This window comes from Pseudopodoces humilis, chromosome 5 (genome assembly GCF_049639895.1).
Source record: "Pseudopodoces humilis isolate 2021_Gansu_Grassland_sample_001 chromosome 5, ASM4963989v1, whole genome shotgun sequence".
NCBI classification, from domain to species: Eukaryota; Metazoa; Chordata; class Aves; order Passeriformes; family Paridae; genus Pseudopodoces; species Pseudopodoces humilis.
In genome coordinates this window covers 16,575,005-16,719,183 of record NC_142204.1, presented here as the reverse complement: position 1 = coordinate 16,719,183, position 144,179 = coordinate 16,575,005, and the positions used below count along the sequence as shown (strand labels likewise).

Genomic DNA, 144,179 nt, shown 5'->3' with positions numbered 1-144,179 from the left:
ATGAAGGGAAATATATCTACTTTTATGATGATAAACATGGAATAACCTGAGTATGACAATTTTTAATACTGTGCATCAGTTTTGGCTGATAAGGTTATAAAAGACTGAAAAAGAGAATGTGCCTTAATGGGGGGATGAGAAAGAAATAAGCTGTAAAAATATGGTGCTATAGAAAAGTTCCCTGGAAGCAACTTGGCTGCATCAGTGTGTGTGGATAATTAATTGCAGGATGATAGTCTATTTTCAGGTACCAAACTCCAGCTAGACATCTGCTCTGCAAGTACTCAGATCAGTTCTCAAAAAAAGCCCTGAAGCTGGGGAATCTTCTGGAGAGGGTGTGGAGGGCACAGATGATGCAGTGATCTGTTGTGACCCAAAGGCAGCCTGAAGCAGCTGTGCTCTCCAAAAAGCAGCAAATTGCAAGGCCTGGAGTATCAGCTAAGGATAGGGTCTGGGGAGCCACTTTCCTTCTGAAAAATCTCAGTGCTGTTGGAGAGAAGAGAAATACACTGCTCAGTGTGGACCTGCTGAGATAACTTGAGCTGATAGTACAAGGACTGCAATGCACAGACCTCTCAGCAAAAACCAGCTGTGGTCCCTCCCCTGCACACAAGGTCATTTAAGTGAGGTGATGGCTGGGAAGGGTGACCAGGCAGGCCAGAGTCAGCCTGCCCAGTGTCCAGGTTGCAGGGCACTAATCTCTTTAAATCCTGAAACAATGGGCTTGTATTTAAATTGCAAGCTCCTTAGCAGAGGATTATTCTTTGTCACATTTTCCCTTCCTACCGCTGGGACTTCACATGATCACAAAAGCATCCTTCCCACTTGCAGCACAAAAGTGCTGGTCTAAACTGCAGCACCAGCAGAGAAGACCCGAGCTCACTCTGCTCCTCACGAAACAGCGTTAACAGGATTTGATGTGCCACCTCCAAGGATTGCTGTCCCAAGAGCTCCTCGTTCTGAAGGTGCCACACTTGGTGCCAGCTACCATTGCAAGACAGCAGCTCCACCCTGCCAGGGAAGCACGTAGGGTGACTGTCCCCCCTTCTCCCAGGAACAGCAGCAACAGTGAGGTTTCATTGGGCAGGGCAATAAAGCAGGCAAGGAGCCTGAAACCCCTCTGCCAGGCATGGATTAGACTGGAAATTAATAGTTGAACTTTACATCTGCTTCCTCTTACAAACAAAGAACCAAAAAATCCTCAACCCACACACATTTCTCAGCAGCTTGCCTTGTGAATGCTCAGTGATAACAAGCTCTTGCTCCTTCCTTACCAAAAACCATCCCAGCTTCCCCTTACTGCTACTAGAGCTCATTGCCAAGTCTGTGTTAGCCTGCAAATAATATGAAATGTCTGAGTTCTCTGAGGAAGGTGTTTCTTCCTCTCCCTGCCTTCTGAGATCAGGACACCAGAGAATGGTTGTTAAATGTGAATTACTAACCTGGCCGCAGTTCAAAAAGCAACAATGAAAAGCAGCCCTTAGCAGTAAGTAGGTATTGGCTTATTAACTACTCCAAATAGTATTGTTATAAAGAAAGGCAGAAAGATATGAAAATACTTTTAATAAGGTTTCCAACAATAGCAGTTGCTCAGTGACACTAAGTCATGATAAAATAAAAAACTACAGCCCCTCAGGAACTAAATAGAAAACCAATGTATAATTAATTGTAAACCCAATAAAGATACTCTTCATTGTGTCATAAATAAACCCTCAAAATGAGGACTTGAATATTTTTTGAATGCATGTCAAAAAGCAACACTTCTGGGAAGAGTCAGGTTTATTGCATATGAGCATTTACTGAGGGACTGGGTTTAAAATCCCATCATGTCCCAGGCAGTGCAGTGACACAGGCAGAGTGATGGCATGTGCCCTTCCTCTCAGGCAGGCACAAAAACCTTGTTCTGACTCACTCAGCCAAATACCAAAGGATGGGAATAATGATTTTAACCTGCTAAAAAGACCCAGTCCTGGAGCTGGGAACTGAAGACTTGTGTCTTCTAAGTGAAGGCTTATATTTTCACACAGGTCCTAAGGCATATTTGATGAGATATTATTCTTTTATAAAGCAACCCCGAAAGATTCAGTCAGGAAATCCTTTTTTTTTCCCCTCAGTTGATTCACTTTACCCCTTTAACTCAGTGGGGGAATAATGTTTGCCACCTTTCTCTAATCCTGGGATAGTTCAGTGAGTCCAAGCCAAATCACGCCTACATCAGAAAACCGACCAAACCTCCAGGTGCAGGATGTACCTTAACAACTTTGTGCTGGGAAACTGCTGGAATTTCTTCAAGCCAGCAGCAAATTATCAGGCTGTAAGACCTGAAGAAATTTAGGTACTTATTTAAACTTCACTTTACACTTCTATGTCCTTTAACAGTCTTGGACCTTTAAAATCCTGTGTTCTTGTTCCTAAACAAGGGAAGGCTTTTCAAAAATTATTTTTGGTCTTCCCATGGATGTTTACATATCTAAATAAAAGTTCAGCCTGAAGCAGGATAAACAGTTTCAACACTCTTATTGTCATATATTGCACAACTTATGACTGTCTCAGTCTTTGATCACCCAGTGCATTGGCATTGCAGCTGAAACTGGGAGATTGCACATGTGAAAAGGAACATTTATAAGTTCAGGAGACTTGCTTTAGGGTCAGAAGATATAATATCATCTCTGCACAAACAAAATAATTTTTATCATGGCTTGTGAGGGGAACAAAGGCCATGGAAAGATAAAAGTGAAACTTGAGGGCATCTATTTTCACTGAATGCTGAGACAAAGAGGGTGTTCTACCATCAGCTTTAATCACCCTAGGGGCTTATAGGGGAACAATTACAGCACTTCTGTGCATCCATTTTTGGCTCAAAGAACGACCATGTGGAAGAAATGGATCCAAATATTAAAAGGTTTAATTGGCAGACAAAAAAATTAGTATGGAATGTATCTCTTGATGGGAGAACATAAAGGAAACACTATTATCTATGGTGTCTGCAGATGTCTGGGGAACAGCACAGCACAAAGGTTTAAATGTTCATATGTGGAATCATGGAAGTGCTCAATGACACATAAATCCAGCATAGATTTTTTCAGCACAAATCCTACATAACATTCAGTCTTTGGAAATACACCAGCCTGATCTTGCTTGCTTTGCAGAGGGAAATAAGTGAAAAGTTTCACTGATCAGGATAACAATATCTGGCAAGACTAAATTCTCAAGACAGTCTGGAAAACTCCAGCCAAGAAAAATTCTGTGGTCTACTTCTTAAAAATGATGTGGTTTAAAGGACACAGACTGAAAAGTGCCTGTGCAATTCATCACTAACACAACCTAGCACCAACTGGATCCAGCTTCAAAAAGCAGATACCATCACCAGTGCAGAACAGGGAGAAGATCTCTTACACAATGTGCTGGGCTTGGTGAAAACTTCTATGAGCTGAAATAAGGTCACCTACTTTTCCTTTCTGGAAGAGAGCAAAAATTATGAAAAAATTGCCAGTCAGGGTTTTGGAGTTTGGATTTAAAACCTCAATGGACTGGTTTTAAATCATATGATAACTTCTTCATCTGCTGGTAGTTACTGGAGAGGGAGATCAGTAAAATAGCTTTACCCACTTTTTGGGACGTTCATTGGCTCCTCCATGCTGTGACCATGGGCTATGAGGCTGTACCCTCCCTCCTCTACCTCAGTGCAGGGCTGTGCAAGAGGGAAAACAGCCCATCCCATGTGAAATAGCTGCAGTTGGGGCTTTTCTTGTTTGTTTTCTTTCGTTTGGTTGGTTTTTTTTAAACAACTTGGTTTCTGGTATTGTGGTGTATATATATATCTTGGTATTCAAGCAGAACTTGTCACTAGGAAGAGTAGAGGCCGGTTTTGCTAGAGAGATGGGGCAGGGAGAAGAGATGGTCTGCCTTAGAAGTGAGCCTGTTAAAAATCATATGGCTGGAGGTTTTCAAAACTCAGGAGGAAATGAGGCAATAAATCCAGCTGAAAGTCAGAAGAGGCAAGTATCAGTGGACTTATAGGCCAATTCTTCATGGGCTAGACTGAAAAACTAAAGAAAAACAATTGAAATAATGTAATATGTGGATTTGACAGCAACAATTGGTATATTCTGAATATTTGAAAGGAGTGATTTTGTTATGAGAAGAAACCTTATAACAAGATGTGAGAGTAAAACCCTACCCCAGGCTTTGGGAGATTAAAATTGGATCAAATTTGGTGGTTTGGCAGTGTCCCAGGTTGAATAGCTTAGACTGGGAAAGGGGCCAGTAGAATGTCTATTGCCAGGAGAAACAAAGAGCGAGAGGTACATGATGTAGCCAGTGAACATCAACTAGTGGCCCATGACAGCTTATGCTAAGGGATGAATTGTGGTTTCTCAACCTGTAAATATTCTTTTTCCTCCAAAGACCTTTCTGTCTGTTCCCCAGCACTTGTCATGGGCTCCCCAAGCTCGCTGAGTGATCACAATGTCCTGTTTTAGTCAGACACTATAGGAATTAAAAGTGTTCCTTAGTCAAAACCCACATGTAGCTATAGTTTCAGAAAATTCAAAAGCAGCAGGGAGGAATTTAAAGCAAATATGGAGGAATGTTATTGCAATTTTTTAAAATCACACTAGTTAGGCTGTGCATAAAAAGGAAGCCAAACAACCAGGATACAATCAAACATCTGTGCTGAATTGACAAAGAGGCCATTCAGCAGTGGGAATATGTAGTTGCTACTGGCCTGATTAAGTCTTTATTCAAATGCATTCCTATTTCCTTCAGAAGAGTTGATGCTGTCATCAGAGGAAGCCCCAATTAATGAAGTTAAAAGCCTGAGCCTTCCTAAGTGGAACTCACCAATGCATGATGTGTTGAGGACAGGTTTATATAACCCATCTTCACATGCAAAAGAGCCTGCTGCAGCATGGTGCTGAAGCTGACTCCTTGCTAATTCTCTCTCTGTCTCGCTCTTTTTCGTCTCAGATTCAGGATCAGATCCCAACTTTGTGGCTCATTTTCTGTTCTGTCTACTTTGAAAAATCTCTGCTGCACTTTGCTGCAAAGGACTTGGTGCTGGTCCAGGCTGACATCCTCCTGCACCAGCAAAACCAGCAGCCGTCATGTTTGCCCTGAGTGTCAAGGCTGCAGGTGCCAAGAGCCTTGTTGCCAAGGCTGGCTCTGCTTTTTCTGCATGCCAGTGGCTAATCCTGCGTGCCACAAGGCAGGGTGCTGGACAATAGCTTTGATCAAATTGAGAGGACAGTGTGATTGATTTTTGTCATCCTCTGCCCTTCCTAGCAACCCCAGGCAAAGGAGATGCTCTGCAAAAACTCCCAAAGCCTTCAGAGTTCCCAAAATTCTGTCAGAGTCAGCCTGGGGACAGACAATATTATAGTGGCTACTTACCACTCTGTCCAGGCTCCCTTCATGGAGTGCTGCCCCAGCAAACACAGTTTGGCCCAACCAGGATGGATCAATAGTGGGAAGGATACATTACTGAGGGCACAAACATACCACTTGCACTTTTTCTTTGGACCAGACATCATGCCACCGTTTAAGCCCAGCCAGCAACTAAGTACCACACAACTGCTCGTTCCCCTGGGTGGGCTGGGGGAGGGAATTGAAAGAGTAGAGGTGAACGTCCCTGCTCTTCCTTCTGCTTCCCCCTAGTTGATATGCTCAGCATGACAGCATTTGCCCTGAGGCATCCCTTTGGCCAATTGGGATGTGCTGTCCCGGCTGTGTCCCCTCCCAGCTCCTTGTGCACCCCCAGCCCAGTTGCTGGTGGGGTGATGAGAGTGGCAGAAAGGCCTTGACTCTGTGTAAGTTCTGCTCAGCAATAATCCAAACATCCCCGAGTTATCAGCACTGTTTCCAGCACAAATCCAAACCACAGCCCCATACCAGCTACTGTGAGGAGCATTAACTCTTACCCCAGCCCAAACCAGCACAGGTAAGTCTGGTGTCCTGCACCAAACATCCCCAATGGCAATATGGCCACAGCAAAGTCCTGAATCAATCTGCCCAACTTCAAACATTGACAAGAAATCCTGTACTTTTCTCTCTGGAGCCCCTCCCTCTATACTGACTTCCAGGGAACAGAATGCACTGTATCTCCACCTTAGTTTAAAGTTCAGTGCCTTGAGTCTTGCCCTACTCCATGGACTCTCACTTAAAATACGTTCTGTCAACGTTTTGGACATGTCATGTAAACTTTCTTTTTGTTTTGGTGCTTGACCTTCTCCTTACTTTGTGCTGGCCTTATTACTAATGTAAAAATAACAAACCACACTTAAAACTTTCTCCCTGCCATTGAACCCTTCCTTATATCTCAAGGAACTGTTATACAAAGGGAGGATTTCCAAGCAGCAAAAAGAATAAGTTTTCAGACTTCCTTTTTTTGTTGCTTATTAAGACTTCCGACAGACTTTTATTTTCATTTTTTTAATATCCTTTTTCCTTCCACTGTCTAGAATCTCTCAGTTGTTTTTGTATTTAAAGCATGTGTGTCCCAAATATGATTTGATAGCAATGCATCTTGTCCTGACCTGCGTTCTTGTTCGTTTTCTCCTTCTGCATTCAAGGATTTTCTTCCATACTTTGCCTTATTTAAATGGCTGTGGGAAAGCAGTGCAGCTAATAAGACACATCTGATGCTTTTTCCTGTCAAAGGGTAAGCCCAGCTGTGAAGCTTGAGCAGCTTGGGCTGTTCAGATCTCATTAACCTTTTAGAAGCAGTGTGCTACAATTATTGAGCCAGCTGTGAGTAGAAGGTCTAAGGGGTGGCTTTGAGCTCCCTCCGCATCTCCAGGGCCAGGCTCCAACAGTGGGAAAGCACTCCAGACAGTGGAGAAAGAAGGATACAGGACAGCCCTCCTCTGCCACAGATTTGTACTGCCTATTCTTTTCTAAGATAGTGGGCTGCTTTCCCCACCTTCTTTTCTCTGCCTCTATGCCCTGGCCCCACAGATTCAAGTCCTTTTTCTCTCATCTTTTCTACCTCATGATGCCTCTAGCAGCAGGATTCCTGAGCAACAGCAGCCCAGTAATATTCATGTCCAAATGAATATTTGAAAAGCATCACTGTTCCAAACTATATAAATAATCCAAGGATTTGCTGTGGAGTGTTTGAACTCTGGCCAAGACATTTGTTGCTATTATCTAGGTTTTATTTTTTACTGCTAATATAACAGGATCCTCTTGGATATGAAGTCTTGTGGGATTGCTCTTTGCCAAGAATCACACAGACTGATGCTCTGATGATACAACTTTTCTTCTGCCTATTCTGATAGTTTTCTTTTCCCTTAATTTTCATTTATGTCTCTTCTGATCAACCTGCCTATTCTTTTCTTAAAATATTCCAAATTAGGATGGTATGAGTTAGCTGGCCTATGCTGATTTATTTTGGGTAGGAATTAGCCCACTGTGGAAGTTCACAACTGGCTGGGAAAAATCTGCCAGACTGTCAGTTTTCAGTAATAAATCACTTGGTTGTGTTTGTCTTCCAAGTCTTAGAACAACAAAGCCCAAACAAATGTTTAGGTCAGAAAGCTGAACTTGTATTTTGAAGGTTTTGGTCCTTCAGTGCTCAGGCTAGGGACTTCCCTTTGCATGGTGACCTACATATCCTGGGTGATCCTGAATATTCCCTCAAATATCTGATGATGGAAGCACCTGCCTTTCATTTTGCATGATGTAGATGAAGGTGTCATTTGATATTTTCTACATTTTCCCACAAGATGGCACAATTTTCTTATGAACAGTGCATGCTAAAACATGGAATGCTTTCTGCTCTGACAGTAATACAAGGAATTGACACACTCTGCAGAAGACAAGTGCTTTATTTTGCTCGGAATTAGCTGATTTACCCCAGCTAGCTGTCTTGGAGAATTTTGCTTTCTCTCTCATCTTCTTGTTCTCCTCTCATTGCTTCTTCCTCAAGTCCTAAGAGGACCTATGTCCCTGCTACGACAAGGTAGGCTTCCCACAGCATTGTGTTAGTGGCATGAAAATGTCTATAAGAAATCTCAGACACTGTTCTTCCATTTGGAATGGCAGAAAAATAGAATTTTTCATAGGATACTGGGTCTTTGACCCTTTTTTGGACAAGTTGTTAACCAAAGCCACACGCACTGGGTAGCCCTGTCACAGAAAATACAGAACCCTGCAGTAGCATCAGTACTCAGGAGAGTGAGCTGTTACATCTCCCTACCCCTCTACTCACATTAACAGTTTATTCCACTTTTCCCCTCCTTTAGTCTCAATAAAGAATGATTTTCCCTGTAAAAACAGTCATTTACATCAAGTGAGAGGGAATTATTTTAGGGAGGAGATAGAAAGAGGGAGTTAATATTTCAGTACCCTACCCAGTGCCTAAGTGTGTTGAGTCAATTTGTTCAGGAGCTGGAGGAGAAGGGCCTGGGAGAAGCAGGCAGCTAATCAGCTGCTCTCCTGTTGTCTGCAAGTTGTTTCTTTTCCCCCTCAGACTTAATAACAGGCACTGAAAAGCAGGCTCAGGGTTGATGCTTTTGTTTTTTTCTTGTACACCATGAACTTGTCTTCACTTCCTTAAAGTTTGCTGTGGATTGTTCTTGGAACAAAACACATGCTGACCTGCTGCCTCAAGTTTCAGTGTTAGAGGCTCAGCACTGCTCCTCCTGGGGTAGGAATGTCTCGTTCCTGTGCCTCTGTCATGCCAGAACATCCCTTCTCCCAGAAGGAATGGCTGCAGGACATAATCATCTATTCAGAAATATGTTCTACTTGAACCCTTCAAATCCTATTATGTCAGAATTCACATGACTTATTTCTCATGCTCCATTACAGGCCAGATTCCTTTATCCCACCCTGAACTTCCCCTAGGTCACTGCAGCTTCAGCCCAAAGCAAGTGGCAAGCCAGGAGCCTGCAGCACCACTGGCAGAGGTATGCTCATCTTCAATTGACTTCAAATAAAACTCCAACTGAGTTCAGCAAGACAAACATTCTAATTTGGGAACATCAATATTGTTCATTTCAGTCAAAAATGTTAAAACAAAATATGTAAGCTTTCCAGCACTTTATTTTAGAAAATGATAAAATCCCAGCAGTTCCTCTGGAATGGAAACTGTGATTCACAGTCTCGCCTGTCCATAGGCAAAGAGAACCAGTGTGTGAATGAGATAGAAAAAAGGACCTTTTGAACCAAACCAAGGGAAGGAATTAAAAAAGCTTTGTAAAAGTAGGAGAGCTTTTCTGTTCCAGGCCTTCACGACTGACGGACAAATCTGGAAGACAGCATTCAAGGAATTCAACTCATTGTGCACAATGCCACATGACAAGATGATGGGGACAGTTCTGGTTTTCATACTCTCTGGTACTTATATGCCACCACTAAACAACTCCCTAAATATTTGTTTGAAGTGCATGATAGTGATTGAGCAGCCTGAGAGGGATGCAACATCCCTTCCTCACCCTCCCAAGTCTGCCAATGGAAAGGGAAAGTTTTGTCCTTCTTTGATTGCTCCACAGAACACTCTAACCCTTGCTCTTGCTGAAATGTCATCTTCTATCTCACTACTTCTATTTTCCCAGGGGTTTATGGACTTTTCCTGTTGGTATTTCAGTCTTAATATTTGGATAACTAAAACTACCTGAGTAACTCCATGTCTCTCTTTGCTCCAGTCCTCTGTTGCAAGGCTTTAGTTACTTTTCTGCTACTACATGATCTTTCCCAGCAAGCTCTGCAGAAGAGCAGTGGCTGTGGAGAGGATAAGATGCCATTTCTAAGACAGACTTTATGAGTTGTTGTTGGGGCTTGATAATTTTTTCAGTCACCTTAAAGCCTTTTTCCTTCCTGCTCTTCTTCATTCTAATTACTTGGGATTAAAATGGATTTAAGTCATGGAGAGATAAAAGAATGAATGTGAACTGCAAGATTTTGTTTCCTGTGTCTCAAGCACAAGCAAGCTTCCTCCTGAGCAAGACTGTTTCTTTCAGGGTGGGGAAGGGTAAGATTTTTGTTTTTGTTTTGTTTCACTCAGTATCCAAATGCCAAATAATGAACTTCATGCGATACCAACTCAGGGATCCCAAGCACAGAGTTATAGGGTTCCATCCCACAGTGCAGTTGGATGAAAGGGCTCCAATTCTTGCAGCCATCCCTTAGATGTGTGACACTGGACCCGCTAATTTCCCTGCAGCTGGTGGGAGCCAACCTCCGGATCTCCGTACTGCTTTTAATAACAGGGTGAGGAAATCTCTTTGTAGATAGAACTTTAGAGGCAAAATGCTTAAACACAGAGAGTGATCAGCTTCTTGACCTCAGGCCAGTTTGCAGGGTGGAGAATTAGGTCCATGCTGAGATCTGAAAGTCACTTAATGAAGCAACTAGAAAGGCACTTAGTGAAACAACTAGACTTTGCCAAGCTGGAAAAATAAAGGAGTCCCAAGTGAAACTGGTGGAGCACGAATGATCCATTGGCATTGTGAACTTGGTAGAGCATCCAGCATACCAAATTAAATATATTTGAGACAGAAAATGGTAAGAAATTTGATTTCAGAGAGTGCAAAACATAATTTAATGTGGTGACTAAATTAATGACTTCATTTTACAACTGAGAAGACCTCACTGGATAACCTCATTTTATCTGTTTTTTCAAGAGCAGGCACCACTTCGCTCAGACATATTACGTGTAGGCTCACTTGGGCAGTGCTGTGGCAAAAGATGAGTGGATGTAGTGGATGGGTGTCCATGTGACAGCACAGAAACCGTGGGAAGAGCTCTGGTTCCACACTGCCACCTCAGAGGCAACCCCAAAGTCACTGCAGCACTGAAATATCGATCCAGGTTTAGAGCACTGTGTTCTATCACTGATAGTTGCTAGTTATTATTATGTTTATCTGGAAGGAAAATGGGTTGATATGAAGCTTCAATAGCCTTTTGCAAAAGCCAGTTGGGCTCCACTGAGCTGCCTAAAGTTGATACCATGAGAAGTTTATTATTTGGCATTTGGATACTGAGTAAAACAAACCACCCAGGTACCATCTCAATTTTTCCAGTGTGACTCCAACTTTGAGAGGACGAAGACCAAAACTGTGTGTAATAATAACAGTGCCATCCCTTTTTGAGATTGTTGTGAATATCAATAACTAAACAACATTATATTGGGCATACAGAGCAGCACTTTCCTACCCACAGAGAGAATAGATTGCCTAAAGATTGCAATTCAGGAAGACAAATTTGGATCTCAGCTAAAGGGCGCCTCAGTAATGTAAATGGTAATGCTTCTCTCTGTGGATTTTACCTTTAAAGAGTACACATTTCTGATTTCTCTGTCCCTCTATAGACTGAGGAATATGCATTAACATACAGATTCTTATTGTTCCCATCAGATGCTCACTCTCAGAGCTGCTCTAACTATGATTGTGGTGGAACTGAATTAAATTTACATATTTGAGAATGTACTCCAGCTGTTGGTTTTTTGTTTGGTCAAGTTTTTTTCAAGTTAACTTTCTAGAACCAAGTCATTAAAAAAAAAAAAAAAGAATATAAAAAAGGGGTTGGCGTAGCAGCAAATCCTTTGCATTGAAACATCCCTAATGTAATAATCTAGACCTCAGCCTCAGTGATAATCCAGGTGTGTACTGTCCCAGTGGGGAAACTTCAGCAATATTACAGAAACTGTGGTGAAAATCTTATGAAAGGGAGAATATCTCATGTGCTGAAAAAGGCAAAGTTGCTCTGGGCTTTGAAATTATTGCTCTTTCTGCTTTTTAATATTAGAAATATCCAACACAGTGCAGCAATTTATCTCTCTCCGCTGCTGTAAGGTGGGACAGGAAAATCTATCAATGTCCTGTGTGCAAACTTCTCATTTGTGAAATTCATGTCGGTTCTGTGTCCAATAACACCTTTAAGTTTCATTGCTAACAAAGATAAAAAAATGCGTATTTCTCTGTCATGGTAATTTTGAGCATAAAAATGGCATACAAAAATAAATATGTTCTTGTATTTCCTGTGGTAAAGGAAATGCCGTTTCAGTTCCAGACAAATAACAATATTTTATTTTTTGTTTGTTTATTTTGAAATGGAATTAAGGTCAGGTATTGTGCTCCCTTGCAGAGCACTCAAAAGAGCAAAGAGACCAGCTACTGCAGTTTGCCTATGACATCCTTCTTGAAAAGTCAAGGTTTAACCTCCAGGACTTTATTTTTTGTCTCCTGGTCCTTTGATGAGGGCTTTTATCATTTACTTTCCTCTGCCAATACGGTTAAAGATTATTCATGGTGATGTTAGCAAGAGATAATATGCAGTGTTTGAGTTTAGCTGGGGTTTTCTTGTCTTGGTAAGGATTTTTGCTTCTGAAAATTGTTTTAAATTTGATAATTGTGGATTTCCTAATCCACTTGAAAGTATAAGAGAAGAGCCTGAAATGTTTTTATTTTCTTTTAATTTACATGAACGTGTAGCCCTAGACACTCCTTTAAAATCAGTAAGCTGAAAGAAGGGCAAGTAAGGTAGAAAAGGAAATAATTAAATAATCCAGAGAGATGGATGGCAAGGCATAGTGAAGGCCTTATGTTATAAAGTTACATTTATTTTGGGCAGTTATGACTAACCCTGTCCTGAGTAATAGGATAGGAGGGAAAACAGGATTTCTCCTGGCTCTGTACTATTGACAGGCAGCACTTGCACGTTCTTGGAGATGTATAACCTGGAACTGAAAGTCTGAATTTTCAAGGATATTCTTAGAACAGAGCACTCAGTCCCAAGGGAAATTCCTGACTCCTCATTGCTTATTATATGCTTGTTCAGCTCCCACCTTTCCTTGTGCCAAATCAGAGATTTTAATTTCTATTCTAAATGCAACATATCCTTGATTTAATCAGCAAAGATATGGATTATACAAGGACAATAACAATCTTGAAGACGCTCAGGATCTGGCAAAAGCATTAAGTGGAGTCTTATCTTCAGCATGGACACAGTTTCCAGGAAACAAGCCTGTTGTTTCTGCACACAAGACATTTGCTCCTTTGGAGTCAGCAGCAGCCTTCAGGAAAGGAAATCTGAGGGAAGAGAGCAGGAAGCAAGCACAGTGCCTGGGAGCACCATATAAAACAGCAGTCACTGTGGGTTCAGTAATTTGGGAGCCCATCTGCCACCAGCCAGTGACCTGATTGCTCTCTAGCATGTGCAGCTTGCTGTATGATTTTGGAAGGCATGGGTTATTTTGGCAGTTTCTGACCTGCTTCCCAGAAAGCTTTTTGCAAACGCAGACATTGAGAACAGGCAGGTGCTCTCGATGCTCTCGGGTGCTGGAGGCAGCCTCTGTTGAGACTAGAAACACTCCTACAGGAAAATTTGCTAGGTGGTCTACTTTTGGAAAACCAAAAAAAAAAAGTCTGTCATGGATTGAAGTTATTTTTCATCCTTTCAATGACTTGAAATTGCTTAAGAGTGCTGTGAAACGATTCCTCAGAGCAGACCATCTTGGCCCGACAGCAAGGTGCAGCTCTGTGCTGATGGAGCCAAACCTGTGACCTGCCAAGGGAGCAGCAGCAGAGGAGCAAGCTGGGCTGAGGGCCTGCAGCAAAGTAACAGTGGGAAGATCAAATGTGAGTTACCTGACATGATGCTGTTCACAGACACAAGGATTTCTGACTCTGAGAGTGATGCCTCTCTACAAAGCCACAAGTGAGAATGAATAGCTTCACTGAGGTCTCAGTTGCTGTAGATGAAGAGCATCCCGTGTCATGGAGCTGAGATTTTTTGGGTGTCTACTTAGGTTATTAATCTTCTGAAAAGAGAGAAGAAATCACACAAAAGGACTAAAAAGCAAAGGAAGACATTTTCTGTGTGTTTCTGGAGTATTCTGTTGTATAACCTTTATGCTTCTGCTTCTAAAAGGAGATAGGATACAGCCTGGCTCTGTCAGTGAGCTTTAAAAATAATTTGATTTTAATCTCTGCTACTGTCCTACCTAAAAAATAGACTGACTGGCAGAAAAGAAAGAGTCCACAGGACTTTGAACCACAGCAATCATTACTGTATCAATATAACAAAAGATGAAACTAGCAGTACTGAGAAACAGAGAAAATTGTGAATAGGCTGATGTAGGTATGAATTGTGCCACAGATTTCAGTAAGGCTCCTAAAAAAGGTACAACACATGAGCCACAGACCAAGGCACAGTTACTTAAAGACAGTAGAATTGAGAACAATTAGCAGATGCAGCCCAGCATATCCAAGGCATTATGGTAATTTCAGAAATTTGGCTTAAGTTAGAAGGGAAAGATTCACAAACACAACCCTTTCTTTCTCTTTTTCTTACTTTTGGGAGGTGAAAGAGCACTGCCTTATTGCAATTGCCATTTCCATTGCTAAGGGTTAAGTAAGCTCCCTCTAGTACAGAGGGAGAAGATCATGAAGACCAAAGTGATATTTCACTGCAATACCTACTCCTTGCTGTCAAGTAGTCAGGAGATGCTAATTCATAGCTCAGTCACACATTTCAGTCCAGCAATTTGTCCATCCTGCTCTGCAGTACACAAACCCAGAGTCTGCTGGGCTGAGCAGCTGCAGAAAAATCCAGACAGCTGTGTGCATGCAGTGAGGCTCTGTGCTAGGCTGTGCTGGAATGCTCTGGGTGGTTCTCCTGGGATGAAGCCTCTGGATTTCTGCAGAATTTATCCTGTGAGTTAGATACACAGTGGGAGGCCTCTGCATGTCAAACAGTTTTTAAAAGGAGTTCAAAGCTCTGTTATTGTAAAGCTTCTTTCATTTATATTTTTAATTATCACCTCAATTTTGTAGTGGGGCTCAGGGTCCAACCAAATGCATGTCAGAGCAGTGGGACAGCAGGAAAGGAAAGGGAAAAAGAAAGGCAGGGAAAACCTTTCATATGGATATTGGTGGAGGGAAATCTGGAGGGAGAGTCTGGGGAGTAACTTGAAAGTCCTTGACTCAAAGTCCATAGATTTAAACAGAAAAAAGATTCCAGGTGACAAGCACCCATTCCAGGAGTTAGGCATGCTGATGACATCCTGCCCTGCTCTCAGCTCTTGCAGAGGCTGAAGGTAAGACTACATCAATGATATGCTGAGATTTCTTCATAACAAAACTTCACCATCCCTCTACAGGTCATTACTCTGCGTTGGTGACCTTTCAGACCACGTCTGCCCTCTGTCTTCTAGGTGGAACAAAATCAGGGAGACCCTAAGAAACAAGGATCAGAAGCTTCTTTCCTGTGTGTTCCTAGAGCAGGGCAGAGTGAACTCATAAGCACCTTTAAATTGCTACAAGATGAGCACAGTGGCAGCTTGTTCCCTCCAAAGTTAGCTGTGCTGAGTTGCTTTTTTTTTCTCTAACAGGAAAGAAGTGTTGCTCATTGTCAGTGTTGTTCATTGTTACTGGTACAAAAGCTCATCTCAGAGCTCTGGCGGCCTTTGCAACGTTATCACAATTTTTCGTGTAACTGGTATTTGGTTGCATAAGGTAGAACTGCAGTAGGAGCAGTGGAGCTTTTAAAGCACAGAGTTCTCTGGTATATGGGCTCTTTTGACCTCCTTTACACAGTGTAGTCTTACCTAATGGAGTTTTTCTGGCTGCTCAAATATGACCATTTTATATTTAAAAAAATAAAGGAAAAACATTTCATTTAGAACTGAATGTGTGGGCTGGTACCCGAGCTGAGAAATAAATCACTGTATTATTGTTGTCATTCTCCTTAGACCCAGGAGATTTAGTGTGCAAGCTGTATTTTAAAAGCTAAGAAATTATATAGAAATATAAGTTAAGATGTTTAAACAACTTTAACACAAAGAACTGTAGAGAAGTATTATTCAAAGCATTATTGATGGAAAAATTATCATTGTCCCAGAATCAGCTCCTTGGAAAATATTTTTCCCTACTCTGGAAGCATGAATATTGAACATCTTTTATCATAATCAGTGTTGTTTTTCACCATTTTGGTGAGGAACAATCACCTTAAATTCTGAATGATCCAGTTCTTGTGCCTGTTTCTCATATCAGTCTGGTATAATCACACTTGCAGAGTGATGAAAACACAGCTTCGTGAGGTTATTGTCTCTGAAGTAATTGCTATTTACCCTGGGATATAAAATTTAAATCACATCCTTTCTGACATAAAAAAACCTCACCCACAATAAGAGACTGCAATCACAAGTGAATAAGCAAATCTGATGGTTAGTCAGAGGAACCAAGCCTCCAACTTCAGCTTTGTGTCTCATCGTCATTCCCCAAAACCATTCTAAATACAGAAAAAGGTGTCAAGTTACCAACACGCTGAAAATAGAAGCCCCTGAAGCTCCAAGTCAAAAGAAACTACAAAGTCAATCAAGTGCCCTTGTGACTTCCCTTCCAGCCCAGCCCAGCTTGGCCTGGCCTATCCCAAGACAGTGAGAGCTGGGTTTCCTGATACAGCAGCTTTTGTGACTACACTGGGACAGTAGCATAAGTTATAAAAATGAGGTAGTTTTTTATGTAGATGTGGTAATGGGAGACAATTTTTTATTAATGAAGTGTTTAATAGGGCCAGCGGAGTGATGGAATTACAGGTGGCACAGTTTCTCTCAAGTGTTTACTTTTACAAGCCAAGTGTTTTTGTTAAGACAAATTGTGTCAAGCAGCGTGCTCAGCCCACATACTTGTCTATTCCCTGAGGATACGAGGGCTGCCCTTGATATCCAAATGAGGTCAGAAGAAAATTTCCATCTCTACACTGACTGTCTCGCTGCTTTGAAGAAGCGGAGAAGAGAAAAAGGGGCACCACAGAATTCCCAGCAAGTGGGGCCTGTGTGGCTTCCACCTGGGCCAGCAAAGGTGAGGCATGCAGACCTGAAGAGCCCCCTGTGCAGCCTGGGGTGTCTGGGTAGTGCAGCCGGAGCTGGTTTGCCAGCAGCCTCCCTGGCATCGAGGGACACACAGCGCGAAATCAAAGACAGCCAGACGGGACTCGGAGCTTTCAGCAGTAACACGAGATTGCCAAGGACATAGCTCTGGATGACACACCTAGGGTTATTTTAGCAAATGAGTGCTTCCACTGCAATGTGGATGCACACAAAGATGCGGCAGCCTCGGCGTGACTCGACTGTAGCATTATGGATAAGATAGGTGTTATTGAATTGTATAGCTGCATGAGTCACAAGGTAAACTATCCCACATTGCTTATAAAACAGCTTCAACTTCATAATCAATGAGAAACACTTTTCCCGTTTCCTATTCTCATTCCAACACAATTTGTGTGGTAATAGAGCACTGAGACCTCAATCAGGAAAGCGACCACGCCGTACCAAGCGCTGAACAATCCAGGGATTGTTACCATGCAATGTTTGTAACAGCTCTTCCCTGAGTACAATTTTATGGGCAGTGAAATGCTACAATTAGGAAATAGAACCTATCAAATAAGACCCAAGTTAGGAGAAAACAGCCTAAATGTGTTTTCATCCAAAGTACAGAAAGTAATAGGCTTCTCTTAAAACTTGCCTCACAAAAAGTAGGCATAAAACTCTTGTCTGTGTGATGAAGCTGTCCAACACATTTTTTGGCACAATAAATGAGCACTTCTCAGTGCAAATCACAATATATTCTTATGTGCAATAACACAGGCACAGCTGGACTGAAGAATGGCTCAGACATTGAAGTATTGGCCCTTCCCAGACTCTTCCCTTGTTTTGAAAATCAATTTAGAGACTGATTGATTGATTGATTGATTGAATGATTTTCCTGGGCTACAAGCAGGTTGCAGGCAGAGAGCTTTCCCTGCTGCTGTTTGTTTGGCTGGTTTTTATTTACATCTTTTTGCCTTTCCTTCCTCTTTCTTCAGCACCTCCAGGGCTGCCTGGGCAGAGGGAGGAAGGCAGCATCCTGAGACATTTCTTAACAAGGAAGGGCCATGTCCTGGAATTTGGGTTGGATGGTTGTTGTAGTTGATAGCCTGAAATGTATCTTTTCCCATCTTTTAGTTGTGATTCCCCCCCAGCTTCTCTTTCTCCTGTTTACCTGGCGTCAGGTTACCATGGTTACTGAAGTTTCTCTCCTCAGCCCCACGGCGAGAGGCCGGGTAGAGTAAAGAGAGGACCCCGCTGGCATTTCCAGCTGCTTGAAGTTTCTTTAGCCCAGGAAAGCACGGGGTTGGGAGAAGAGAACCCTTCTTTCCAACACGGAAGTTTGTAACTTTTTCCTGTCCCAGAATGGCTCTGAGCTATGGAAGCTGAGAGGGCATGCTTACCTTGCCTTCCCTTTCTTTCCCCCCTGTGTTGCCAGGAAACCAAGCCCCCCCTCTCTCCCCCTCTGCACCTCTGTACAGAATACTCCTACACCTTTGTGGGCATTTGAAGAAGTTGGTGTCTGTTATTTCTTATCTTGGTGTGTGTAACCTTGATTTGTAGAAAGTTTGTAAGATGTACTAACTGAGAAAAATAATTGGTTCCCTCTCTGATGTTCCCTCCCTCCGAGAAACCCTGTTAAAAGAGACCCCCCCAGACCCCAAATCCTTTGTCTCTCGTCCTTTGGATTCCCCTTCACAGAAATAAACTGTGGAATGCAAACCAGAGAGAGAGTCCCCCCCTGATTTCTTTACTCGCTCTATAGACTTGGATTCTTGAAGAAAATCAGTGAACCCCACAAACATATGCTGGCTCGAAACTCGAGTGAAGAGAAACCTCATCACTGAGCTAGCCGGGCCACACTCGAGAAGATCGAGTCAGATGGTTATTACATTCTCTGTGTGTGTGTGGCTATTTTTCTTTCTTTACGATAGCAAGACTGTTTTAATCTTTCCAATAGTAATGATGTGTGCAAGGAATGATATTCTTTTGTCTGTTGAAGCAGCTGGACCATAATTGCAAGGAGAGGGAAAAGGAAATGGCTTTTTATATAGTTCTTGATATAATTTCTATGGTAATGGCACTCAGATTGCTATGCTTGACAAAGAACATATATATATATATATATATATATATATATATATATATGGGGGTGGGGGGTGAAACACAAGCAGAGCAGGAAAGGTGGTTAAGGAGAGTGATGAATTTAAAATGCCAGGCTCAGTCTGAGAGGGTGGGAATAGGTAAGACAGAAATTGCAGGCTTGACTGATTTCTTCCCTGGATACCTGACACGAGAAGCAGTGTTGGCCACAGCCCAGTTGATGGGACCATTTCAGAGTTTGACTGCAAGCCAAAAAAGCGTGTTGGGCTTCTGTGCTCCGTTTGGTTTGTTGCCACAAACAGAGAACACAGCAGCCAGCAAACACCCAGCAATGTTGATCTCCCCTCTGCAGCTGTTTTATGGCTGCATCAGCAGATGGGGCCTTCTTGGTGTAAGTGCAGAGAGCTACTGGAACGATGGAATAGTATTTTCACTGCCTTGTCACAGAAGCATTTTTGAAGGCATATGGGGGGCATGATCTGGTTATTCCTGTGTCTGTGATCTATTAATCTATGCAACACCTGCTGAAGGGAGGGGTGAGATTAATTTTGCTTAAGTCTAAATGCCTGCCAGGTATTCCCCCTGGACTCTTTTCATGGACAGAATCTGACATTTTTAGTGAGCAGATAGTCTTGATCTCCTTAAGTGTCCCCTTGAGTTTAAATGAATTAGTCAGTGTCTTTTTCTCTCCCTTGACCTCTCTGGGTGGTTAGATAAAGAGCCCAGACATAAGTGTCTACGCTGTAAACAATTTAAATGAGATCCCACAGAAGATGTCTGGACCTGACAGAATCGTGATGCATCCATAAACATCATTCCTGCAGTTAGTGGCAGCCTTGTTTCCCCAGGTAAAATGATTACAAAAAGTACTTTTCAGGAAGACTTTTCCTGGATCATGGCAATAATACCTACCAAAGAAAAAAAATGGGAGTTTAATGGGCCATGCTTTCTAATTACTAGAATAATGCTAATAATACTAATACTAATGCTAATAATAATGTGTCTTGACTTGCTGTCTTCTCAGTTTGGTTTCTTTCCTGCAACAAGTCTTTATTTAGATCTCTTGTCACAATGAAGTCAGAATGCCAACATTTTGTTTACAGGACTGAAGACACATTTTAAGGAGAAAAACAAACCCACTAACAGTCAATACAGTTAAACCTCCTGATTCAGCTTGGTTTTATATCTTTTGTGGAGGGTGAATATGGAGAGAGCATCTGTGCTGGACTCATGTACAACTTCATGCAAAAAATATTATTTCTCCAGGTTACCACCTAAAAGAGATACTGTTCCAGTGTCTTCATTTCCATCTTTAAAGGGACATTTTGTTCCCTTTCGATTTCACACATATTTCAGAGATGTTTCAGCTCTCTTTTCTGCCCTTGTTACTTCCCTAATCACAAAGTCTTGTGGTCTTTTAGGCAGCTGCCAGACATACAGGGCAGGAACAATGAGATATCTTCATGCTTACTTCAGAATGAATCTCATGAATAAAGGAGGATGTCAGAATTCCAGGTTTTATAGGTTGTTCTAAATATCTTTTTCAGAAAGTAAGACTAATTCTGTTTATAAGCTTATAATATAATGTCTTTAAACTCTGTATAACAAGAGTTTTTTCCATCACCAGCAGTTCCTCGTTGCACATCAGGAAGGCTTTGTGTGGCCAATGTGTGACATGTTAGTGTACACTGCTCTTCTGGATTCATCACATTAAACACAACAGGGACAAGTCCTGTATTAGCTAATTTGCAAAAAAGCCCATGTACCATTTAGGCTTGAAAAAGTGCCTGACAAAATGAAGTCACATAATCCAGAATGTAATTTCATTCTGTTTCCATCTGCAAAGTTTTTTCCCCTTTCCTTGAGGTGAAGGGAAAGATCTGCACAAGTGTAACCATCACTTTATTTCTACTTCAGCATTTCGGTTGCTGGGTTTTGTCCACCTCACAAATGGTGTCAAGGAGGTCACCTGTGTTTGATCATTAGAGGGAATGCATGTCCTTATCTGCATCCTACACTTGACTCGAAGAGTAGGCCTCCTCATCAGGCTGGAAGTGATTAATTCAGTAGGAGCATCCTTTTCTTGATGTCAAGGAAAGAAAGGTCAGTGCCAGAAATTGCTGATTAAGTTTAGCAAAGTGAGGAAAGAAGATTAGCAGGATTGAGTTTTGTCACCTCTTGCTTTTTGGTTCAAGTCTTCAATGAATGAAAAATCATCTCTGCCTGATTAGAATTCATGTCTGTCAGAACATATTTCAAAGAGACAGTAACTTCTACATGGCTCAGGCTGAGGTAAGTCTGGAAAATTCACCTCTCTTTACAGATAGTTCAGCGAAGACAAATGAACATTGATGAGACTGGAAGATTATTGGTTCAGAGGAAGTCAACGAGAAACTTTTCCTGGAGTTTAACTGCAGTCAAGGATTCTTAAGGATGCTGTGGATTTTGACTGCCACTTCTCTACTACCTCTCATGAATAGCATATTCAGTGGTACAGAGAAAGCCTTCTTTAACAATAGCTAGACGTAAGTCTTCTTTTTGTTTAATTTGATTTTGCCATTACCAGGGAGGTAAGCCCTGGTTATTTCATTCAGGAAATAGACACACTTTTTTTGAGGAGTGTGAAAAGTGAACTAGATCTAAATAAAGTTTATAAAGGAGGATGAGGAGTGGAGAATATCAGCAATATTGAGCCTGCAAAGTCAAGCTCATTTCTCATGATCAGCTGTATAAGAGTAAATCTCGGCACAATATTTTTAGGGCAAATATGATATACAGGAAGAGTGGGCATGGATGCCAGCCTATATAAGATAATCTGCCTGGTACTCAATGGACTTATTAGCAAATTGCACAGCACAAGAGACTGCTGCTGTCATGTTACTGCACCTTGCTTTTGTTAAGTATTGACTGATTGCAGTGTCAGTTCATTTCCCCTGAAGAACAGAGAAATTGGAAAAGAGAGGCAGCATTCTGCTTTTCTCGAAAGAGATCTCATTTTCTGTCTGTAGGTTCTAGAAATGTGAACAAAAGGAAAAGGTGAAATTGAAGAGAGCGAGTCAAGATCGTGGTTCAAGTTCCATGTGTAACTCGTTATTTATTTGTACAGTTTTACCTAAGCAATTGTAAAGTGCTGAGAACAAGTCCCAGAGGATAAACTCCAAAGTATTCCTTATGGAATCCTTAATCTGATGTAGCAGGGCTGCAATATCTCACAAGCTATACATGTGAGAGTGAATACCATGTATTAAATGTTAAATGGCAAATAGATAATTCAGTGACCTGAGACTGTCATTTCTTCCAAGTAAGTCTATAGCCCTGGTGACACCATGGTGGCTACTCTAATGTAGCCACCACACCTCTCACAGAGGAGCTGCTGGTGTGATTCCCTTCCATTAGACAGGAAAAAGTAGTCGTGTGTCCTAAGTGGTGAAGGAAGGAAAGATATTGAGTGCTACTCACATTCATGAAGTGCTGGTTCCCATAAATCTAGAAGATATGTGCCAGGACTGCTGTTAAGGTTATGATTTTAGCCTGGAGCATTTCCCTGTGCTCCTTGGAAGCTGCAAACAGAGCAGAGGTGGAAGCATCTGGCTACTTCTGATGACAGTCAAAGCCTGTTTGACCAGCTCTAGGCACAAGTGATGTGACACAAGCAGGAATAACAGAACAACTTCTGAGAAGTTTGGAAACCAGAATCAGACAAAAGAATCTGGGAACTAAAACTCTGGAGATATAATTCCTTCTGTTTTAGCAATTTCTTTACTCTTTTCCCCTGCCTGGGGCTGTACTGTTGCACTTTACATCAGTTTGTCTTCCCTGTGTGCATAATTCAGCTGTTCAGACACATAACTCAGGTAACCAGGTAGAATGAGTCACTGTTCACCACTGGCCATGTGCAAATGGCTGATTCCATCTGTTATTAAACAACAGCTGTGAACAGGAGAGCTGCATGAACATTACTATAAGGCCTAAAAGGAATTTCTTTCTCTTGGCAACACAAAAAAAACAAGAACTTCATACTGCATTGTAGAAATCTCTACTTTTGGAAGCTCACGAAGTCCAAGGTACATGCAGATTGCAGAAACAATGAGACAAATTCACAGAATTTCACAGACAATATTCACAGAATACTCCCATCAGTCTTCCCCTATTCCTTCTCTCTGCTCTCTACCTTGGCAGGAACATTGGGCTTCACTCTGAGAAGTCAAAAGACTTCCTTTCAGAGAACAACAGAAAAAGAGCAAGCAATTCTTGTCCTGAATGGCTTTCTACACTCAGCTGTCTGGGAAAGGATGTGCAACCCTTCACAAGATTGCAATTACATTACCTTTAGAATTCCTGCTTTTAAAAAGACACAGCATATTTAAAGCTAAAGCCAAACTTTGGAGCAGTATCTTTGAAAGTAAATCAGTAAATTAACAGTGTAACACTGAGCTCCTATACTGAAGTTTTGTAATTATTCAGGTTCATTTTTCGCAAATGACTTCTTTATCTGCTTTGAGCTGAGAACCCGTACAAGACGTAGCAGGGTGGTGGCCTGATGGGAATGCTGATCTCTCTGAGAGCTAACAAGAGTATTTGTATCTGCCTGTCTCCATGACTCATGCACTGATTTTAAGTCATTCTCCTCTGAGGGCCAGAGGCTGCCAGCTCCTGTGTTTTACTGCATCTGGAATCTCATTTGTACTCTGGAAAACTTTCTTACCTAGACAGCTCTGCTGCCAAAGGTTTCAAGGAGTTATTTCGTATTTAAGTTCAGTGTTTGCTAAAGCAGGTAGTAAAATGAGGTTTAAAGAGAGAAAGCTTATCCACTCCATCCCGATTTTTTTGTTGATTCCACTCCTTGTGCCCCTAGAGATGCTATCTCAGCACTGATACCAGATAATCCCCTGCTTTCTTTGGCAGGTCACACGGTCTCTCCAAAGTGTGCAGTTACCAGCATGGCAAAGTGAAAGGGAAGCAGAGCAGAGAGAGACTTCAAACATCAACCATTTCCTTGTTTTTCTAGTCTAGAAATGTCTGGTTTCAGAGACTGCATCTGTAAGGCAGAAAAAGAAGCCGGCACAGAAGGTTGTGGTTGTGGTTGGTTCACCCGCAGCAGCAGGAAATACACATCAGCCAACATACCTTAATATCCTTTCTCTGACAGTCTGATAGCATTGTTTTACAGTAAACCCAAAACCAATGCTGAGGAATGTTTTGTCTCTGAAGTCTTCCTGTTCTTGAAAATAAGCCCACTGGGACTGGAAGCTGTACCTGTGGTTTTCATAACCCTTAGGTGATCACTCCTAGACAAGTTTTAAGACAAGTTTTATTTACCTGGGAGCTGGTCAGGACAGAGGCCATTTTTAGTAACTTTCAGCTCCCCAAAACCTGTTTTGTCTGGTCTCAGTTAGTCCTAAGGAAACATTTCCATTGATAAATCCATGTATCTATGACTTTTTTCCTGGCAGTTCTTTGCTTTTCTAATCCTTTTCTGCAGTGGTAAGAAGCATTTGGTCTGCTACTTATTTTAGGAATTTGGTACATATGCAAAGAGAATAAGATGTAAATCAGTACAGGATGCTGTTTTTCCAGATTAATAGCCCCATGTAAATGTAAATGTAAATGTAAGGAATCAATACAATATTTGCTAATCTAGTTTATTTGTGTGGCAAATCATCCTGGACTTTACAATTTTATTTTAAAGGCTAAAGAAAGTCACTACTTTTAAGATGAATTTTCATTTGATTCCACCTCTTTCACAAATAAGTTCCATTTAAAAGAATCTCATGAAAAAGTTTCTAGTTTGAGTCCATCCAGCTGCAGACTCTTTGTCATGCAAAGTTTTAGGTAACAGTAAAACATCATTTTCTGTTACTGCTACACTCACACCTAGTTTGAGTTCCAGTACAAGCTTTAAAGCACGTGCCAAGCAATTTATTGGGATAACACAAACAATATAAATTAACCTTAAGTGAGATGTTCTTTATCAGCAGCTAACGCCATCTATCCATTTTCATTTCAGAAATTAGGTAAAACATTTCATGTGCTTAAGAAGCTTTTGGTAGACCTATCCAGCATGTATAAATAAAAAAAAATCAGTAAATTTAAAATAGAAGAAAAAATAACATCCTATGAAAACGCAACTTGCTTAAAGGATTTATTTTTTTTTTTCCTTTCCAGTGGTTTTACATTCCACAGACTACAGAGTTTTTTAAACAAGAAAGGAACAGATTTTCTTGGGCTTTCTGGCAACTTCCTGAAAATGAATTCAAAACATAACTTGAACCTCTGAACACTTCAGTGTTGCCAGCCAGATAAATAAGCACTGCAGCAGGATGCAGCACTTGCAGGTGTATTCTCCCAAGTTTGTGGCTGTCTTCCACAGAACAAACATTGTGAAATTGCTTCTACAGGTGTCCCACAGAATTCCTGCCATCCCAGCTCCCTCCACACCACAGCCCAGGCTCACAGCACTGCTGTGGGCAGGACTGGGGAGGTTTTGTTGGGGTAAAACTGTCAGCCAGTACAACCAGCAAGGCAGAGGGAATATTCACCTGCCCACTGTCCCACTCGTTGTCAGGGCGCATAACAAGGCTCCAGACATCCAGGACAGCACCAAGGACTTTGATCATTCATGGCCTGGGTGACAACAGCAGAAACCTTTTCTTTGGGATGGTGAGCAATCACAGAAAATTAGGGCTGTGAGGGACCTCAGTCTAATAACCAGTTTATTCATCTGCCCTAAGGCAGGATCTACTGGACTGCCCCAAAAATAACAGATGTTTATCTAGCTCTAATGTATTATTAAAAGCCATCAGTAACAGGCAGACCACAACAACCAGACAATTTATTCTTATGTTTTGCTGTACTTTTATCTGCAATTATTACCAATGCATTATGCTGGAAGCTTTATCATCATCTTTCTCAGTGCAATCAAAGTTAAATTTAAACAGTCTTGTTAAGAAACCCCACTCATTGTCAGGAATCATAATTTCATTTCTCTTTTATCACTTCTGGAAAATTTTAACTCTGTTTCAGCAGGGCATGGAGATACTAGAAGGTTCTGATGGGTTCCTCAATGGTCCTTTTTTTCTTGTTTGGAAAGATATTTTCCTTAAAAAGTACCAGAAAAATTAGGCTGCCACTCTATGTCAATAGTCTCAGTTATTTACTGATAAATGTAGGGGGATTCATAAGAACAATATTGGAGAATTAAGTCCTTGTTGTTTTCTGTTTTCTGTATATCTTCCACCTGGAGTCCAAAGGGTAGCCACCCTTACTGGAAAGGATGTATTTGTTCAATAATACAAGATTTTTTACTTAAATACTAGAACTGGGGAGAAAATTAAGGTGGTTTTTGGGTTAACCATGAATTGAAGGTGTTTTTAGTGCAGTCTCTGACATTACTGTACTTTATGAGAACCATTCAAATGAATGAATCCCTTAGAGTAATAATCTTGGTTTGTACCTGCTTTTATATCATATATATCTTCTATAATTCATTAATTTCTCCCTATAACAAACCTATAATATTTGATTTTATAACTGTAAAACCCTATAAAATGTGGCTTTATAAAAGGGGACAGAAGAAAATAATCAACACAAACCAGACAATTCCAAGGGGGAGAGTGATCCCACCCTGTGACTGTGGTGCTTTGCAGAGGCAACAGATGAAACAATGCCTTCCTGCAGGCTGTAATTCAAAAAGAAGTACCAAAGCATGTCTGAGAACAGTGAACTTTGTTTCCCTTCAAGTATTCCTTTGCAATGACATCCATTATTATTTTAAGCATCCACCTCTTGCATTGGGAAAGTTGCTGATTCCCACTGCAGAGGTAAGGAGGAACATGAGGAGATGGGAAATCAAGCAAAAAACATTACCTGTTGGGATCTTTTATGGCCAATAAAGTAATTAACAGCACAGCTGTTTGCAACTCGTCGGAACTAGTTTGCAGTGACCCGTGCAATCAGAAGTAGAGACAAAGAAGTCAGGCGAGGGGGAGAAACTGGAGGTTTTCAGCTGTCAGAGGAAAATAAATTGGCTGGCTCTACCTCTGCCCACTAAGCTGTCGAGTAGGCACATCTTATGGTTCCCAGCCAGCCATGCAGGCTGCAGGAAAATAATGGTTTGGGGACTTTCCATTTTCCCTCATCAAAATCTTAATCTTCCGAATAACATGTTTGCTGCCGAAGCCGCGAGAAGGGAACAGAGAAAACAGCTGGTTAGAGACCGAGGCTGCTGGAAACCACCTGCTTGAAAACGTGCATGAACACACACACTTCCTCATTTTTTATTCATGTGAAAAAAACATTCCTTGCCACTGGAACTTTCAGCTGACTCATCCTGTGATTAGTCTCCTGGCCTAAAAGGGTAAGGAAGTCAACACGTTCTTTAGCGCTGAACATGGTGATTACATCTTGATTTCTGAGCAGGAAAACTTGGTTGAAACAGTAAAGTTTTAGGGCTATAATCTCAGTTAGAGCAATCAAGTGATGGTAACCAGTGAAAACCACAATTCTTTATGGAACCCAGGTAAGAACTTTGAGCTACAATCAAGCCAATTCACCAAGGTGGTGTTTGCCATGCTGTGTGCTGACTTCCAGGAGCTGCCTTGCTCTGGAAGGCAAAGAGCTGATCTCTGGAATCATAGAATTAATGGAAAAGGACTTATTTATTACAGTATGAGGGACACAGAACAAGTACAACAGCAGCATCTTGTTCAAGTAAACACTTACACAGATCACTTTTCAGTATGAAAGCAAAGCTTTCCACGGAACAGCAAGAGTTGAGTGGGTTGGGAGAGATCAAAGGTAAGGGTGACAACCAACTGTGACAGCAGGCAATATGAGGCAGTGTGTACTTTTTCCTAGGAATTGAACTGGAACTAGCATTTCCTTCACTGCATCACAGAATGAGCCATAGATTCATTTGTAAAATTGTCTGAGCATTTGGATTTGAGCATCTTTGGCTTCAACAGAAACAGGCCTGAAGAGGAAGAAAACTCCAACAGCAAAGATGTTCGGTCTGCTGGATGAGTTATTTCCACTTCGAGGTTCATACTAATCTTGTTTGCTTTGCTGCCCTTTCTACCAATCCAGCTAGATATTAAAAATACCCAACACAGTAAAAATCCAGTCCTTTCCACTGCAGACTTTGGAATATGACATTTCCCTCTAGAGACAGCTATGAGATGTGGAATTTCCAAGCTCAGCACATGCCTAGGGAGAGGCAGAGGTATATGTCTGTCCTCTGTGGTGACCAAAAGGAGAAGAAAAAAGAGGGGGTGCTGACTGTGTGGATTGAAGTGTGGATTTTTTCTGCCCTCCAGAAACAAAAGCCCAAAACTTTTCTTTATTTATTCTATTATTATTATTATTATAGTGAAGAAGTAAAAAAAGATGATACAAATGTAAACTGGTAAATAATTCAGAAAAACACTTCTAGTCTAAGAGGTAGAATTTATATAGTTTTAAGAAAAAATAAATACATAAATAAATATATATAATCTGATTCCTACCATCTCTCTCCTCTGTAACAGCTTTTGTTGAAGCTGAAACAAGCTTCAAAAATCCTTACAAAAATCTCTGTGCCTTTGATTTTAATATCTCTGGTTTACAGGGTATCCACTCCAATCAACAGATAAATCATTCCAATGACCAGCCATTCCCACAGTTAGAGTGCTATTCTCATCAAATTCTGGTTTCCACCGTGAAATCCTAATCTATGGCAGTTTGGCAATCTTTGGAGATATTTGCAATACTGTCACAATGGCACTGGCTGATATTCATTATGCTCCTGACTGGAAGAAATCTAAGAGACAAATGAGTGAGTAAGCAGTTTCTACAAGTCAGTATGAGCCAAAGCTCAAAGAAGTTCCAAAAAAAAAAAAAAAAGAGAGAAATTCTGATGATTAACTAACAAATCAAAGTGACATTCCAGTTTAGCTTTTTCAGAACAAAATGACTGATGCTGAGAGGCTGCCTGTGACTCTGGGTACCCAGCATCAATCTAAGAAGGAAGGTGCCTACCGGCCTCAGGAACAGCAGCTCGAAGCCAAAGGGCACAAGTCTCCTTGCCCTGAAGTTGGCTGTCCAAGGAATAAGCCCTACTTTCCTTGGCATGCTGAATATCTGGATAGCTGACCACTCACAGCACCTGACCTAGGCTAGAGGGAGTAACGAAATAGCTCCTGCTCTGCTTTCAGAAATGGGTAAAACAAAAGAGCATCTGTCTGTTAAAGTACAAGAAAAGGGCTTTGAGTTACAGTAGAAAGGCTGAAAGGCAATAGAAGTTGGTATATGTTCATCACTTTTCAAGTCATGTAGCCTTGTTGTAAATCTACATAAGCATTTGGGGTCCGAATTTCAGAAGAACTTAAAAAAGTCAATATATTGCTAAGTAGGTAATCTAATGGTCATAACCTGAACTGTCTCATAACCATTCCATAAATGGAAATCTTAGTTAAAAAAAACCCAAAAACAGGCCATTATATTAAACTTCTGTCTATATTGTGTTAGATTTTGCAGTTCAGGGGGAAAAAAAAAGAACAAAAAAACATGGTGAGAGGTTGGAACTAGATGATCTTTAAGACGCCTTCCAGCCTACACCATTCTGTGATTCTACGATGATTCTATGAAAAACAGTTGAAAACACAATCAAAGTGTATATCAAGCCTCAGAACATTAGAGGACAAAATAAAGCTTCAATTTATTTTTATAGAATACGTGAAAAAAAAATAAAAGACACAGGGCCCTGCCTTGTGCCTGTCAGGGGTGGGACACAGCAAACACCCCAGAGTGACTGTGTATTTAATGTTCATGACAGGACATATTGCTAAGCTACAAAAGAACCTCAGAGATTTTCAGAAGCATCTAATGGCCCTAAAAGTATCCATGAATTTCCTACAATGGAGACATCCTTCACCAGGAAGAACTGCCTCACCTTAATAAATCAATACTGGATGACTTGGAGCAAATTGAGAAACTGAACCAGTGAAAAACTACCCAGATGAGATGAGTTTTATTCAGGAGATTAAAGCACTTCAGCTATGGAGCTGCCATGATATGTGACCTGTAGCTTCGCACAGACAAAGTGCTAGAAGAATGAAAGGTGGCACCAGGGCACCAATCTTAAACAAGGGCTCCCTTCCACTGGTGGAAATCACAGAAGAAAGTTCCCCACCAGAGAAGAGAACAAATAATAAATATTATCTATATGATCTATGTATCCCCATGCATTTTGTCCAGCGAAGACATCCATGTCATCCATCACATGGACACAATCAATGCTCAAGAGATGAGTTTGCCATCTTCCAAAAAAGGTGGCAACAGTGCTCCTGATTGAAAGCTCTTCAGCCCTGTCAGTTTGGAAGGAAGGATCTCCTCAAGGACTGATAATGGCTTAAGAAGTAGGAAAGAGAACTAATTAAACACATTGGAAAGGCAGTTATGATGCCCCAGGTTCAGTTCAGCTGGGATCTTTATTCTTTAACGTATCAATAACTTACATGAAACGGGCTAAAAAGTCACATAATGGAGTTTCCAGATGAAACAACAATTTCTGGATACTGAGATCATGTGTGGCCTTCAGCTCTGGCTACCGTGAACTGCTGCAGAACTGACCAAGCAATGAAATGGTAAATAAAACTCAAGAACAATGACTGTAAAGTAACACACACTGGAAAAACTAAAGCAACCCCCCACAACCCCCATACAGACTTTTTCATAAATTGTAAATGAGATCTTTTCATTCAGGACAGAGCTCTTCCACCCACTGTACATGCTGCTCTGGGAAGACCAACTAGATTTTCCAGTAGGTGTCAAGCAGGCAAAAATAGAAGGTTTAGCCAAATAAATGTCTCACTGCTGACACAACTTGGAAGCCTTACTCCCCTTGAGCTCCTCCTTGTTAGTTCTTTCCTTCATTCCTACCCAGCCTTCCTTGCTCTTTCCTCCCACATCCACTGATCCCAAGTGCGTGACCCCTCCGTCTGGCGCTGCGACCTGACGGATCAGGAGGCAAGCCAGCGCAGCTCACCACAGACAAAAGCACTTCTTTTTGTTATTATTTAAGTGACCTTTCTGCCACTGCAGTGAATTGGCTTACTGTGTGTCTGGAGGAGCACCAGCAATGCACAGGCGAGCTGGGCTTGATGGAGCCAGGAGCTGGGGGTGCAGAAGCTGAAAAGAAGGGCAGGACCTTTCCCTCTTGGCAGCAGCGAGCTTTTATCTTGGCTTAAGCTGTATTATGAAATCATAAGCTGGTGCTCATTTCTAAGCATCTGCTCCTGGCCCTGGACAGCAAATTACCTAAATTAATCTTTATTCTAATCCTGCACTGAAATAATTACACTCAATGAATCAGTCTTGGAAAGCAATATGGATAGTTACCTTCAAACAGCGTAGATAATTCTGTGAACAATGACCCAGAAATTCGATAGCCTTCTCCCATTAAGTCATAATTAAGTTCTCCCAGCACTTCTCCCTGTTTAACAAATCATGAGGAAATTTAACTACAGAAGGCTATTATAAACTTTATATATATATGCACAGGTATTTTTGACTGTCACAATTTGTTCCTTGGTTTTAGGTGGAACACATCCGTCCTTATTGGATTTTTCTTTTTCTGAGCACAGAAATAAACATGTTGCTATATTCCCAGCAGAAATGATAGCTGAACTCATACAGGCATTTTGGAAGTGATTTCATCATTATTGTGAAGTCCCATGTGTTGCAAAACTTGTCAAAGAATGAAATGCTTTAGGGATTAATTACAGGCTCTGAGTCACTTTAATAAAGCTACTGCAAAATGGCATCCAAGGAGCACTCGGAGATGAAACCATTTTAGGTTCTGAAATCTTACAGCCTGAGATGAGTCTACCTGGAGACAGCCTTTATGTCTCTGCCTTGATGTACCAAATCCAAATTTGGAAAGATGGGAGCCAATCACTCAAAAAGATCCTCAGCTTGGGACGAAGAGCAGGTCAGCATATGTCATTCACAGATGTTACCCGCTCTTCCTTCAAGACATACAAATGCAGCAAAAAAACTGCACAAACTGGGACGTTTAAATTGAAGAAAGCCCAAGAAATAAAGAGACTCTGTTCATTTTTCTAAGAATAAGGTGTCCTGCACTGCTGTGATAGACAGTGAAGTCAGGGGGTCTATGTGCATGGCTAAAGAAGCACAAAAAATGTGAACATATCCAACACCGAGACTTTTGAGTGCCTGTTCCCCAAATAAAAATGAAACATTTAGCAGGTGTGCTGTTCATCTGCTGCTAATCAACATTTTAAAGACAATCCAGTTTGGCCCACAATACAAATATGGCTTTTCTTACAGTTGTTCTTGTGTGGGATTTTTCTTTTGTACCCTTTTTTTCCCTCTGGAATCACTATAACCGTACTGATCAAAACACCTAGAAGCTTTATGCGTATTCTTGCTGGAATAGCCTGGCACAGAACTGGTCCAAGCCATTTTAAGTTGTGCCACACCTCTCTTCCAGCAGCAGGTCTGTTTCCAGGTTAAGTGCAAATATAGCCAGGTCTATATGCACTGCTTGATTTTTTGTGGGACCAGGAGGCCACTGAAGCCAGAACACCAGCCTGTCCTAGATGGGAAGATGCTGGAATTTAAATGAGAATTACAATCCACTGTGGTAACCCTTAGGAAAATAGCCACAGGCAGCTAACAGATTGGTTAAACATGCTTCACCTTCCCAGCCTAAGAGAACTATGGGAGTGCATTTAAATAAACATTTGCATTTAATATATTATCTCATCCTGGAAGAATGGTCATGAATAAATACAAACCCAAACACAAGTTTTATTCATCTAGTTTACAGTGAGAAAAACACATGATCCTCTATTCTGCTTTTCAAATAGCCTGAGGGAGCCCAGGCAGGCAGCTTGTGAAGCCATGACAAATTGCTGCCACAAAACATGAGGGAGGGAGGGAGGGAGGGAGGGAGAGAGCTCGGGAACAGCACCTGGTGCACATCCTAGAGCTGAGATGGTGCAGCTCTGCTCTGGCTCCCACCTTCCCTTTAACCCTGGACAAACTGCTGCCTCGCTCCAGCTTCTGTTTCCTCCCCTCATTTCTGTTTCCCTTCAGTATGTCAGGAGACGTATGATCCAAGGTGCAGAACTTTGGCTGAAAGATTCCCCTGAAAGTCCATTTGGGAATTGAACTAAATGTAACTAAAAAGTAAATTTTAGGTCTGAGATTCACAACCATACACTAGCAAGGGTAAACCCAGCTTTAAAAAGTCTTGCCAAAGAAAACAGGTTTCCTAGTCATGTAGCACTGCTTAAGAGAGGCAGCTGTTTGAAATCTCACTTTGTAGTTAATTCTCAATTTAATGAGACTTCACAAATTCGAACTTTAAAAAAGGGCATCTTTGTAATCTGGTAGTTCAGCATATGGGTGCTGGGGGAAGGAAAGCTATTTTGCATGTCTATAAAAGCTGATGCCAGAAGCTGACAGTTATGAAATGTGTTTCTAAACAGAGTAGAAGCTGTTGGTCTGATGGTAGGTTGTGTGGGGAGCAGGGGGAATATCCAGAAGTGAGGAGGAGGATTCAGCCTGGCTTCAGCACTGAGATAATCACAGCTGATGTGAAGCAGCAGTGATCAAAGGCCAACACCAGACAAGAGCTGCAGAGAAAGTATTGCCCATTGATATAAAACCCATTTCTTCTTCACTCCCAGCATCTTAAGGGACATACAATAATAACTTTTTTTAATGGCCTGTGGAAGTCTGGGTTGAAAGAATGATCTTCTGCGTGGTTTTTGACAGTAGCATTGTAGCTTTGGTGGCCAGAGAAAGTGAAGCGTGGAGCAGAGCTAACATCATTTATCAGAGCAGATATAAAACATTTTCAAAGCACTGAGTCACCTGCAGAGTCTTAGAACCTGACAGCATATCTGATTTTTCCAAATATATCAGCAAGGCTAGTAAAGAGTGTTTGTTGTCTCTCCCTAGAGATCTTGCTTTTCTGAAAATATTGTTCTATACTTTTCTGCTATAACAAGTTACAGCACAATTAAATTGTACAAAAAATGAGGTCTGGGAAAGTTCTTGTACCAAGACTGAATAGAACAAGGGAAAGAGAATAACCACTGATGGACACATCATATTTTCACTTTGCAATGAAAATGTTTAAGGGACACATCTTTTAGAGTTTTGGTCTCTCATCTATTACTGGATTCAGTAACCCAAGTTAGACAGAAAGAATAGTTACACTTAGTATAAAGCAGACATGAATTTTAGAGGTAAATGCATTCTTAAATGAAATGAGAGGCCCCAGTCAGTGCTAAGCAAAGTAACTTTTTGGGTTGTCAGTAGAGTATTGGCAGTTTGTCATACAAATATGATTCTTCTCACTTCTCCAGACACTACAAAACTGATTCAGGAATACAGTGATTAATACTAGCAGCAGTCATTTAAATTCTTCTATGACAGCAGCCACACAACATTTACCATGCTGGCTGAATGATTTCCCACTGGGGCAGGGAACCTGACAACTGAGATCAGAAAGTAAACCCAGGACACTAGAAAGCCAGCAAGGGGAACAAAAAAATCTGAAGGAAAATAAAAAGTAAAAAAGTAAATAATTAGTAAAAACACAATCAAAATTAATTTGCCTGTTTGCCCTTTCTCACTGTTGGAATGCATGCTATGAAGCTGGGTCTGACAAACCACTGAAAAACACTTCCCTAGACAAGGACAATGCGACAAGAAACCAAACTCAGTTCTCCTTTATGACTGATTTTTCTTTAACCTCTGTCATCTTTGAAGGAAACATCAGAGTAGCAAAAGCCACTTGCTAATGTCAAGCACCTTCTGAAAGGAGACTCTAAAACCTGGATTTCCAACATAGTCCTAATCTCTGACAACTGCTTTCAAAAGCTGCAGGAGAACAGCCAGCCATCCATTCTCAGCTCCTGTCACAGTAACTCAGAGAAATGCACAGCCATGCTGACGTGTTGAAAGCCAGTCGGATTCCAGACAAGGCCATCTGCATGCAAAACTTGCTCTGTTTTTGCTGTCTCAAGTAAAGTCTACTTCTATTTTCCTAAGTGATTTCTGTGCCCAGGAGTGGCTTGCAATAGGACTTGCTTGAAACAGACACAGAAGAAAAGAGGTCTCAAGCACAAGGCTGGAAAAATATCCCTGAGCACACCCACTCCTTTTCCTCCAAAAGACAAACTTCTTAACAGCGTGGCCATTGCCAGGAAAAGATCATATTTTAGGACTTGGTATTTTTTGTACCTTAAAATAAAAAGATTTATAAGCTTTTATATCCTGATTTAATCCAGTTTCTGTTCCCTCTCTCCTGGTTGTGCCTTTTCTGCTGTTCTTATGCCCACACCTCCTCCTCCTCCTTTTCATTCCATTTCGTGACTATTTTCCCTGGATCTCTTGAACTATGTCTTCTTCTAAAAGATTCCGAAAATAATTTATTCTTAGAATAATTTATCTGAAATGTTGTGTTCTGTGCTTTAAATTAGTTCTTCATGGTGTCACAGAAGATCTCCAAATCCCTGCTTTAAAGACACGGGATTAAGTGGAAGAGTTGTCCAAAATAATGGCAAAACAATTCTAGTCTCTGTGTCGGGAAGGAGGCTGCTCCAGAGAAGCAGGAATTGCCATCATTTTAAGGGACAACTCACATTGTATTTTTGGTAAGAAAAGGATCCACAACTGTCATGGCATGACTGCACTAATTTCAAAGCAAGCCAAAAGCTGAATCATTTTAATTTAGTCCCACAAAAAATGCATTTCAGAATCACCCTCACTGTGCACAACCCACATCTACTATGTTCCTTCCCTGAAAAAAAATACAAGTGGTCTATTATTAGTAAAGGGCAGCAGCAGGGCTGGGAGAGGAGCCCTGGCAGGACTGGAGAAGGGAGTGCCTGTAGCTGAAACATCTGCTTGCTCTTCAGTGAGCCTGGCCAGGACTTGCACAGCTTTTGGGACTAGCAGCCCAAAGGGATAGGCTCCACAAAGTTGCAACAACAAAGCTGTTCTGTGCTTATTTAAGCAAAACTCTTCCTCTGAGGCAGAGTCTGAGAGCTCCCCATGGGAAACTTATTTACATATTTGAGTGATAGGTCACTCAGTCATGCAAACACTTCTCAGGACTGTGAATCCTGTAGCTAGTCTAAATCTGTGATCTTGCCATGGTTTCTTAGCTTCTTCCCAGTTACAGGCAGAGAAAAATTCCAACTGATAAACCCTTTTAAAAGTGACTCTTTTTTTGTACTGCTGAAGGAAAAAGAGGAGCAAGATGAGCCTTAAGTTTTCATCCATCTGGTGGTGAAATGTGTGTCTGTTTTTAGTTCTTGGACCACAGACCATAGGCTTTGAAGACTTGCGGGCCCACATAACTCTTTGAAAGTTGAAGGAAAAAAAGAAGTTCTTTCTTCTAGCTAACAAGGCTGGTTTGGGTCATTGAAGCAGGGCAAATCTATTAAGAGCAAAATCCCAGTTGAGTTAAGGTTTGGGGAATCTACTGGGATACTTTTGAGTGGTATGGAATGGAAAGCCAATGTATCCTTTAAAGCCCAGGACTCAGATGCTACAGGAAGGGTCACTGGACATCTGTGCCACACACACCTTATGTTGCATTGGACTAGGGGGCTGCCACAAAAGTATGGGATTTGTGGGAGAGGAGATGCATGGGGTAAGAGAACAGTCACGGGAGTTTAGCAGCAGCGGTATCCTGCAGAAATGCACTTCTAGAAAAAGCACAGGAGACCAAGTTCTTCCCCCCACAGCCTTTGCAGGAGCAGAGTTTTAACAAAATTCTCTCTTTCTTTTGTGACTAAAACAGAAACCTAGGCAGCTGTGGTTCAGAAGCTGCCTCGGAGACGTGGCTCACAACCACGAGTGCTGTGGTGCCCAAGAGCGTCTGGCCACAGCAGGAGCAGGCAGTGACCCTGCACAGCACCACGAGACCGCAGCAGCTGCTGCTCTGTGCACACGAGAGGTTTCCAGGGTACAGAGCTTCTGGGGGAAACCTTCAGTAGCTCTAAACTGCACAAGGAGTTACACAGACACTCAGTGCAAACACCCCTATGGACCTTGCTGGAAGTGTTTTCCCATGGAAGCAGATTTCTTCTTGCACTGCAGAGCACAGATGGAGGACAAGGAGCCCTACCCAAAGCCATTAGCATTCAGAGCTGGGCCCTAGGCTGCTCTGGAGCTCAGAGGGGAAGGTCACACCTCCCACGTTGCTGATGGCTTGTTTTCCACAGGGATGCCGCTCTTGATGGATTACTCAATAGCACTGTCCAAACCCCTAGGCTGTATCTCCCTAGTCTAGGGCTGTTTCTCTCTCCATAATTGCGCAGCCCCTGGGACCCAGAGCTGGGAAGCTGCAGGAATGATCAGATTACTGCAGGCAAGGCAGGAGAGAGCAGGTGGAATTGTAAACAGGCACAGGGAGGAGGCAGAAAGACCTGAGCAAGTAGCTGTTGTTTCCAGCTACTCACATGGTCAAGTTATTCTGTTCAAGGCCAAAATGACAGCTAAGGCAGAGAGTGTCCCAGGGAATCCATTATTACTGGAGAAAAGAGGAATTGGCACCAGCTACCTGCAAGCACTTCTGTGAGGGAAGCAAGGGCTGGCTGATGACAGACTTCACCTGGGGGCCAGGATGGAGAGAGGGACAGAGAATGCCAGGGACAGTGTGGATCAGGCCTGAAAAAAAAAAAAAAAAAAAAAGAAAAAGGAAAGAATGAAAGGGGCAAATAGACCAAAAGGGACGGGTGGGAGAATGAGTAAAACTACTTTAAAATCCAAAGTGTCTGTTCACCCAGAAAAAGGGTACATTGCCTTCTCTCTGTACATACTCAGCTCTCACCTGAGAGGTGCAGCAAGATAAGGCCCAGCCCTGTCCTTGATAAATCACTTTATTTTGCTGTGTGTCATCTGCTAGCTGGGGATGTCTGCTGGCTGTTCTTTTATCGTGGGTCTTGTTTGCCAGATTAGGCTGGAAACTTGGAGGTGCTGATGCACCATGTCTGGCAACAGCCACAGTCCCTGTGCCTCCAGATGAGCCCCCAGGAGCTGCTGTAACACATCAGTGCACGTGTAGAACTGAATGTTCTGGTGCCCTTTAGCTGCAGCAGGTCCAGCAGCATCCACTGGGATGTTGCTGAGGCTGAGGATCCTCTGAAGCTGTTAATACCAAAGCAGTGGAGAAAACATGTTTAGGAACAAGCTAACTTTCATCTTCATGAGCTCTTAGCAGGGAAGGGAGGAAGAAGAATGGACAAGCAGATAAACAGCAACTGAGATCTACTGAGGACATGCAGATTTAGGCCCAGAAAACTGGAGTACAAAAAAATCAGCTTTTTGATGGTCCCAGAGCAGCCCTCTGAAGCAGGTGCCCACACTTCTTGCACAGGCCTTGGTGAGCTCAGTAGCTCTCTGTAATTCTTTTCTTTAAGGCACTGTAATGAGGTCAGCATCCTTACTCCCAATTCACAGATGAGGAAGCTGAGGCAGAAGGAGGAGAGGTGGGTGAGCCAAATAGGTAGCCTGATCCTCAAGCTTGCTCAAGCTCCTTTTATTATCTATTGCAAAGACAAGAGAGCATCATGCCATCCAGGAGTACACACAACCCAAAGCTATTTACTTGGCTCATCAGCAGCAAACCCTGCAATGTCATCAGTTACTGCCAAGCTTTTCTGAAAGTTCTGGTTTGAAGGGATGGGTAAAATGTTCTCCAAAATCAACAGAGTGCACCAAGGAAGGAAAAAAGAAAATAAGATCTGCTACATACAAATTTCACATCAGAGACAGAACTAATGTTTTCATATGAGCTGAGAAGGGGTGGAGCACAATCCTCCTAAGAAGAGGGTGGAGTACAACCCTGCTAAGAGAAAGTCTTGTTATGATATTTAGTGTAACAATTTCAAAGAGAAATGGGAGGTGAGGTTTTTTCAGTTTGTCTGTGGTTTTATTCTGAAGCAATGCTATGGATGTGGCAATTCCCAAGCTTGTTCTGATCTCTCTGCAGAGTTGTGGCTTAGTGATGGAGATCTGAATGATGAAGCACTGCTTTGTGCAAACTGTTCTCTCACCAGATCCTGGGTGTTGCTGTTCTCTGGTCCTGGTTGTTTGGTTTCACCAGCATTTTATCAGAAGAGAACAATTTACTCTGGCAGATTGCATAAACAGGATCAGAGCCTTCAAATACAGCATTTTTTTTTTCTGGTAGGCAAGCTGAACAACACAGACATGTTTCTGACTTCTAGCACAAGTCAGATGATTCAGAACTGGAGACAGACTTTAACTGGAACATTTAACCTTCAAAACACCATTATATCAATGTCATATCGTTGACCTAGGATATTTTTCAGAATGCCCTGTGTTTTTGAATATATGTGCATATATATATATATGCATGTCTATATGTACTTTCTTTTTTCTTAGAAGAGGCTCACTGTCTATACACTGTATGTATGTCAAGAAAAGCATAGTGAAGATGCATATGCTGAAATGTGTTGAAAATCAGGATGTCACTGCTAGGGCTCCAATGCTTAAAGCTGAGCAGCAAGAGAAATAAAATTTGTTTCCATGTGAAGCTACTGGGGCAGTAGAGGGCGTCTTATGTGACAGGACTCTGGGAAGCAGCAGTAGTGGGCAGGGCTTTGGAAGGGCAAACTCCTCTAAAACCTCTCACCCTAAACCCAAATTGTTTTGAGGCCTGTGGCAGGCCCTGCAGGCAGGACAGGAATGAACAACTTACTCAGTGTTCACATGCCCTGAGGGTGCCGGTGCGAACTGCTCATTTCCAAGTGGTTTGCACCTGAAAACAAATAACCTTGAATCAGAATGCTGCAATCCCAACATGACTCTGCAGAGAGATGTCGTGATATTGACATGCTAATTCTGGTGTCCCACGGGGAGCTGCTGAATCCATTTCGTAGGAAAACAAAGGGAGAGGTAATTGCACGATATGCAAAGGCTTTTGTAATTTTCATTAAAGGCTGAAGAATCCCCAGGGTTTCATTTAAGCAGAGACGCAGTGGGAAAAGGCATTTCAAATGCACAGAGGTACCAGTGCAGAATGGGAAATGAACTAGCAGTAGCTATAGGTCAGTGAAGGTTGCAACATAAAAAATAAAAAAAATAACAACAAAAACCTCTACCAACCAGATAATTATCCTTTCTTTTCTAATTAACCCTTGTTTTCCCTTTCTGCTTAGTTTTCCAGCCCCGCGGGAGAATGTGTTTGCAAGACAGATGCCAGCTGATCCAGTTCAAGGTGTCCCATCACTTGTGAAGCAGAAGCAAATTACCTGAACTCGAGAATAAGCTGGCAACTACAACAAAATCCGCTGTCGCTTGTTATTTTTAGATCAAGAAAACGAGATATGTGGCCACAAAGGAAACCCCACCTGCATGCTTCAATTCTAAGGCTGAGGACACGGGTTTTTTTTCCTCTTAAAGGGCACCACTCCCCTATGTAAAGCAATTTTGACAGGCTTTCAGAAAGTCAGGCTGCCCTCTGCAAGCCTCTGCAAACTCTAGTGAGTAATAGTGAAGCAAGTTTAGAAGCAGCTCTCCCTGGTCTTTATAAAAGAACCTGCAGAACTGTGCTTTTCTATGCTTTTTAACTGATCTATATTTTCCTATAAATGGTCATATCTAGCAAGATCACGTTTGTTTGTTTGTTTTTATTTACATGGAAAAGAAATTCTTGCTTGGCATTCTCTAAAAGAAGAATAAAAAAATTAAAATTTTCTGAAGAAAATAACAAGCGAATATGACTCATAATCTTCCAAATCTATATCAGGGAGAAACCACCTATCCTGAAGGAAAAGGGGTAGTCATAGGTTGATCCAATCCCCACTAATTTCAGACAGTGCATAAAATCTTCCAGCACCACCAGAGGCAGATTCTGAATCAGGAGGAAGAGGGGTTTGCATGTTGCAAACCCTGACTTCATAACACGGAAATAATTCTTACACGTCACAGAAGATCATAAAGAATAGCTTGAACAGGACATGAAGCAATTTCTGCTACAGAGAGCTCTTTACAGCGCTCTGCTTCTCAATCACTGCTCCCAGCCACAGCCTCCTGGAAAAATTTACATTTCTTTCCCATAGCTCAGACACATATTCTAGAGAGCAGGAAGAATGATGGGAAAATTAAAGCCACACATTAGACTAAAGTGCTTCCCTGCTCGAGGGAGATGTGCTACATCCACAGCACAAGAAGAACAAGCACTTGATCACTGTGTCACCGGAAAGGATGGAACTGCTGAATTAGTATTGAGCTGGAGTGTTCCTTCTCTTAGGAAGCCAAGCTGCATTTCACAGATGTCATTTATAATGGAAGATAAGGTTTTTATTCATCTGCAGGTTAGGTCTATAACGAGATCCACTTCCCTGTCCTCTGAGTCACAGTGAAGTGACTGGAGCTCTCCAGCATGCAGTGTGTTAGCCCCAGACATCAAACACAGAATGCACAGCAGAGCACCCTCTGTCCCTTATCATCACATATTCACCTGGGGTTTCACACCTCCTGTCACCCGCAGAGCCATGGAAAGTGTGACACTGGAGTGTGACCAAAAGGAGCTGCTGCCTGAGGCTCTGTGTCTTTCAAAAGTGCTCTGTTCACCCGAAACCTCCCCTAGAGAAATAAATGGTGCTGCTCAAAGGTACTGCCCAAGGGAAAGCCTTTCCTACCATGAGGCCTGTCTTGTTTGCAAACAAGTTTGTTGCAAAATAAAATGAGTTAAAAAACAAGGGTCAAAAACCCACAGCCCTGAACTAGATCATGTGTCTGTGGTTGTAGGACCTAATGTAGGACTTTGTGTTAGAGAGATGTTAGCTCTTTTAATGCTCCAGATGCAGAATTTAGGCAACACTTCAAATTAATGCAATAGGAAGCTTAATCCAAGTTGCACTTTCTCTTTCCTAATTTTTGAACCAGTTGACAATGTTCCTTCTGGGTCTCTGATTGAATATCTAAATGTGATGCCTGTTTGATGAATCCAAGTGCTGTTTCTAACCCATGCTTAGCTTGCCACCACTTCAGTAGCAGCACTTGAATAATTCACTGTGCACCTGCACAGAGGCTTTACGTGATCTGCTTTGGAGGTGTCACCCAGAGTCACACAGCACAACCCACTCCTTTGCAACAGCCCTGGTGCTGGCCATCAGGAGCCAGCAGAGTTGCTTGGCATCGTCCTCTAAAATCAGAAGTCTTCACAGGCTCAGACTCTCAGCAGCTTTACAGTCTTCTCCTCAATCTGTCATACAAGCACCAAAGAAGGGAGTAGGACCAGTCAGCCTGGGGCACGAGAAGAAGCAGAATTATTGGGGCCCTAAAGAAGACTATTTTGAGGTTTCATCATCAAAATCTCTGTCTCTTTCCATTTCAGTCTTTCATGATGTATCCCAAAGCTCCTAGGTGTGACTCACAGATAACGACAGTCAGGTTACCCAGAATGGTTTGAAACTGGCTTTTAAGTCATTCTCAAATATTTAATATTGCAGCTGATGACAAAGACAAATGACAATGCCCTGCAAGGGAATTTGATCCACTAATCTGAGATGCAAAGCAAGGAGACAGCAAAATGAAACTGGTTACTTTTTAATTATTTTTTGCCCTAAGTGTTTGCTCCACGGGTGCATATTGGTAGAATTGGCTGAAATAAGGAGTGCCAAAATAGATACAAAATAAGCTACACTATTTCTAGCCACACCAAAAATACTCGGAAACCAAAGCTTAGCATGCAACGCTCTTCTCACTAAGTTTAGTTGAAGATTAAAGTCAGATTCAGCTTTTGGGAACTCTTGGTAGTTCCCAAATGAAAAACTTTATAAGATTTGCTCATTTTCAGGTATGCTACTCCAACCATGGCAGTGGTGAAACTTTTGGAAAAGGTAACCCAGGATTCACCTTGCATGGAATAATGAATAATAAAGAAATGCATAAAGAAAAATAAAGAATACATGGCAAAAATTACAAAATCCTCTGCAGATCAACACATGAGTAGTTTTAAATGTGAAACCACATGGTGTGATTCTTGTGGCTGCCCCATGCAGGGCCAGAGTTGGACTTTGATGAGCCTTGTGTGTCCCTGCCAGCTCAGAGTATTCTGTGATTAATTCTGAAGGTAATTAACAGACCCCACAGGTTTTGTTCCACAAGTCTGTGATGTAACAGACTTGTAGAAATAAAGTCAGATCTTGAAGTCAGCTTTTGTTTTCCTTATTTTGCTAATGTTGGGTATGAGAACACTCAGACATTTTGGGAAGTAGCCAAGAACCATTTCTTTAATCTACAGAAATTTTTTAAAAATAAATTAATTCCCTCATAGTTAGGGAAATAAATAACAAAACCAACATCTTTTTCCAATATTGCATCTTTCTAAGGTGCAAGAAATCCTAAATCCATGAGGTTTTTTAACGTTTCCTCGAGGCTTCTCCTCCTCCCCACTTGTTTCTTTTTATCTTAGCTATATCAAAAATGGCCATTTTAGCAGGCAGGAAAGTTCACCTTTCCCTAAAGCCGATTAACCAAGTGAACTTTTTATCCTCGAGGTATAGGAGGTCCCTTCTTCAGTTTCAGTGCATCTGATATCTTCCAGTGCCCCCACAGAGGCCTTCTGCAAAGGCAAATTAAAAGTGTCCAAGTCAACAGGAAGCAAAAAACCTGGGATAAAAAAGGTGCCTGCAGTACCTTTGAACCTTTCTCTGTGTATTTTTAAGAGAGCTCTCTAAAAATGAAAAGGGAAAATTTCACAATAGCTGAAACAGAGCTTCAGAGCCTGAAGACATTTAATATCTCAGCATTAACTATTCATTATGAGGCCATGATGGATAGGTTCAATAAATGATGAAATAAGTTATTGAGAAGCCAAACCAAGAGTACTGGAAATAAACATTCTCTTACCCAGATCAACCACAGACTCACACATTTGCTGTTGAAGACCAAAATGCTCTTAGCTCACTGAAGGCTCTATGTGTACATCTAGAGCCTCATAACCATTTTTCCCAGGTTGTGGGAAACGGCTTTCCCATTTTTCTCTTTTTCATTCCTTTTCCTTTCTCTAATGATCGATCTTATCTCCTTTGTCAGCCTCAGAATGACAAAATCTGTACTAAAAATGACACTGAGAGCTGGATGATTGAGATTGTTCACTGATGATTCAGATCAAACCATGTGTGGCATGAAACCATGTGTGGCATGAAACCATGTGTGGCATGAAACCATGTGTGGCATGAAACCATGTGTACACGAAAATCCTGCATTTTATCACATCAAGAGATTACAGTTGTCACAGGTGAGTAGAGTACAGCAGATCATTTTTCTAGGAAGGAATATGTTATAGCAGTGATGCTGTTAGGTGTTGAAACAAGTGTTCCATGTGTTATCAGCTGACAAGCAAGGTGAGAAGATCCTCAAATTTAGGTACAGTTAAAAGCCCAGCAGAGTCAAAGCTTTATCTCACTTCCAGATATTCTTAGAGCCGTAATTATTTGTCTCATGTAACTTAACAAAAACCTAGTAAGTAGAGAAGAAAAAGCATGGAATGCTTTTAAAAATAGCATGGAAAATTTAGAATTAACTGATATTTCGTTGCAAGTACAGTTGAAATCACCTTTCTGATTATTTACAGCTCATTGTTTTCTCCCTAATAATGTAGGACTGGCCCAAGGAAGCCACTTTTATGGCTGACATGCTTTTGTGTCTTGGGGTCCTTTGAGGTTATGGTGTTTATTTGCAAGCAGGTCTGCTTTGCAGGTTTTTATATTGCCTCAAATGTGTTTCCTGTAGACCCTGGGGCTGTCAAAGTCTGCTGTGAGGACCAGGATTTCCAACACGAGGCTTCTCTCAGCTACCTGAAGAAGGACTCACCCACTTCTGCCTGGTGGGAGAGGCTGCACAGACCCCCACCAGAACACTGCCATGCCTGTCCCAGGTGCTGAGCTGCAACGAGACCTTTGGGAAGAAACTGTACAAGCCCTCAGACAAACCTCTGCTCACTCTGCAGGACCAGGCAGGGGGCTGCTGCCAGTCAGGCCCCTGTGGTTTGCCAAAGCCCCATTCAATGGCTGAGCTATAAAAACAGCCTACACCTGATAAAAACTGCCCATGGGCAATTGCAAAGTGCCATTTAAACTCTTTGTTAGGGTTGTTTCACCTGTAAAATGGACAGCCTGGATCAAACCTGGAAGCATATGTCTGACTGACTCACTGAGACTTGCAATGGTGCAAGGGTTTGCAAAGGATTGCTTGTCAGCTCCAGCAAGATTGTTCTTTAAATATCTGATTTTAGCCAGCACTCCACTTGAAAACCTGAAAGTATACCATCCTACAGTTTCAGAAGAAAGAGAAGGATACTGAGGAAAAATCTTAGGAAATACTTCTTTTCCGTGTGTACTAATTCAAACTATAACTGAATGAAATATTAACACTCATGCAAAATGCAACATATAATCTGAATTATGGCATGGTTCTAAGGAGCCTTGGGAGATCTAGTCCAACCTCCACGAGAAAGTCTAAACTACAACCCATGCAGATGGAGCTTTGTATCCAGGAGGGATGTGATATCTGTGGACATAATTGGCCACTGAAGCAAATGAAGCAGATCTTGCCATGCCAGACCTTTTGCTGGTTTTGTGTGTTTGTTGTTTTTTTGCTCAGGGTGATGTCTGGACTGATGGGAAGTATGGTTTTCCTACTGCTGCTGTGTTCACTCCACAAAAAAGGCATTTTTCTAGCATAGCACACTAGTGGTCCTGGTAACATAGACATGGTCTGCAGCTAAAATGATCATCTGGTCACACACTTGAAAAGCTCAAAGTTTGTGTGCAGACCACGGTGCTTTCCTTTATTTGTTACTAATAAAAAGGCAATAATAACATCAGATTTGTACCTTAAGCACAAATGAATAATAGAAGATAAATGATCCTGAAATATTTTTCAAAACTCAGAGGATAGTTGCCTTATAGCAGAAAAGAAGAAGGCTTTTATAACCCCCAATATGTTTATTAAGGGGTAAAACAATATTCCAGGCCATGTTATTTCAAATTAATGGGGCCTTTTAACATACACATTTCTTGATATATCTTATTTGTATCTGCTGAAGTTATATAGAGCTGTGAAGCATGGCCGGAAGTGGTACTCTGCAGAGAAATCTCTGCTGGAGAAGCAGCAGAATTTTTATAATTTCCATTAACTAAAATGAATGGGGGAAATCTCCAAAGCAAGTTGGCAAATGGTTTGTTTTTCATAAATCACATTTTCCTGTAAATAAAGATCAATTAATCAGCAAATGCTGCATCATGAAGGAATCTAAAACCTAATAAAAAACAAAGAAAAAATATCCTGTCTAGACATGTAGATCTGTACAACAAGGGAAGCACGACCTTAGCACTGGGGATGCAGCTAAATATGTCATGAGTGAAGAGAGGCCAGTGATGGCACACATCCTATCTGAGTGGGAATGGAAATAAACTTTACTGCTGGAAGCTGTTTTCACACTAGAGAACTAATACAGCCAGTGTGAACACACACACACATATGAAGTATTTCATTATGAAATTAATTAATTACACCACATACAGCCTGTGCCTATGTAAGGCATCAGAACTGAACTTTGATCAATTGAACAGCTTTGTGTTTTTAACACTGTTCAACATCCAACATGGCTCTCAGGGCCATTTTTGAAATATTTTTCAGGTGGTTTGCAATCTGTTTTTCATAGACTGAGCTGTCACAGTGACTCAGTAGGATTCTGCAGAGTAGTCAGTTTTAGAATCAATACAAACAGCTGTAGGGGGATGTATCCTTGGAAGAAAGAAGAAGAAAAACCAACCCCATCTTCAAGATTTATAATTTTCTTTTTAGAATTCCAAGCTTTTTCACTTTTCTTTTCTTTCTTTTTCACTTTTCTTTTTCCATAAGGTCTACACAGAGGTTGTCTTCAACAAGCACAATATCTGAAAACATCTGAATGTATCTATAAAGCACACTGAATTACTCAGTTTCAGAGGATACCGAATCCAAAGGCAACCTTTAAAAAGCCCAGAAAGGCAGCTGAACTTATCATTCTCATTATGATTTTATCATAATCCATATAAATTGCATAAATAAATATGCATCCCTTGTATGTTTTTTTTTTGTCTGGCATCTATTTCAATGCTTTTTTAAAAAGTATATTTAGCTGCATTAAAAATATATTGACCCCTCAAGATGAAACTTCACAAAATTTCTGGCCTGGGAGGAGTTTAGAAAAAGCACATTGTTGCAAAGGTTTACACGAGCAACTCCTTAAAAAATAAAAAAGAAAATCCCTCGTATCTGTTATTAAAAACATTTAGTGATGGAGACTCCATAGATTTTCTCAGAAATGTTTCAGAAATTCACTATTTCTTGATACCAGTTTCCTCACTGTCATATATACTCAGTTTTATCTCATCTGCCACAGTCCTGGAGAAAGACAGCTTCCCTTCCTTTTTGCAAGAGTGTTTTACATATCAGAAGGTCTGTTATTGCCTGTTTTAGGACCTTTGATCATTCTTGCTGCTTTCCTCTGCATGAAGAGCACTCAGAGTTTATCCTACTGAAACTGACGACTTTTGATCTCTCAGAACTATTTGAAGTGGCAGCTGATGTCAAACATTAGCTTGCTATAAGCTGTTTACCTGTGTGCGTTGTATCGCAGAACAGAGACACCAGTATTTGGCCAGGACTTCTGGACACCACTGTAAGGCCCTAAATAGATTTAGTAGCAGCAAGCCCCAGAGGAACTTGACCGAGAATTTGGAGACTGTGAATTTTCCTTCTATTTCTGTCCTTGACCATGGTGCTTTTATCTCCAAGTATCTGCTTCCTCTGTCAAACCTCCCACATGCAAATGGTGCGTAAGAACCAGGCATTACTAATTTTATTTTTCAGCCGTTTGCCCACACTATCATTGCAGTGAGCAACTCTAGCAAAGTTCATACATTTCCATTCAAAGTATTCCTTCAAATTCCAAAGGACTGTATCCTGTATTCACAGGCTGATGATAAGTAATTGAATCACAAGACAGTCTGATGGCTTCTTTGAAGTTTCAGCCTGCTGGAAACCTTGGATTTTCAGTTGCAAAGCATTTCTGGAATATACTGCAGAGATACAAGTTCACTCCATTCCAGGGCCTGCAAAATTAATGATCTGTCCAACCTTAGTTTAGATGGAGATGAAGTCGTGCATTGAAGTTGCCTTAACAGCCGCTGGTAATTTGTTGTTCGCTACAAGAGGCAGGGGCAGGGAATCAATTAATTCATTCAGGAAAGGAATCGATTGCTCCCCTAAGCACATGTTTACCCTTGTAAAGAGCAGTTTACAGAGCAGGATGCTTCACAAGGACTTTGGGGAAAAGAACTTTTAATTGCCTGACCATTTACATGTTTGGGATGCTCACATTCTCTTGCTCCCATTGACGCCAAGAGGCCAGAGCACCCAGGGACTGTAAAGTTACAGCATAATTAGTGATTGCTAAGGAAATACACTTCGTAAAATAATTGATCATATCGCTTCTTCTCTATTGCCCCTCACCCCTGGTAGCCAATGGATTTTAAAGAGAAATTTCTAGACAGAAAATGTTTAAGTTTTCCAAAGACTTTTGACAAAAAACATCTCTCTTCACAAGAAGCTATTGAAGAAATCTGGCAGTCAGCACGGATAAAAGTTGTGGCAGAGTTTGAAACTGGAGACAGAAAGGATTGGATGTCAGCAGCCATTTCTCACTGTTGACAGAGGTTAATACTGGAGTGACCTAGGGACCAGCCTCCCTACTGGACTGAGGACATTCAACCCACAAATTAATGAATTGAAAGGAAAGGTGAATTGAAACAGCAAGGTGACTATGTCCCCTCGATTATTCTAGATTCTTGTGGCCACTAAGGATTACAAGAAACTTTGGAAAGACAGAGCAAAGACCTGGGGAATGTGACGGATGTAATGAATCCACAGACAGCTACAATTTTTGTCACTATGATAAATTAAGAAAGGAAAATTTGCTTCTTCTCCCTAACAGCAGTTCAAATATTGTCTCAGGGCTATCATAGTTTTGCTGTTGCTGTTAGGCTGCATTTTCTGCTGTTTCAGCTCTCTTTAGGACCAGGTGAGAAGCAGTGCTAATGCAGGAAAAGAGGTTGGGTCTCAAATCACGATGGTGGGGGAGGCAATTCTGCTTTTTCAGCAGCACATTTTACTTTAACTGTTTCATCAAACTGCAGCACAAATGCTTTGCCTGAAGATCAAACAAAATAACAAGGATATCGGCTCTCCTGAATCCAGAGATGGCCACTTAATCATTTGGAACATCATTCTTCTCAGCAGGGGAAAGCACTGAACAGCAATATCCTCCTGGCTGCCCACGGTGTCTTTCTGTCCACCGTGTCCTTCTGTGGAGATCTGGAATTCTCCCACCAACGACAGCAACACATTTGTAGAAGCCAGGACGGCTCATGCCGCTGTATCTCACACCTGCTGCACAAGGATCCTTCACACCAGACCCCGATATGTTACCCTTTAAATGGATTTTCCTCTCCCTTCAGTGTGGCTCATCAAAGCTCCTCAACCAAGGCCTACAAGACCAGAGACTAAAATCGGTGTTTAGCAGAGCTTAAAGCGACCCTAGAGGTGACAGCTGTGAAGAATGAAGTCATTTGCAGCCACCCCACACAGGCACTCCTGCCACTGCGAGGTAGCAGGGAGCAGCCTCAAGGACAGGAGAACAGCTTTGTCACAGTGGATTAACTCACCTTCAGCAAGATAGATTTGTACATCCCAACCTCCAGCGGGATTGCTTATTCCAGAATGGAAAGGGTTTAGTGCTTGTTTATTTCGCTGAAATACGCATTTATCTTTGTTATTTCTGTATTAAGGATTACTGGCTTGGACGAGTGGTTCTCAAACTTTTCTGTATAATCAAACCAGAGGGAAGTTTCACAACTTCAAGCCAGCTGTATATAAATTAATAGAACGTGATCATTCTCAAAAAGAAGACAGTCTGAAAATGTGGAAAGCCTGTGGAAAGTAGCACTTGGTAATTATTGTTCGCTCATATACTCTGACCATTTTAAATACGCTTTTGCCTTTTAGAAGGGCTGCTGTGCTTGCCTGTTTCAGGAAGAAACATTACAACTGCTTTCCTGTGCATTTTGCAATACTATATTTCACAATGCTCTTTCAACTCAGCAGAATATAGTGCTTTTACGGTTCAAGATTAAATATATTATTTAATATATATTTACCATTTAAGAAGCAAATATTGAGCCAAAGAACTTCAAAGCTGCAACATTCACTAATTAAACTTCCATGTATTTAAAATTGTGACTACAATAAAAGAAAAAAGCTAAATGAAAAAGTACAATTAAGTAATTTGAAAATTTTATAATTAATATCTCAAGTTTGGGCTTATTTATTTTGCTCTCTCCCAGACTGCAGCACAAAAAGTCCCCTGAACTTCATCAACTTTTTTCTTACTATACTGAGTCAAAGCCCTCTGCAGCAGAAACTATTGGACTGTGTAAACATGAAATTTATTAGAGAATGCATTGCAACAGACACTCATTGCTTTCCTTTCCTGTAGGGTTAAAACACTTTCTCTTGTCCCAGCCACAAAGACAGCTTCGGCTGCAAGAATAATTTTACCGTTTGTATTTTTTGACCAAATTTTTGCAATTCATACTCTGCATTGTTTTCCTCTTTACTCTGTTACCTGATCATTTTCTGGTTTGCCTAATAACATTAACCCCTCTTAAGTGTTACCTCTAGACATGTTTTCTGTAGCATCACCTTCCAATGCAATTTCCTCCAGAACTCATCAATTCATAATCCAACAGAGAGCAAAGGTTTGGACCCAGCTGCTTTGACAGCACAGCCACATGAATTGCACATGACCCTGCACACTTCTTGTTTTCTGTTTATCAAAAAGTCCTCCCACCACTGGCTCCACTTTTTAACCACTTTATTTAAACCATTTAAACCAAACTTTATTTTAACCATTTTATTTTCCAGACAAGTATTATTCCTTGACATGCAAGCAGGAAAAATTCAGAGTTGTTCAAATTGGCAGTAATACCCTGGGCAGCTGCACTGCACAGGTTAATGGTGCTTAAACTCAGGAGTATTTCCTCCTTTTGATCACATCTTTCCAGAGGGAAATAGTAACTGGCAAGGTCAAACCAAATCTTTTCAAGGACGGACTTGCTAAATTACTGTGAAACTGAGGGAGGCACAGATTTTCTGGGGCCTGAGTTTATTTATATGTTGGAGAACCAGAAATAAACAAAATTCTCTTTTTTCCTCTCTCTACATACTTCTTGTATGAGTCTGGATTCCTTTGCTGCAAAAATAACTTGTTGCAGGAACAACACTCAAAGTTCAGCTTTATCTTTGCAAGAGCTGAACGCTGCAGATTAAAACAGTGAAACTATTTAACACCCTCCCTAATATTTCCCCCTAGTATTTCTCAAGTGAGGGAAGCACTACATCTCACAGAAGTAGAAAAGATCAAAGTTTTTGAGAAGACCTGGCCTTCTGTAGACACTTGGCCTGGATATCGATGAAAACACCACCACACAGAAACATTTGCCTCCTGACATGGTGGAAAATAGAGCAGATTGCTAATACATGAACCTTTGAGGCTCAGTATCTCATATTTCTCTGGTGCAGTCACACAACCTTGGGGAAACCAGTTTTAAGATGCTACCAGTACTGGCATATGTATCAAAACACCAGTAAGAACTCAAGTATGTGGCAATTTCTCAGGCAGAAACACAAAGTCATTTTTTCCTGTTGTTTCTGTTGGTTGCTTGCTTGCTTTTCTGTTTTCCTTTTTCTCTTTTTTATTGTAGTTAGGTTCTTTTTGAGAGGGAAGGGTAGGAGGTTGTTTGTTTGTTTTGCATTTGGAAAGGAAGTGGCAGAATACCAAGGTTATTTTCATACCAGCTTTTCGTATTTCTTACCAGCTGCCTCTCAAACCCAAGAACAACCATTTAATTCCTCATTACAAAGAAAGTGTTTGGATTAAATAGCCCTAAATTCTTTGATTCTCAAGAGGAAATTCTCATACGGTAGGTACCAATTGTGATAACAATGATGTCTGATGTGATCTGCCTACGTAGCATTCAGCTGTTACAAAAACTTCATCAGTTCTTATTCTTATACTGACCCTGCCAAAGACATAAAGTATCAATTTTTAACCACAAAATTTTATCAAATTCCAGGAATCAGGGAAATTCCTGCCTCTTACTACCTGGTGATTGATGGTCCATGAGTAAGATGAATTACCCTCCCTTCTTTCTTCCTAAAATGAAAGAACAGTAATTAAAAGGAAAAAAAAAATCTACTTTGGTGCTAGATGTTACTCTGCCTGTTTACACATACAGAAGTTTTCCTCAGGCAACAAGGGATTATTTTAATCAAAGAACATACACAACATAACTCCCAGCTTTGAAAGAGCTGGAAGACACAGAATAATGAACTCATCTAACATTACAGGTAGATGAATTTTTGAATACAAGGGAAAAACCTGACTGAATTCCTCATTATGACAAACCTTGAAAAATAATCCCAACTGCTGATAAAATACTAAAAAATGTCATTTTGTACTATTAACCTGTCAATAAATAGATACAGTATAATTTCAAAGCCTGTGCAAGACAAGTTCTGTATTTCCTCTTAGTCAAATACTTTATGAAGTTGAATCCCTGACTAGGTATTTGCCTTTATCACTGCTACAATTACATTAAATAAAATTTAGAAAGGAACTCTCAGTGTGCATCCACAGTGATTTCTTAATGGGACTGCTGGCTAGAGTGACAGAGCTTTACACTGGGGGTTTTGGCCAAAGGCTTTTTAACAGTGGGACACACAACCTGTGAACAAACATTCCAAATCCTCAGAAAATCACTGAGATGTGACCCATCCATAGGTACATCCTAGCACATGTACCTACTACCTGGCAAAGGTCTGAACGTTTATTTGGGAGACATTCCAGCAGGATACATTTTTTACCTGCAGGAAGTTTTCACCAGACAGGTCGAACTCATGGAAGCTCTTTCAAATCAGTGTTTCCTCACTTTGGTATGCTATCACTAGACAGTAAGAACAACAATCTGGTTAAAAACTTTTCTTTAAAGGGTAACAGCTTTCTGCCTACATGGCCATAAAATTATTGATGGGTTTTCCCAGTCACCAGTGCATTTGGAGGTCCACAACGTGTCACAGCTCTCCAGAGTGAAAAGGGCTTGTGTGTGCAGCAGGCAGCTCTGCACTGACACGGGCCTCTGCTTCACAGCAAAACTCCAGTGCAATAAAAACAGCATTTTCCAGTCCAAATGGTTGAAGAGCTAGGGACACCTAAGATCTTCCTAAAAAAAAATTAAAATGCTAAAAGTAATAAAACCCAATTCACAGAGAACATGTTTCATCTATCATTTTGAAGCAGGAAGGCAATAAAACACATGTTCAGCATGAACACACACGAGTATTACCAAACACTTAAACTCCAAACATTTGTAACAAAACCCAACAATTTTAATTAATTAGATTGTATCCCACAGATGCACAAAAAATATCTTTTTCATTAAATTACCAGGTGCTCAGGGAAATGGAGTTTATAGAACACAAAACCTGAATGCAACACACGTTTCTTTGCCTTACCTCAACGTGTACTGCCCTCCAACCCCCTAGTCCACAGCTCAGATTTTTATAAACTTGGCTTATAATTGTTACTGAGAAGCATTTAGTCTCCAATAGAAACTGTGAAGAGATCAGCCTGAAATAGAAACTGCTCTGTGAAAAACTACTCAGTCACTATGGGATCTTATTTTTTATCCTTCACTTGCCTGACTTGTTCATTGGTGCAGTATTTTAAAATCCTGCAAAGTCCAATTCCAGCTCCTCTTGGGCTCCTATGTTTGTCTTTTTATTCTTCTGCACTGCAGATGGTCTTTTAAATCCTGATCTTTAATCAAAAATGTCTGTTTCCGAGTCATCCTTCTACCAAAAACGCCTAATCTTTGAGGTGTGCACTTGCCCAGATGTATTCTGAATTATGCTGTTATCACAACTAACATGGACATTAGGAATCACAAGGCCAACTACAGCATGAAGACCTGCAGGATAGCAACATGGGATGTCTTCTATTTCTGCCAGCAGTATGATGTAGGAACCATCAGCAGCTCAGTATGAGAAATTCAGTACCTTGCAGGTTTCAGAAAATTATCTTGCTGCAAAGGTTGAAACAAAATACAGTAATTTACATTATTCTTAGCAACCTCTTGCATTGCCATAGAACAACATGGGTTGGAAGGGACCTTCGAGATCTTCCAACCCCCTGCCATGGGCAGGGACACCTTTCACTAGAAATTAGGAGAGAGGCAGTCAAAAGGGCCTCAAGAACTCTAACAACAGGTAAGTTAAACCACTTCTGTCACATCCACCTTACTTCAGGGTAGCACCAAGGATCTCCATGGCACCACTGACATTACAGTATTTTGCAACCACTTTATCTGCTAGAAGCTTTCAGGAAAAGAAATCCCAAAACAAAACCAAACCCCCCCAAAGAAACAAACAAGGAGAAAGTAAATTATGATATTCCAAACATGCAATTACCGAGCCCCAAAATGTGGAAAAAAAAAAAAGCAGTAAGGAAATAAAGCATCTGATCCTTTAAAAAAGGTACAAACTACTATAAGATTTAAAGAATATGCCTGTAGGAGAAAGGAGGTAAGATGGAGAAAACCTTTAATTTACTTAATTTCTCCTAGTCCTTCCTCCTGTGGTTTTCGTTCTTTCCTGTTATACATGACAGATAGCCTAATATGGAATTCTTTTCTAAAAACATCTACTAAAAGCTCTCCACCTACTCTCAAGGTACCTGATAAAAAGGGAAAACTGTGGCAGGGGTAAAGCACAGCTTTTGGAAGCTGTGCATTCAGGAGGGGCAGGTAAAAGGTGTCACAGGCCAGCTCTGGCACATGGAGAACAATTGCTGTTGACAGAACGTGATGTTTTGAAACCATTCAGGGATGTTTGGGTGGTAATTTATAGCACACTTCACTCTCTGAAATTGTGTTACTGGTAGATGTGAGGTTGAGAGAGATGTACAATCTCAGCCTCTGAGCTCTGTAAATTAGGAACAAGGGAATTCTTTTTTCCCCAAAGCAACTAACTATCTGTTAAGTAACTGCCAGTTATTTATTTTTTTCTTAAAGCCTAAAGAAAGAATGGCCAATATATATTCAGCTCTTTATAGCGAGTAGACAGCCTCAGAAGCACCTCCTGATTAGATGTACAGGTTATGCAGCCTCATTGCTGTAGGCTGGATCTATTTTCTTTCAAGTTACTGTTTAATATGGCTTTGCAAATATTTGAATGTATAGCTATCTTCAGCAATTTCCTTAATTTATAATTTTAGGTCTTGTTCTTATGTTTGAAGTCTCTGACACTAGAAAGTTGTGTGTGCTTCCTCTATCTGTCTCATCTCTCTCTCTAAATGTGCTCTTCTGTGCTTCTGAGAACATTACTGACATTGACTGCAAGTTGTACTAATAAACTCCTTAAGGTGCATCAAGACCTGAGAGATAATCCTCCATCAGCTTGCATCTCTAGTGGACAAAAGAGAAGAAGTTGATAAGTGACGTGCAGAGAAGTTTATGCATAGTCACAACAAAGAAAAAATAAAAGTCTGCTGCTGTTGTACTGATCCCAGTTCTAGTGGCATCTCACCAGTATCTCAAAAACTGTTCCAGAATTACCTACATGTAGATATTGGTATGAGGTGCTCCACTGGCATTCCACAGTAATTTGCCAAAAGTGTAGATGTGAGGTATCCTTCAGCACAATGTTCTTATAGAACAGACACACACAAATACATGCTAAACTTTTTTTTCTTTTTGCCAAAATATCAAAGAAGATAAATTTCTATTGTAAAAGGTAAAGTTATTGCTTTATGCAAAAGAAAGATGAAAAAAACCCTTCAAAAGTAGTGTTGCAGGACAAAGCCCACCAAAATATTTATAAGTAACAAGAATAAACTTTGGGAAAGACTTCTGGAATGTAAAATCAAAATTTATTTGCCATAGATCTGGTTTGGTGGCTGCACTGAAACGTTGCCAATAACCAACCAACCAACCAAGATATTGTGTGGCAATCAAACAGATCTGTTTGCTTTCCATTGTAAAAAATACAAGAATAAATAAAAAGAATAATAAAAGAAAAAAAAAGGTGGCTGGACATGGTCACAAGATGCTGCTATTCAAATAAAAGGCTACAAATCTTAATTAAAAGTGTATTTCAAAAGGCGAGAGGAAGTGTAATTTAACTTCTGTGAAGAGTTACATACTCTTCAAGACTTCCCACCTCCAAATACTTTTCAGACAACACAGAGTTAAAACATGAATCCAAACTAGATCTTATTTGGAGACAACCAACTGAATGTTCTTCTAAATGAGGAATTACTTTAATGTAGAGGAAAAATAATAAGAAACACATAGAAAGGTTTCAGAGGTAAATTACTTAATATAAGCACCAAAATTTAGTTCATTTGCCAAGAAACTATTTTTGAGACTGAGTTTTGGACCCTTCAAATCTATGTTCAGCTTGAGACAATTTTCCTTGAATGTATTTTGATAAATGGACTGAGACATGCAGTCTGTTGTGGTTTTGGCACACTGTCCTGCCTCTTAACTTGAATGGCCACGAGATGAACCTCAGTGCATGAAAGCCTCTATTCTTCATTTTGAAATGTTCCAAAATGATGCAGTAAACAAAACTGACTGAAAAGCACAGAAGAATCCTGTGTTCTGTGGCAGCCTGCAGTGCACCCAACCCAGAGACATTCAGGATGTGGGAGAATAGAGAGGTGCACCCAGGTGCTCTCCAAACACCACTTCAAGAGTGAAGACTCAAGAGACTCCAGGGATTTATATTTAAAATAATTTAAATAATTTTATTATTAATTTAATTAATTAATTTAATTTAAAAGATGTGCTCTCTGAAACAACATTAGATCACAATAGCAAGCAATGGTATTTAAATGCAACACGTCCAAGTTTAAAATTCAAAAACACTGTTTTGATGGCTAAGGTGGGGAGAGAAGAGCCCTGATCCTGAGAAAAAATGTTCATTCACTTCCCAAGCAGACAAAAATTGCATGGGTTTGAAGACTCTGAAGGCACTGCGTGAAAACAAGTGCTTTTCAAACACTCATCTAAGAAGTTTGGCATAGCTTAGAGTTGTAAACTGTTCCCAGATATCATGAGTAAAACAAAAATATTTTGAGGAGAGCTCTGAGAGTATAGTTTCCTCCAAACTGAGAGAAATAATCAAGAGGTGCAATTGAAAAAATTCTTTATTTGGGCCAACGTCCTTTTGGAATGGACCTGGCAAACCACTCTCTTTCAAAAGATACATAAATATTAGAGACTCCTTACCTGCATAGATGAATTTGGTTTGCCAGTCACTGAGGAATGTGAGTGAAAGAAATCTGTATTTTGAACTGAGAATACCTCCTCCCATAAAAAAACTGCCCATTTAAAAAAACCCCCAAATCACACCAAAAATACAAAACCAAGAATCAGTAATATGAACACAGGAACTGAAGCCCACATACATCAGTTGCCACTGGCCATTACACCATTGGAACTGCTTTGGCATTTAGAATGAACACACACCTACTCTCTCCAGTTGTGCCTGAAAGACTGAAAGGTTGTGCATACAGCAAGAGAAGTTCTGTAAACTTTTCAAAGTTTAGCAGAGAAAACCAGGAAAATTTAATTTATTTTGAATCTTTTTTTTTTTGATATTTATAGTTCTTCTACTTTGACACATCTTCCTGTACTTTTCAAGGGTCTATTTTAAAATAAATCATATCAAACGCTTCAGGCAATTAGATTCAAATCTCTACTGACAAGCAAAGCTATAAAAGGAAGTTCTGACAAAGTCACTGTAAAGATGTCACAAGAATAATGAATAAACATTTCTATATAATTTTATTTATACTTCAGCTGCAATTTTTGTTAATAACTGTTTTCAGTTTCTTTGATGAAGTAAAGGAAAAAGCAAATTGCTTCAGTCTTCAGAGGTAATAGGAGAAACATTCCTCTCTCTACAGATTGTCTCTTAGAATATAACATGAATAGAAGATCTTCATGAATTACCATTAAAGCAGGAAGAGTAGACTACAAGACCACAAAAATAATCAAAACCCCCTTTAAATGGATGTATTTTAAAACCCCCTAAAACAACCACAAAGAACGTTATATATTTAGTTTTCAAAGCAGCTTCCATTCCACATTTCAGTCTTATAAGCAGCTAAACACTTTAATCACTGTACATGTGAGCTGGAACTCAGATGCTTTCCAGGCAAATAAAAAGTTGTAGCCTGAGGTTAATAAAACATGGCAGCAAGAAAGGGAAATGAAACTCCAAATTCTCATATAGCACAATTCAAGTTTATTCCATTCATTCTTGCAACACAAACTTAAAAATACAGTATCATTTAGCATTCTGATGTCTATGAACCATGATAATGATGAACCCAACTGTGTCAAAACAGTTAACAACGGTGAAAAGAGAAAGTCAAATATCAAAATGCACAGAGCACTAATTTTTCTTCTGTCACTGCGTAGAAAGATGATTGTTTATCCATTTACAAAATATAATTAAGACAAGTTCATTTTGAAATTTTGCATGCAACACTGCAATTGCTTGACCTAGGACACTCTATTCTTGCCAGCCTCTTCTACAAATAATCAATGTTATGTTCAGTTCCATTTAGCTATTGTACTCCTTTTCTCATTTGCTCCCTGTAAGAAAAAGGGAGCAGAGGGTACAAAATCCAAAACATACTTAAGTTTATAACTTATTCAGCACAAATTTCAAAGGAAAAGGTTTAAGAACAGAGTGGATTTCCAAGTATATGCAATTCCAGTCTGACAAAGTATTCAAATTCTGTTTATAGAATGAAAAATAATTTACAGTTTGGTATTTTTATCTAGTTAGGACCTACTCAAAGATAGAGGAAGCCACCCATTATTTTTTGCACAAAATAGCTAACAAGAAAGAAACAAATGAACAAGCCCAGTCTCTAGGCAATTACAAATGCATAAGCTTTTATTTTTACCTTTTTTTTTTTTTCTTCTTCTTTTAAATCCTGGGCAAAATGATTAAACATCTGTTATGTAGTGCAAAAAGCAGAAAAGTATTTCTTCTTTATAAGCCAAACATTAAATGCCATCTTTTTTAACTATCTCAAAAGGCAGCTTGGGTATATATTACAGCCAAATTAACACTTGACTCACTGAAGTCTGTTTGCTTCTTTTTTCCCCCAACAGGGTGAAGTAAGAAAAAATAAGGTGTCCCCATAATTGTAGAAAAAGGGAGGCAAAATTGCCTCAGTGAATCTCCAGAAGAGTTAGTACAAAGATGATGTTTCTTTGCTCACTTAAATGAGAGTTAAAGGGAAGGGCAGGAAAGAATACAGAAGAAAAAAAAACCCAACAAAAATACAAAACCGCTATTGGCCAGACAACTTGACACTAGTCAACACAAAAAACTTGAATAATCAAGTTCTCCACGTAAAAACAGCTTTTGCAGTTTTCTAGACTAGTATCTGAATAGCTAAGTATTTAACAGCATAATATGGAGGCAAACTGATGCCAAAGATTGTTACTTTCATAGCTGAATAAAGAGTTAAACCTATAGTCTGTGTTCACACTATTACAATGACATGACAATCCAGCACTGATCAGAGATAAGATTAAAGAGTCCTCTTATAAATAGTTATTAAAAGCACTCTTCACCAAATATTCTTGTTCTTTTATCAGCAGTTCACCAATTGATTTATCACTGATTTCCAACCCTTCTGCTATTCCTTGCCACCCATCTCCAGGAAAAAGAGTAATTGCTCTGTACAGTTTATGGCCAGAGTTGATTGTTTTCTCCATTGCTTTTCTTATGGTAGGTGAAGATGTAAATTGGTTCCTGCTCTCATTTTACAGTCTAAATGCAATGCTTTTCATAGCCGAGACATTCAATCCTAATATGCAACATTATTCAAGTAAAACTAAATCTCCATTAAATACAAGTGGTAGTCACCAGTCTACTTCTATATATCCTCTCAGTTTCAACAGTGATATCAAAATAATCAGCTACTTTTGTTTAAGAATTCAGCATGAGACGTTATATACATTTGTTTTGCTGTATTGCCTTTGTCACCAGAAAGTTTGAAATCAGTACTCCAAAAGAGAGGAAGATGTATAGTTTGTGGTATAGAACCTGTTACTCAGTTTTAGGTGAACCAAGAGTCTAATGAAAATTTTCAGGATGAAAGTCAGAAGCTCAGACATTCCTGAGGACCACAAGATGTGATGGGAGTGCCTAGAACATCATTAAACACCGTCCCATGAATGATCAAGACTGTCATACTTACTGGGATTGTAAATCTTATCTAAAAGTCAATGGTTAATGTGATATGGTCACACTGGCAACTTCCAGAACAAGCCCCATGCCTTAATGGAATTTAAGAGGTTCATCCATTTGACAATGAAACACTGATTTGAAGATATGCACAATTAAAAAATTCTGTAGTAGTTCGAGCAAGTTAAGACTTCTGCTTGTACATCTTCCTGCTTCTACATCTGAACTTAAAAAGGTTCCATGTTTACCAGGAAAGTTTAGCAACGATGTTCACCTGATATGAATATCTAAATAACTACTGTTCATTTTCCACATTTGCCTTGATTATCCTTGTGTACTAAACAGCCTGGAGCTTCCACCCGTGTCTAGGAATTTTATGCTGATGTGGTGAGTCAAGAAATTTCATCTTACATTCCTTTTGGAAAAAAACTACAGTGAAATTTTGACCTCTGTCTCAAAACCAATTACTTAAAATGCCTGTCCTGGACCAGAACAAATATGGGATAGAAAGACTTCAAATTCAAGCACCCAGAAGTACCTTGGCAGATATTATGGAGTGTAACACCACCATGCCTCAACCAGTCTTTCTCGGTTTGCTCAAGAATCAGAAAACATTAGTGTGACATCCAATTAGTCAATATAAAGAACAGCTCCAATAACTAGTATCAAAAGTCCTCAAAACTGCAACAGAAGCTTCAGGCAGAAGAAGAATAAAGCTACCCACAGAGAGAGGAGAGAGAAGAGCAACCCAGCCACCTACATTACTACACTTCAGATTATGGCAGACACTATGAGCATGGGACTACTGTCTCCTTCACAATTAATTTCAGGTACATAGCACAGTACTTCCATCTAAAGGAAGTACTTCCATCTATCTAAAAAATCTTAGTACTAATCTAGGAGGCTTACAAGCCAAAAATTCAGCATGGTCTGTCTTCCTCCTTCCATTTTCACTAGAAATGGGAAGAGATTGTGCACTGGAAAGAAGTCCTAGAGGGACACTGTTCATAATAATTTTCAACCCTCTCCAACCAGATTATCTCCGATACAAGCCCCTAACTAGTCTGACTCAAAGAATTTCCCTCCCCCCAAAGTATTTAGCTGAAGAAGCTGGAAGATGCGAAGAGTGACAGACAGGCAGCAGTGTGAGGCCACAGGAGAGACATTTAAGGTATCAGTCCATCCGTCACTGAAGAAGAGTCTTGATTGCCTGGTTGTCAGTGGCTTCAAAGGCAGTTAGTCCGTCTGGGCCTTTCACAGTCTTGTCAGCACCCTGGAAAGACAATGAGAAGGACTGTCAATTCATAAAGCCAGGCTGCATCCAGTACAAAGTGCGTCAAAATTCACATACCTTGCATAATTATATTGATTACATACAGCTTTTTAGTGCAGTGCCTTGTTTTCATTCAGAAACCAACCAGACAAGATTTACATACAGAACTTTTCAGCATGCAGCTAATCTGAGTTTCCAGCTTCGTCATTTAAAAATAAGGAAAAAAGCCACGTATTTTCGCTACACAGCAAGTTGTAAGTCCAACAAATTATCAGTGTTAATCTTAGAAACAGATGGATTTTTTGCTTCCAGCAACTACTACTCTTACAGAAGCAAAAATTCAATGTTACACACTTCTACAAATTCTATGGTGCAAGAAGCTCTCACGTGCTAAATTAGACAGATAATACCTGGAAGAGCTGATTTACTAAAAAATCATACTATATCCATTCTATATCATAAAATGGCAGCACTCAATAAGGACTGTGCTTCTTTTCCATTCTGAAAAAAAAGTCTCTATTGATACATCAGAAAAGCACCACAGAATCATTCCAAGTCCAAAACTGCTCAGGTTTGTTTTGAAAGTTATGAGCACACCTAAAAGGCAACAAAACAGAACAGGGAGGCAACAGGAAAATGAAGGATAATGCACCAACTGGATAAATCAAAGAATTAGAATAAACTGCTTCAAGTAAGCACAAGCACAGTGCCAGATTTATAGGAGGAGAACAAAAGAAGGGAAACAGTGATTAACAAGTCATGTTTGCTTTGAGCACTGTGTAATCATATTCATGAAAGGGAAAACACAGACTAAGCTGGAAATAGTGCAGCTAAATAAGGGGACAAAAGTTATTAGAGATCACAGGACTTATTTCATAACAACTCTGCAAGACGATAGGCAAATCTCGATTGAAAATATGTGCGTTTGCTGTATCAAATGAGAGGAAAAACACTTTGGGTCCAAACACATTTTGTCAAAAGTGTGCACAGCTGAAGGTTGTCTTCGGTTTATGCATAAGCCCTCCACAGAATAAGTACAAATCCCTTCTCAATTACAAGGAAGATTGTGAGTTACTATTAAGGAGACTGAACAGTTTAAGAACATAATGGACCTAGAATTTCCATAGCTTCTTTACTGATTAAACACACAAAGCACTGAACTTCCAAATGTAATACCATGTCTGTTCCTGAGACAACTCTCACTTCCTTAAACTTTTGTAATAAACTGGATCTGATACCACTGCCATGTGCCACCAATACTACTTTTCACAGTGTAGGATATTTCCCTCTGAAACCTGAACACTCTTTACTTGCACGTACTCAACCTGTCACTCAAAAAAGATGGTTTACAGTGGTTTTTAACACAGTACTGCCAGTCTTGAGGTCCACTGACCAAACTGATCCTCTTGGAGCTACTCACCTTCCTTGTGGCCCCCTAGAGACTCTCAGTGCAAGAGATGCATTGAGTTCAGTCCAGTGACAATTGTAGTATTTTCTCTCTCCTATCACTGTGTAATATCCTTGGCCCAAGGATGTTGCAGTTCTTTGGGATATGAACATGAGCTAAATTAGCCTGTTCCCAACAAGTGACAATTTGGTTACTGAAAACACACACTTGTGCTCAAGGCATGGGAACATTGCTTGTAGAACATTTATTTCCCCCCTAAAAATACCCCCGAGAGATTTAGCAGGTATTCAGCATTTACAGTCTTAGTTGTCCAGGGAAAAGAAAGGCAACTAGGAGTACAAATAACTCCTTCTGCAGATGTTGATTATTTTTACTGCTTGGATAGCACTCAGATTAGTCTATGTTGAAATCAAGAAAGCTTCAAAGCTGTTCCTTGATATTAAGCTCAGAAAATCTTGAAGAAAAATGGAACTATGCAGTAACTGATCTGACAATTTAGAAAGAACTTCAATTCACAAAGCTGTTTGCCAATGCACCAGCATTTAGGGTACCAAAGATAACAGTTAACTGAGGTACCTTTTAAGTATAAAGAGAGGTTTTAATTTTAACACAGGACTGCTCTCCCCCCTCAGAAAAATACTTCAGTAAAGCTATTGACATGCAAGGCCTGGGTTTCTAAAACAGCTTTACTGAATGTAGATAAGAGGGTCATAACTACCTAAGGAGGACACCATTTATTAAACTCAGTACCAATAAATTTAGAAAATGGCCCATTAGCTAGACAGAAAGATTCCTGCCTACATTCAATAAAAAAAGAAGGAAACAATAAAGGTCAGATCAAGAGGACTTTAATTTGCAGAAGTACAACACTGCCTGGAAGCAACTTTAATAAAAAAACTCATAAAAGTACAACGATTCCACAGTATTCTCTACTTCCCTAAATTAAAAAGTTACTAATATTTGTATTATGTTCTACTCTGAAAAGACACATACACAAATATAAACCCTCTCTCCCCTTTGCAGGGTAATAACAAACAAGAATGTTTGCCCACTTAAGCCACCATGCAAACTCTGAGAGCCACACAGGAACTACTTTGCTCCAGCTGCAGTTCTGGAAAAAACCCAAAGCAACAAACACCCATGATGGGAGCTGAGCCCCCATCAAACTGCGAAACCAGAACTGGGGGTGCTCAACGAAGCTGGGAGAAGTTTGCTTACACAGCAAGCAGCAAACTGCTAAAAAAAGAGTTGCCAGGTGACATAACAGAGGCAGATGTCTTCTTGTACAAAAAGTACACGGATGAATTCATGGGCAACAGATCTGCCAGCACTTCTGAACGAGGGACAGACGTGCGCACCTCTGAAATCCCCAGTACAGCAACCAAGAATGAGGGGAAAGAGTGAATAGATGTCATACTCACAGCTCTTCTTTTTGCCACACTCAGAAGAAAAAAGGTGCCCAGCTTAACAGGGTATTTCTTGTAACACAAAAGCAGAACTGTTTTGGAAGTCGAACAAATGGATGAAGTTTGTTGCATCCTATGCAACAACTCTCGCCCTCCATTTGAAGCTTTCAAACTGCTAATTGTCTATTTTAACACCTTGGTTTCTCTGAAACTAAAAAACCACAACTTTTTACATTACAAACCAAATACCAGATTATTAAAGAAAAACATGGTTCAATGTTTGAAACATTTCTTGAAATATTCCTCCTTCTCTTCCCTCACTCGAGTCTTACATAAAAGGTTTACAAACATCCCCACAGCAGGGGAGATGCATAAAAAGCAATGGAGAACGTTTGCTTAGTAACTGGGAAGAACATTGAACAGTCAGGAATTTTTAGATATTTCAGTAAGGGCTGAATCTGGATTCCCAGCTATCTGCTACCAAAGAACATATGACTATGGCACAAACATGGTGTGACATGTTTAAACTAATGTTTAAACAAGGGCCATAAAATAACTGTGTTAGAAGACAGAACAACCACTGCATATAAGCCCTGCCTCAAACAGAGCTGATAAGCCAACTTCCAGTTTATAAACATTTCATCAGCTAGCCCATGTAAATGGAAACAACCAACATTTAACTCTGCATGAAGAAATACAAAAGTAATTTATTATTTGACCTACCATATATTTATTATACATATAGGTATTACATATACATAATATATTATTTTATATTTATTACATAACTTACCTAAGATGGAAAAAACATCCAAACCAGAAATAGAAATAAATCAACATGGGATAAAGGATACCTCATTTTTTGATGATCCTAAATGAAGGATCAATTCTCACAATAAACTTAAGCAAGTATACACCATTTGAATTCTAAACCACAAGTCACTGCATTTGCTTGCAAAAATGCATAAGTAATATCAGACAAGATCAAAGAAGTTAAGTGAAATTCATGCAGCATTAAAGCAGTTAAGGAAAACTTTACCCTGGAAGTGGCATATGAAAGTATTACACAGCAAGAAATCCTTTGGACAAACGATGTAAATGTAATCAAGTAGAAGTGCATATCAATGGAGACAAAAGATAGCTTGAATTAACTACTGGATTTGTAAAACTGATCACCTTTGTAATATAAATCAAAGTGCAAACAGAGTCAGATTAAATTTATTCTCCCCAGGACAAAATTTACAAAGCTATAGGACAGGGAAAGCTTGGCTTCCTACTTTTATTTCCTCTCCCTCTGCCAACTCAGATGGGTTCTCAGTCATCTGGCAAAAGTTGAGGGAAACCACACCTCTGAGCAACTTCACAGCAGAGATTCCATCACATGAAACACTTGAACAGCTGCCAAAGCCAAATCCACTGAAGGAATGCATTTTTTTTCCCCCCTTACTGATAAGCAGTTCTGCTCTCTAGCTAGAACACACAATAGTCTTATGGCCACTGTTACTTTTGCTGCAGCACAGAAGTCCTGCAACTTTGTCTTTCAGCTGTCTTGCACCACGATCAGAGTACCCTCTCTGTTTTAGCAACATAAATAGCATTTATTTGATGTTCTGAACATATGATCTAGAGCATCATAATCTTACTGAAAAAAAAATCACAGTAATATGCTTTGCTAATGGATGACTTGTTCAAAACACTCCTATCTTACCTTTGACAGAAGCAATTTCACACAGGAAACGTGGCCCTCATAGACTGCTGATAGGAGTGGTGTGATATTGTGTTTGTCTGGAGCCTGTAAGTTGAGACACAATTACTTGAAGGACAATTTCACACAGCATTATAGGGTTTCACACAACTTTTTAATTATCTTTAATCAACGGCAGAGGAAGCAAAAATTTAAGAATATTAGCCAGAAATACATTCTACGGGATTTTTTCTCACTTTTTTAAAAGTTTTCATTTAAAAAATAGGTAGTAGCAAGATATTTCTTCCACAAGACTTCTAGGTATCCCAAAGCTAGATAAATTGTCCATAATTTTAGTCCAGTGATGGAAATTGTGCAGTTTCAGGTGACAATTTTGCCCAATTTAAAAACGCTACTCCTAATTCTCCAGTTCACAGCCAACATTACTTTATAAAACAATTCTGTATGAAACACTGTTTTGGCTGTCTTCTCTCTAAACTACAACCCTGAAAAGAATAAGAAAGGGAGCAACTGAAATGCTATTTTTAACTCTTCCCTAGCTAGGAAAATTCCCAAGGAAGAGATAATGTTTCCAGACATCCAGGAGAAAAATCTAAGCATTTTTGTTATGAACTAAAGCTAAGATGTCTTCCATGTTAACTTTTGGACAAGCACTAAGGAACAACATTTGGGGTGTATGGTTAAAGTATTTAGGAGCTTAACTTCTGGAGAGCTGATATAGCTCAGTCAAGTCTTTGCAAAACAAGAAGCCATGCCGGTCAAGCTACAGCAAAATGACTTAAACCAGAAAGAATGAAAAGAAGAAAATTTAAACAGCTGATCCTGCCCTGGCTGAGGATGTCTTCTTAAACCCCTTCCAATAAATGTAAATATGAATTGCAAACCTTATGATGTGATTACTGGAATATTTTTTCTAATTGCGGTCAAATTAAATTTTAACTTTTTATAGCTACAAGCAACTTTTTCCAGCGTGTCCCAAGAGAATTAAAACATTTAATGAACATAATTTGTAAGATTCTAACCTCTAGAATCCCGCCTCTCAAATATTCTTAAATGCATCCAATTGTTTAGTTTGATTTATATATTTCAGTGACTATTTAGGCACTTACACCAATCCCTTTGGTGTGTGTGGGAAGACTTTAAGACCTGTTTGCAATTACATTAATACATACATTAATGTCAGCTCCTTTCAAGAGCAGAAATTCCAGGATCTCAAGCTGTCCGCAGTCTGCTGCATAGTGAAGAGGCTTCCTCCCACCTTCAAGTGTCCGGTTGACATCTTCACCCTTCAATATAAACATAATCTAATGAGCAAAATTTTTGAGCTAACACACGAGGGAGAGCTTGAAAGAAATCCAACACCTTTGAACATGCTGAAGAATGCTCTACCCAAATACTTCAGTCACTGCCCAAGAAAAATGAAAAATAAGTTACTCAATTTTTATTCCCTCACATCTGCTTTTATGACTGTAAGACAACCTCGATCTCTTGTTCCATATTGCATCTCAGGTGTAACAAGTACCGAGTGCACTAGGTTACTCATTATTTAAAAAAAAACCAAAACAAACAAAATCAATAAAAAAAAAAATCATTAGAACTTGTATGAAATGCACCCCTTGGATCATCTGTCTTCTCTTGCCCCATAGCTAGGATCATAGTTATCTAGTTAAGTTCCTTTATCTGCTTCTATGAATACAGAAGTTTTGCATAATGACAAACCAGCTGCATAGAAGCAAGTCAGCATCCTAACTACCAGCAAGTGAGTCCAGGCTATCCATAATTTACAACCCAATTATGAAACTGTCCACACTGCTTTATAAATAGTACTTGCCAATTCTACATGATATAAACAAGTCTGAAGAGTCAACCAAATCAGGCCACAGGAAGTTGTACTCTAATTCCTCCTGTATGAGTGGATTGAGACACCTCTTAAGGCGTAAACAAAATTTAATTTACTGAGTACCTAATCAGCTTTGTTTCTTCACCTTGGGTTGTGCAACTAAGGATAAACTGATTTACTGCCCTTCATTAGTGACAAGAAGTTACTAGAAACCAACTAGAGACAAGCTGTGTGGTAAGTGACTTCTTGTTCCCATGTGCAAAGGATCTTAGTATTTTAGGAAGTGGCTACATTTAACATCACACTCCAAGCCCTGTATCTTCACAGAAAAACAATTGGAAGAATTTCAGCTGCAGCACCAATTCATACTTCTCTATAGAGCCCCTGCAGTTCCCTCACTACTGTCCTAAATTTCTAGCACGTACATAGAATAGAGGGATTGACATTTATCTTCCAGACATTACTTCCCTTCTAAGAATGGAAGAGAAGATTGCCAAAAGGAAATCTTACTCTGCTTTTGATGTTCTATATAATCAGAGCTTTACACTACTAGTCAAATAACAAGATGACCTTGTTATTCTCCTCTCTTCTCAATAGGATATTCAATTATTCATCATATACCCTTGTAGAAGATAGTATTGTGATGTAGCTTCTCATTTGCTGAATTTCATTGACAATTAAGTTCCAAAAAAAAAAAAAAAAAAATCACCCAGATCAAAGTAGGCTAATAGCACATAAATAGTCTGGGAAAGCATATAAAGAAACAGCATATACTTATGCTGAACATTAAACTCTACCCATACTTTTATTTGCACACAGACTCTCCCCATCAATTTTAAAACAACTGGCATTTACATAACCCCTCATGTTTGCTGATACATTAGGGATTGGGTGCACAAGTTTGAGAAGCCAACCACATGAAAGCCACATAACCAACCCAAAACAGTCTACAACCACCCTTGTAAAGACTGGCACATGCCAAGACATGGTAAGAAAAGAAGCATGGGAGAAGGGCAGGCAAGCTAAGTCCTGGGACAGCACACAGTCAAGCCACAAAGCTCACAGTCAAAAGGAAAGTTAGAGTCACCACTTCTCAAGATTAGGACAGTCCAGCAAAGATCTCAGTTCCTTAAACTTATATTATTTGGCTCACTGACTTATACTATAGTAATTTTTCTTTGTTTTTAAAGAATAAAAAAAAGGTCCTCTGTTCTCTCCTAAGCTGGCTGTGGAATAAATTCCTGCTGGACAATGCTTTCAGAAGGAAGAAAAACCACACCAGATCTCCTACTCTTTTAAGATCCCCATAAAGATGATGAAAACTTATTTATAGGGGAGTAGCTAGTAACAGGTCTGCAAATAAAGCTGTCCCAAATACAGATAACATAGTATTGAATACTGGCACTGAGAACACATATCAGTAACATTCAAAGTTAAACATCAGAACATTTTAGTCTGAATTAACAGAACAAAGACATAATGTAAATTACAAAAATTAAAAAGAAAAAGAAGTACTCTTATATTCTGCAATAAACCAAGTCAAATATCCAGCTGTTTCATAGGTGTGAAAAGCCATGGTAAAACAGACCACTGAATGTTATAAAGCTTTACCTGGCCTTTCCTACTGCCAGTCCAAGATATATAGAAATAGGAAGGGAAGGTAAGTCAATATATTTAATACACAGGAATCAAACTCTGGCAAAACCACTTATTTCAAATGCAATCATTAACATATATACTTGCAGGACTCTTCAGATATAATTTTTCTCTGGGCTTTAGATCTATTTATATTGCCAAGGGCATCTCTCTGTAGGACAAGCAGTGGTTTCCAAAGTGAGGTGTGAAAACTCAGAGAGGTGTGCAAGACAATCCACTGAGGTGTGAAAGGAAAATCTATATTGCACCATTAATAAAACGTAAAAATAGTGTCTATTTCATCTGAAGTTCAATCTTTAATTTCCATTTTTGGGATATATTTTATAATGTGTACATTACACAGTACAGGAGTACATACTGAAGTTGCCTTAAATATCAAGTCCCAACCCCCCCTGCTCTGAGCCAGGCTGGATGGGGTCTAGTGGAAGGTGCCCCTGTCCATGCAGGAGGGTTGGAACTAAATCTTTAAGCATAAGATGAAGACTTGATCCCCTGCCTCATAAATGGAACAGCTCTGGTGAAGGAGTGGTTACTGATGCCAACACAATGAGACAAAGTGGTCTCTCAAGCCCTGCCATAGGTTGGTACAGCAAACAGCACACAAGTAAAGATACAAAGAAAAATGTTATCTCTACATAAAGTTTTCCAGATTTACTGTGGTTTTGAATAATACTGGCCAAACATGCCATAATGAATGCTATGAATTTGGGTATCAGCAGTTTTATGCAGTGACCATTCTCAATACAGAACTCTGAGATGGCAAAGTAATGGTGGGCTGAAACTAAGCTGCTGAAGGTTTACACTAAAAATCACCATCCCCTGCAGAGGCACATGGTCAGAATCCACATGAACTGACAAAATGGAGCATAATTTTTCATTTATACCCACAGGAATAAAATCTTCTGTGCACTAGACCAAAAGTGACAGAAGGATTCTTCAAAGAAGTTTCTTCCTTCTGCCGTCTTCTAGGGTCTAACAGATCAGCAAGGAGGTTAACCGGTGTATTTGGAAGAGATACAATTACTCCAGGATCAAGGAATCCTATAACCCTCAAAATAAAACATAGCTTCAGTCAAAGGTCATGCTTCTCCTGAAAGAAGATTTATGTTCAATTTCTAGAACAGACACACAAATTCACCAACAGTGGTGCAAGTATTTGTGCACAGCTTCAAAAATTTGCCCATGCAAAAGAAAAGGACATGATCACCTCTTTAATGACCTTCCAGAATACATTGAGTTTACTCAGTCACCCATTTAAGGCTAAGTCTGGCATAATCCACATTAGTAACATTTTTCTTTTCAGATCAAAGACCCAGGGCACCAGCTATGCAGTAACATTAAAAACCCGTTCAACCCATGAAACATCAGAAACAGCAGTTCCCAGGTATCTGCTTTAATCCCCTCTATTAAAATCTGATTATGGGTAAAGAAAAGCCTCTGTGAATCTGCAATTACTAAACAAGACGACATAAAAGAAAACTTACATAGCCTATTTCAAAAAGTCACATAGGATAGCTAACACAACATTCAATTAGAAAGTCTTTAAGTATCAATGCCAGCTGAGACGTGGCTATCAACTTTTTACTGAAGGACAGGAAAATAGAAACTGGAAACTCACTTCAAAATACCTTTGAGAACTTTGCTTTTTAAGTAACTAAGAGTAGGATTCGTTATATCGTCTTATGAATGCAACTATCACCCACTTTCTGTAATGGAGCAATTTAATCCATAAAAAGATCTGTTCTGACTAATTTCTTAAGTGAATACTGTCAAAAGTAGTTACTCTTGAACTTAATTCTTTCATTACCCTCTCTCTCACACATTCTCCTTGCTTTACCTTCTTTTGGCAATATACCTACACAAAATCCCTTGTTATATCTCATGTCCTTTTCCAGTTTAGCTCTAGTCGAGGCTTTGGCTTTTTTAGCTCCATCCCTGCATACCCTTGGAAAGTGCCTGTGTTCTTCTTGGGTACTCAACCCCCAATTCCAATTTTTATGCTGCCCCTCTTTCTTCCTGAGCTTAGAGTGGATATCCTGACAACCAAGCTGCCTTCCTGTACACCTGATGGATGTCCCAGAGTAATCTGGAAGGATCTGCACCTCAACAGCTGCCCTCAATAAGTTGTGCCAGATTTAATTCCTTTTTCTTTTGCAGCCCTTGTTAAAAGAATGAACCAGACTTCGCTGACTTTGTCCTTAATGCATGTTATGACATCAGATCCATGTAAATGTTAGATGAACAAGTTTAGTCATAAAGTACAACTTCTAAAGTTCATTATTTTCCAGGGAGATTATTTAACCATACCAAACTGACTCCATCCTTCAGTAGCCCCTGCCTTTCTGTAGCCTGTATTACACAAGGCTGTATCCTATGCCTGCCTTGGTCTCCCTTTATCTGCTAACTCCCTCTTTTCCTAGCACCTGCCAGTTTCAGAATCATCAACACCTAAAGCCAAATGAGCTAAACTCAAGTTTAACCTCATCTAGCACCATTCTAGCACTCCTACAGCACACTCCAGGTGCCTCAAGTACAGGCTTATTTTGCAGTGGCACAGGAACTGAAACCAAACCTGAGCCAGGTGTTCACATGAGCACTGTGGTTTGTCAGTAGTGTTGTTCTAGAACATTATGCCAGGCTACAAATGTCACAGCTTCACTTTAGCACCAACTTTTCTCCTGCGTGGCAGGAACAGCTCTGCTGCTTCCAGCCAAAGTTTGACCCTTTCCACCCCTGCACCAGAATTAGTCACTGAATGATGAATCCAGTGAGGAAATTAATCAGTGTGAGAATTTATTTGATCATTTCCTTCATCTGTTCCATGACTTGGCACCTGAACACACCAGCAATTAGTAGCTGGGATTTACACTGCAGTTCTACCACAGGAATAGAAACTGACAATTGCAGCCTCATTGAATCCTATTGCATAGGTTAACTGTATTAGTAGAGCAGTGCCTGCAATAGTTGTGGCATTAAAATGCTCTTTCAGATTTAAAAACAACTCCATATCCCCATCTGTACTTATCTTGTCATGCAAAAATAACTGCATCTCCCCTTTTTATGCATTCCTTTCATTTCAGTTTTAATGAAGGAAAACAGATTCCATGCAGCCAGATGTCCTTAGAGTGCAGGGAAGCATCTTGCAGGAGCTACTGTGTAATTCTTGTCTTCATTATTCTAGGAAAGAAAATAACTCACTGTACAGTCTGTTGCATTACTTCCATCTCTTTGCATACAAGGGATGGCCACCCCTACAGTGTATTAGATAACTTTGACATATTAAATATAGCAACAACTTAATCACTGCTATCTCAGTGGAAAAGAGGAAGAGTAAAAAACCCTCTTACTATAAAGAAAAGTTTAAGTCCTATGGATGAGGTATTTTGACTATTTTGCTGCATATTGAAAATACTACTTCCAAAAACTTCATATTTACTATTTTCCCCACAGGCTTTGTTTATGCTGGTTGTATTATTTGTTTTTAAAACTTCAAAGAGATTAAGTAAGATGGCAGAAGTAAACTGTAATTCATGGCGTTGGATACAATCTCAAGAAATGTTTTGCCATAACAGAAATCATGCTATCCACTGAATTAAATCTTTCCCTCCAATGTAAGTAAGTTTTAGTTTTTGAATCAAACTAAGTGCCTGAAATGTTAAGTTATATTATTTGAAGTAGAACATACATAAAGTGAGCTTTGAAATCACGTAAGAATAATATACTCCTTAAACTTCTGAAGGAAGAGCAAGTGCTTGGATAAATCACACCTGTAGAAAAAAATTATTAGGCATATATTCAAACAGTTTAGAAAATAAATCTTGCACTTCTACAGTGGGTATGTGGGGGGCATGGATGAACTGGTTACGTCTTAATCTTCCCCAAACACACTATTTCATCTTCTCAGAGTTTGAGTCTGCTCACACCCCCTCAATAATTCTCCACTACAACTTTCTCCAGATTCATTCATCACTGGAAAGACTTTATAAAAAACCGCAAGCCCACTTCCCCAAACCATCCAAAATCCACAAACACCAGGTAAGTACTCTGAAGATTAAAATACATTATTTTTGCCACTCTACTTAAATTCTCAAAATGGTTGTATTTTAAGTACTTGAGCCAAACGACTTTACTTCTTAACCTGTGTTTGTTTCAGTTACAGGTTCAGAGTTTTCAAGTGTCTCCTGCTGCCATATGTCAGCTCTGGGGATCATCTAACCAGAAGTTACCTCTCTAGCAACTGAAGATGTGAACACCTTGATGGAGAATCCCTAAAAACTGCAGCAGAAACAACTGAAAAAAACCACCCATTTTCTATACACAATCATTCTACAATTTCTAAAGTAACTATGAGCTTAAAAATATTGTAAGCCAGGCACAAACTTCAGTCCTTACTCAAACAGTAGAAACAAGATGATGTTTTTAATATAGCTAATCCATGGGTCATAAACACTGGTGGTAATGAGAGAAAAGTCAAATACCACACTTCCTGAAATCTGACTAATAATCTAAAAATATAAGGAGAGTTTAATTCTACAAGCTTCTCAGTCTAGTGACTCATTCCATTACAGACTATTTAAGGCTGAAAGGGAACTCTGGAGGTTATACAGTCCAACATTTGCTCAAAGCAGGTCCAATCAGATCAGGCTGCTCAGCTGAGTTCTACAGATCTCCAAGAATTGAAGATTACAAAAGTTTTCCAGGCATAAGCCCTTCGCAGGGTTTGATCATCCTCATAGGGAAGTATTTTTTCTCTAACATCTAATCAGAACTTCTTGCATTTGAACTGGAACTGTTGTCTCTTACACTTTCACTGTGTACAGCCAAGTAAACTTCTCTGTATCTTGCCCTTTGTACAGAAAGCTAAATATAAAATCTTCCCTTTATCTTCCTAAAAGGAAAAGAACCCAAAAAATTAACAACAAAACTCAAAAAAACAAGCTACTACAATTCTAACAGCATCAACTTGTACATCCTTCACCTACCAATAAAAACAGATGTAGAAAGGCTTTCATATTTTTTTCAACAAGTCCTTTGCTCCATAAAGCAATTGGTACAGATCTTCCTATGCCTTCTAGATTCCTAACTAATTTCAACTCAATTTCAGCTGTCGTACTTCCTCTGTCTCTGCATATTTGTATGTTTCTAGATTCCTTCCAGTGGACCATTTTGCTTTCTCCCTTCTTAACTTACCTCAGTGACTCTGAGTAGTTGTTATAGATTCCTCAAAACATGTGACCAGGGATACAAGCTGCAGCACTGAAAAACACTTAGCATTTCTCCTCGTGTTAGAGAGTGAACATGTTAACATGCTCTCATATTAGGGAAAGGCCCCTGAAGGATCTTGAGCTTCTTCACTTTAGAAAGGCTGCAGTAACATCTTATTTGTACTCAAACAGCGCAAGTACAGCTAAGCAGAGGTACAGTCTGGGCAGAGAATGGATTGAGAGCTGCCCTGGGGAGGAGGACTTGGGGGTGTTGGTGGATGAGAAGCTTTGACACGTCTCAGCAAAGGGTGCTTGCAGCCCCAAGAGCCAAATGTGCCATGGACTGGACCCAAAGCCATGGGGCCAGCAGGTCAATTCTACCCCTCTTCACTCACCTGGAGTGCTGTGTTCAGCTCTGGGAAACATTTAGTTGAGCTATTAGGAAAAAATTCTTTACTGAGAGGGTGGTGAGGCACCAGAACAGGTTGCCCAGATCCCTGGAAGTTTTCAGGGCCAAGGAGGATAGAACTCTGAGCAACCTGGTCTAGTGGAAGGTGTCTGCATCCACGGCAGTGAGGTTGAAGCTCCCTGCTCATTTTAAGCTCTTTCCAACCCAAACCATTCTATGATTCTATGAAATAACACAAAAAAGGGCATTCTGACCTTTCATCATAGAAACAGAACTTTACATAGCTTTCCTCTTCTGAATTCTTCCACAAATCAGCTGTTCAAGCACAGAACTGGAACCTCAAATGCTCTGTTTTTCAATTAACTTTGAAGGCCTCAGAAGAATTAAAATTGAATATTGTGAGTTCAAACACAAAAAGCTAACACAGTAGGCTGAGTTTTACCAATGAAAATTCAACTGCTACTACCCCAGTATTGTTACTACTGCAATTTTATCACTATTGAAACAATCCTTGGGCTTCTGTGCAGAGTACTGGATTTCCCATATGACCTGAACCGGAAAGAGTGCCTTTGGAGTTCCTACTCCTCAGTCTGCCCCTGGAGCGGTTCTGTATGGATTCCGTTCTGTAAACCTTGCTCTCACCTAAAGCACCGATTCACACACTGCCAGCCTTAACGGCAACCTGGAATGAAAAACATCTACAAAGCCAAGAGATGTATTTTTATAAAATATGTTGAAGAACTCTGACAGCATTGTAGAATAACAGGTCAAGCAAGGCAGCTTGCTGCACAAGAACAGTCACCCGGTCTGCCCTTCAGTGATCCCACAACATTCCATCCGGTCTTCTGAGTAGTGCTGGAGTTCAACTTTTGCCCCCACCCCACAGAACAGTCTCAGAGTCTAAAAAGCAGCACTGACTTTGATGAAGTAGTTTTCATTCTTGCCAAGACAAACTGATTTAGCCAACCAAAATCCACTTTCACAGGTCCCTGGAGATTACCAATAGGAAAAGACATCAGGTATGAATTACTGAATCCATTTTATGGTGTTTCCAAAAAAAATATTTATTGTTTTCAAGCGTAAAATTAGCACTACTCTAAACACCTTTGACTAGCAGAGAAAATAAATTAATTTCTTCTTCCAAGCTGGTTATAAAATTTCCTTTAAATATTTCATTATGGTAACTGAAATGAGCACCAGCCTGAAGCAATTTCTGCTGGGTAGAGAGCTTAAATAGAGAGCATCTATGACAGGAACTGGAGCAGCTGTACATCGATCCAGCAGACAGACCCTCACATTATCCTCCTTAATACAAATCTGAAAGTAACTGAACCACTAGTCCAACACGTAAGACAAGGAAATAATTTTTGTCAGCTTTTGTGTATTTTATCACAATGCTAGTCCAGTGTGCTGTTTTCACATTCCCATTTGTTTTAATTAAGTGCAAGAACAATTCAAATGGCCAGCTCAAAACAAGTCAGTGCAAGGTATCACTTCAGCTTCTATACTTCTTTTTCCCTATAAATGGATAAAAACACTTGACATGGGTCTGCTATCACTGAGGCATTATAGAGAGAAATTTCACTTTTCCACTCAACCTGTTTTATTGAAAAAAATACTGAAACAGTGCAGGAGGTCTAAGAAGAAGCAATAGTATTTTATCATTTCTGCTCAGCATGTTTATTGAACCTCAAGTTTTCTTGTCTCTATCTTCTGATTCACAAGAAAAATGACCATGTTTCAATAATAGTCACTGATATTCAAACCAAGAGCAAGAGTGGAACCTGGTAAAATAACTAGTAACTGAAAGTCTGGGTTAAGCCCAAAGAGCAGAAAGGGAAGTAAAAAGATTAATGTTGTAAGCTGTGAATTATTTATGATTTTGAAGCTGATTTCTTCAAACTTGCGATAAGATCCTGCCAAAGCCGAGGTTATCTACTCAAGTAGGCAGTTTCCAATGGCAACTGCAAAAATTTTGTGCCAGATCCAAATTTTCATGTGAATCCCCTTATTTTCAAAAATTACTTACTTTCAGTCAACCCAAAAAAAATCTCTTTAACCCAGCCTCATTCAGCCTGCACAGAGACAACTGCTGTTGCTGCTCAGTAGTTCAGCATATTCCAACCATTCCAGGAGCTTTCCAACCGTAGCCTGAGCGGACTACAGTTGTCTGCAGACAAGTGACGTGAAGCAAACGACCTAAATTTATTGTGGGATAACCACTGTCCACTTGGAGAATTTCAGACAACCTGGAAGTTTGTTGGTTTTTCTTTAACAGCGGAGAGTGACTGAATTAGCTAAGTCTTCCTAGCGATTATTTCTGTGTTTACTCTCAGAGATATTCAATAACATCTTTTCAACTCTTCTGGGTGTTTTATTCCCTGTCCTCTAAATTTTATAACTTGAAGCAAAATGGAATTTTCTCCCAGATGTCTTCCTTCTACCCTGTATGCTTTGGGAAATATATGGGACAAGCTGATTTTACACCTCCCCCTTACCACATCTTACAGCAACAAACAGAAATAGAAAAAACATCCACAAGAAATCCTGTAGAAATAACGATCAAAAACCAAATCCAAGTTAACAGATGTTGAGAAGGGAACTTGAATACAGAAAGTTAAACCCCTATGAAAGAGGCTGCAAACATGAATATCAAATTTTCATTTTTTTTTCTGGATTCACTTCTAGTATTTGCTATTAGTTTAGCTTGCAATAGCCAACAGAGAATCTGCTTTTAAAAATATGAAAAAAAAGGCTACTCAAAAAAATTCAGCACAACATTCCCCATAGACGACCCTCATCAGTTTATCAAAAAGGAGTTTCAGTTCTGAGGATAGTGTATGTCTCTCCAGCTCTCTCATTTTGCAGCAATTTCTACAACCAGAGCAGACAGATGCAGATGTCCATGTAAAAAAATGGGTATCTACTTTGCAATTCTCTCCTTTAGGAGAAGCCTTAATTGCTAATAATAACACCAATCCTTGGTCTATAAAAGTTAAGAAAATTAATTATGGACCTGATGATGAATTTTGCCTGTCTTGATATGGTATCTAAAGTACTCTGAAAAGCTTTTAAAGCACTGCTACACTTATTCTGGCTTAAGCCGACAAAAAGGTGCTTAACAAGCATACTTTTCAGGTTTTGTTGGTGATAAACAAGCTTATCCACCATAAGCAAATGCAATCTGAAGTCCTTTGTCTCAGTCAAACGAATACAATTCCAGAAACAACTGCTAAATAAACTGAACTACTGAGCCATCTGTGCTTCAGTTGTATCAGCATTTTGGGAGACAAACAAACCTGATACATGAGTTGTTCTGTAGAACAGTAATGAACCAACTGTTTCCCAGCCACAGCTTCTAGAAGGTCCTGCTACAATCCCAGCTTCAAAGATGTGCCAAACACATGTGTTATTGAAAAGAGCTGTTCTCCCCTCCCCAAAATCCTTAATCTGTGCAAGACTTGAGTGAGAAATAATGTAACCCGCTCACTACTTGCACTAGCAAGTGATGAAACAGGAATGAAGGGCCCAGTTGTGCAGTTCCTCTCAGCTCCTATGAATTTCCATTTATAAGTTTGTTTCTCAGGCAACAGCTCAGAGTAATGGCAGCAACTAGTTCTGACAGAGCAAACTGTTCCAGACCAAGGGATCATTACTCTCTGTTCAGATTACCTCTTTACCTGATGAATGTTAGTGCATGAAATATTCTGGATCATCAACTGAAACAGCCAATGGTAAGACACTTTCCAAGCTGTCTCTGCTTAGAAAGATTGCTAGAATTCGGAATTCAAGTTAAAATGCTTCAGCTACAGGATCAGGACTCACCTGTCAGCCCTGACACAGGGGGCACAAACATCAATAAAAGCCTTTAACAATTAATTCTGAAGAACTGTAGATCAATCTAATGACTTTATACCTTAAGTTGACATAAACCTATCTAAAGAGATGTGTTATGCACTGCATCTACTGAACACAGTGCAGTGTCCATTTTCATAGGCAACACTGAGCTGGCCTGAAAGGGTTGAATTTTTTTATTCCAGAAGTGATTGGGCCAGACTTCGTGTTTTCCCACTGCATTTTGGATGATGTAATTTGGATTATACCCACTCTAAGGGTAGCAGAAGATATTCCTAAAATATTACTAAGATACTAACCAGAAGATATTCCAGCTCACATGGGTGCCAAATGATTGCTAAACAGAAGCCATCAACCATACATAAAACAGGAATCAGAGCAATAATTTTGCCTCACTAATTCAGTACTAGACCATCAGCAAACTGACAACAGATGACAATATGAATACAGAAAAGTCTACAAAACACCACCTGTTCCTGCAAAAAGGAATTTTTTTTCTTAAGCTTAACATGTCAGAAATTGCTCCAAAAGTTAAGCAATAGAACAAAGGATCCCAGACATTACCACGCATTCTGTATTTTGTTAACTCCCAATTAAAACACTTTCAGTTTCTGGAAGAAGCCCACATCAAGTTCTGTATTAAACTGCTCAGTACATGTTTGTCCAAGGAATGAACAGGAAGTGGATGTTTTCCTCTGAAACAAACACACAGCACCAGCCACTGGGTTTCAGTTTCAATAGATGCCAGCTTGGTATTTTGAATTCTCTGCATGATCTAAAGACACGATAATTAAAATAATCCCACAACAATAATAAATGTGAATTCTCAAACCTCTGTTGTACTGTACTGTATCAGGTAGATATGAGAGAATAAAGAGGAAGGTGAATGGATCTCCCAAGATTATTGGTATGGTTAAAAAAACCCAGAATTTAAGTGTTTTAATTGGGGCTTAGCACTATAAGCAGGAATTACTTCTCCAGAAACTGAACTAAAGATATGTCCAAGGCAAAATCAAGTGTTCTGTGAAATTCAATGCAATGAAGCTTAGCTTCTAAATAGGTTTTCTTATAAGATTAACAGGCATTATTTTCATGTGAACACTGAATTTACATTTTCTTCATACAGTAATGCATAAAAAGATATGAAATGTCAAAAGCAGCATCAATAAGTTCTAGAAGTTTTGTGCCTTAATGCAGAGTTTTCTTGACATGATGAAACAGTTGGTGATTGGAATCATGCAAAAACAAAACATGGAAGTAAAAATCTAGATCAGAAAAGCTATTTTTACATCCATAAAAACTGCCACTTCCTAAGCACTATATACTTAAAAACATATGCATAAACATCTACAGAATGGCTCCCCAAACCAATTACACACACTTGGAGTATTCACCTTCACTGCAATACTTTCATTAAAACTTACCAATATGGTATTGCACTTTTAAGTTTGAAATAATCCACCTACAGAAGTTAAGCTATTTTCTCCAGATTTCCAGGAATTGCTTGAAATGCTTTAGTAAATACAGTCTATTAACATGTTACAGGAATGGAACTAAAGACTGTATTTCATGTTATACTTTAATTAGAGGACCCTATTTTGAAAGTAATTATATTTATGGTCATTATGCCCAAGATAAATTTAAATATCAGACAATTACTGTTTTTATCACAAGCCAAATTCAAGTTTTTTAAACCATGCTAAATATACATGACTTTAGCCAAGAAACAGTTAACAGCATTACTGAAATTATTGAGGAGTCAGCAATCCAAGAAATAAAGATTCTCAAAAACACCTCACTTGAGTGAAAGGATTCTGTGGTTTTTGCTGTCAGTTTTTTTGGGTTTTTTTAACACAGGGCATATGGAGAAATGCAGATCTCACCTCACAGGAACTCTCCCGACCTCTTCCTTATTTAAGGACTTGAAATTTTCTACTTTCAATTGCATTACCTGAATCAAGCACTGGAGTATTTTTGAACAAACAGAAAAATACGTTTAAAACATTTATTACGTATGGTATTTGCTTTCATAGTGTCATTAACAAATCAGTTTAAATGAGAGATACTGATGGTAGCTGTTCTATGGACAGCTCTCTCTGTATTGTCTCAAATGGCCTAACAGCTCATCTTTCCTGCTTGAAGCTAATCACTAATTTATAGGTCACAAGTGTGTTAAAAAGCAAGTTCATAAATGACCGGAGTCATTCAGCAATAATTATTACAACTTGATCTTAGCTCATCAGGAACTCTGAGTGCATAATTCTGTTGTATAAACTGACTCAGAACACTCTCTGAACTTTGGCTGGAAGTGTGACAGGCAGTCTCTAGAACACCAATCTAGTGATGCTTTGGTCTTCTCAGCTTATTAGCCACTGCAAGCAATTACTCTCTTTGATTTCCAAAGCATAGCTGAAGGCTGACAAAAGGATTTCGCCATTTCCCTTCCACCCCATAACCATTGAGGAAGGCAGCAATGTCTGCAAGCAAAGGGAAACTTCAGACCATTCTCTAACTCCTGGTGCAGCAGGAAAGACACAAAAATTATTTCTTTGAAGAAATGCAGTGCCCTTGGCAGCCAACGTATCTGAACTGAGCTACAGAATCACACTGCGCAATAAATACTAAGACTGTAAAAATGGGCAAAGTGCTAAAAGCACCAAATCCCAAGTCCCCCAAACTACTTCAAAGCCATATTCATGTGCATTATGAGTTTTCAGGACCGTATTTTTCTTTCCCTTCCTCTTCTCCCTCATCAGGATTTCATTTGCTTTTGGGAAAACAGATTATTTGCTACCCTAGTCTTTATTAAAAAGATAAAAAAAACCCAAAACAACAAACGAAAAACCACAACAAAAAACCCCACACAACACACTCAAGTACATTCCAATCAAATAGAGAATTAGGACAAGAACTATAGCTTGTTCAATAGGACTTACTAGTACTGACTGCATTCCAAGTCAAAATAGCAGCACTACAGATAGCAGCTCCTTAACCATTTAATTTAAAGTATCCTTCCCATCTGTGGCCTGTAATTGTAGAATTTGCCATCACTGGTCACAATCAACATAGGATCTAACACCAGTATACTATAAAAAGAAGTTAATCTGCTACCCAGAATTCAATAAAGGTTTTAAACTCACTTTAATATTAACTGTGCAGATTTGTACCTACCCCTCCTCATAATGAGCTAAAGCAGAAAAATATCTAATTGTTCAAAACTGCTGAAACTGCAATTTGTAAGAAAAACAACTGTTGTATAACCAACTGGTCAGTTATTGGCACTTATTAATTCCAGCTCATGCTTCTGTCTATGGAAATGACAACTGCTTCTTTCTACAGAATTGTATTAGGAAATTCAATATTCATTTTGCTATGATGGGAACAAAAAATTAGGAATAATGTAGCACAAACCTTCAGCTTCAGAAGTGGGAAAATTAGGTAGAAAGAAGCAACTTTGCTTAAACTTTTGTGTGGACACATATTCAGAAGTTCAAACAAGCATAAACATAAAGCCATAAAAAACATGCTAAACTCAACTGCTGCTTCACATAAAACTGTATCCCCATGACTTCAGCAATACAATCATATACATCTCCTGGTTTTCTGCATATTTCCTAAATTTTGTCTTCTGACCTTTGATCAGACATAAAAAGTCTTGGACATGAGAACCCTGAGTCCACAATGCTCTTAATGAAATTAGGTAGAATATTTGACCTTCAGTTCCTGATATTTTACCAGCTATGGCTATGGTCCTTCAGAAAAAGCACAGAAGTTGGTTGTTCTACTGAGAAGTACTCAAAGGAATCCTTATTTATGCATTTTGACACTGCTGCAAGACCCACTCATTCAGTATTTTATACTTATGTGGCCTGCATGAGTCACCAATGCCATGATACCCAAGTCAACATTCGCTGCATGATCTTCACATCTAACACAACTTTCCACATATTATTCCAAATGGATACAGTTCCATACCACTGCATAACTGTACTCCTGGAGTTTTAGAAAGCTTAGCTCATCTCTTGTCTTCTTGTTGAAGTCAAATTAACTGAGCTAGGCTTGAAAAACAAGGATTTATTAAAGATAAAACTGATACAAGAGGGAAAACTGCAGTTAGAATAAGTGATGGGAGAAAGAAGAACAGTAGTAGAAGTAAATATTTTCCTCACACCACTGAATTCTCTGCTTGTTATTCATAATCTATTCCCAACTTTGACTGTCATACTTAGGAACAAATATGCTATATACCACAAACTTGGACAAAACAGGATACATTTAAGAGATAAAATTTGCTTTCAATTTAGGGAATGGAATACATTAGTATATCAGCAAAAAAGAAAAAAGGAAAAATTAAAATAAATGTTTTATTACAATCTGGTCTCAGTAACTCTACTTTTTGCAGCAAACACCCATTAGGCACAGGATAAGTCAGCACAGTAAGAACAGCTCAGACAGACTCAAGCAAGGAAGTACTTAACTTGGGTTTTTTAAACATAGAAAGGTCAATTATGAATCACTTAGGCAATATGCTAAAGCCACCAAGATTTTCAGAGCAGAGAAGCAAACTCAATGAACAAAATCACCATAGCCTGACATCAACATCTCAAAGAAAATATTACATTTAGCAGTTCCAGATTCATGATCATTCAAATGATCACAGCTGGAATGAGCTCTATTTACATTTCAAATTGAAATGGCTGAAGAATCGGTTCTATCTGTATCTTCACAAAGAACAAAGGAGAGATTTGAGAATCCTGGGATGTTCATTCAGTCAGTGAGTCACACATTCCCCTGCAATACCAGGTTTGCAGGCAAGTTCGTTACTCCACGCTGCTCCTGTAAACTACTTAAGAACTGCTGAACAAACCAATTAGTATCTCTGAATAATTCTTTGCCACATGTCCTCAGACTGTCTTGGATCAGACTGGGGAAATTAATTAGACATCCTGAAGAGGTGGTTTTCAACAACCTCATTGCTTTTATTGTACACACTACTAAGAAGTGGCAGTTGTGCTGTGTTTTTCTGAAAGTTTCTCTAGTACATTCCTGGGATTCTGGTTAAGAGTAACTCCACCATGAATATGGAACCTGCTAACAGTAGGTTATAGCAGCAAACAATTCTCTTGTTCCATAAAAGAAGGATTTAGGTCATCATGTTCAAATCTGCAAAATGTAAATTGAACATCAACTTCAATTAGAATCATACAGTAAAACAAAAATTATTTTTATCAATCACACCTCAGCAGACTCAACAGTAATCAAGTGGAAAACAACAGAACTCCTAGCATCTGCAGATAAAGACAAACCCATATAGTAAAAGCGCTGGCATAACACCAGGGAGTTACAATACAGAGATATCCAAGAGGCCCCACAGGGAATAAGCTCAGTCCAGCAGCTCCCAGGTCAGGGCTAGCTCTGATATGCTCCTGAACAAACTAATGAGTTATAGCTGCCCTGCACTGTAGTCCAGACAGGCTCCCAGGCTGTCACTCAAGAGCAGGAAAGCTGTTACCTGACCAGAGGCAATTCAGGTATCAATGCAGCCACAATAGTAATGTGCACTTCAGCATGATGAGACAAGGGGAATTTCAATGTATCCATGGTATGTTTTACCTATAAATCAAGTAATCCACTCATATATAGCAACTCATATATAGCAACCATTTAAGTACTAATTTTCATTTAGTTTGTAACTGAAGGTGTAAAAGTCATTGGAATGGACACTGAAAAGAGCAGAGGTTACCCCCAAGAATTAAAAGTTAATTATTCCATGTTAATCTTTCTTATTGCAGATATATACGCCTCTTCTCTTTTTCACAACACTTAACTATACCCCTGACTGCTGCTTCTATTTCAAAAAGGTACTTCTAAACATTTTTTTTAATTTCAGCCTCTGTAGTAAGTTTAGCAGCAGTCAAGTCTTATGCATTTCTCAAGATGTGTATTCAAACTTCACTACATCCTAAAGAACTGCAAGACTGCAGCACCACAGTTTTGCCAAGAACACACAGGTGGTCGCTGTTGTCTAGATGAGTTATTGGAGGTCCTCCAGGAATTTGGTTTTGTTTGCTTCATTATTTAAAAAACAAATAGGACTCCACACCAGAAATGCCTACTAGACAACTTTTTAGAAACCTCCATTTCACCGCCTACCATCACCTCAACCTCCTAGTCCTCTGAGCAGTAAAAATCTGCTGCTTCCAGTTTGGTTGCCTGTCCTATCTTCTTATGGTATTAGGTTAGTTGATTTACCAAACTTAACTGTAAGCAGTGGTAGGTTCAGGAAACGATGTAAGGGATTAAAGCAGCTCATGAAAGTGGGGAATTCTTAGTTAAGCTGTGGGAGATGAAACTACTTCAGAAGTAATAGTTATTGAAGCCTCTCCTGCAAATCTAAGTTTATCTTGCAAAATAACTTTATGCCTAGTGAATAAAAAAATTGTACTTGGCCTCAGAAATCTACTGTTGACTGGAAATGCTATGTGCACATGCTGATAGAGAAGTCCTCTCTAAGCAACTGCACAGTTTACCTAATTCCACTGGGGAGGAAGGCTAAAGGAAAAATAGCAAACACCATAATGTTAAGAAAATCTGTAGGCTTAATATAACTTGCTTTTCTTCTAACTAGTACTTTTTAACCCACTCCCTACCTTGAGGGAGATAAATTTCTTTCAGCTGCGTGGGTCCTCCTCACCCATTAAACTGCACATTTGATTCAGCTGTTCCCATGGAAGTTTCTGCTTTCTTGAGGAATTTGAAAAATTTGAGTGGATGTACGTGGGAAGAGTGCAGAATTCCATCAATCCCTTGGATTCCTGTAGGCATCTCTGAAGCCAACATATGCTGGCTAGGTTAAAAAGGAAAACATCAAAGAAAGCAAACAGTAAAAAGTACTTTTTAATCTAGTTATCATAAAAATAGCTGACATTGTACTTAACTGCTGGCATAACAGTAGATACAGTATTTCCTGAGAAATTTACATTTACTATAAAGAAAAAGTTGACAGTGTTGCAAGTTGAGAAATGTAGGTGCTAATATGATGTTTCTTAAAAAAACAAAAAGAAGTCTTAAAGACTATTCAAACTAGAAAAATAATCTTTCATATTTTCATGAAATAGAAGCCACCAGTATCTTCCAAATGCAGACTGGCAACACTGAGATCTCTTTTGCTAAGCAACAAAGCAGTATCACTTAGCACTGCCTGTTTCATTGCCACCCCTCAGAACTACTCTTTCTATGAAGAGTTTTTTCCTGAAGAAAGTACCTTCAGGAGAATGCAAGATCCCTATGCAGAAAAACACATAACGCAAATGGAGACCCTCGCTTATGTTTCTGTATCCTTTCTTTGTCCAGGAACTGTTGAAGGGGCTGAAACATTCTCTTTCTTCTTGGTACTTAATAGCCAAACCTCAGATAAAAAAAATAAAAAAGAGATACTTATGATTCCAAAGACACAACCTCTACAGCTTATTACACACAAGTGAAGAAAAGTCCTGTCTGATTAAGAGAGTTCAACTCCTACAGTCCTACTGATAACATCCATTTATTATTATTTTTAAATTACCCAGGGTCACCTAGTTAGCATTTCAAGCACTGCCATTCAGCTATGAAACAAAATCAGAGGTCAAATCTTTCATGTGGTAATTAGGGGCAAAACTGCAAGATTATAGTTAAAGGCTGTATTGTTTCCAAACAAATAATGAGGAAATAAGACTAGAACAAGAAACAAAACAAATGAGAAGTTGGGAAACAAAAGTTTCAGGAAGACGGACACGGAAGAATTTTATGAAGATGCAGACTGTAAGATATATGACTGCCTCCCCCATTACAGGGAGAGGAAATTTCTGCCACTGCAAAGTTTATGTAAGTAAAATTCCTGAGCATTAAATCATACTTAGGGCAGGAAAGCAGCAGGGAGCAGAAGCCATATAACTGATAAGGAAGAAAGCCAGAAAGAACATACTGCACAGAACAGATACTTTCCTGAGAACTCTAACTACCAAAACATGATTTGCCTTCACATATTTCATTAATCTCAGAACTGAGAATGTGAAGTTCCAGCTGAGGCTTCTCCTACACGCAGATGATTTATGGGAGTTCTTTTACCCTTCCTCAACATATATTTCCTGTTGTACAGTAAAACATAAACTCACTCTTGTACTCTTTTCTTCCCTGAAGGCACCCCCTCTGCTTCGTTTACCTTCCCAAACACACCTACCTGCACCTCTGTAAAACTTACAAAAAAAAGACAAAAAATATTTACAAACCACTAGGAAGGATAAGGATCAGTCAAAACTTGCTTATATAAGCTTTTTTTCTACAGGAACCGAGCCTAAGAGTTTACTAGCCCACAGTCTGTCAAGGAAACAAAAAGGACTGAAAGCATTTGACTTCTTGTAGGTTGTTTAACAACTGAAGTCACAATGCATACTTGCAAGTGGGAGGAAAGTGTGAATAAGATTAGGTCACAAATCAACAGAAAACACCCAGAGTTTATTAAATTTCTACATCAGAAGCAGTTCTACAATGTAAGAGTACTTAAGGATTGCAGGCTCCTTTTACACTAACCATCTAACCCCAGTGAGGATCTCTCTTTTAAGGATTTCTGCCTCATTAGTGCAGTTAGATGATAGCCTTCAGCTCTTTACTACAGCAGCATCCAGGCTGGCTCAAGCCTCTTTCAGTAGCAGATGGAACCAAGTACCAGACACAGCACTGAAGTAGATGGAGAGTGATCACATAAATCCATTTGCTACACCAGTTGCAGTGCCACTCGGGAAGAATGGGAATACAATAAAAACCTTTCTAATTAGTACTGTGGTGAACTTGTAGATATAAACTGAACCAAGACCATTACTGCCAAAGCTTTAAAGCTTTTGCCTCAGCTAAACATACACAAGGAACCATTAATTACTAGTGTGCGGTGAATTTTCTAGACATGGAAATCCTTCAAAAGCTGTAGAGAAAATCCAAATATGCTGCTGACACACTCTGCAAGTCCCTAAATCTGAGAAGATATTAGACATACCAATGTATTACTCAACTTTATTACATACACACGGGTACACGACCTTAAGCAAACAGCCGAAGTGGGATAATTACATTATTCCCAGTTATTTCCTCTAGAACTTTATAGGCAGAGCATGTGAGTGCACAGCCACTTTGATGCAAAGTCCAGAAGCTTAGCTGGAACAGTCAAGAGAAGACTATTCAGGCTAAGCTGTTGGACTTCGGACCAAAGCAGCTGGAAGTACTTGCACACTTTTCTTTTTGCCAGGAGCGCTAAAAGTTTGAAAGTTGACAACTGGAGTGGAACGAACTTAAATCATTATGGCAAGTTGTGTCAGCATGTGTCAAGCTCTCAAAGACAATCATTAACTTGTTCGGAGATCTAAATAATTACAGGTAAACTAGATGTACACCTCTGCTCTGATGTAACAGTTCCCAGACCATATTCCTCAATAGTAAGGATTCACTGAAGCAGAATGTTGCCCTTACGTACTTTTCCCACCAAACCTCAGTGACGACAGAAGGCAAATGAGGATAGAATGAAGCTTTCAAATCCTTCCATGTACCTGAGAACTGTTCAGCCATCACACAGGTGTCTGCCGTGCCCGCAGCACTCGCCCTAACCAGGTATCACCACACTTCCCAGGTTAATGAAGTAAGCCTCAGCACACCCGGTAGCTTAGCATCATCCTATTAAGGATGAGCCCTGATGCACATAGTGGAAGGATAACCAGACCGAAGCCACAAATCCACACAAGATCAGCGAGGCAGGACCGGGATCTTGGCTGTCAGTCCATTAAGTTTCACGTAGTGACACAGAATAACTCCAGCGGCAGGCTCGAGGGGCGGCCGGGGGCAGGAGAGAAGGAGGAAGCCGAGGGAGCGAGAGGCCCCCAGGAGGGGGCGGGGGCCCTGAGCTCCGCATGGAGCCCAGAGAGCGGCGGTGCTCGCCCAGGCCGCGGCTCCGCCGCCCCGGCCCCATCCCGGGGGCTGCGCGCACATCCCTCCCTCCTCCGCCCGCGGCGCCGCCTCGCCCGCCCCGCGCCGCCGCCTCCTCCTACCTTGGCCACGTAGTCCTTCACCTCATCCAAGTCTCCGTTTTTCAGGGCCCACATGAACTCCTTGTCGGACATCGCGGCCGCCGGGCGGGGGAACGCGGGCGGGCGAGGCGCCGTGGGGCCGGCGGCAGCTGCCGGGGGCGCGGGCGGCGGCGCGGGCGGCGGGAGCCCCTCCCCGGCTGCCGGGCGGGGCGGGGCGGGGCCGGGCTCGGGGCAGCGCGGGAAGGCGCGCGGGGCGGGGCCGGGCCGGGCACGAGGCAGCGCGGGCGGTCCCGCCGGGGCGAGGAGCGGCTTCACTCGCGCGCGGCCGCGCTTCCGCTTCCGGTTCCCGTGTCCGGCCCCAGTGCCCGCCCCCCGCGACGCCCACGCGGGACGGAGGCACACGGGGCGCGAGGCGCATGCGCGCGCCGCCGGAGTCCCCGCGTTCCCCAGGTACCGCGGGGGGGTAAGGGAGGACTGCGCATGCGCCCTGAGCTCCGCCGCCCCGCCCGGGCCCCGCGGTTGCCATGGAGACGCGGCCTATGGCGGACTCGCCACCAGCCAGCCGTGCCGAGCTCAGCCGGACACGGCCGGGACGCGGGGTCCGACCTAGGAGTCTGTTCCCGTTGAGGGAACCACGTGTCTGAATAGCTGTTCTGCAAACCCCGAGGCTCAGAGCTGCGGATAATTATCATAATGCTTCCAAAGCAGCAGCGGGGAGACATGAAAGAAAGGACGTGGTGGTTAATTAATATGTTGGCACTCAGCGGTTGCATCTGTTTCCCAAAGCCACATGTTTTGCGTATGGAACATGCAGCCTGCTGTGTGTCTCAGGCTTGTCTGCCAGCAGGCAGCCGCTCTTCCTAATCCCCCATGGCAAACAGCATCCCAAACACCCTTGGAGCTGGAGCTGCTCTGCAGTGACTGTAGCCAGTCTGAATCACAGAATAATTTGGTTGGAAAACCAAATCTGAGATCATCTGAGCTCATCCAGTCTGACCTGTGACCCAGCGCCACCATGCCTGCCACATCACAGCACTGAGTGCCTCATCCAGTCTTGAACACCTCCAGGTGACTGGGGGCAGTATGAAAATGAACAGATTAGGAAGAATTTCCTTCCTGTGAGGGTCGTGAGGCACTGGAACAGGTTGCCCAAGGAAGTTAACAGATGCCCCACCCCTAGAAGTGTCAAGACCAAACTGGACGGGGCTTGAAGCAATGTGGTGGTCTAATGTAAATTGTCCCTCGTCATGGCACAGGGATTGGAGCTACCTACATCTTTAAGGTCCTTCCCAAACCATTCTATGATTCTGTGAACCTATCATCCTATGATAATGAGTTAAAGTGTAGGAAGACTGCTAGATCAACAAACTGTGCCTTTTCTAGTCCAGTTATTCCCTTCGAGATAAAATACAACTTTCTGCTTACTGGCTAAATTCTGTTTGGAAGTCCTATATTATTGCTAAAGTGTCCCAGTCTGTTTCAATAAATAAATTGGAATTCATTGCTCCAGTGAGTTATACACTGTTGGTATTCTATAAGATATGAATCATACAGTACACAAACAGTCCAGAATAAAAGATAATCTAATTAATTCAGCTATCTAATAAAAAAAGCAAACCAACAAAACCCAAAGAACAAACACAACATAAAAATCCAAGAGACTTGAATACATACTGGTTCCACTGCAGGTTTTATTTAAAAACACAAATTTGATCTCCTACTTGCTATATTCCCTTTGTGTAATCCTGAACAATTCATACACAACAGCTGTTAGTTCAGACAACAGCCAAACAATAATATAAAGTACCATCATATAGGACTCACTCTATTGAGGAGAAAATAATAAAGGTGATATATAGCAGTCTAGAAAAAGTTATGGAACTAACACAAGAGATCTGGGAGTGACAGGTGAAAATTGGACAATTGATTTTCTTTCTGTTTATGAGTTTGTTGTATTTATACTGAAGGAGGATAGATTGGAAAGGAAAAGGAAAGAAGAGTTATTTTGTTCTTTCCCAAGGTCAAGCGAGGTGTGCAGACAGGGAAACCCAAAAATTATTGACTGTATTCATTGTTGGACTTGAAGCAGGAGGGGAAGCAAAGTCAGACGCACACTGCCAGTTCTTTGGTACTTGCTCATGAATCCCAATAAGGCTGGACCTCGCAAAGTCACCTGTGGGTCAGCCTTTGGTGCTAAGGTTGTCATTCTGTGGAAATGCCTTTTCCTTGGACACTATGTAGTAAACACAATTAGCAATTTCTAAACAAAGGTCTGGCTCTGAAAATTGAGCCAAAGAATGATTCAGTGTTGACAAATACTCTCAGCCAAATCAGAAGGTGAATAATGGTTTGGAAGTTTGACCTGCTAACTACGTAAGCAGGCTGGACTTGTTTACACAGAGTACAAATCTCCTTTTGGCTGTAGGTTTCCTTTCTTTCATTATTATAGTTTTCATTGATTATTTCACATCTAAATACCTTCTTTTATTTACAAGAGTGTGCATGTATGTCACTGTTACATTATTTTATTCTTCATGACTAAAGCAAACTTCACATAAGACAAGTTACCTTTTATTTCTATAACTTTTCTCTCTGTTCAGGAGCAGGTCATACGAAATGGAATTTCAAGGAATTAACTTTTGATAATCTCTGTTATTTCTTTAAATCAAAGTTATAAAATTCTAAAAACAATGAATAATTTAGATTGGAAAGGACCTCTGGAGGATATACCTGATCTAATCCCTGATCAAAGCAGGGCTAATTTGGATGAGGCTGCTCAGGGCAGCCAGTCAAGTTCCGAACATCTCAAAGTATGATGAAACCACAACTTTTTCTGGCAGTTAATTCTGATGTTTGACTGCTTTCACAAAACAAACAAAAAGTCCTTCTTTCTAATCAAAATTTCACTGCTGTAACTTTTTATTTGTTACTTTATACCTCTTCAAGAATGTTTGGCTCTCTCTTCTCTTTGTATTCTCATGAGATAGGTGAAGATAGCAGTAAGATCTCACTACCTTAGCCTTGTCATCTCAGGGCTGAACAAGCCAATTCATTTGAGCTTTTTGTCATATGTCAATTGTTTAAGTCAGCTTATCATCTTGGTTATCTTCCAATGGACTCAATCCAGTATGTCCCTGTCTTTTTTACCCTGGGAAGTTCAAGCCCGGAACTTCACTCCATCTGTGGCTTCACAAGGGATGAGTAAAAAGGGTGTCCTGATTTTCCTTTGGACGCTGGAATTGCCTTCAAGAAAACCTTTGCAGTGAAGGGTTAAGCATCAGGGTATTTAATTGTGCCACACTGGAAGTGAGAAGAACTTTGCCCAAAGCTTTGCTGATGGGGACAGAGGCTGAATAGGTTGCAGTTTGGTTTTTTTTTTTCCCACAGCAGCTCAGGCTTTGCAGTGCTGACAAAGGAGAAATCTTCTCCTAGTAAGCAAGAGCTGAATGCATTAGGGGCTGATACTAACGAAGAGGAAATGTAACAACATAATTTCCCTCACAGTACTCATTGTTAATGCAATAAACAACTGACTACTAAAAGTGATACCAATGGGATTTTTTAGCTAAATGAAAATAAATTATTAGTATTAGTATTAGTATTAGTATTAGTATTAGTATTAGTATTAGTATTAGTATTACATTTTCTCAGCTGCCTAGAGTAATACCGTGACTTTCTAGAATTTTACAAGCACTTAGAAAACTGAAAATTCCCAGCTCTTTATGGAAGAATTGGATATCAAAATTCTGGCTTTTGTGGAAATGATAGCCATTTAGAAATGGCTAAATAAATAGAATATATATTTAGAAATAGCCATTTAGAAAAAAAAAATTACACTTACACTTGTAGTGTTAGGCTAATTCAGAAAAGGTGTTTGTGTGAAAGTTGCATTTGGAAAACGAGCATAAATATGTCTAATTTATATGTTGGGTGAAAGAAGGACTGGAAATGTTGGCTAAAACCAGAAGTAGGACAAACAAGCAAGAAAATATCAAAAAGTTTTAAGGAAGCTGCCTCAGGATCTCTTGCTTGCTAGATCTGCAATTTTCCACTCATGGACTACGTACTTCATCATGTGTTAGGGTTTTCTTACCCTTTATGGGAATTTCCTGAAACCCCTTTTTTCATGGTGGCAAGATTATGCAAGTGGGAGAAACATTGACTGCTGGCTTCCAAATCCTGCTATTTTTGAAAGAGTTTAATATTTTAGGTGTATTAAGCACTGTCTGAAACTCTACTGTGTGTTTAGTGTGCATGTATACTGTAAGGTATCATTGTTCTAGAAAATACAGAGGTTTCTATTACAAGATATGGAAAAAATCTGCTTTAATCAAACCAACAGTTTTCAAGTTCAGAATGTCCAAATTAATCATACAGATTATAGACAGTGGATTTAATTTTTGAGCATTTGAAAACAGTGATGAAAAATTTATGCTCATAGTCTACTCAGTATCATAATCAAATGGGGACCACTGAGGGTTGCACCCTGACATGTACATTTTCAGAGCAGTATGGTCCTGGCTTTGTGTAGGTGGGTCGCAGCTATACTGGTTGTCCTATACGCATCAGAAGACAAATAAAGCCAAACCAAACCAATCCTAAAATTCACCAACCAACTAAAATATTTTAAAAATTCCCCCAAACCACACAAACGCCTTCATTCAGTTGAGTATGTATGTGCTAATTTATGTAGTCTATTACTTTGAGAAATATTTTGAATATATATATATGTATAAGCCAAGTATCTCCTTATAACTATAAGGGCAAAGACAGCAAATTCCTTATTTTCTTGGGTTTTGCCTTACTCACCTGTGGTATTTAACAAACAAGCAAAAACAGTCACACAGTGGCACAGGGAGACTTCGTTGTCCCAATGATCATTTTCTATGCCTTCATTTTCCTATCCATAATCCAATACTTTTCTACAATTGTGGCGAGCCTTGAGAATCTCAGATGAAGAATGTTATATCAGTAAAAAATATTGCAAATATTGATGTGTTTTTTCCTGGAAATCATATGCTGATATGCAGAATATACAAGTGTAAGGAATCAGTTATGGTTGTTATTACTTCCCTTTGGAGAAGAACTGGAAAAGAAAAATTAGTTAGGATACTTCATTGACAAGTAGATTTATTCACAAATTGGAACATATCCTGTTTTTTGAGACTCTTTGTTTCAAAAAAAAAAAATAAAAAATGTTCAGAAACAGATTCAAGAAAGACCATAGCCACACTACAAATTCTTTTTTGTAGTACAGCACTGAAAAAGTTGTTTTCTACATTAATGAAAATGCTCTTATTTCACAGGAACTAACCATATTCTTATGTCATTCATACTTCAGTCATTTCTCCAGTTGCTGCTTTCTGTAAAAATCAGACAGGTTATATAAACTAACCAACCTTCCTTCCTTCCTTCCTTCCTTCCTTCCTTCCTTCCTTCCTTCCTTCCTTCCTTCCTTCCTTCCTTCCTTCCTTCCTTCCTTCCTTCCTTCCTTCCTTCCGCCACTTCCTTCCTTCCTTCCTTCCTTCCTTCCTTCCTTCCTTCCTTCCTTCCTTCCTTCCTTCCTTCCGCCACTTCCTTCCTTCCGCCACTTCCTTCCTTCCTTCCGCCACTTCCTTCCTTCCTTCCTTCCTTCCGCCACTTCCTTCCTTCCTTCCGCCACTTCCTTCCTTCCTTCCTTCCTTCCGCCACTTCCTTCCTTCCTTCCTTCCTTCCTTCCGCCACTTCCTTCCGCCACTTCCTTCCGCCACTTCCTTCCTTCCTTCCTTCCTTCCTTCCTTCCTTCCTTCCTTCCTTCCTTCCTTCCTTCCTTCCTTCCTTCCTTCCTTCCTTCCTTCCTTCCTTCCTTCCTTCCTTCCTTCCTTCCTTCCTTCCTTCCTTCCTTCCTTCCTTCCTTCCTTCCTTCCTTCCTTCCTTCCTTCCTTCCTTCCTTCCTTCCTTCCTTCCTTCCGCCACTTCCTTCCTTCCGCCACTTCCTTCCTTCCTTCCTTCCTTCCGCCACTTCCTTCCTTCCGCCACTTCCTTCCTTCCGCCACTTCCTTCCTTCCGCCACTTCCTTCCTTCCGCCACTTCCTTCCGCCACTTCCTTCCGCCACTTCCTTCCTTCCTTCCGCCACTTCCCTCCTTCCTTCCTTCCGCCACTTCCTTACTTCCTTCCGCCACTTCCTTCCGCCACTTCCTTCCGCCACTTCCTTCCGCCACTTCCTTCCGACACTTCCGACACTTCCGACACTTCCTTCCTTCCACCTGCCTGCCTCCCTCCCTCTCTCCCCTCCCTTCCCTCCCTCCCCTCCCCTCCCTTCCCTCCCTTCCTTCCCTCCCTTCCTTCCCTCCCTTCCTTCCCTCCCTTGCCTTCTCTCTTTCCATATTTTTCTCTTTCTCTTGTCCATTTCCCATTTAGTACATGGGCTATCCCTTTATATTAGCAGAGGCAGAACTGTGGTGATGCTCTTATCATAATCTATTTATGTAAGAGTTTGTGCTTTCTTTTGCAGAAGGGAATATCTTCCTTGAATGGGTGTATATTTCATCTTGCTACATTGGTTGTATGGATTATGAAACATTTTGCTCTCAGTTTGGAGTGGATCTTCAGTACAGTGCGGTCTGGAGCAATGTTGTTTTGCAATACTGCCCCTTCTATTCTCCCAAGGAATGTTTTTGCTGCATTCTCCACGGTCCTAGCAGGCAGTGGAAGGACTAAATGCAATTCTAAATTGAATGGCTTAAAATTTTATCTTTCATCTTAATAGCGCAGTTACTGAAGGCCCCAGCAAACCTGTAACATTCATTATTCCAGCACAGTATGTGGGAATACTGCAGAAGTGTCTCAAGAGAAGAGCTGAGTAATGCTCAGTGTGTTCTGTCAGGTTGCTCCTGTTGTGTGTACAGCACACTCCAGAAGCACAGCTGCTGATGTTTGTAGGCATGGGCACAGTGACAGGGTACAGCCATCACCGCTGTTAACAGACTGCAGCTCTCCATCACCGTGTGCCCTTTACACAAAAACATCTGCACTGCTCTTTCTCGTCCTAGGCGATGCCTGGCTGGAGCAGTGGAGCCAGCTCAGGTGCCTCTGCACTGTGCTATCTCATGCCCCCCAAAGTGCCTGCAGTACCCTTAGGAATGGAAAGGCTGGCTATGGTAGCCCCTCCTGACTCTCACGGTTTATTTGTACTTTCAGTTAACCAACCATGTGCTAATAGGTACTTCTGATTATTTCCTTAGCAGATTAATGAGGTTAAAAAGTCTCAACTTGAAAAAGGAGAGGGAGTATCCTATGCCCAGAATATTTCTGCAGCTACAGAAAATAAAGCTTTGTGCTCATCCCCCATGAATTGGCAGAGCCAGTTTTTATCCATGCTTTGCTCCATCCAGTCAATATGCTCGGGAGCTCTGTCACTATCCTTGTGAAGGCATCTACTCTGTCTCTGCCAGAGGGGATTGAGTATAGGAGCAATGTGTTAATACAGCCTCTCTGGAAAAACCAACACATGCTGTGCATGCCTCATCCCATATCTGTTCCCTCTTTCTGGCATGGTTTTCCTTATCTTGCAGAATCACTAATGGCACCTGATTGGGTATTTACACTGTTTTCTCACAGATCCCATCTGAAAGGCAATTGCAGATTACATTATGTACATGGTAACAATACAGCCTATGCACAGAGATGAGGCATTTATTTCTCTATCCACTGGGTGTTACTCTCCAATTTCCAGCAGCTATGCAATGTGAAATTCAGGACTTGCAGTGGAGGTGAAACACAAAGAAGAGAAAAACAATGACTTTTCCTATGTCTGTGTATTTCCTTGTCCCTCTGCTCCATGGAAACTGATGAACAATTGTCCCTCCTTCATTTGGTTGGGGTTTTTTGTTTGTTTGTTTGGGCTTTTCTCTGAGGGGTGCTTTTTTATTTTAATCTAAGGAAACTGAAGTATACATGCATTTTGGCTATGAATATGGTTTAGGAGTATTAAAACAGTGATGCCACATACATATAATGTATGGGGACACAGGAACCAGAGCAGTCTTCAGTAGCACTTTTCAGTTTGCCTCTGTAGACCCTGTTCATAGTGCTAAGAGGCAAATGAAGTCACTATGAGCCAGAAAACTTGAAAGAAGTTTACACTGTTACAGGCAGCAATTAGACATTAATTTTTGTCTGTCTATTCAGATATAAATTCGAACAGAAGGGTTCCCAGCTTTTCCAGCTTTGTGTAATGTCGGTTCTGACACTGAAGCAGCCAAGAAGAAGATGTAAGACTTACTTTTGATATCTGTTAAAGATGACATGAGCTGACAGAAATCAGTAAGTATTAAAAGATCAGCAGATTCTGTTTTAATGAGTAACACATGTTTGCATGTTTTCCCTTTTTTATTTCCCATAGTATTGTGGCAAGTAGGTATAAATTTTTGTGTTTCTGTTTTTGTTTAATACCATTTAATACCATTTTGTTTAATACCATTTTGTTTTATACCATTTAATACCATTAATACCATTATTAATACCATTAATACCTTACACACTTCAGACAGCTATCTCACAGTCTAGTAGATGGCAAGTACCTATACAGATTTTACCTAACTTAAAATAAGTGATATTTTTGCTGGATGTGCTATTTTTGACAGAGCTATCAGAGACAGGTATCACTAAATATAGATTTACAGATCTATACTGAATCAGGAATGTAGGAGATACAGTTAGGTGTGAAGCTTAGTAAATGTTACTGAGTTTTCAATCATTTCTTCTGTTCCCTGAGGGTATGGTAGCTGATAAAATAAATATGGCTATTTGCAAGTGAGTAAACAAACCAAAGCTATTGTAGCCTTCTTTTTGATAACTCAGCCTATTTTAATGTCAGTGTTGGTGGAATTATTTTAAGTGCTTCCTGGGAAATAAGCTTCCAGGAAATATAGAAGTGCTGTTAGAGCACTCAGCTGCAAATCAGGCAGGATGATGAGTGCACCAAGTAGTGAAGTGGCACACAGGAAAAAGAAACGTAGTTGTTTGAGGAAATCCTCTGAATCATACTCTGAAGTAGAAAAATTCCACCTAGCCTTTGACCTTACAGCCCTGTAGAGGATACAGGGGAATATGAGTGTCTATATCAGAGGGGAGGGATATTTTGCCAGAAGTGGCACTTCTCCTGTGGCCAGGAAAACCTATGAGGCTAAAGGAGATTGTGGCAGCTGCAGATCAGCTCTCCCACTGAGTGGTGCCACAGGTTTTGTGGCAGGGAGTGGTCACCTTTGAGGCCATGAGCTTGACTCTTCCATTTCCACTGAAGGAATAGATCCCTGAGGAGATCACCAGAGCAGTGACAACTGAGTGGGAGATTCAGGGAAGCAGCTGCTGAGCAATTGGGCTCATTTCAGTATGATATTGTACATGTATTCTAAGACTGGGACTGCATTTCTCATTCAGAAGAGAGAAAAAAAGAGTGTTTTTCTACATATTGTAGAATGTAGAATTGTATTATTTCTACATATTTTCTACATATTGTCCTCCCCAGATACACCTTTGTATAACGAAAGCAATATGGAAAACCTGTTTCAGGTGACAGCTGAAGATACAGTGAAGTTTGGGTAGATTTGAGCACTTCCTGAGTGTTTGTTCAGCAACTGTGTTTACTGTGAACAACTTCAATTTATATAGAATGTCCATATTTAGCTGCACACCTGTATTCTATCTAATAAAACTATTTCCTCTCTGATAATTTCATACCAGTGCATGTGATGTGTCTTGAAAATATCAGTTTTCAAGAGCAGAGTTTTGCTTCCTGACATGAAAAGTAGCCAATTATTTTTTTAAATTTTTTTTTTTTTTTTTTTTTTTTTTTTTCTGTGAGTGTCACTCTGGTCCCTCATTGCTCTTGCTAAAGGCACTCTGAGCAATCTCCCTTCTCATTGTGGCCATGATTATATCCTGCCTGACCTCTAGTGGTTTCTTCCCGAAGTGAATCTCCTGTGTGCAGAGAGTGCAGCACGCAGAGAGGCCAAGCAGGATTTCAGGAGCGTGCCAAAGGCATCCCGGCAGGTATCAGCCAGCATGCTGGCACATCACAGGGGCACGGAACTGATGCTGAGGCCACATCTCCAGCGCTGTGCCCAGTTTTGGGCCCTTCACTACAAGAAATACATGGAGGTGCTGGAGTGTCTCCAGAGAAGAGCAGGGGCTGGAGCATGAGTCCTGTGAGAAGCCACTGAGGGAGCTGGGGGTGTTCAGCCTGCAGAAAAGGAGGTCATGGGGAGACCTTATCACTCTCTATAACCACCTGAAAGGAGGTTGTGTCCAGGTGGGGGTTGGTCTCTTCTCCCAAGGAAACAAGCAATAGGAGAAGAGGAAATAGGCTCAAGTGGTGCCAGGAGGGTTTAGGTTGGATATTAGTAAAAATTTTCTTACTGAAAGGGTTGACAAGCATTGGAATGGGCTGTCCAGGGGAGTGGTAGAATCACCATCCCTGGAGGTATGTAAAAGACATGTAAATGTGGCACTTAAGAACATGAATAATTAGTAGGACTTTGCAGTATTAATTGCTGAACTATATGTTTTTAGAGCTGTTTTCCAACCAAAATGATTTTATGATTCTATGATTCTTTCTCAGTTAGGGTTGTTGCATGAAGGGTTGCATGACTAGTTGCATGTGATTAAAGACTTGAAGCCCTCTGCATGAATTTAGGCCTACTTTTTACACATCTGTGAGCTGAAGTAATACCTGTCCATCTTTTTATAAAGTGCTTCAAGATCTATGGATAAGTTTTTCATGGGTTTAGGTTGACTTGATCTAGCAGAGATAGAAAGGTTGGACACCAAATAGAAGCTATCCTGACCTAATGTTATAGAGGAATGACCTTCTGGATCTATGTAAGGATGTGTGTACTCTCAGTGTGTTATGTCCATATTTATCACACACCAGTGTGATATCCAGTGATATCCTGCGCCTGGATACTCAAAGGTTATCTCTATTGCTTGTAAAATCACATGAAGCCATCACTGTAGTTATAGGTCTGATCTCTTTGCAGGTAAGCCTGTCTGCATGCATGTGCATACAGATTGTGCAGAGACGTGTTAGAACATATTTCTGCAGGTTGAATCTGCATGCAGATTTCTGCTTGCTTTAATCCTGTTTCAGTGGGTGCACAATCAGTCTGACTTCGTCAAACCTGGTTTTCCTGTGAGGATTAGTCATGTTCCTTTTCTGTGAAGTTAAACCTTTCATAACCGTCTGCTTACTTAACACAGTTACTTAATTGCTATAACAAACTATGGATGAAGCATAAATAATTCATGTTCACCAGAACAGACATGTTCATAGCCAAGTCACCTGAGGAAGGAATGGGCAGGTATTCACACTGCTGTTCCAGTCACTCGTATCTCAGCAGCTCAGCTCTGCAAATTCCCAGATGCTGCTGCACTTTTCCATCCAGAATCTTGCTGGCCACATTTGCCATGCTAATAGAAAAACAGTTTTGCTTTTCAGTATGTACCTAATTCTAAAAAAATGATCCCTATATATATGTGTTTCTCCCAGAAGAATGAATGTGGCGTTAGAATGGTCAGTGTCAGTGCCTACACCAATTTCTCTTGGTAATGATTTTAACATAAGCAGTTCAGCTTAGAAATGTTGACATTACTGATTTCTTTTAGCCTGGTATTAATGTTTCCTGTCTGTATTGCAGATATTAAAATTGGTAGGAGAAACCTTCCTGCATTTGGAAGAGGTTTCTGGTTGATAGATCCACCAGACTGTGTAATGGTGTAAAATCCCAGCGCATCATAGTCTGAACATCTGAGAGGGAAATAAGTTTCCTATGCAAGTAGGGAGAGAAAATAGGAGAAAATATGAGAATGTACTCTGAGTAACAGCAAACACATTTTTTTTCCTTTCCTCTGGAGCCTGTCCCTGTTATACCTAACTAGTTCTTTAATATATTAAATTTTGAATTTAATTTTCTGTTATTGAACCTCGCATGGTTGATGAACCAGCCATGGTATTTGAAGCATTACCTTAGTAAACTGCAGGTTTGGAGCTGAGCTGAATGTTCTCTGTAATTTTTCACATTATCATCAATGAATAACTGTTCCATTTGCCTACAGTTAGGGGAGTTTTACTCCATAACCATCTGACATCAAAAGGGTAACTAATGTTCAAAGTCATCATCACAAGAATAGAATCTGAATGAAAACTCTATTTAATAAAAAAATTAGTGGATGAATCATGACATTATAGGCATAAAACTTCTGTAATCTATTGGCAATTCTGATATTAGCTACTTTTATAGCCTTGGGCTAGTAATATTAAACATATTCTGTCAAGACTTTCTGAATCAGGCAGTTGTGTAATTGAAGTAGCTGTGCAGAGCTTTGACCATCATAAGTTGGCTTTACCTGCTCAAAATCATTATTAATGAGAGTAGATTAAAAATGCAAGGTCAAGCACCTCTAAATTAGGGTGTACCAGACGTATTATTGTCCTCTTTATGATTATTAACCAGTGCCTAAAATTTAGCAAAATTAAGAAGAATTGGAATAATGAGCAGTCAGCCTTAATTAGAATCACCATTCACAGCTGCTCTAATTAAAAAAATTATATACAGGAAAAGGGTAAACCCAGCTTTAGCTTTGCTGGCTAGCAGTGATCCCAACTGTTGGGTTTGGTGGTATTGAGGTTTACTTTCTAAGAAGCTGAGAACTGGATTTAATCTGCACTGATGTTTTGAAATGATTGCTTATTTTACTAATGAACATCATATGAAACATAGTATTCCCTATCCATGATTCATCATGTATCTAAAATGATACAATGCCCTTTATTTGGGAGTCATATATATTTTACTGCTGTCCTTAAAAGAGCAATTCCAATTGAAGGAAGCAGAAAGAATTAATTTATAGATGTCAGCACAGCACCTGTAATGGGATGCAGATGGAAGCTTTGTTCTGTTATCCTGTCAGTAAACTGCCTGTGCCTTCGTCAAATAGACGATTCTGCATTGCCTCCCTGTCAGAGTGGATGGAGGTGACAGCTCAAGCTCCCATCCTCAATGCAATGTTAGAGTGTTAATTTTGGAGGACTCGTCACTGTGAGAAATGCTTGGAGATATTTTTGGGGAGTGGCATAGTGCTTTTGTGCCCTTTTAAATGAGATGATATCAAACTGTGTTCATCTGGAAGCTGTTCTGCATGGGGGTGGAGAGGTGAGAGAGGAGAGGGATGGTGCAGGATCTTGTCTGAACCTCAACAGGAAAAACAAATGTCTTCATAAGAGAACTTCTATAATAAGACAGAATAATAATAAAAGTATAGATGGCCAGTAAATCTAATGTCCCTTCAGATTCTGGTCACTCTATGTTTGTGGAGCATCTGATGGAACCTGGATAGATTTTCCCACAGCACTGCACAGAGCAGAACAGGAGAGAGAGAAGCTCTCCCTTTTGGTCATTCAAGCTCTTATATAATTTCCTTACAAGAAAAAAGCCCCTCTGTTCCTACAGGATGCTCTCATGAGGACTTCTTGCTGCACTTTTAGTTAAAGGCAAGGCCAGGAAGGCAGGTGATAGCACTGCTGACACCACATGGGACCTGCCTGCTTGTTCCAGTGAAAGGAGGGCACGGAGGTGCTCAGAGGGCTGGAGTGCCTCTGCTGTGAAGACAGACTGAGAGAGCTGGGATTGTTCAGCCTGGAGAAGAGAAGGCTTCAGGGAGACCTTAGAGCACCTTCCAGTGCCTAAAGGGAGCCTACGAGAGAGCTGGAGAGGCCCTTTTTACAAGGGCATGTACTGGCTTTAAACTGAAAGAGGGCAGGTTTAGATTAGATATTAGAAGAGAGGAAAAGATGTATTTAAACTTTCATTGCCGTAGCTTCTCTTCAAACCTGCAAACCTCAGCAAAGACCACAGACAAATTAACATTGTTTTATGCAGTGTTTTGCCAGCACAGGGACTGAGTAACTAACCCCAAAGGACTGGCATTTCTTTCCCTGTTTTTCTCACGGCATTACATTACAGAAAGCAAATTGTGATTTTCCTCACCTATACATGCACATTTTCTCCTGTTTCTTGGCTTTGCTTTATTCGTCTATATGTCTAAAACATGTTTTCCTGACTAGGTCTTTCAGATGCAGGAGAATCTGTAGAAATGATGTTTTTTGTAAAACACTTTAGATCTGGCAACCTATAGAATTTTCATGCTGTTTTCTACAGTTTTAATATTTGTTGTTTCCAGATCAGAAGCTAGGATTACATTGCAAACAAACTCTAACAAGACTTTAAGCATATCCTTTGGAATGGATGGAACGTTTAAAATTTTCTCAGTAATATGTCCAAGGATTGAATTCTCCTGAAAAATTAAGTGAAAAAGTGCCACTTACCTTTTCAAAAATTCTATTAAAATAGTGATAGCTTTCAATCAAACTGTGTACAAATTTTACAGTCGAACATCCCATAGCTATTAGGGGATGCAACATACCTCCTTCAGCTTCTGAGATTTCAAGGTAACATTTAATTCTTACTATAGGAATGGAAGGGATCAAATAGCCAGAAATGACAAGGTACATTATAAAGTCTGCAATGATGGCTACATTTTAGACTTCAGCTCTCTAGAAAATCCATATTTGCTGTCAGGTTCAAAAAGAAAACTGTTGTGCAGGAGGGAGCCAGGTTGGCTAGAACCAGCTGGGGAAGGTGAAAATGACTTGTGCTGTCACTGTCACTTCTGGTGGATTGCAGGGGACAGACAAGCAGGCTGTGTGTGAAGGTCATCGGCACCAGTGTTTATTTTGTCCCAAGATCAGCAGTGGTGGCTGCTTCCACACATCTGTCAAGTCTTGGCCACTCAGCGTGAGCTTTGTCCATCCAATTTCTCCTTCACTGAGGAGAGAAGATAAAGGACTCTGCACTATTCAATGTGCATCAAGCAAAAGCCATTTATTGTGGTTTTAAACATTGTTTGTATTTACTTCTTATCTTGGTCTACACAGTCATGCATTGTTTAGTTGGTTGTTCTGCTTTGTCCACGTATCTTTTGATTGGTTGCTCTGCTTTGTCCATGAGGCAAGCACACACTTCTTTTGTTAATTTAATTGGTAGATGCTATAAGTGTCATTTTACTTGGTTTGACACCCCTTTGTCTGTCAGTAACTTTTCTGCTTCTTCTTTCTTCTTGCAACATCAGCTTTTTTATCTACAAAGATGACCTCATTCTTTAGTTCCAGAAGATTAGGCTTATTCATTTAGTACATGCCCATTTTCCTGTAAATATGGTCCTACACCTCACTCCTCCCCACAGCAAGGGATTTTGTCTCTCTTTGACAGGGCTTGTCTCTGGCATTTTCTCCTGCTAAACCTGCCAAGGGCAGCTGTGAAGATCACCTGTGTGCTCATGGGCTGAGATCACAAAATGGAGAAGAAACAGGGACACCTTGTTGCTGCCAAAGAGCTGGTTACCAGTCAGACCTGGAGTAAAAGATGGTCCTGCCAAGTGGCACAATCTGCATCCAAAGCCCAGGGCCTTGGCTTTTCCCAGCCACATGATCTGAAGCTCCAGGAATGCCTCATCTGATGGGAAGATGCTTTGCTGTTTTGTACCTCAGAAAAATAAACCTAAAATGTCCGTGTGTGCTCAGCAGAATGGCTGAAGGCATTTACTGAATCTGATTTCCAGCATGAATTTTCTTAACTAAAGCATTTGTTTGTGTTTTCCAACTGAAATCTCATTTTAGATGTCCTTGGAATCTGAAAGGATTCACATCCTACTTCTGGACTTTGATTGGAACCGTCTCTAGTCACTATAGATCTTTAATCCATGATTTTTCCCCCAAGGGTTATAGCTATGTGATATGATAGCTGTTAAAGTTCAGTGTAGGAAAAAAAGCTCAGTTTTTAAATAGGAGCTTTGAAGAGGCTATAAAATATATAATGCTATTTTGTGAATCAATTTTTCATTTAATACAACTTTTTATGTACTGACAGGCTTCCTTTGATCTATATTTATTATCTTTCACTTGCCCTGAAATGAGAAATGTAACTACTTTGATAAATGGATTTGTAAAGTTATCTAGTTTCATGGTAGCTTCTCTAACTTACCATTACATATTTTGCTGAAGTGCTATTTGGTAACTTTCTGAAGGGATATCTGCGTGCTTTGGAGTAGTTATAACTATTTTTTTCATTGTATGGATATACATGAGAAGACATGTGAGAGGCAGGCACTGTGTCACTTTCCTCTGGGCAGACAACCATTAAAATAGTCCAGCACTCTTTTCATTGGCATGTGGAGGTCACTCATTCAACCTCTTCTTCAGACCTTTAGAAACCACCCTAAGTCACTTTTTTCTTAAACTTGAATTGATCCATGACATTTGGTTTCGTCTGGGGCTGAATTTCTCAAACAGAAGACAAACTTACATGCTTGCTGCTTTGCTTATTGAATGATATATCTCAGGGCTCATGAAAACGTCTGTATGACCTGAACCAAAGGCTCATGTACCTATGGGAGCCTTTTCTGCAGCTTGGGATCAAAGAACCTGAGAAAATTCCATATGCAGGCCCTTCATACTTCTTGATGCATCCAGAGACTTGCACCTGACAGTTTAAGAGAGCACTCCCTAAGTGCTGTTATTCCTTCAGCCTCCCTGTCAGGAGGTAGAGGGGTGGGAAAAGTAAATAAGGCACTTAACTGGGGAAACAGTCCAAAAAAGTAATGCTTTCAGGCACTTTTGTTTCAGCCAAAGACACTGTTGTTTTGCTCCCTGGTAGGAAAGGACTGTTTTTCACTATGGCAAATGACATTCTCTGCTGTTGGCCCACCATTTATCTTATGCAGATAGTTAACATTTTTATATATATATTGCCACTTTTGTCAGGACAATTTATTCTTCACTATGGTTTCCTGGATCTCTTTTTCTTCCTCCTCACCAGCATCCATCATATGATCACTGTCTGAAACACCTCTCTCTATTAATCACAGTTAGGTGTGCAGATTTACAGTGCATCAGCTGGACTTTTATGGTAGCTGCTTTATGTTTGAGTCATCCATCTCAAGACTACTGACTGAAGCAGGACAAAACAAAAATATAAGTACTATTATAAGCACTCTGCAACTGAAATAATCCCTTTTCAAAGATGCTGAAGGAGATTGGCAAGGATATGGCAATGAAATATAGGTTTATTATTGATCATAATAGAGAGAGCTGGGAGGGGAAAAATACTGCCTTGTATGGATGTATTCATATATAACAGGCAGGAGGGGAAGCCAGGTTTCTTACACTGCAAGCAGGAAGCTATGTGTTTCTGGATGGCTCAAATGGGAAAGAAGATTCAAATCGTCGATGTAAGTTTTTTGAGTAAATATATTATAGTAATATTTTTATTTTTTTTTTTTTGGTAACTGATTCTCTACAACTACTTTGCAGTAGCAAAAGGTTATTTTCTATAGTCTTTTGTTTTGATTGTCTGTGATACTTTTTTGAAAGCTCCTTACTCGACCATTTCTTTATGCAATGCCCAGTGGTTTTTCTGTGAGGAGGAAGGACTGCACTCTGGTGGGCTCTTAAACTGCTGCAGCTTAAAGGGCAGCAATAACATGGCCTTTGTCAGACCTCAGCTGTGATCAGCTTAACTGACAGAAATATTTGCCTTTGGAATGTAAAGTTAAGATCAGCTACAAAACATGTTAGTGTGCCAATTCAGCAGGGAAGAGAAGTGTACCCTTCACCATACATTCTTTCTCCTGGTTTTAAAGATCTTTCTTTAGCCGTGCTTAACTGCAGGCAAGGAAGTTGAAATCTTCTGCTGCATCAGGGTCTGTATGGGAAAGGTAGAGTTATAATATGAATATGTTGGAAGCTAATTTAAAATCTGGAGGAAAAGGCAAGAAAATCCTTTTGTTAATGTTATGTTGCTGTCACACAAAGCCTGTTTTGCTGAGGAGTGAGTGTAATGCAGCTCCCAAAGAGCAAATCCAATGACAAGGAGTCATAGGTTTTCATTGTATTTACTTGGACATGTAGCAATTTGAAACCCAAGTGAATAATTCACAGCAAAAAAATTATCTGATGAGTTTTTCTTAGATCATGAAATATCTATGAGCAAATTGCAGCTTCCTAGTATTCATTTTTAGATAAGTGCATTTTTAAAGTTCTATCTTTCAAGCTTGTGATTAACAGCAGTGCTTTAAATACAGACTGTCTTGTAATTGGTCATTCAAAGTTGACAATTTGTGCTTTATGATTCTTCAAGATGCTCTTTTGCCTCCATTTTCTCATTCTAAATGTGATGGGGACACTTACTGGGCCTTGAACTTTGGGATTCTCCCCAAAAATTCTCCTCCATCACCTGCCTTTTTATGCTAAATAGACTAAATATGAATGTTGTGTGTATGTGAAGAAAACATGAAAAAAACTGAAGGGAAACCATGGGAAATCTAGCAGAGAGATGGTTGGCACAATTGTTGAGAGAAGGCTGATTTGAGCTTCTGGGTATCCCATCCATCTACCTGGTAGGTTATATTTCATTTTCCTGCTTTGAAGATATCTTTTCTGTCTGTTAGTCCCACTCTTTTCCCCCTGCTTTCCACACACACGCACACACACACCCTCTCCTCCATGTCAATAAAGTCTGGCTAAAATCCTCCTGTAACACAAAAACAAGAACAGGCACAAATATTACTGAGGTGAATTTCATTACAACTATCAATGAACACTGGTGGATATTTTTCTTCCACTCTTTTGTTTAGTACTTGTGGTAACATAAAAGAGCTGTGTGCATGTCATGGCTGAGCGAAGCATGGAAGGCCTTTTGGAAACTTTTTCTGTAAGAAAGATATTCCATCCAAAGGAGGAAATTACCAGCTAGAGAAACAAGAAGAGGAGCAGAAGGAGGGGGAAGCAAGGAGATTATTTTGCCAGATGCTCCCTTGCAGCTGATTGATTATATGGAGTCATTCTTATGCCATGTATTAACTTTTCCAGCTGGGTATGCACCTGCCTGATAAGACAGTATTACTGCAAGTGGGAAAGAGGTCCTGGACTTGAGGATTCAGATAAGCATTCACAGATGGAGGGATCAGTCTTTATTTGTGTCTGAGATACTTTTGCTATTTCAGACAAGTCTTTTATCATCCCATGTTTGCATTCTCCATGTGTGAGATGGGTGTCTATCCCTTTTTCTTACCAGCTGCCGTACCTGTGTTCTCTGCAGTCCTCATGGGTAGGAACTATTTCTCACACAAACCGCTCATTTTAACAGTCAGAGTTGTGGGTAAAGTTAATTAATTAGAAACATACCTTATATTCCAAGCCTGCCTGTCAGCTGTGCCAGCTGAAAGGCACACTTAGCCACCTTCAATTCAGGGAGAGTTCAGCCTTCCCCATTCTACTGCTTTTGGCTTCTCACCATCACCTCTTTCTGCACAGGACCTGGTTCATCTCCTGCCCTCAAATCTGCTCTATCCTTTCCTCTCCTGAGAGTTTCTCAGAAATGAAGGATCCTGCCACAGTAACTCATAAAGTGATCAATTTATCTTCTAAAAGCCATCTAGTATTTTCTTAGAATAAAATGTTTTCAAGAAAGGTATATCACAAAATCAGTAAACCCAAAATGTGTGTGCCCTTTTCCCCATATCTTAGTGTTTCCTGGATCCAAGAAGGCTGATTATCCTTACATTCCCTCCACTGACTCTGCCTGTCAGCTTGGCATCAATTCTGGTAATTGACCTTCCATTCCTTCTTCTGAAGTGCTTTAAAACACATTACAGTTCTTTTGATCTACAGTCTGCTGATTTAGTTAGGAAGCTGATTGCTATCTGCTGGAGCTGGGATGCTTGAAACTAACAGCTTGTCTGCCACATTCTTGGCAGAGTACCTCCTGTCTCCTCTTGAGAGGTTGTGTAGCTTTTCTGCATGCATTCCAAAAGCCCCAAATCAGTTTTAATCAGTCAGTTCCTATAAGGCACAGTGATACTTCACTCTAAGTCTGCAGTAACTAACATGTGGACAATATTCCCATGGTAACCTGCAATATTGCTGCTATGACTGCGTATAAGGAGTTCTTTTCAGTTCCTTCAGTGTAGCTTATCAAACAGTGGAAAAGTTTGTGCAGGGAAGTGTTTGAATCACCACTCTTGGAGGGCTTTTAAATTCATTTCTGGATGGTTTTGATGGGTAACCTCTAGTTCCTGTATCATGGTACAGTGAATAACAGTTCTTCATTCACTTTATACACTGCTTTAATTATTTTGTAAATCTTTATCTCACCTTCCAGCACCCTGTTGAGGACTCCTGTCCTTTTTAGAATCTTCTCATAAAGCAGCTTCTCCATCACCATGATCATCTTAGCTACCTTCCTCCATACCTTCTCTAACTCTACTACATCCTTCTTGAGTCACAGAGATCAGAACCTATCACAGGACTCAAGATATGGACAAATAAAGGTTCTAACAGTAACAAAATAATGTCCTTTGTCTTGTTCTCAGTACTTTTCCAAATTATGTCAAACTTTTTTTTTTAAAAAAGTTTCATAATGAACTGATGGTCTCAATTGTTTCTGGGATCTTTTTAGAGAGCTGTGTGTCAGTTTGGATTTTGGTATCCTGCAGCCATGGTTCAGGTTATTCTTTCCCTATATTTATTGCCTTGCATTTGTAGTAAAACATACTTGTACTCCTACAAAACCTTTTTCTGTCACTCTAATTTGTGAAGTCCGAGTTCTGCGCTATTGACCATATGATCACTTGCAAATCTTTCAAATCAGGAGACAGCTTTTCACCAGAAAGAATCGTGTCCCCAGGTTGTGTACAAAGCCTGCATTTTTCTTACTGCCTGCAGAAGTGCAAGGCCAGATGGGAAGCCACTCCTGCCATACCTTTTCAGGACCATGATTTTGTGTAGGGTTTAAAACACATGGCCCCAGCAGTTTGACTTAACACAGCTGCTAGAAAATTCAGCACAAAAGCAACTGCACTTATCCTCTCTTCTTTCCGTGGAGCCAGAGAAAATCAGATCATGTCTGTGTAATGTCACACTAATTCTTCTAAAATATTAAATCCTGAAAACGAAGCACAGCACCTTTGAGTTTAAAAGTCATGTTCCAGATTTTGCTGTCAGCTCTATTATTCTCTGGAGCTTAGTTTTTGCCTGCAATATTATTATGTATAAAACTTCAACTTTTACAATTGATTTAATTTTTAAAGCAAGCAAAGTGCAGGTTTGTAAGTGTCGAGATGAACTGGATCCCAGCTGCCATTTTAGCTTCCATCAAGGTTTCCATGTGTACAAATATTCCAGTTCTTACAACAAGTGGATAAAATTCAACATGCTGTCCTGTGATTTTAGCAAAACACATCAGATGATGCAAAGAGAGTACATTTAGGTGTAACATGCTAACCCTCACAGATGGCTTTGCAGCCTAAGTTGGCCCTGCTTTATGAGGAAAATGAGATGAGGTAAGAAAGCCTGTGGTCATGGGGAAAATCTTTGCTGTGTCCCAAAATGCAACTGCCTACTGTAGAAACTCTTTTAAAAGGTCCAGATGTCTTAGCTAGCAGCTGAAATTATGCCCCTTTATGCCTTAATGCACATGAAGTCACTGTCTAATGTTTTTTCTCTATGGCTTTAGGGGATAAATTTCTTAATTTTTTTAACAATCAGCAGAAGCCACAGCTTTTAAACCACGAAGGAATTAATATATATACACTAACTTAATGAATGCATTTCCAGTGACATTTGTCTTTGATGTGCCTGCAGCAGATTCATAGTCCAAAGATGTCTTTTGTTCAGAATGACATGCTTTCTAATTTATTGTAACATTCTACCATCCTGTGCTTTAAAATTAGCAGGTGGAACTTTTCAGAGCCTCAGATGTCATTTAAATGCCTAATTTCTACAGAAAGTAAATGGGAATGAGGTATACAGTTGTCATTCATGCCCTTGAATATTTTTTTTTCTGCTCTTATTGGTCCTCATAAATTGCTTGGTTAAATCTGCTGTATATTTAAAAAGAGGTCCCAGGAAGCATGTGGACCTTGCCATGCAAACGGGTACCTCGTTGTTGGCCTGAGCAGAAATGCTTGGCAGGATTTTATGTTTCCACAAGCTGCACTAAAGCAACAATCATGGCTTTAAATATGGGTCCTGAGTGCTCTGGAAGATGCTTTCCATGCTGCAGTAGGGAGTTGGGCTGCACATTTACTGTCAGCAAAGACAATGAGGCAGGTCTTAAGAGTGCCTTTGGGTGTTCTGAGAAGGCAGCAGTAAGCACACCCCTTGGAGCCATTCTCTGCCTCATTTGTTATTGCTTTGTCAAAAACATTTGTCAATGAAGACTGATTTTCAAAAGAATCTCATTTGGGAGTCTGGAAGTAAAGAGCTATAATATGAAACATCTTTAAAGGTAAATCAATTTTGTGGCCTAATCAACTGAACAGCATCCCTTTAGCTTCAGCATCAGAAATGCTGCTGTATATTAATCTGCAGAATTTTTGTTTTATTTTTCTCCTTTCTCAGGGACAATATGTTCTTGAGTAATACTTCATTTGCAGGAAAGACAGACGTGCATAAATCACTGTGCACATGGTGGTAATTTCTAATAAAGATGTAATGGATAAGGGCAACTAGAAACTAATTTTAACTCTTTATCATTCAGGGAAAAGCTTTGAACATAGTAATTAATGATGGATGTGTCTGCTTTGTTACATATACTTAGAAACAAACAGTAAAAAAATATAAAAATTAATGAGTTAAACATTCAGCCTTATCAGCTTTGGTTTGTCTACATGGTATCTTAAAATGCGTAACAAATACCCCCAAGATTGATTTAACAATGGTTTGGGGTGCTAATTGTGGGGAATTATGGGGTACTAATTTTGGGGACTTTCATTTTTGGGCAGATATTACTTAGACTTTAAAGACCTAGACCAGTGAAATATTGCAGGTGCTCAACCTATTCTATTCTATTCTATTCTATTCTATTCTATTCTATTCTATTCTATTCTATTCTATTCTATTCTATTCTATTCTATTCTATTCTATTCTATTCTATTCTATTCTATTCTATTCTATTCTATTCTATTCTTTCCTGTTTTGGTGCCTAAAAGCCCTCTGGTTCTCCAGTATCTTAATCTAAGCTCCATTGAATTAATAAAGGTCTTTCTGTTTTCCTATGAAATTATAGTCTTAATACATTTGGACAAAACAAGCCTGTGGTTTACTTTAAATGCAAGCCTGAATCTCATTGCACATGTGGTTAATTGAAAAGATGAGTTTAACTGGAGCCTAAAACTAAAGATGTTTCTCCTGGATTAAGGCTGTAAGAAATTCTACTGATGATTCTACTGATGACATTTGTCAGCATTTTTTACTTAGAAGTATAAAATGGATGAAAGAGATTTTGAGACACCTGCCTATTCATCCTACTCAGAGCTGGTCTGCTTTACAGATTTGGTTTTTTTTATTTTTTTTTTTTCCTCCAGAACCCACAGTACAGTCAGAATTACATTGTGCTGAAGGAAATGGCTCTTAAAATTTATTAGTCTTGTCACTTCAACTACATAACCTTATTTTATGTTCATTTGAATGCACCTCACCAAAAATAGAACAAGATATCTGCTTCAAATTAAGAAAAAAATTAATACTTTAATACTCACAGATCCTCTATAAGATTATAAAAGTTGTCATTTATAACAAAAAATACATATCTGATTTATAGGGTATTTTCTTTATGCTGTACTGAGATTAAAATAAAATCTAAAATTTGGAATTTGCTTTCTTATGGGAAACACTAGAAGTCACTACAAGTAATCAGGAGAAATTCTGCCTTGCATTGCATAGGTAGTCTGCAGAAATTTGGCCCAATTTATTGATTTTATTTGCCTTTCTCCACTTTCCTACCTCTGACCCCTGAAAGGCCTAAAAACACCTCACAGAGGTAGAACTGAATTTCTGAGCTGAAGATGTTCACTTACAGCACTACTGAGAAAATTTACCTGGGAGAAAGTGAAACCTTGTGTATGTTACTTGCACTGAAGCCCTGAAAAATGATCTTGAACAGGATTTCAGTGGTGCATGGGATTCTACCTGTTCTGTTAGGCAAAGCAGTAAAAACTGTCTAAATTTAGATATCTTCATATAAACTCCCCAGAAAGTTCAGTGATTTTAGTTGCTTGGCTTTTCTTTCAGATATTTGGAAACTGTATTTCATCTGACCATTTCAACATGGGAAGAAAAAAATTACCAGCCAGTTAAGCAGAAAAGAAGATAGTCCAGGTTAGTAAGCAGTGAAAAATCCTTCTTTTTCCAGTTTTCTTTCACAATATTAATTAGCTGCTGTGCATTCTGATAGATGCATGAAACTTTAAGTCCAGATCTGCCCTTTCCTGCTTATGCATCCTGGTCCAATATCCATCAGGGCCTTTTCATCAATTCCATTTAAGACTGATAATTGCATATTCTCCAGAGCAAAGATGGTTTTATCTTTGTAAATGTCTGAGCAGTGCAGCTTGCACCTAAACCACTTCAATAATGAATGTTCATCCTTAAAGTCACCTACTGGTGTTTTCCTCACTAGGCTAAAGAAGAAAAGATGTCTGCAGAGGGCTTTTTGACTACATTAAAACACCACTTCATGTCATGCAGATTATCTTTGTAAAGGTGAACAATTGTCACGTAAGCTGCTTTTACAAAGAGGATTTATTACTTCCAGAGTGAAATGACAATTATTGAAATCTTAATAGTGGAATCCCCAGTTTGCAATTAACAGTACTTCTGTTAGAGCAGGTGACAGGAGCAAAGATTAAGTTGATTTTTTTTTTTTTTTACCATAGTTTTTCCTGGAGAAATGTTAGGGATCATAGCTGGAAATTAATATGCTTGAATAGCAATTTTTCCAGCTGCATAAATAATAATAAAGCCAGATATCATTCAGTGGTGTATAACTGAATGTGTGTAAATATATAAACTGCATTGCCTTGTATACATATATATATATATGTATGTATGTGCATACATAAGTATATACACTTAAAAATATGATTATATTCTGTTAAAAATATATGATTATATACATTCTAAATATTCATAATTACTTAAACTAAATGTTAAGGCTGTGAAAATTTCTAAGATTCAAAAGCCAAAGAAAACCTGGTTTAGTTTCTTTTCTTTTTCCTTTGTGCACTTGCATTATTCCATCACATCTTTTTATGTAGTCAGTATTTTTATACTAATTTTGGTGGAAACAAAGCTTAGGGAATCACTCAAGCAGAGTGTGATATCACCTCCTAAAAGTTTTCCAGAAAAAAGAGGTTTCAAAAGCCATTCTGTTCTGCTAGATTTGCTGAAGAATGGCCTGTAGAGAATAAGAAACATTTATTTATAAACACTTGTAACATTGTCCCAGATAAATTTCTATTCTCTTGGCTGTAACTGCTCATATGTATGCAGGTAGTGGGTGATACTGTAGGGGAAAGAGATTACTTTAGCTTAATACTTGAGATGTTTAAGTAGACAAAGAAATTGAGGTTTTTGTCCCTACTTTGCTGGAGGACAGTTGGAGCAGGAAGAGAAGGCAAAACATGTTACCTCAGCCTCATAATCCAGTTATATATGGAGATAAAAGGAAATGTTGCTATAATTCAGTTAAAAAGTCAATCAACAAAGAGGCATAAATCCAGTAGAAACAAGACTTTATCAATTTTTGTCCTTGCAATAAGATTTGTTTCCATGGGAAATCCTAAGGAAGAAAAAAATTGCGTATTCAATCACTGGACCTAATACTAATTCAGTTTTCACTTTTTTTCTAGTTTGTTGTCTGGTGGGATACTTTGAGTTCTTCCCTGCCTTTCTTTGATGTAAACAGAATGATTCATTTCCATTTTCATTTCGTTTTGGGGTGTTTTCATGACACAGCCATTCTATTAACTTAGGACTTGACATTCCTCCATGGATGTTGACACATCTCAGTGAGCTGAGGAGTGTTTATCATGCACATCTGACACAACTGCAAGAGAGGCAGAGGGATTAAGCCCCTCAGTATTTAATTTTGGAGCTTTTTGTGCTTACTTTCTGCCAATACGTTTCTTTTTCTTTCTACATGTTTCCAAATTTTTTTGTGGTAACATCAGATTGATACAAATGTCTGATTCTCTGAGGAGATGATATAATGATCTGTGGTTTAGTAGATGAAACAGTGTTGACCAGTACTGCAGCATTTGTCACTTTTTCTTTTCCCACAGGAAAAGGATGTGTCACAAGTGATTTTGTAGCACAACTGATTTCCTCTTTGTTTAATGCTGACTGCCTTCCCCCCCTTCCCTCCAAACCTCATCCCCACGAGTTACACACAGACATCAAATTATGAATATGTCTGGAGAAATGTTGGAGCAGCTGACCTGAGATCTGTATATTGTTATACAGCCTTAGTGTGACAGTGCTTTGGTTGTTTTTTCCTCAGTGCAGCAAATGAGATAAACCCTGCTGTTTGCTTTAATTAGCTACACTTAATTAAAAGATGATCTTATCTCTATGAAGAGTTCCTACCAAAGCACATATTTAATGCATCTATCATCATCTTTCAGTTCCAAATTCTACAAAAGCCCTTAAAGACATGTTCAGCTTGAGCTTTGCTTTAATTAAAGTCAGAACTCTGGATGCTTCTTGTCCTTTCCTGATGCTGGGTTTTCTCACAATTCCATCCCTTGCTACAGATCTGGACCTTGCTGAGAACAGGGGCTGAAATAATCCATGTTTTTCCATAATTAAAGAAAACTGATGAATTATTTTCTTGATGAGTTAGGAGAAGCATCACTGCTCTCTCTGTTTGCCTTGTATATACATATTTTCACCCTGACAGCTCTTGTGAAGAGGAGCAGTGAGTGAGTCACTCCTGTATTAGTCAGTGGAGGCAGTTTCTTGGACATACTCCAGAAAAGATGAGTGTGATCAGAGGACAGCAACAGAGCAGTTAGTGTGTGGTACCTGGGGATGGACATAGGATGCAAAAAAATTAAATGGGAAAAAAAAAGAAATAGAGGAGCAGGGGAGTGAGAGTGTTGTAAGAATTTAAGTAAAAAAAACCCCAAAACTCAAGGGCACTTCTATATACTCTTCTTTCACTTTCACAGAGTAGAAAAACTTCAGATGTTTTGAGTTTATTTGCTCTTGTTCTAAACTCTCCAGTGTTCATAATTATCCTTTACATGATGAAAACAGACTAAACTGTTGATTGGCATGATTGTTTTGTGTTTATCTTCTGTAGCTAGTGGGCATATTGGAACTGATTTTCTTTTCTCTTTGTTGTTGAAACATGTTTAAAAGCTGTCAGCTTTGCTGACGTTTAAGTTGGAACTTTTTTCCTCAAATTATATATTATCGTAATGTTTCAATTTTTTGATGGTGTTGGAATATTTGGGACTTTTCAGTCAAAAAAAGTTTGGAAATTAATGCATAGATGTTCTACATAAAAGGCTTGACACAAGGATAAAAACAACAAAAGCTTCTCCTTTATGAAAACAAAATATTTTGATCCATGGCCATTATTTTACTACTCTGCTGCTCACCAGCTTGTGTTTATTTCACAGCACAGCTGTTTCGTTTGTAGTTCTCCCTGCTGGTTAAAAAATAAAATACAGTGCCATTCAATTAAACCTTTTCTATCTGCTACCTGCCCTGCCATTCATTCAGTTCTTAGTCACTTAACCTTTCCCATGTCAGTTCCCAGAGGCTATGCCCTGGAACACAATGAAGGTCTCCCATGATTTCCACCTATGCTGATGCTGAGGCTATAATTGTAATGAAACTCATTTGCAGTTTTGCTGAGGAATAAATTTAGCCCTGGCTTTCACTAAGTGTTTGTTTATAGGAATGTAAGGAACAACCTTGGATTTAACTAAGTGTTCAGTTACCTGAAGAGTAAAATCATTAACCTGTGTTGTTTACAGACTCCTTGGGCAATAGCAGAGACCACACCACATCCCTACAGACAGGACAATTGCAGTCCTGTAAACAAAACTGGAGAGACTCACACACATGGGTAACAAAAGCAGGGCTCCAGTCCAATTACTTTGAAATTATATTCTGTAACTGAGTAGCAGGCAATTTACTGTAGTTGAAGAACCTATTTTCCAACTTCTGAGTAGCAAGTTTACCCAGTATGGACAAAGGTAATGAGTTCCCTTTTGATTTTTGGAACAAGTTTTTCTGTTCTCTCTTTCAACAGTTGCAGATGATATTTTTTATTATTTCAGTTCTGGACTTCCCAACAAAATTAATAATTCCCAATCCTAAATGAAATCAGTGAGAAGATTTTATTTTTTCTGGATCTAGTGATCCATGACACTGTACGTTGGGGCAACACTTTAACTGTGGAATCAAATTCTGTGCTTGCTGTGACTGATTTTGCCACAAATTCAGAAAACTATGTGTTAGATTTTCTTTACTTCCTTTCTAGATATCTGCAATCTGTTCTGTAGCACTCCAGCAGATATTGATGGTTAAAATAAAGCAGAATACCCTTCTTTCAGTGCCTCTTAGTGATTCTAGCATCTCAACCATGTTGAGAGACATGTGAAATATTTCTAGAAGACATCTTTTATTTTTCAATTATTTCACAAAATACTTTGGATTTTTTTTTTTTTAATGAACTTAGAAGACTTTTACTGTGAGGATATAAATAAGAGCACACACACAGAGGTTTATCAGACTCCACATGCCATTTCAGTTTCAGCTTTGTCTGAAAGAAGAGCTGACCAAGAACAAGATTCAAAGTGCCAGCAAAGGTCTTGGAGAGTTTCCTAGACTAACAAATACCACTGAGGCCAGTTGCTTTCTTTAGGCCTACTTATCAAACGTATAAAAAGCTTTCCTGGGGTTCAGAGAAGTGTCTGAAGTCCTCAGAAAATGAAGCACAACCAGAAACAGAGTTTTCCCTGGTATGTCAGCAGAACAAGCATTAACCTGTCAGTAACCCAGAGATAAGAAGGTTCACAGGAGGATCTTTTCAGTGCCTATAAATATCAAACGGGAGGGGAAGAAGAGGAGGCCCCAGACTCTTCTCTGGAATACCCTTTGAAAGGACAACAGGCAATGAGCAGAAATTAAAATCCAGAAAACTCAATCTGAATGCAAGAAACTGTGTTTTTACCATGAGGATGGTCAAACTCAGCTTCCCAGAGAGGATTCAGAATCTCATCAATGGAGCTGTTAAAAATCTGTCTGGACATGACTCCAGGCTGCATGCTGTAGGTGAGCATCAGGATTTGACTGGATGATCTCAGGAGATCTCATCCTATCTCAATTGTTCCGTGTGAGTAGACACTCTTTGAGTAGACACTCAAGGTCATAGCATGTGTTGCAAAGCAGGAAATTCAGATTTTGGGAAACAAAATGAGGCATGTGTGTGGAAGAGAGTCAAAATGGTCTAGCATTTCTGAAGTGGCCTTATTTAATGATGTAACAATACTTTATCTAATCAGGCACATAGTGGAAAATTGACTGAAGCCAGGGCAGAGATTCTGGCTGGAATTCCTGCTAAATTCCACAGCCATCCAAGCAGCTTCAGTGATTCTTGTTTCTTACCATAAATGAAATCCAAGTCAATTCAAATTTGTGATGCCTGCCTTTTTGACCATTAGATCGTTAAGGTGAGTAATGCCCCAATGCTTTCAAAGAATTGCTTTGCACTTCTTTCTCATCGCTCCACTTGGGGATCTCTTAACAGGCCACAGGGTCACTGGCTTGCTCTCAAATGCCAGCAAATCCCAAGTATTCTGTCTGGAATGCTTTCAAAAGTGATAAGGACCAATCTCAGGTCACCTCATCTTTGATAGCCAGGAACATGTGGACTAGTCACACTAGGAGCAGCAGAGAAATCCCTCTCATTCCAAGGAAGGTGGAAGGGAGGCATTTTACATGTGTTGTGGGCTAAACCATTACATGGGCCCTGGGCACTGCTAGGATCTGGGGCACTGGAACACTTCAAAAACAGTTGAAGTGCAAGGGAAGAGCAATAAGCATGCAGGATGTAAAAAGCTGTTCAGACACCTCAGGTAAAAGGCATAAAAGTTTAGGTAATTCTTGAGTTAAGTGGCTGTTGAAGGGGCTTTTAAAAATTATCATGTTGGAAAGGAGTATAACAGAAACAGTTATGCCAAATTCAGATGCCTACATCTTACTACATGTGAAACTAAATGGCTTGTTCAGAGCTCATGAATATATCAGGGGAAAAATAGTACGAGATCTAAATTCCAGCAGGGTCACCTCATCAGTGTGACTGATGTCAGAGGGAAACAAATCTTGTGTTTGCAGCCTGAATGATCAGAAATTGCAGAAGATTAAAGAAGCCAAGGTATCCATACTGTTGGAATTTTCCTAGAAAAGTAAATATTTCTTGAATTAATTTGTGGTCCCCTTTTTGGCACTGTTGGGAGCTGCACTTTCAGCATTTTCTGAGGAAAAGACAAATGGCTGGTTAATGGCACTGAAAATGAAGACAACTTTTGCAATTTTATGAAAGCCTTTCTTTTAAAAAGTATTGGAAAAGAGCATCTCAGAGAAATGTTACAATTCCACTTTCCAGGGAGTTTTGAAACTTGAAGACTTCATTGCAGTTCAAACCATTAAGAAGTCAGTTTTCACGAGCTGCTGCACTTGGCACATTGTCTGGAAAATCCAGAAGGGTGCTGGGAACGCGGTGTTTGCCACACATTTCATCTTTGCCCTTGGCAGCAAGCTCCTGTGACAAAGTAACTTTGAAATCCCAGAAACCACACAGAAGATACATGCACATCTCCTGGTTTAAGAACTTGAGTCCTACAGAAATAGAAAATATTAAAAAGTCACAATAAAGAAAAGGAGAATGGGTGTCTCCTTTTCAGCTCATCCTTTAAGCCATGTAGAACTCATTTCAGTCAGCAGGACTTCAGTCCTTGGTCAGAGAGGAGAGCTTGGATGCTTGTAGTTCAAAGGAGGATGTTGCATGTAAAAGTGGTCGGTCTCAATAAAATCATTCCTGGATTTCAAAAAGAATTGAGAATAAACTGCTCAAAAATTACTCAAAAGTCTCCTGTGATTCAGGGACTGTTTGGAAAAAGGTGTTGAGGTGTTGCAAGTTATTTTTGCTCTTTTTCTATAACTAAGGCTGGTTGCTTACCTGGTCTTTTTTACCACCGCAAATTTTTAGCAAGATGGATAGCATTCAGATTCTCCTGTAAGGAGTGTTGATTTTTTTTTTTTCCCAACATCTGGATAATTCATTTTGCTATCCAGTCTCCCACCTTGCAGGCAATACAAAAAAGACTTTCAAACAGAGTTTGGAATATGATCTGGTCAGATTTATTCTTTCTGATTATGGAGTTTATGGATTATTCTGCTGTCTACAGAGACACAACATTGATATTGATTGGTTACTAAGGAATTTCTGGGCTGGGAATAAGGTGGAGACTCTTGTTTGTTCCAGAATAATAACCACCACACCCACCCACAATCACTGATAAAGAAAATCTGCTAGAATTGATGCAACTGAGGGGAAAAAAATTATCTTTACTTTTACACTTTTCTATTATTACAGTTTAAACACAACGTGCTGCCCTGTGAAATAATTCTTTGTGGTGCAATTAGACAACTACTGCCTCTTTTTTTGGTTTTCACAATTTCATACTTGCATGGAGCCCTCATTGCTGTTTTCAAAGAATAATAACTGCATCTTGAAGGCTTTCTAATGATCTAAATCCACTGTACCTGGTGATTTCGGTTAAAATCATTAGATGATTCAGATGAGATTGGAAAAGAGAAATATTTAAGTAGTAAAACTTGAACAAAGATGGCTGAGTGTGGCCCTGACTCTTGTGGTATTTATGACATTTCTGGTCATCATCAACCTCAGTGACTGATTTAACTCAGTGGACTTAAAAAGAAATGAACCCATAGAATATTCTCTACCACAGCTGCAGGAGGTTAAATGTAGCTGCCTCAGATGGACAGAGATAAGAGTGAGAGATAGAGGAAGGGTGGGCTGGGTGTCCTATGATTAATGTCAGGGAGGACTTCTCTTGTTGTTGAGTCACTGGAGACAGAGTCCAGGCTGGATACATGACTCATTCCCAGAAGGACTAAGATGAGGCTGCCTGGTAGAGTCATTGCTGTGGTCCAGAGGTCGCTGGAACTTTGTTTGAAGTAACATTAATGATGCTGGAGGGTTTGTGTTAATTCTAGACCGGTAGCATTGTAACAAAATCTGCAGCACAAAAAGAAATAAAGAACTGGGGAGCTGCACTGAGCAAACACAATGTGTTTAAAGGGACTCAAGGAGCCAAACATCAAGAGGAGCTCTGTAAGCCTCTCAGAGTGTCTCATTATGTCCCTCACCATCCTCACTGAACTGCCTCTGGCCTCAGGATGACTAGAGGAATGTTTGGCTGCTGGCATGCCTTCCCTTTTGATCATCATGCTGAGTGATATTTCCTCATACATTGTTACGCATCCATATCTGTCAAGAGATATCTGTCTCACATCTTAATGCCTTAAATTCATTTCTCTGAAGCCAGGAGCAGATTGAATAATTAGCTCTGCACGGTGATCTGGATCCATCACTGCTGCTCCTTGTTCCTGCAGAGTACAAGGGCAGTAGTCCTTCAGTGGGCAAGGCTGAGACTGTGCACGGCCAAATGGAAAGGGAAGGAAGCCTTCCTATGGTGAAACACATCCGTATAGCTTCTGACATGCCCAAGTTGTCATGCAAAATCCCATTATCGGCCCACTTATGAGAGACTATTTTTATTTTCAGTGTCCCTTCACTAGGTTAAAAATATAAGAAATATAACTCACATTAGCTCAACTTCTTTCCATGCTTTGTAGATCAGATCAGACAATCCACTCTAGAAAAGGCATTTGGCTTCAAGGTTATTTTAGAGAGTAATGCAATGGCTAAAACAAGAATCAGCAGTGATAAATTTTCAGTCTTGCTGAAGAGTTTTTTTCTTGGGATCTCGTAATTGATATACAGCTTCCTGAAATGAAGCTGTATGTGGCTCCAGCTTCTTTTAAATTTTTATTTTTTTTTATTTTGGGGGGGTGGGTATTTGTTGTCATTTAAAACTGGAAGTAGTTAAGCATGCACTTGCCTTATTGGGATTGTTTGATATAATTTGTGTTTTAGGCATGCATTCAATGCAGCAAGGACATGACTGGAAGATGCTGTCCTAAGTTTCAGGAGGATCCATCTCATCCAGTTGAGTTACCTGGCTGGCCTGTCTAAACTTCATAAAATTTTTTTGTGCTGTGAAAGAGAATACTATTCCAAATCAGTTTGCAGAACAGAGCGTCAAAGAGGAGGATTTGTACTTATACAGCCAAATAATACATCTCCACTTAATCCATGCAAAGACTTCAGTTTCAGGGCTGCCTGAAACACAGTCAGGATGCAATGAGGTAAATTACAATTTTTGGCTTTTCACCACCAGCAGGAACTCTTTTTGGTCAAGATTTATTGTGCAGGTAAATATCAATTTGGATGACAGAAGGAAAAATTACTTAGGCATTCTCTGTAATGTGTTAACTCCTTTGAAAGTACATTGTGATTATTCTATACTGAAGTAAGCCTGCTTGGAGAATTACTTCATTACCTGAAAATTCCTTGAAAAAAATTAATCCATTAAACTTTATCCTCTCTGGGGGTCCCTATTAACAATGTTCACTGTGTGGAAGAATATGTTAAATCCAAAATATTTTCACCACTGGTATTTCAATCAAGTGAGAGACATCCCTCATGGATGCTTAACTGGAGACTTAAAAATCTGCATTTAAATTGATATTCTAAAATATACAACCCAAGAGATTGTGAGTGCCTTTTTCAGTCATACTGTACATGAAGATCATGATGCTCTAGCTTATTTGTCATAACTTACTAGTTATCAGGAAGCCAAATTAAAGATTTTGATAAAAAGAGAAAAATGAGGTTTAAGAAAATATTTTGCACTTATTTTTTCCCAGCATAAGTATCTGCACAAAGTGCAGCAAAATGGTAAACAACTGGTTGTACAGAAATTTAACTGTCAGATATTGGCCACAAACTGCTGCTGTCCTCTGGTATAAACTGGCTTCACTGGGTATTGAGCAAAATGGCACAAGAAAAAGCTCTGTCTCACTGGAAATATTTCCCTGTGTTATCAAAGTGACTTATTTTGAGGCATTAAATGTTATCCCTTGCAATGAGAATGCAGTTATGTATTTGGATCTGCAAAGCAAATCCCATTCCCCAGTGGACTCCCCACTTCCCAGCATTACTCCTGGCCTTAATGAGAGCACACATTTAAGTGGGAAGGAAAAACAATTCTACGCTTCTTCCGGGGCTTTCATTAGTTAGGAGAAAACAATTAAAAACCCAACCAAACAGAAAACCAAACCAAACCAACAAACAAAAAAAACCCCACCATAGCCCCACAGCCTTAATCTTCAAAGAGGTCTGATATCTTCTTCAGCTGGTGGCTTGATCTGGTTTCTATGAAACCCTGATGACTCCACAGCAACATCAGGGCTTCAGTAGTTTGATTATTTGCTGTATATTGGTGCTTCCACCCCACAATACAAAAAAGTGTTTGCATACCTGAGGACTGGAATGTCAGAGAAACTTCCATTATCAAACAGGTGCACCTAGGCAGGAAAGGTAGTATGACCCAAAAGAAGGAAGTTGTGTTATGTCTAGTTAATAAAGTGCATATATTAGAGTTCTTTGAGCAAACAACTGAATTACTCACAACTGTTTGAAGCTCATTCACCTCTTCTGCTTCAAAATTTTAGGACAATGAATTTGTCATTGGCTCTAGGATCCCTAGAAGTTTTTACAATTTTAACTGGGCATTAAAATTTAATTAAAAAAAAAAAAAATTGAAAAACCAAACTGAACTAAAAAAGGCTTTTGCTTCCCTTGTGAGGATCTGGTTGCTTGAGTTCAGTGTTTATTTATCACATCAACAAAGGTACCTGTGAGTGGGTGGTCACAAGAAGAACACCAAAGTGTTTTCTTGTACTGCAGCCTCTTCCTCTGCAGCTAACACTGAATTGCCTTTGCATGTCCTAGGAGAGACTGGTGATGGGAGTCTCACATTTTTATTCCTGACAGGTACAAGTGGCAGGCACACACTATTATTCACTATAATCTGTGCCAGTTTTAATTTTGGACTGCTTTGGCGATCTGCTCTTACTGATCCTAGCAATTAGAATGTTCTTTCAGAGTTTTCTGGGAAGATTTATAGGTAAGGCAAAGGACAAGGTTTACACTGAAGCATATAAAAGTCATATTGTGTGTTTATATTACACAGATGTCAACATGTTCCTGACAATCATATCAACTACAAAAATATTAAAATTAGGTGTTAGATGTTCTAGTAATAATTAGAACAAACTCAAACAAGACACAACAGTGATAAAACCCTCCCTATTGCTTTGAAATAGTTTAATTATAACTAAGTCAAGGACATAAAAGTTCAGCAATCAATCTGAGAAAATGTCATGTTTTTTTTCATAAGGATTGTGAGGAAAAACATTCAAAGGACCTCATGAACATGTATTTTCCTACTTTATCTTAGTGTCACACAATATTTGATATCATATGCTACTTTATTCCTCACCAAATTCTAACCAAAGTTTTATTCCACACATTGCAGGCTAATGCTCCTAGAGTAATGCCCCTTTAACTTGGATTTATTTCATTATTTAGGAATATGCTGTAGAATTCTGTGGTTTGGCTGCCTCAGTTACGCCTTTCACCTCTGCAGAAACAGCACCTGATCATGTCGTAGTGGTGTCAGAGAGCTGTACCAGGCTTGCAGCCATAGTCCTTTTCCTATAAAGAATCACTCTGTTGTACATCAAGATTAACCTCCCCAAAGTAAAAACTATAAAACTATGATGTCCTCTTTTATTAGGCATAAAAAAAACCTCAAAAAACCCCAGAAAACCAAAACCTTTAAAAACCGAACAAAAAAAAATAAAAAAACAAACAAAAAACCAAACCAAACAGACAAAAAAAGCACCACAAACCAGAAAAAACCCAAAAAACGAAACAGTAAAATTATTAAGATACCCAAAGAAGTAAAAACTACATTTTCAGCACCCAGCTTCATTTTCTGGACTCTCACTGTACCTGGGGGTGGGATCCTCACCTAGAGGTGCTGAATTATCTCCTAGAAAACACTTGCTCTCTGCACCTATAAGAGAGCAGCTAGTGCCTTGATGGCACCTAGTGCCCTAATTTAATTTATTTAATAATAATTTAGGTGCTCAAACTGTGACCCTCCCTCTAAATATGCTATGTCTCTCACACAAGTAGTTTGTTGCTAATTTATGAGATAGTGGTGAATGGAATCATGAAAAAAAACCCCAAAAAAACCCCCAAAACCACACCCACACAAAATAGTCTAGAAGTTGGGAAGCTAGGGAAGAAATTTGGTATAAAAGGCTATCTGGAAGAAGGAAAGACTCTTCAGAGCCCAAGCAAAGGGAGAACATCCAGGCAGGTCTGGGTACCTAGGCTGGCTTTAGGGTGTTGTGTAGCTGTCAAGGCACTGCTGCAGGGTGAGGAAATCATCCCCCAGTACTCAAGTTTTGTTCAGCTCCCTTGGAGCACAGCTCTGAGAGCCCCGAGATGTCTGCGCTGCCGGGATGCTCAGTGTGTGCTGCAGACTCCATCTCCCCATTCCAGCAGATTCTGCAGTCCTGCCTGACCTCCTGCTGCTCTGTGCTCCTCGGTGTGTGTGTTAAACCTGTGCTTGTAAGAATTTCTTTGCCTTTGACTCCAGCACTGAGAGATGTGTGATTAATGACTGCCCTCTCTACCGCCTGGAAAATCGTGAAAATGTCTCTGAAATACTTTCTCATGGATTAAGCTGTACATCACTTTGGTTAACCAAAATATTTTAATTCTAAGCCTTTTTCCCCCCACTACTTATTTGCCTAGGTGAAGTTGTCTGAGATTTTTTGTTTGTTTGGGATTTTTTTTTTTAAATTTTATAATAACTTCATCAAAATGAGCATTTTCTTTAGGAAATGAAATATGTTCAAAAAAAGTAATTTTTTCCCTCCTTTTTAAATCAAAACTATCTGTTGAACACCATGCTGATTATCATATGATTTTGTTTCCCGTTATTCTTTTTTCCAGCTAAATGTTCTGGATCAAATTTACGTTACACAATTCTAGCATATTTATTACAATATTACATGTTATAATTCTAGTATATAAAGTCTGTTTTCAAGAGGTTGGGCTGGAAGAAAAAGACAGATTGGATGTGAGACTGAATCAGTCACTGTGCAGTGGTCTGAAAAGAATGTTAACATTAATTTTACTAGCAATATGTGAACTTCAGTCTCCCATAATGATTAAAAAAATCCTCAGATGGCAGAAAGATTATACTAAACTGCAGTGGCAGTGTCTTTTCTGGGCTGTGTTATGAAAATAACAGAAATTCTTCCCCTGTTCTTCCAAAAAGTAAAACAAAAAGAGGAAAAAATTATTCTTTCCAATATGTACAGGAGACATAACAAATCCAGGGCATGAGAATAGTTTTGACATACTGTATGGCAATTTAATATAGCTTAGCTAAGCAGAACTACAAATCCTTTTGATGTTTAAATATATGTTATTTGCAAAGGAACAATTTCACAGATTTTGCCAGTATTACTAGCTCTTTATAGATTATATTGCAGCAGAAAATAAAAAAGCAAAAGTCAAAGATAGGGAGCTTTTGAAATGGGTCATTTAGTATAGGAATTGAATGCACTGGTGGTTAACATGTGAAGACACCCCTATATTAGAGAAGAGATCAAGGCTGTCATGTGTTTCTTTTAGTTTAAAGGCAATGGAAGTGGAAATCCAGTTTAGTAATCTCAGAAATGTATCCAAAACTAAGCAACCAAGAGATGGGAGACTTCAGAAAGAAAAGGCAGCCTGTGTATATATGACATAATGTTTTGTAAGGACAATAAATGAATAGTTCAACAGAAAGAGAAAGGTTGTAAAAATCTTTTTAGTGTGGTAAAAACCAATTCTCTACAGATGAAACTGCAAAGGTAGACTCTTTTATTACATTTATAAATGAGGAAGTTCAATTACCTAAAGTGCATCTCATCAGCAAGATTTTCCAAAGCATTAATGTTGGTCTGACAGTCCCACTGATGTCATTGGCCTATCTATACTGATTTCAATACAGAAACTTTAAAGGCACTGGTGAAAACTTTTAACAAACTTAATCCTCTTTGATTTGTTATATGGCACGATCCCTGGGGAAGGGAGTGTGGCACATTGATGGCTTTGGTTTGACAGGGGGACTAGATAATTTTAAGCAATGCCCATTTCATGTGCACTCTTGAAATTTCAGTTTGGCTCCTTTGGCTGCAGCTAAAGAATAATTATATGATTTTTTTTGTATAATTCCTCAAAAGAGAAGCTTTTCCAGTACTTATAGTTTGTTTTCATTCTTTTCCATAATGTAGGTCTTCATATACTATGATACTTCGTATACTGTGAATAAAGTGCTTAAATATCATTTCTGTGAATATTAAAAGTCAAAGAAAATAGATTTCGGGCCACCAGGCTACTCCAGACAGGGGATGAAAAGGTCTCTGCTCCTGAGACCATCTGCAAGGTAATCAGTGATTGAACAGAGAGAATGACGATCCTGTAGGCATTAGGCTACAAGCCAGGATTTTGAGACCTTCCAAATCTCTTTTTGGGCCTTTAAAAAGTAACTATAGAACTTTGAAGATGGTTTCCTGTCCTTGTGGCTCACAGCTGTGCAGCTGTGGCTTACTCACTTCACTGACCCATGCCACTGATTCTCTCTGTCTTGACTGATGACTTGGAGGTGACGTTCAGCCACCTCCTCTGATTAATTCCCTGCAGCAAACACACTCCATTCAAATTACTGCGTAGCTGAGAAGAAGAAACATGTAACGATTTTATACCAGAAATCAGAGGCTGGAAAATTGCTTTGGAAGGCTGAGAATGCTTTCCTGGAATCTCTGTTTGCAGCAAATATTATTCACACATAGTGACTTTGGGACCTGAGAAGGCTGGGAATGTAACTCACAAACTGGACCCAATTTTATTTTTATGGTTTTGAATGGCTCGTTTTTGCACCAGTCACTGATTAACACTTTAAAGCCAGAGTGATGACATCCTCAGACTCCCTGAGCCTGTGAAACTTGTAAAACTTTGTCAGTTTAAAGACAGGATTTCTTAAACAAATTGTATTTAACTCCAGCAGCAGACACTTTTGTATCAGCACATTGAAAAAACACTGAAGAATAGAAGATGTCCTGTAACTTGTCTCACCCTGTGCTGATAATCCATCAGATCTAACAGGCTGAGCAGTCATGGACTGTGTCAGTGCTCGGGTAGGCACCTCCAAGAAGTGCACATTATCAATTCAGCTCCTTTTTCAGGATCAATGAATCCAGTGTGTGGGACCTGGGAGTGCAGGGAATTAGGGTTTTGAGTAGCACATCAGTAACTTGTCCCGTTCCTCTGTGGCCAGGAGAGTAATTTATGGTGCCTTCATAAATGCTACTTTATAAAAATTCTCAAAGACATAGACTAATGAATAAATTTAGCACTTTCATCCTCAAAGTATATGATTTCTCCGAACTTTCAAAGCCATGCACTTTTTAATTTTAGTTTTTTTGGGGTTTTTTTTAACCTCTCTTCTTTCCCTCACCCATTATTTCACATCACATAATGTATAATCCTAAGTAGTCCTTGCAGTCTCTCACATTCTTTCAGATCCGTGCACTCCCCCACATCTTGGTATGCTTCCACCACCTCATGTTTATTTAGTTAAATAAAACAAAGGAAAACTGTCTTTCTCACAGGAAAATGGCCAATTTGGGCAGACAACTTGGACAAAGAAGAAATCTGCGTGAATGAGTATGGAAAAGCCCTGCAGTGTCATGAGAAGGTCAGGCCAGGGAGAAAGGAGCAATCTATGCCCAAGGACTGGCATCAGCAGGACAGATTATCCATTTCCAATTTAGATATTTCTGTACTGAAAGTGTTGATAGTTGGTCATGTGGATATTCCCAACATCTTCATCTGGACTGTCAGTAAAAGATATCATCACTTATGTAAGGAAGGACATCTTAAGACAGGCTCTGAGGCTGTGCATCTCTCCAGCTCCAGTGTTAGCTGCCCTTGTGGTATTGTTGTATTGCATTACATTAAAAAAAAATAATAAAAAAAAATAAAATAAAATTCTGTTTGGTACAGAATTTAAATTTGTGTCTTGCTGGGAATTGGGCTGCCTGCAAAATCCCTTTTCATTCCCTGCCCCAAGATTATTTAGTGATGTTGATGTGCTTTATTGAATAGCAGCTTTGTTCCAAAGGCTTCACTTTGGAAGAGTATGAAATGATCTCTCCTATTCATTTGTAAAACAGTTTGTGATGAGAGTTATTGTATGTGCTTAGTCTTATTGTTGGTTTTTAAATCTGAATACCAATTGTCTACAAAGGCTGTACATTTTGTTGGTTTCTAGCCTGCTTGCCCACATACCTTTCATTCCTCCCAATTGTTTTTGAAGCTGTTGCATTCTTTTTATAATTCAGGAAGCTGAAAGATCTCGGATTCCCAGTATCCTCGTGATAGCAGGTTGAGGGGACAGCTACAAGCAGTAATAATGTAGTAGTAGTAATAAGTAGAAAGGCAGGAACTCTGCCCCTTGCCCACTCACTGGGGCATCTTTGGCTTGCCAAGCCTTAAACACAGAGTTCCCAGTCAGGAGAGGACTAGTAGAGGCTATAAAAGTGGAACATGGGAGTGCTGCAAAAGACGTGGGGGCTGACTGCATGTATTTGTGTTTTTATCTGTCCCACTGCTCATGAAATGCTGCCTATCCACATTTAGTGTTTGAATGCATTCCAGTTGGTGCTCAGTAAGTTTATAGCTTTTTGTGTCTGGATGTGTAGAAAATGTGGCATTTGGAGTTCTAGTTAAAAGAGAGAAAAGAGGGATATAAGTAGATTAAGAGGCCACAGGAAGACTGTTGTGATTTATCTGTGGGGCCAATCTGCTGCTGAAACTTGAAGAAACTCTGCTGTCTATGGCACCATTGTGGTGACAGAAAAGCAAACAGTGGAAAGTGCATAGTTGTGGGGCAGGGAGACAAGTGGCCATACTCTTTAGCTAGCCATCATTGCAGAGCAGCCTTATAAATCTAACAAGGAAAAACCCTTCTTTTTATGTAGGGCCCTTCTGAAATTCATGAAGAATACAGATTTTATCACACAAGTGTAGTTTGTGTTAAATGTGCCCCAATGATTATACTTGGCAGGCTTTGGCACGTTTTTTTACTATTTGTTTATCTTTGCTGCTGTATTCGTCAGCTCCATCTTGGAATGTGTGCCCCATATTAGCAAGCAAATGAAATACTTGCTCTAGTCAAGTGTAAACAAATTATTCCTTCCTGACTGTGAAAGCTGTGAAGAAACCTGGAATGTAGTATGTAATTAAAGATACATGTTTTAGATAAACACAGTGGCTCAGTGTTTTTACTGTGTTCGTCATCTCAAATGTGCCATCTGTGGATGATGAGTGAAGGAGCTATATATAGAAGTGGGCTCACTGTGTACAGACTTCCTTAATTTTATGGGACTCCAAACGTATTGACATTTCCTGGTGGCTTAAAAGAGGCAGTAAATTACAGTCCTGCTTTTGCTGGTGTGTGCCCTGTTAACCAATGCCTTAGGAAAAGTGTGATTTTCTTTTTTAACTTATTGCAGGTTAAGGGAAAGAATAAAGGAATAAAATACCCAGATTTCTCAGAGCCTGTGAGCAAAGCCAGAGCAGGAAATTCACATTGTGAAGAGCTGTATAAAAGTTGTCTGTGCATTTACTGTTCTTTTTTGTTTTTGCTTTCCAGAAATATTTCTTCATAATAAGTGTGAATTTTAAGCATAAAAGGTCTTGCCTGTACAGAATGAGAACTCAAGCAGAATTGAATAGGTATTACTCCATAAACCTGAAACTACAAATTAAACTCAAGTCTTTGGGACACAGAAAGGAAAAAAAAAATGTACTTCTGATCTTAGTACAGGTTAACATGCTGAGGAGTCACAACAAAGTGCAAGGAGAAAAGTGGGGATAAAGACCCCTTTGCAGAAATTCTTAAGTCTGGCATTGAAATATTAATGACATTCCACCAAGTAAAATGAAGCTTGAGAACCAATCACAAACAAAACAAAACAAAAGTCTGAATTCAGACCGAATAATGCTTCCTATTCAATAGGCAGTATTTGTTCACTTTAATACATTGAATGGGTTAATTGACTGGGGCTATTTGTGATAGGTTATGAGGGGAGTGTTTTTCAGATGGCCTGAAATAACTGCCTTTAATGCACATTGAGGTGTTTAGCATGTCTTTTTATATCATTCAAGATTTTTGTGTAGATGCCTATATGGCAATCTTTGTCCTGATCATGTGTCCTGGGTTGTGGAATCAACAGCTAAGTGGTCAAGAACAAAAAATAATGCCCTCTCACACAAACTAAAGCATGAAATAAGATAAGTGCTGCTTGCACAGGGTTTTTTGTCCTTTGTGAATTAGTGGGAAGAGGAGGGGAACTGAGCACCTATGGATGCAACAGTGGCTTAGTGTCACCCTGAGAATTAAACCTTCTGATCTTGTTTTCATAGTTTCTAAACACTTTCCCAGGAAAGTAACTATAAACATAGATGTTTATACATTCAATTAAAGAAATGTCTTTTGATGGATGTTTCTCACAACCAGTGTGGTTGGGAAGGTGGTGACCTGACTATCCAATCCCTGGTCGTGGTCGAGAATCTGTAAACACTGAAACCACAAAATAAATCGTTCTCTTTTTTCTATCACACATTGAGCTGTGTCTGTGTGAATCATTTCATGTCCAACAGCGACAGCTTAGCACAGCTCTGGGACTGGCCATTCCATGTCCTGGCATTGTGAAACAACCAGGAGATTATCTCAGGAACTGTTTGAGAAGACAGGTATAAACCAGCAGGATGACTCTGTGTATTAGTGGCAAGGTGCCACGTATGTCTGACTTTTGAGAATATTAGTTCAGTTTTGAACACTGTTATTAGTTTAAAAATAGTCACTTGTCTAGGGAGGATACAATTTCCTTAATATTTCTTTAAGTTGTCTAGTATTTGCTACAGTCTTAAGTTTTAGCAAGTGTATTTGCTATTTCCTATGGCAATGGATTTTTTCCTTTCTGTTTAGCTTCTAAATTTCTGGTGCAAGTAAAATTCCTGCTGGATTCATTGAAGAGCAAAGAAACCAGCTGGCTGACTCAAAGACTCACAATAAAAAAACTGGAGAGACTAATAATGGGAGACACTGGACCATTTATCTACATATTTTATACCTGTATTGAAGACAGCAATTAATTTCCAAAAATAGGACCCATCAGTGAGAAGTTAATGTTTGACATCACTCTTGCCTGTGCAGTTAGATATTTTGGGTTTGGATACAGTTTTCTGTCATGCATGTTCTTGTTAAAAAGCCCCAAGTCCTGTCTGCTTTTATGAATTACCTACTCCTCCTTGTGGCTCTTTTACCAGTTCTTTAGTTCACAGAGATATCCCTTTGAAGGAGACCTATCAAAATAAATGTCCACAGTTAAGTCCAGTCAGAAGTTTCATTTTTTAATTAATATTAATAATTGTGAATACTGATTTTTTTTCTCTCCTGTTTTTATTGATGGTGTTGTTTTGATTCTAAATTCAAGGCAATGACTTAATACCTATCTAGGAAAGACAGACTATGAGCTCAGCTGAACTCAGAGAGGTCAGAGTTAGGTGGGACCACATCCAGCCTGATGCTGTATCTAAGATCTCAGATTACCTTGATACACCTCTGGTGGTATCCAGGATTGGGGCCTTTGCATGGAAATAAAAGTAAGGCAATAAGTAATAATAGATTTATTAGTTTAAATTCAGCTACAGCTTAGTGCTATTAAAAATTTATACTTCTTGCTATTTTTAAAGCCCTGTACTTAATAACTCGTAAAAATTTTTTTTAAAAAAAGTTGACTGAAAAATCTATGAAAATAATATTGTCATGCTAAAGGAATTAAAGTTGTCATTTAAGGGCCAATATGACTGAATATAAAATTTTGAATTATAGCCAAGATATGTTTTTGTTAACGCATCAGTGCCACCTGTCTGACTTTGGTCTTGATCTTCCAATTTCCTCCTGTTTCACAGACACATTCCAACACCTCTTAAGCACTGTAGGGTCAGATGTTTTAGGAGCAGGCTGTGCTGGATTTTCAAAGAAACAGAGCTGTAATTTCCTGCACTGAGTTTTTCACTCATAGTACCTGTTTTTCAGGTTTCATAATAGAAAAGAGTTAAAACACTTCATTTTGTCTCTCCTGTCCTTAGCCAAAACAGCAGGTCACTGTCTCCACTGGCTGGATCTCTCTGCCAGGGATGACTGACACCAGGAATTGCTGGGGTTTCCACATCTCTGGTTGCACAGTCTGTCCCGAGGGCTTACAAATGCAAACTATGCAGGTTGACCAGGGATTCAGTTCTCTACCCTTTAGGCTGCCACCTGTTTTCAGAAAATAACCACATCCTTTCCAGGACTTCTAGGAAATAAATGTTACAAACACAACACTTATTTACACGACCTGCTTACCAGCACTGTGTAGAAAGTGCAGAAACTGTGCAGAAACAAACCCAAAGTGTGACCTTCTCTGCCACAGAAGAGGAGGATTCCTGCATGCAGGGACAGAAGCCACTTCTGGGCAGCCAGTTGCCTGCTGTGGCTCATGTGACAGCTTTCCAGTTGGCAGCTTCTATGAGGAGATTCTTCTGATGGATAAAATAACAGATTTAGACTAATATGGGCTCTTGTAGAGATTTCCTCCCTGTCACCATCTCTTGTGCAATATAACTTTGTCCCCATTTTGCAGATGGAGGGGACAAAAAGATTTCTGATTTTTTGCCTTTTCCAGGGAGCTTTAGCAAGTGCTGTTCCTACAGCAGTGGCAATGGCAGCTGCTCTGTATTTCTGTGTGATTCAGTGATACAAAGGCCTTTTGATAATCTGTATTTCAGCAAACTGACTGCAACACACTGATTTAAATTGGGGGAAGAATGGGCTGAGATGCTCAGTGATAACAGTTCAATTAGTTCCTGTGCTGGCATCAGAGACTGTTAATTTTCTGCCATGGCCTCAGTGATGTGTGCAGCAGCAAGCAAGCTTATCTCAGGTATGGAGGAGCAAGAAACTTCTACAAGAAGAGAAGGTAGAAAGGATGTTGGGTGGAAATTGCTTGGTGTGTAGCTTCACCTAGCACCTACCTTCCCCTTATTCCTAACCTTCATCTGAAGAATTCCTCCATCATCTTTGGGCTCTCAAGAACCCTTTCTGTCCTGGCTTTCCTGTCATCCTCTGTTCTGGAGACTCCTCAACTGATCAGTTTGAATTTCTACACCAAATAGCTGAGTTTCTGGTAAGTAATGTGAGGAAGTCATGTTGTGGGGTTTCCCAAATTCAGCTGGTTTGGAACTGGGAGATCACAGTGGCAAAAGAAACAGACCTGTAAATAATAGTGCAAGATATACCCCTAGGCTTAGGTGCTGCAACAATGAGAGTGAGTACAGACACCTGGCTTTCCCTCCTCAGCAAGAGGGAATTGGTTTGCTGAACATTTGGAATAAAGGATTTAATTATAACAAGGTAACTAAAAGCCTGACTCAGCCCAGGAGCAATACATCTGAGCAATTTATTCAGTACTTCTAAAACATTGATGCCATGATATGTATAAAATACAAGTTTATGATTTTTATTTTTATTTTTTTTCCCCTGAATCGTCATCTTTCACTGCAGTTGCAGAGACAGCAGCAGGTATCAATCAATGCATTATGATTCTAGCCCTGTTCTAATATTTCTAAAATGAAAGGTGTGTGTTTCACTCATGGCTACATGGCAGCTCTGAGTCACAGGTACGTGGAAGTCCCCCAGGACATCCCCCAGATGTTCCTGACAGGTCACCCACAGCCAGCTCCAGCAGCGTTTCAGCCACATGGAAAGTCAGGAACTTTGGCCTTGAGCCTGTTCTTAATATACAATGTTGTTGTTCTGCTCACCAAAATTAAAGAGTTATGAGGAGAGGGAAAAACAAAGTGCCAAAACCAATAGTCTAGGTTTTAATTTTAGTAATTGGAATTGACTGTGAAACACAGGGTGGGAGTTTCCTTTTCCTTTTTGCATAATGTTCGTACAGACACCTTTTTCATAATGTCTCTCTCCTCAACAGCTGAAAAATGTTGAAAAAATTCAAAGGAAAGAATTTGCCCTATTTTTTCTAATGTGAAAATAAACCAAAATTCTTTGTCATATTGTTATGCTGCCAGACATACAAATGCCTGGAGGGTACACAGATATTAGGATCAAGGTTGGAGACGCACGACAAGCTTAGCTGATCAATGATCCTTTTGCCTTCACTGATTCTTGTTTGAATGTCCTTTCATTTAAAAGTCCCTTGAGATGAAAAAGATAAATAAATTTCCATCCAATAAAGCTGACATCAAGTTTTAATATTATGAATATTATTTCCAGATAAGCATAAAGTTTATTTTTCATTTTGTGCTTAGTGAAAAGAGATAAGTATGTACATTTTTATAGAGAGGAAATAGGCAGCATAAAATTCATCTGGAGACAGGCACTTTTATGATGTGCAATTAGCATATTTCTGTTTCATTACTTGTGTTATTTTAATTGGTTGTGAGACTGCAGCTCTGAGGTTTTGTCATCAGAAAAAATCAAGTGGTTGTTTTACAATTTTAATGAAGTTCAAGAATTTGCATACATAGTTTTGACCAGGAGCACAAATTCAAGTCAAAACCTTTCCATTCCTTCAGGGTGCCCTACCATGAAGTAAAGGGTGATATCCACTTATTGATCACCACTCCAAGGTCCTGGCTTCTGTTTTTTTCTATTACTGAGCAAAACCCTATCACAGCTCGAGCTAAAGACAGCAGCACACAAGTGTGTAAATGATGTTTCTCAGCTCAGAAATTGCGGGTCTTTAAGCAGAAGAAAGGCAACTGTGGCACAAAGAGGTCATGTTTTATATTCACAGGGGATTTCCAGGCATGTTGAAGGCTTATTTTAAAGCAAAATGCTCTGCATCAGAAATCATCTCACTGTATGAATATGGACAAAGTGAGAATTGGGTTTGCTCTCCCAGAGCAGGATTAGGCAGTGGCCTTGGACATTAGAGACAAAATTAGGGCTTGGGAGCCCTTGCTGTAATTAATTCATTTTACATTACCAGATTTAGTACTCTGGGGCTGAACTAGGTGCATTCTTCAGGTGTTCAGGCAAGCAGCTTGAGTCTTCCATGCCTGAGATTTTATTTATTTATTTATTTATTTATATTATTTTTACTCTCATTACTACTGTTTTTGTATAGTTACGTACCTGTATGAATAATAAACTCATTAATGAAAATCTTTGTTGCTATTACAACACCAAAAATGTTTTACCAGGTGTCTGGACCCACTGGAAGTCATACAGAGACAGATGAGACAAAACACACTGATGCTTTCAGAAATTTTGGGAAATGCTATTCTATCAACTTTCTTCATTGTTATCTTCTATTCTTTCATCTCCCAATTTCATTCTGACTTCTTATCTTCACAACATTTCTGTTCCACTAAGTCTGTTGTTTTCTATCTTCTTTTTATTCCTTTTTTTTCTTTACTTATACCCCTCTTTCTCTTATCGGCTCTGATTTTGCAATAGTCACAGCTGAGAATTGTCACATAAGCAGTATCTTCACTCTGTTCACTTGTGTAACTCATTTTCTGTAAGGGACCATTCTTGGATTTAACCAGGTACCATGCTTGTTTAGTAATAAAATAGAGGATAGAAAAAATGATATGTGAAATTTTCTTTTTTCTCACAGTTATTGGAGTTCAGCTCCAGGTTGTGCAGGATGGGATTCACCAGTGGCTGCAAATTCTTCAGTCCACCCATCTACAGCCTTCCTCCACTCCCACTCTGCTCTCATCTACCTCTGCTGCTTCCTTGCTCCTCTCTTTCATCTCCTGTTTATGGTTTTCTTCTGCAGTTCCACATCCCACTGTTCAATTCTTCCTCCTCTTCTGCTGCCTCCTGTTTACAGCCCCAATCTCTTCCCAGTTTCTCTGCATCCCTGCCCTGTTCTGCCCCTCAAGTTTCCTCTCTGCTGTGCTCCTGCTGCTGTGTAAGACCTGGGCACCACCGAGGGGGGATTTCTGCTCTCCAGTCTGTGCTCAGACCAGCACCAGGTCAAACACAGGACCAGACAGGAATTCATCCTGCACTCAGGAGGGCTGGAGCCTGGGCACAGAGGCTCAACTTCCCACGTCTTTCTGCACCTTTGGCAAGGAAAACAAAAGTAAACCAAAGGGAGTGAGGGCTGAACCACAGTTCAGAACTGCTCTGGGTCCTGCAGTCTCTCTGAGACTCTGCCACGGAGCTCCCTCCCTTGTGAAAGAGAAGATGCTGAAGAGAAAGCCCTGCTCTGTCCCTGCAGACCCAGGTAGCAACAGACAGGCTCTCTGTGCTTTTAACAAGTTTTGATTGTATCTGTGCATAGAGAGATTTTTCAAGGTCTCTAACCAAATGTGGAAGAAATTTCCTGGGAGCTGTAAGATGCATATCACTGCCATATGCATAAGAGAGCAAGGGAGAAAAGGGAAGCAGCTTTGCTGAATTTCAAGTGTCATCTTCAAAGGAACTCCCTACAAAATGGTTGTTAGGGCATATTTCAAATGGAAAAACAAAATATATTTTCCCCTTCTTGTTCTCTGAAGTAGCCAGGCTATGTTTTGTGCTGTTTTCCAAAACTATTCACCTTTTCTCCCTGCTTGCCTGGAGTTAGTTGAGATTTAGGAAAGGGTGCACGTAGGAGTGCTGGTATGTCTGACACCTCCATGCACTTTATAAAGTTTGGTTAGATAGCATTGTTCTTCAAAGACTTTAGATAAAACACCACTTGTTTAAAGATATCACAACAATGACTAAAGGCAAAGTAATCCATTTTGTCAGAAGTGACATCAGGGAATTTCCTGACTGCTCCTCACTCATCAAAAAGACCTCAGGAGTCATCTGTAGAAGGGACTCTGAGATTGCTGCAAAACAAGATTGTTTTAACTCATAATCCAGGAATCTGAGAGAATCATCCCATTCTTATCTCAGTGACTAATTTTTATGTGATGTGACACATTTCCTTACTGCTGAATGATGAGGTTGACTTCATACAACCACCTTTAGGCAAGAGACTTCAGCTGCACAATGCACTGAACAGGAGCAGAGACAATTAAAATTTCATCTCTTCTTGCAAAGTACCAGGAAATGTTTGAATGAAGATGTATCACTCTGGAAGGGGAACAGGGAATGGCACTCCACTACTCCCCTACCCTGGAGCACACGTCGTTCCCATAGAAGGGTCATTTCTCAACATTGTAGGAAAATAGTAAGTTAAATATTCTTAAAACAACACAGCAGATCAACAGCTTCCACCCCAAAACTGACTTGGTCCTGCTGCTGGGGAATGCAGTAGCCTCAGCACCAATCATATTTCTCTGATGCTGCTGGGAGAGGAAGGAGAGGATTGAGCGTGGACATGATGCTCATATTTGCATTCGCTTTTTTTCCAAGGAATCCAGCTTTGAAACGGAGCTATTCATGCTCATAGAGATGTTTGAGAGGCAGCAAACATGAGAAAATTTGATTTTGGCTCAGTAAATGTCTTTAGTCCATGGTTAGATGTCTGTGATAGTAAATAAAGTGACGTGGCTTTATGAGAGCACTTCTGTGATCTGAATTTAACTTTCACCTGAGCAAATGCAGTTCAAATCAGTTATGAAAATTCTGGCTACACAAAACTGCTATAAACTTTCTACAGAAAATATCTAATTTCCGCATCATGAAAAGCAAAATATTGTAAAGCTATGGCAGAAAAATGGTCACAAATGTATAGGGATCATGAGAAATGCATTTATTATTCAGGGGGTTTTACTTTGATTTTAAAATTTCACTTGTTTTTATCAAAGTAATTTTTAAATGCGGTTTTTAATTCTTCTATTCCAGACATTTTAATATTTCATAAGTATCTATCTGAGGGGTTTTTTAATAGCATTTCTAATTAGCTTTGACAGAAGTGCATTTTGGTAAATATTTAATCACCTCCTAATAAAATTAATAAGAGATTTTTATTCTCTCCCACTAAGATTACATTGCCTTCAAAAATAATTTAATTATAAGGTATTTTAAATAAAATGTGAAATAAGTATAGATTGTTGTTATAATTTATGTATGCTTTAGGCTCAGGGACATATATGTAGTGTGGAGAATTTTGGAGAAATATCTTTGTGCCCTCAGCAGAAAGCTGTCTAGGAAAATTGGTGTGGCCTCAGCAGTTGTTTTATTTACATCAAATAGGTCAAAAATGTAATCACAACCCAAATACTTTTCTGTAAATTTGATTAAATTACCTCATTTTCAGACACAGTTAAGTCCATTCTTGTTATTATTGCTATTTACAGAGCTCTGCTGTATTTTGAAATTTCTGAAGATTTAGGCAGTATAAAAGATGGTTTTCCTAACAGGATGGAGCAAGAGGCCTCCACAATCCCTGAGCATTGTCCTCTCTGATCAGAGCTGATGAACACTGAGAAGATTTTAAAAGGGATTACCTTAGAGTGGTGAAGGAGACACAAAGAAGAGTTTGAAAATTTGTTTTTATGGCTAGTGGTAGTTATTATAAATAGGTGGAATCTGAGTCAGATGGGGGATGATCCTTGCAAAATTGTGGAAAAACAGGAAGCTACTAGATTCTGATTTCTTCAATTTTAACAGCATTTTCCTCTTAATTTCTTTTATACCTTCACAACTACCAGACCTGCTTAATGAGGTTTACAATGATTGTTTTCTACTCTTCTAATATCTCCACCTATGTCACTAAATCAGAGCACATTCTCACATATGTGAATTGAAAAAGAAGAACAAGATACTGTGCAGTATCTCATTCCTCAAAAGAAGACACAACCCCTCACTTCGCACGCTGAGCGCTGTGCAAAGCCTGCTATTGTAGGGAAAAAAAAATTACTTTAAAACCCATCCTGCATCCAGCTTGTGCCCCATGTCTGAAACTGTACTGAGTGTACTACTCTTATCTAGAATACATTTCTATCTGAAATATATCTAGAAGTAGATATATTTTTATGATGTAAAAAATACGCTTCCACTTTGATTTTTTTGGCCTTTGCAGTGAAATCTCCTAAAATCCAGATGTGATATGTTGTCTGGTCATAACAGTGTAAAAAATACTTAAATGACTTTTTAGAAAATGGAAATTATAGCTTGATGGCTCTTTACTATGAAGAGTAATTTTACTTCCACTCAGATGGTTCTCTTAACATTACGCAAAGCCAGATTTGTCTAATACAAATTAGCCATTTAAATGAACTGGCTCTTGAAACCTTGTAATTATTCTGAAAACAAAATTTCCATGGACACCAGGGCTTGTTTCCTTGTTTTGAACGAAATATTTTCTGATGCAGTCCCATATAAATAAATCATAGATATGTCTGTGTCTGAAAACTAATGTTTGCTGAAAATACCTCCAGAAACCCAGGCTGATAGCAGTATAAAGAGCAGATTAAATGGTTCTGTTTCCATTTAAATTGGAGGCTAGAAATGTGCTTCTCAACCACAAATACAGTGGATCAGTCTGCCTTGGTGTCTTTTAGATAAATGTACTTTGTTTTGATCCAGAACAACAGTACCCTTTAGCTGGCATTTAGATTTATGATCTAGGAGTATTATAGTTCAGTACATTAATTCTATGCCACGTCTACTTTCTTATAAAGAGTCTCTGATTTTGTTTCATTTGTTTGGTTTTTGTTTGCTGCTTTGCCTACTTTTTGTGGTGTCCAGAAAACAGAGCAAGAGTGAGTAATTGCTGGACTCTTCCATCCAGGGCCAAGACCTACTGCTGTGTACATTTCTCAGTCTGAAGCACTAATCCTCTTGGGTTTTCGTGATTCACAGGCAGGAGTCCCGCCACATAAATCCCTCCATGTGCATTTCCCATCAGCTGGCAAGAGCTGTGCTCAGCTTTTCACAAAAGGACCTCTATTTTTCCTTGGGTAAAGTGAAGGGTAAATTGAAATACAAATGTGAAACACCGCCCTTGCAGACCCTCTGCCTCGGGTGCTTTTAGTGGTTATGCAGCAGCGTGCTGCGGTTTGGATTTAGCAGCCGTCCAAATAAGTTTACTGACTCCTAATATAACTGTATTTTCATTGCTTTTTAAAGAATATTGGTTTGGTTATGTGCTGAGTTCTGATGCCTCTCACTGGACTTCAGTACAAAACTATTCCCAGACTTCAGACTCTGCCTTTTCCAGGCCAAGGAAGAGAGACTTGCCAAGTATCATCACATTTTCTGTGATACACACTCTGGTGGGAGTCCTGCAGTTCCTATGTTCAGCTGCAGAGAGGTGTTTTTAAGTAATAAATGTTTCATAAAAATTTCATATGAAATATATCGGGTGAGGAATTTTGGTACAATATAAGTGACAGCCATCACATACACTTGCTACAAGCTGCAAAAATTTTCGCCTTACATGACACTTCCCTCTGTGGGAGTTACCTGTAACAAAGTGTTGTTAGGCTGCAGTGCCCACACCTACAAAACTTGAAGCTATCTCCTGCTGAGGCTACAAGTTTTACTTTATCCTTGTTAGAGTGTGACAGGTTGGAGCACGGCTGGTCCGCTCAAACCAGGTTAAACATGCCTGTGGTCTTGTGGTGGCACCAGATCCTAGCAGACTTGCAGAGAAACTCAGTATTTCCTTCTCCTCAAGCAAAAAAACAGAAACAAAAACAAAGACATCACTTCTAAACTGACTCCTATTCTAGTTTGCAAGAGAACAAAGGAACAAGGGTTTCCCAATTTGTATTGCAGCAGGAGGAATCTGCCCTGCATGTCTTGCCCAAAATCCTTTCTGCCATTGCTTTGTGGAAGTGTTTGTCTTCCTTCCCCACAGATATGTATAATGAAGATGTAAGGCACTGTAAGATTAAGTGGCAGAATGCATTTTTTGTTTTTATTATTTTTATACATATATAAGTACATTATTATATACATACATATATAAGTACCAAAAGCAAGAGTAATGATATTACAGTTTCTATTGCCAGAGCAGCCAAATTACAGCATCAGCTCCACCCCCTTTATATATATATATATATTACATTGTATATATACAGACACATACAGTGAGTGATGGTCTATGCCCTGATGATGGAAAGCAGGCAGTGAGACTCTGGGAGGTGTGTGTCAGGAAGAGGATAAACATCATCATCATCTCTGCTTTACAGCCTGTGTGACCCCAGCCCCAGAGAAGATGTATGTGGCTTCTAAATCTATCTCAATACATGAAGGCACTCAAATATAATCTCTAACTTTTAAGGAGCTGATTAAGCCTCACTGCAAATTTTATTCATGCATACTTAGATGATTAAATGCTTTTATAAATTAAGTTTATAATTATAAATTATGATGCTTTTATAAATTATGTTTATAATTATGTTTATGGCCAAAGCCAGCTGTGAATTTAGGTTCAGACAAGACCCAGGTTAGATACAAACATTTGCATGTAGCCCTCTCACCTCCCACCGTTCCTCTCCATCCTGGAATTTCCCATGACATGAAATATGTGAGTGGTCAGTAGGTGCCCAATGCTTGTTTAGCTCTCTGACTGCATGACTGCATCCTTTGATGTGAATATTGAATTTACATCTTTCACCACAGATAGAGGCTGACTGCCCAGCCACTTCAGAGATCTGCTACAATGCCTTTGTGTTACCTTCTCGTTATTTGCTGACAATTAGCACCTTTTCCATGATTAGATGGCAACAATATAGCTGGGTGCTATTTCGGAATTTCTTCAAGGTAGACAAAAATAATTTGATAACAGGTTTTCCTTCATCAATCATATGTTTCCTCTGGGCTGTTGGAGCTTCGAGGGCACAATAAGCCTTAATGGCCCTAATCAGTCTCACATGGGATCTCTTCCATAGCTGCTCATGGGCCCAGGGACTGGTCCTTTAGCTTCTGTCCAAGCTGTGCTGGGGACATTCCTGCTCTCCAGCTCAGCCATGCCTCTTGCTGCCCACTGATTCCCTTGACCCAGGCCATTGCTTGCAAACTGACTTCCTGGACCTGCCTCATCCCCAAGCATTTCTCTGGTGGGCTGTGAACTTGGTTGGACCCAACAAACATCATTGAGAACTGATTAAGGTGTGTCACCTGCCACAAGCAAAAATGGGCTTCATTTACCCAGCATGGACAAGATGTGGAGAGAGAGGGTTTGAGGGAGCAGGACCAGGTGAATAGGCAGAAGAAATCCCCAGTGCCAGCTCTCCCAGCGTTTCCCCATGCTCCCACCTTCTGTGATGCTGGCAGGGACAATCTGTGTACTATAATTTCTGCACAAAAAGGTAATACCGACTTGTTTCTCACTTTCTCTGTCTTTCCCCAGTATCAAAGGTTAGCTTTAGCACAAAAGTACTTTGCCTTTACTGGGGGCTATTTTAAGGAAATGTTTTTCTTTTTTTTTTTTTCTTTTTCTTTTGATTATTTCAGTGTCAAAGTTGCCCCATATCTTCAGATCTGGATGCAAACACATGCTGTGTTCACTCCAATGTGGTGCTGTACCTTTCATTTTACTCCCTGTGTTGTTAATGAGGAAAGACATTAGCAGTCAGCATTGGCTTTTATAATTCTCCAGCTCAGAGCTCATCCTGTGAAGTGCTGAGAATCCCTGGAAGATGGATAGCATTCCTGGCTGACCATGGCTGCAGAGAGAATCAACCACCTGTGATAACTACTCACACTGCTTGAGGAGCACTAGTTCCTGCTGGGATAATGCTCCTGGAGAATACCCAGTTCTTCAGCAGATAGAAAAGACCAAGGAGGATATTACAGATGATGGAAGGAGAAT

The 144,179-nt window shown here is 39.7% G+C and overlaps 1 protein-coding gene and 1 long non-coding RNA gene across 2 annotated transcripts; one reads left to right on the top strand and one right to left on the bottom strand.

Moving 5' to 3' along the window:
* Positions 1-58,367: 58,367 nt before the first annotated feature.
* On the bottom strand, positions 58,368-89,318 carry MTPN (myotrophin). The gene is made up of 4 exons (XM_005527916.2): positions 89,182-89,318; positions 67,320-67,433; positions 66,151-66,234; positions 58,368-61,628 (listed from the first exon to the last, which is right to left on the bottom strand). The coding sequence occupies exons 1-4, from the start codon at positions 89,251-89,253 to the stop codon at positions 61,542-61,544; spliced, it is 357 nt and encodes a 118-aa protein (XP_005527973.1). The 5' UTR covers positions 89,254-89,318; the 3' UTR covers positions 58,368-61,541.
* A 205-nt stretch (positions 89,319-89,523) lies between these two features.
* LOC106628410 (uncharacterized) lies at positions 89,524-129,270 on the top strand. The gene is made up of 4 exons (XR_001331797.2): positions 89,524-89,610; positions 97,331-97,465; positions 113,325-113,411; positions 129,000-129,270. It is a non-coding gene; the product is annotated as an uncharacterized LOC106628410 (long non-coding RNA).
* The last annotated feature ends 14,909 nt before the right edge of the window (positions 129,271-144,179 follow it).

Coding starts and splice junctions, on each gene's coding strand:
- MTPN (XM_005527916.2), bottom strand. CDS start 89,253: ATGTCCGACAAGGAGTTCATGTGGGCCCTGAAAAACGGAGACTTGGAT. Junction 66,235..67,319: donor TGAAAGGAGCTGACATTAAT/GTATGTATTAAT, acceptor CTCAACTTACAG/GCTCCAGACAAACACAATAT. Junction 61,629..66,150: donor TGAAATTGCTTCTGTCAAAG/GTAAGATAGGAG, acceptor TTGTCTTTCCAG/GGTGCTGACAAGACTGTGAA.